The following is a 144,179-nucleotide window of genomic DNA, read 5'->3' on the forward strand; positions in this document are numbered from 1 at the left end:
TCGTAATTTTGGTTACTTCGAGATTCACTTACTGCAACGTATTGAGGAAGACGAGTTAAAGGATTACCAACATTTGTTACATGGAATCTGCTTAGAAAAAGACGAAACATCTAGACAAACTCTGACGTTTCAGTTACAGTATGTAACATTTAAATTTCCTACTGGAGAACGAACGTGTTTGGTTAGAAATTACCTTTATTGCTTCCGAAACAAAGACACTATAAAATCAAGTTGCCATGCCACGGATTATGTCACATATCATTCAACAGATTCCGTGGAAGGTACTCAATGACCATATTCAAACCGTGGATCATTACCATCGATTATTACAAGAATTTTATCCATTCAATTGGGGACGACAAGTGGTGTGTGTCTTAGTGACTTGTTTTCTGGGATTTCGTTTACCAGCCGATTCTTTGTGGACTCTTTACGATCAGTACTTACCACCTCAATGGCCTTAAATGGTCACGAAAAACTCCTTTTGCTCAAAGCCTTGCGGTTTCATCTGGATACTTCTCGACCTCAACAGGAAAAAAAGATTCGTCAACTTTTAGCTACCCAAGACGTGTATGACGATGTGTGTGTAGCTTGTGACTTACATCCCCATTGGACAGATGTCCGTGCCTGGAAAGAATGGGGTTTTGAAGCTTGGACCCAAGAAGTGGCCCAGTATGCACGAGAGTTGTTCAAGGAAAAAAGTTACTTTTCAACCCGTGTTAGTGACGGTGCCAGAAGAACCCGTCACCCAGGACAGGACTGTCGTGGACAGGCCTGAAAGACCCTTTCGGGAGGACACTTGTGTGACCTTACCCCCTACTATAGAACTGGTTAGAACATTACCCAAAACATGTTGTTGTACAGACACTTGTGTTTATTCCACGTTAATAGTTATCATGTGCCTTTTATCCTTATACTTAAGCCTTTGGCTTTTATGTATTTTTGTCTTTCGTATTCATGTTTGAAAACAAAAAACATTCAATAAACGTGTTCTGAAAAAGTATATAAACTCTCGTCTTGTTTGTTTTCGTGTCACAAGTGACATTTCTCACACAATGGCTACCTCTGCTGTCTCTGCTCCCTCTTCCTCTACTGTCAAAGTCATCGACGAACACTTAGATCGTGCCAGTTGGGAGGCTTTGTATCTTCGCCATCCTTTTAACATGCTCATTGCCGGACCTAGCGGTTCAGGCAAAACCGAATTCGTCAAGCGTTTGATCGAACATAAACATCATTTGATCGATCGGCCACCTCAGCGGATCGTGTGGTGTTACAAAGAGTGGCAATCGGCGTACAGCCTCTTGCGAGAAAGTCAAGGCGATTCCATCGTGTTTGTGGAAGGCATTCCTAAAGAAGACGACGGCATCGTCTCTGACTCCTGTCAAACCCATTTGGTCATTTTCGACGACATGTTAGGAGAAGACGAAGAAGAAATTAAACTGTGGTTCACGCGCAAAGGGCATCACCGTAATGCCAGTGTCGTTTACATCACCCAAAATTTGTTTCAACAAAGTAAAGCCCATCGCACCATCAGTCTCAATGCGCATTACGTGGTCTTGTTTAAAAGCCCTCGAGATAAATCGCAAGTGCAAGTCTTAGCCAAACAGTTAGGAACGCCTTGGCTGACTCAGGCGTACGACGATGCCACTCAAACGCCACACGCTTATTTACTCGTCGATTGGAAACCTACGACCCCCGAGGATTTGCGATTTCGTACCCACTTGTTTCACCAATGGTGCCAAGACGGAGGGCCTGTCCTGTACACGTCTCCGTCCTCGACTTCATTTTACTCCCCATAAAAAAATCTATAAAAACCTCAGACCCTTTTTCGTCTGTCTCACACAGTGTGAACATGACGTCCCTTCAGTCGCATCTTCCCGTCAAATTGATTCGTGCCTTGTATGGCATCAGTCGAGAAAAAAATCCACAAACACGAGCTCGTGTCTTAGAAGCTAGTCTCAAAGAAGTCTTACGATGGTTCACGGTGACGGCACGTCAATTACTCCAAGGAATCATTCAGATTCCTCATCAAACCAAACGCTTTTTCGATCGAAACAAAGTCGCTTTGGTCCAACTGGCCGATCCCCGCATCGACACTCAAACCAAAAAACAAATCATTTTGAAACCTGGAGGGAGCGGTACTCTAGGAGGGGTCATCATTCACTCTCTCTTAAGATGGGATCCTAATGCCCCCAAAGTTCTCCCCAAGACAAAAGTCCAACGAAGCCCCAAGAAGAAAAAGAAAAAGACCAGGTCCCCAAAAAGACCCGTGTCTGCAAGAACTTCTCCAGTGGCGGGACCCTCCTCTTACCAGACACCACCCCGGAAAAAGAAAAGAAGCCCCCAGAAAAAGAAACAGAAAAAAGTCCCCAGAAAAAGAAAAGTCCACAGAAGAAAACTAGTCGCAAGAGAGGCACTTCGGCCAGGACGCAACCTTACACTCGCAAACCACAACCTGCCACGGCAGTGACTGCGTCTCCGGCATCCTCACGTACATCCACTTCTCCGTTGATGACACCCAGAACTGAAGAGTACTTGGAGACGTTGATCACACCAAGAACTTCTCCGTTGATGACCCCCAAAAGAACTTCCCCAGTGGCAGGACCCTCCAATTTATCGGCAGTGGCTGCTGCTCACAAAGTACCTTCTCCCAAAATCAAAGTCCATGAAAGATCGGGCATGTTACAAAGTTTACTGGATTTGTCCAAGCAAGAACTGGCTCGATTTAGTCCGTTACGTACCCCTGCACGACGTGTCATGCCTGTCATGAAGTTGATACGCCGTAAAGACAATCAGTGGCGACGCGTTCCGGTATAAAAACGGCGTGTGACCAAGTCGGGGGTATCGGTGTTTTTTTTGGTGCTCCTGAAGACTCAAAGATGTCACCCTCCAGAAAACCCCAAGGAAAGAAAAGGAAAGGACTACCACCACGTTTAATCAAACATGGGGACATGTTATCTGTCCTGTCCAAAGCTTCTCCACCCCTACGAAAAAAACTCATTCAAACAGCCTGCAAAGAGATCATCGATACCGTGTGCGAATGTTGTTTGAACGTTTTGAAAGGCACGATCCCTTTGTCCAAACACCAGAAACAATGCTTAGGCAAACATCGTCACGTTCTTCGGAAAATGGTTCAAAAGAAAATTCCCATTCGTCAAAAAAAGAAGATGTTAGTGCAACGTGGAGGCATTTTACCTCTCTTGTTAGGCCCCATACTGAAAGGAGTCTTGGGAACCATGTTGGGAGGACTGGTGGGAGCAAGATAAAAAGGCCCTCGGAAGTCCCAAGATCTCAGAATCGACCGCTGACAACCCCATGGAAGGACGAAAACTAGCTTTAGTGCCTTACAAACGATGGATGGAATACCATCGGTGGCAAGAACAACGCACCCCGCATTTACCTCCCAATCCCAATTTGAGCGAGATATCCCAGTTGCAACACGAATTGCAGTCCTTGATGGATCGCCAAGATTTGTCCGAAACAGAAAAATCGCAAAAGTACGGTCAACTCTTGCAACGACTGCAACTCTTTCACCAGAAAGCTTTAGACGAAACAGCTTTACCCACTCTGAAAGATTTTAAGACCTTGATGAAAAGTCCAGCACCATCATCATTACCACCACCACCACTACTACCATCCCCTGGGGTCACCAGAGATGCTACCCCACGAAGGCCTGAGGAAGAAGAGATGCGAGAAGTGTTTCAAACACCGTCAGCAGCTCCCATTTCGAGTAAGATTGCAGTATCCTTGTTGACCCCGTCCCCCACACCCCAACGAGAAGAAATGAAAGCTTGGGTTAAAAAGATGATGTCCACTCCTCCTTCGACAGAAGTGAAAAAGAAAGAAGGGAAACCAGAAGTGAAAAAAGAAAAGAAAACCAGAGCCATTCCATTGCCACCTCCACCTCCACCACTACCTTCGACTTCTACTCCCGTAGCCCATCGGACACGTAAATCCGTTTCCAAACCACACTTTCGACCCACCCAAAGTAGCATCACCGAAGAGTGGGTGACTTATTAACAAACCAACAAAATGGAAAAAGTCTTAGCCAGCATTTACTACGATCCCTCCCATCCTGCAGGTTACGCAGGAGTTCAAAAATTGTATCGTGCTGCTAAAACTCGACTGAAAAGTCTCCGTTTACCTCAAGTGCAACGATGGTTACAAGAACAAGCTACCTACACTTTACACAAACTCATTCGACGCAAGTTTGCCAGAAGTCGCACCCGAGTGGAAGGCATCGATCATCAATTGCAAGCCGATTTAGCCGATGTCTCTCATTTGGCCAGCTACAATCGTGGCTACAAATATTTGTTTTGTGTCATCGACGTCTTTTCCAAATTTGCCTGGGTCGTGCCCTTGACTTCCAAATCGAGCAGCGAGTTAGTGCGAGCCCTGCAACGGGTGTTGAAACAAAGCGGTCGTCACCCTCTTCGATGGCAAACGGACAAAGGTACCTAATTTCTGAACCAAGCTTTCCAAAAAGAATTAAAGAAACGTGACATTCATTTTTTTACCACCGAGAATCCCGAAACCAAAGCCAGCATCGTGGAACGTTTTCAACGCACTTTGAAAGAGCGCATGTGGAAATATTTTACGCATCACCACACTCTGAAGTACATCGACATCTTACCGCACCTGGTGCAAGCGTACAACCAATCTTACCATCGAAGCATCGGACGTGCCCCGCAAGACGTGACTCCCGACAACGAAGTGCTGGTGTTTGAGCGTCTGTTTGGTACGTCCCCGACGAGGGCTGTCCCCAAGAAAAGTGGAATGTTGACCGTAGGAGATTGGGTGCGCATTGGCAAAACCAAACGCACTTTCGACAAAGGTTACTTACCTAACTGGACGACCGAATTGTTTCGTGTCACTGGACGAGTGCATGGCCGTCATCCTGCCGTCTATAAATTGGAAGACATGAACGGAGAAGTGCTCAAAGGAACGTTTTATTTGCCCGAGTTACAACGTGTGACTAAAAAAGAAGACGACGTGTACGACATCGAAAGTATTCTCGAACGCAGAACCCGTAAAGTGGGCAAACGACGTGTCAAAGAAGTCAAAGTACGTTGGAAAGGATATCCACCCAGTTTTGATTCTTGGATCGACGCTTCGCAAGTCATCGACTATAAAAAGAAGTGACCATCATGCCTTTTCACACAGACGCAGCTACGTCGACCACTCCTCCTTCACCCAGTTCTTCTGTGCAAGATTTACAAAAACAACCCTTGTGGGTTTGGTGTGGAGAACGTGTGCCTAAAACGCAAATCGTCTTTTTCTGCCAAATCTTCGTGGTGTATTGTGTCATCGGGGCAGCCATCGCCAATTTGAGTTTGCAACAAGGAGACAAACAATTGTGGACCATTTTATTGAGCAGTTGCATCGGTTACCTGCTTCCCAATCCCTCCCTGAAATTCTCTTCCAACGGGAACCTTGTGTCCAGTGCCAGTGCCAGTCACCACTCCAACAACAATCACAACCAGAACCCCATTTTGGGCGGAGACACGCCTCTGACGTCCAGTAACCCCTCGGACAGCCACAGAACTCTGGAATTATGAGTCACGAAAGCCAATTTTACTTAACCTTATCCAGTGACAGTTCCATGGAGGTGTTTCCCCACAACACGTTGTGCTGTTACCCGGCTAAATTACCTCAAGCCATCCAGTTAGATCACGAAGCCCATTGGGAAGTGGCTTTAGTAGAAATGATTCACCCTACACAAATCCAAAACATCACCGAAAAGCAAAACACTTTTGAGGTCGAAATCCTGAACCAACAATTACAAGAAGCCATAAATGACATCGGGTTTTCAGGGGACACAAGACCATCCAACAATTCACCCTTCAATATCTACACCTTGAAAATTCCGACAGGGTTTTATTTTAGTGGTCAACATTTGGTGGACACCATTACTTCCAGGTTCGAGTTCGCCTTTGGCAAAGCCCTGAACAGAGTCAAATAAAGTGTCATCCTGGAGTACCATAAAGTGGCTTGTCGCTTACTGATGAAATTTCAGGATACCCAAACGTTGTCCATCAGTTTTAATCGTGACTTGTTTGATATTTTAGATGGAGACACAAAAATGGCTCCAAATTTTAAACCGAAGATCAACAGCAATACGGAATTTTACAAGTTTTTTCGATTCCCTGTAGAACTGAACCAAGGACTGAATTTGATGTTCGTGTACTCCGATGTGGTGGAGTATAACGTGGTAGGACACACCTCTGTACCGTTACTGCGTGTCATTCCTTTCAAAGTGGATAGTACCACGACCAGTGACCAGGAAGGTGGAAACACCTATCACGTCCACCGGGAATTTGTGCATCCTCATTATTTGCCTGTCAGCAAGTCGTATTTGGACACGGTCAACATTGCTATAAAAGGAGATTTGGGACAAAATATTCCATTCACCAAAGGAAAAGTCACGGTGAAACTCCATTTTCGAAAACGGTTCTCTCACGACTCGTAAGTAAGTCATGTATCCAGTGTACCGAGGGGTTGCTCCACGGCGAGGACACGGTTTAGGAGATATATTAAAATCGGCCTTTCGTTCGGTGGCCCCGGTGTTGAAACCGATGGTGACACGCGGATTGCACGCCTTGAAAGATGCGGCACTGACGCAAGGCAAAGAATTTCTCCAAAATGTCATCATCGACAAACAAAACCCTAAAGAAGCCTTCATGAGGGCAGGCAAAAATGTCTTGCTGCAAACGGGCAAAGACATTTTGGGTCGCCGAGACACACCTATAAATGCCCTGCACGCTACCGAGTCAGGCATTCAGCAAGGACAAGGCAGAAAGAGACGACGACGAAGAAAACACCCTTTCACCAGACTTCAAGCGAGAAAGGCCAAGAAAAGAAGAACCGTTCGAGACTTAGACGTTTTCGATTATTGAGAAAGAACAAAAAAAATGATGCACCGAGAGTCTTGCGCCTGTTCCAAGACAGAACTGGATCTGTTTGCCATGCCACCCACCATGATGACCATGCAAGAATCCCAATGGGTGGAATTTCATCCCGTCTCCTCATTGACCGATTCCGCTCCCATCGAGTTTGAAATCAAAGGACAGCCCGAAGCTTACATCGATCTGAATAGCAGTTACTTGTACTTGAAAGTCAAAGTTCAAGATAAGGATGGAAATGCTATAGACACTGAGCCAGTAGCTCCCGTCAACAATTTCATGCATTCCTTGTTTAGCTCAGTGGACTTGTACTTGAATAACAAACTAGTCAGTAGCAGCATGGATACTTACCCTTATCGAGCGTACCTGGAAAATCTCTTGACGTACGGAATAGACGCCAAGAACACTCATCTCAATGCCTGTGTGGTATGGGAAGCTGACGAAGCAGGCAAATTTGAAACATTCGAAACTAATACAACCAAAGACAACAATGATGGATTTGTGGAACGAAGAGACAGAATCAAAGATGGAAAGAGTTTAGAACTGATGGATCGTTTGCATTTGGACATGTGGTTGCAAGAGAAATATTTGCTAAACGGAGTGGATGTCCGCCTGAGACTGAATCTCAGCAGTGTCGCTTTCCATTTAATAGCTGATAGTGACGATAATTACAAAACCAAAATCCAAGAAGCCAGACTCTACGTACGCCGCGTGGAAGTGTTACCTAAAGTGGGAAACGACATCAGTCAGACGTTGAGCAGAACGACCGCCAAGTATCCGATCCGACGCGTAGAAGTGAAAACCTTCACCATTCCTAGGGGACAGCGATCCATGATCGAAGATCATTTGTTCCAAGGACAGTTACCCAAACGTTTAATCGTTGGTATGGTCGAGAATACAGCCTTCAACGGAGCTATCGCTAAAAATCCTTTCTACTTTCAACACTTTGACGTGTCCAAGATCGAAGTCAGTCGCGATGGCAAAACCTTGTGTACCCGACCTTTCGAACCTAAATTTGGTGACGGGAATTATTTGAGGTCGTACTTGTCCTTGTACGAAGCCATTGGCCAGTTAGGAACCAACACCAGTCACGGCATTACGTACGAAGATTACGCAGGAGGCTATGCTTTGTGGGCCTTTGATTTCACTCCAGACCAAGGCAGCGACGAGGGACATTTCCACCCTATAAGATCAGGCCAGATTCGTGTGGAACTTCAGTTTGCAAAGCCACTGGACGGGACAGTGAACGTCATCCTGTATGCAGAATTCGATAATACGATAGAAATCAACAGTTTGAGAGAAGTCATTCTAGATTATTAGAAGCCATGGAAGACTGTTATCCCTCTTTACCTAGTGGAGAAACTTTAAAGATAGAATGTGAGGAGACCGTGGAAAAAGAAGAAGAAGTGATCATGATGAAATCGAGATGGCCAGAACAAGAAGCCCATTTAGTCTCCTGTTTTGCCAAACACTTGGTCGAAAAAATGACGGAATTGATCAAGAAAAATTGTTATGGATGTCAAAACGATCATCCCAGTCAAATTCAACACGATAAATGCCTGATGTTGAGTCAAGAAGAAAAATTGGACGAGTATCTGGACGAAGCTTGGAGTCTCATCTCGAACAAAGACGTGTTGCACCAGTGGTATAAAGACTTGCGTGAACATTCTTGTCCACCATTAACCACTCAAGAGATCCATCGTATCGAAGCTCTCCTGAATCAGAGTGAGGAAACAGAACGAATAACCGTTTATTCGTCAGACATTTTCAAGCAAAAAGTCAGGATCGAATTGACGACTTATTATTACCTGTGAAGAAGAAAAAAGCACACACAAATCAATGGATACCTGGGAACTATATTACCTTTTGAACCACAGTTCGTATACGGCTTCTTGGAATCCTGTCGTCTGTGCTAAAGATGAACTCCCTCATCGCAAACCTAAAGACCATCAAGCTTACGTGATCAACACGGACGACAGTCATCTCCCAGGAACCCACTGGGTAGCCGTCTACTTTCCTCAAGAAGGATGTGTAGAATATTTCGATTCGTACAGATTGCCCCCTTTGGAAGACGATATCATCGACTTTATGAGAAGAAATGCTCAAACCACCCGATTCAATAATGTGAAATTACAAGGCACAGATTCCTTGGTGTGTGGACAGTACTGTGTGTATTTTCTGCATCATCGCAGCCTGGGCTATTCCTTAGAACATTTAGAGACTCATTTTGATCCTCGTTCTTCTACTAGAAACGATGTGAAAGTAGATCGATGGTTTTGTGAGCATTATGCTTATCTTTTGTCTCAAGCTAGGAAACGTAGTGTCCATCAATGGCCTAATGATTTCCAACAGTGGAAATCACAATTTCATTCACAACGTTGTCAGCCCTGTTTAAAGTAGATTGTCAATTGAGAAAAAATGTTTGATGTTATAGTGTTGGATTATTGTTAAAAATGTTAGAGTTGTTGTTTAGTGTTAAGTGATTTTTGAATAAAAAATGTTGTGTTTTGAAAAAAATGCCTTTGTGGTTTGTTTAGCTATAAGAATGTTGGATTGATGCTCTTTCATTTCTTACTATCCCTCTCATGACACTCACTGAACGTTGCGGCTCGAAAACTGTGTGGGGGATGTTTTCCTTCACGTCCGCGCTTTGACTTTAAGAACCCGGGTTGTTTCCAGTCTAACCATCCATTGTCGACTCATCCTCCTAAGAAGATGTGCTCCAAACTAGCTAAGCTCAACGAAGCCTACGTGAATTTGCATAGGGTCAGACACAGTCTGATACCGAAGCCAGAAGAAATAGAGAATGTGAGAATGTTAAAAATCACTGAAGACCTGATAGAAGAGCTCTTCAGAGAAGAAATGAACAGAGAGAAAGAAGAATGGACAGAAAAGTACAGACTTCAAAGACAGCAGCAACAGCAGCAACAACAACAACAGCAGCAGCAGCAACCTGAAACTGACAGAGGCTTTGTCGATTGTCGTATCGACACCAAAGAGTTCTTCTTCTCTTTCCGAAGAAGCAGACCTATCGCCAGAAAGTCTATCCTCAGAGGAGATCGCATTCTTAGAAACTAAAAAAGAATGCTATAGCAAACAAAAAAAACCCAACCCTTTTCAGGGCTACCCAATACTCTAGAAAAGAAATAACTATCCATTTGCCAATGTGTATAGGTAGAGTAGTGTGAAAATAAACACTAACTCTTTATTGATAGTGAGAGTGTATGTGTTTGTGTGTTTGTGTTTGTAACAGTTCACGTAAGTTTGGGTCAATAGTAGATTAAAATAATGTCTTTTTTGGTGTTTGAGGTGTATATTTGGGGTTAGATTGGATTGCTTTGCGTATGTGGATAGTCTATTGAAGTGATTTATAAAAAATTTTAAAATAATGATGGGTAGCATAAAAAAGTGAGTGAGTGTTTCTTTTAGGTCCGCGCGTTGTTGTTTTTCGGTCATGATCTAGGTAAGATCAATTTTATGTTTTTAGGGGGATGTTTTCCTTCACGTCCGCGCTTTCACTATAAATTGAAACTCACTGGACAGTCTAGCTACCCTTGTTGATTGATCAACAGTAAAAAAATGAGCAGCAGACTGACTAAATTGATGGAACTTCAGATGCATCTGGAGTATGCCAGATACCTACTGAACGAGCTGACTGCGGAGGCCCTTGTGGAAGAAGTGAGAATAGAACAGGAGGAGGAGGAGAGAAAAATGAAAGAAGAGAATGAAAGAAAGAGAGAGATCATGTGTCACCCTATAATGAACCCTGTTTGCAAGGTGACACCTGAGGCAAGGACATCTCGCCAACCTGTAGCTGAACCACAATCACAACGAAGACAAAGAAGACAGAGGGAAGAAGAAGTGTTCACTATTCCGCAAACGGAGGAGTGGGATAGTGAAGCCACTTACCCCCCGTCTGCTCTTCAAACGAGGCATGTGAATTAGACTAATTATTGGAGTAGACGTTGTGTCTGTGGTGCCAGACCCGGAAGGTGCCACCATTAACAAGGTGCCTCTGAAGTTAAAAAAAAAAAACAAACAGCCCTTTTCAGGGCTACCCCAATACTCTAGAAAAGAAATAACCATCTATCTGCCAATGTGTGTAGGTAGAGTAGTGTGAATATAAACACTGACTCTTTTTTAAAAGTGGGAGTGTATGTGTTTGTGTGTTAGTGTTTGTGTTTGTAACGGTTCACGTAAGTTTGTGTGAATAGTAGATTATGGGTTTCTTTATTGTTTCTTAGCGTATGTGGAGAGTATAGTTAGGGTTTTTATTATATGAAATGAGAAAGTAGGGGGGATGTTTTCCTTCAAGTCCGCGCGTTGTTAGGTCATGATCTAGGTAAGATCAATTTTTATGTCTTAGGGGGATGTTTTCCATCACGTCCGCGCTTTTCGTATAAGAACCCACAGTATTCGTCGTTCAAACCATTCTGCAAAGAATAAAAAAGAAGATGGCTTCGAACCACCTTGACAAAATGGAAAAATTGCAAAACGTCCTGGTCAATTTAGGAATGTTTGAGCAAATGTTGGTTAACCTAAACGAGGATCACTACTCTTATAGTCCCCATCGAGTGAAGATGGAGATAAACAATTTACGAAAAATGAAGGTAATCATCAGTGATCTGTTGAAAGAAATAAAGGAGGAGAAGGAGGATGAAGAGGAAAGGATAAGGATGAGAGCATAGAATGAAAAAATTGAAAAAGAAGAAGAAAATGAGAAGAGGAAGAAAGAAGAGGAGGAGGAAGAGAAGAAAGAAGAAGAGGAGAAAAAAAGAAGAAAAAGAGTGTAGGTGAGAAAATAAGAAGTTGGTGGAGGAAAAGAAGAAATTAGAAGCAGAAGAAAAAACAAAAGGCCCTTTTCAGGGCCAGCCATATTTCTCGAAAAGAGATAGCCTTTCAATTGCCTACCCCTTTTTTTAAAAAAATTGTTTTTTAAAAAAAAAAATCCCTAAACAAGCCTTAACTCTATTCCCCATGTTAAATTCCCCTTGTACGTAGAGTGACCCACGATTTTTCGCCATGTTAAATTTCCATTGTACGTAGAGTGACCCAGGGTGGTTTTTAATGCTAATTTCCATTGTACGTAGGGTGACCCCTTTCACTACTTCCGTCAATTATATTGAACCAACATTTCCCCACTTAAGAAGAGAGGGACGGCTCCGGTAGCCTTAGTGGTTAGAGCGTTCGCCTCGGATGTGGGAGGTCGGGTGTTCGAACCCCGGTCGAGTCTTACCAAAAGTGATACTTGCAGCTGCCTTGTTTGATTAGTCGGCCTGGTGTCAGGATAATGTGACTGGGTGGAACCCGATGCTACATGTCTGCGGCATGATGCCCCAGTGATAGACATCACTATAAACTACCATACTGCAGACATCGTAGCGATATGACTAAAAATTGTTAGAGCAACGTTGATAAGCTAAGTCACACACACACACACAGATGAGACGGGTCTCGACTTTTATTCAACACTGGCGCGAGAAAGGAGAACGATGGATAAAGAAACCAAGCACGGCGTAATCAATGTAGTTCTAAGTGAAGGTAGTGGCAAGCTGAAACAGGTTATTGGTTATTGATTTGCAATCAATAAAAGTTGAGTCAAAAGTTACCAGTGAATATCGATCTTTCTGCAGTTGTCCAACACAAAATGGTTTCAGGCAAGGAAACTGGGATTGGTCAGCAAGTCTTAAATTCCCATTATTATATTACTAGAATGTATTTCACTTGTTGAACCTATTACAAGGAAAATAAAGAAGCTGGACAACTCTTCCTTTAGAAGTGACATAGATTTGTCCTTGATATAACAGTCTTTGTTACAAGAAAACTCTTTCTGAATAGAAACCGCACGTGTTCTTGTGAATTAGGAATTTAACAGTCGACGGAGGAATTAGCATGTAATTTAAAACCGCAGATTTTCAAAATTTCACTTTGAACTGAGATATTAAAAGATGTTGCTTGTCATACTTATAAAATATTGAGAGTTTTGTCACATGTAGAGATTGTTGAAAGATACTCCTACAATATAAGACGCCTTCATCCTTTCAACTACCGCTTACGTTGTAGGAGTAGTTGAAAGGAAGAAACTTGTACGACTGGGAATTATTCAACGATTCAAGATGTAATGAACGTAGTTTTATATTTCGTTCTTGCTGAATGCTCATTTAAATTACCATGGTTGTCAACCAAAAGATAAGAAAGATATTAAAACTCTAATTTTGAGGAAGAAAATTATAGACTTTACTGGGTTTTGTCCCTTTACCGCGTCTCCTTGTCATGTGACATTGAAAATGGTGCCTAAAATTGTTCGTTCAGCTGTCCGCGTGTTCTTTGAGTACGATACACCAAGTATTGTTCACATTAGAAGCAAGAAAGCTGGAGTAATCAACAGATTTATTCAGTTGGTCATAATAGGCTATGTCATAGGGTAAATATATCGTATATATCCGCCATTCACAGGCCACAATAACAATCAAAAGAAAGTTTTTGTTTTTAACTTTTGTTTAAATGTTTTTTTATTATTTATTTTTTAGTAGTACGCTCACCTCCTTCATCGAGGCTAAAACATTGGTGCCAATGGTACATATCATTTCGGACTTAAACAATTTCTGCCCCAGTCGATTCGCTCAGGTAGACCAAAAGTTCTCTACATTTTCTTAAGTGTCAGACACGACATAACAAGGGTCAGAGTTCCAAGAAACTCCGAAATATATTTTTTTTTAAAAAACAACCAAAATACACAGAATATACACCGAAGTAGACACATGTATAAATTGGTTTGTATGTGTTTGAATATAATAGAAAGCAAAACAAAACTTGAAGTGATTTTTATAAGAATTATTTACATGTTTCTATTTATAGAACAATTCATGCAATGAAGTCACTGGATCGTACTTGATTGGACAGTTCGGATAGTACTATATGCCTATACACAAAATGAAAGTAGAAAGTATGAAAGTTCCAAAACTATTTGCTGAGAGTGAGATTATATTATATATTTACTTTAACTTTTAATAATCAAGAGTTTGAGAAGTAAAATAATTCTTTGCAGACCCTCACTCCAAGCCATGTGAGACTCTTCTTGTAGATCTGGTCCTTTTTATTTCAACTGAGTATACTGTAGTACATGTGGATTAGGACAACTTCCCATTTTAAATAAAACTCGTGCTAAGAGCCTTTTTGTGTGACAGAAAATAATATGATTTAGAGGATGCACTGGCAGATGTATCTAAAACACCTCAGTCATCCAAAAGAACTTTTCACATTTTTCTACCTCTTTTTTTTTTCTATATATATATATATATATATATATATATATATATATATATATATATATATATATATATATATATATATATCCTTAATTCAAAATTAAAAAGACATTTTTAAGCCAGATGGAATGCATTCAGTAGACTCTAATTTCAACAACAATTAAATTTTCCATTTTCAAGATATTACACTGATCGAATTTGCATTTTGTGGGAGGTTTGTATGTGGCATTTTCATCTTTGATCTCATTTTGTGATTCAGTAACATTTTTATTTACTTTAAAAATAAGTATCTGATAGAGACACCAAAAATGTGTAAATATATATTCTGGTGTCTCATAATTTTACTCTAACATTCTAAGTTTGGATCGAATCGCCATTTATTGTACCTGTCCGGTCGAGTAAAGTCAAATACAACTGATTGATTTTACATGAATTGTGATAGAAATTGGTAAAAAGTAAATAATTTGTATCAAAATTGCTTAAATCGGTGTTTCGTTTGGTTATTATTCTTATCAAGATGATTACAAATCATCAAATTTGGTTATGTATATACACCGAATGCATGAAAATACTTGTGTATTTTTGTTTTGGAGCATATTTCAGTGTTTCTAGTAACTGGAAGACAACCAGTAGTTTGATAATGGTCAGTGAGTAATAATATCAGAAAGATAAAAAGGGCAAAGAATAACTTGCTGGTCTATTTGGTCATGATCTTTCTTCCCACAGTTTCAGTACGGACAGTTAGGCCCGAATATTTGGAATGTTTCGTCACACTATACTTTAATATATACTGTTTATAAATAGTTAATATAGAATCAGTAATATTGATAAAGAAAATGTGATTTGATACATATGAATATGATGTGATGTATTTACTGTGCTTTCTTTCTGTGAATAGTGGTATTTTTGTAAATTAGCATGACTAAATTCTATTTAAATCAGTAATATCTTCCAATATTTTTTATTGAAATATATATATTAATTGTTTTCACTAGGAATAATTTGTGCATGGCATGTTATTCTGCAGTTCGACCACAGCAGCATGGGATCACGTGCAACTTGTGTTTGTGATGGCATTATTATTGCAGATGGTAGTTGTTGTGGTAGTATCAGATGAGTAGCTGATGGAAAGTGATTACTACAAGATTTTTACTTTTTATCAGTGAAGTACACATACATTGCCTTTGTAAGAGAAAAAATTGATAATGCATAAGGAACATGAATGTTTTAGTACATGAAATATTTTTGTAAGAAAACTATTCGGATGTTCAGTTTAATTTATATTATATTTTCGCAGTTAATGAACTTTGTGTGAAATCCACACACCTGGATTCCACCACTTAAAGCAGATGAGGAAATTTGCTGCAACTACAGATGGTTTTACTTAATATAATTTGATGTATCTGGTCAAGAGGGACAATTGTTCTCAAATATTTTATTTTGTTGCTTATGCCTATGTTATTCTAAGTAAATTTAATTATTAAGAATATGGTCTGTTATTTAATTGTTAAGAATATGGTTAGTGACTGGTAAATTTATAGAGACAGGTGGTGACATATGCAGCTGATTTGTCGGTAACTATGGATGCAGAACAGTCTGGGACAAAACTGATTTGTAGGTAACCAAGGATGCAGAACAGTCTGGGACCAAACTGATTTGTAGGTAACCATGGATGCAGAACAGTCTGGGACCAAACTGATTTGTAGGTAACCATGCATGCAGAACAGTCTGGGACCAAACTGAACACAACTTTCTCCATCTATCAAAGCAAAGAACTGTGAAATGCATGGATCAGAGAAACACCGTCTGAATTCCAGTTTTTAATCCATACTTGTCGCAGAGCCCAAAACACTGAATAAAAGCGCATAATAATTGATTTGTATGTTCATGCATGTATCTGTCCATATGTATGTCTGTCCATGATTATAATGTCCAGTACGCAACGGGTGGTATTTGTCAGAATTACAAACAACACTTTATCAGCTAAGTAATCAACATGCAGTAAATAAACTATTTTAATTAGCATGTAGAAATGCTATTAATAATACTGCCATCAGTAGAGAAGAGTTGTTTCCTTGTGGCATGAAAATCGTATCAGTGATTTGCACTGTTGGTAATTACTGAGGGTTACGCCATATACACATTAATAGTATTATCATTACTCAAACATTATTATAAAAGCATCTCAGTATATTCCAATGAAAACATCATTATTCAAGTAGCACACTTTATTCCTAATAAAACTTATGGGGGCCGAAACAAATTACAGCTGAATCGTCCTGACAAAACTTGCTCTTGGGCTGAATCATCCCTGGCTGAACTGGTTTTGGGTTGAAATAATCCTGAGTCTTTTCCAAGCCAACTAGGGGTTTGGAGTCATTAATTTTAATGTACTTAAGCTTTTAATTTCAACTTTTCGTAAAATTTATTCCATGTAGATTACTCTCCTCATTTTGTTTCAAACATTAGTTATATTATAAGTTTGATCGTCAGATGCCAATAATATTGTACTCTTGGTATGCTGAATCTTCTCAAGTTTGGCATTTCCTGACATTGCTATCATGCTTGGCATTTCCTGACATTGCTATCAAGTTTGGCATTTCCAGACATTGCTATCATGTTCTTTTTGTAGTTGTTTTTAGGACTATCATATGGCAAGAAATGATGTCACATTAACATAAATACACTTGTATTAGGTTTCATATTTAAGGAGTGCAGATTGCATTTAAAATCTGCAGAAAGATATATTAATGAAACAGATAGATAAATAATAGTATTCAGTTTATTGTTCTATTTGGAATTGTGTACTTGTGTGGAACAGATAGATAAATAATAGTATTCAGTTTATTGTTCCATTTGGAATTGTATGTGCTTGTGTGGAACAGATAGATAAGCAGTGATATCTGAATTTACTGAATTATTTTCAAATGTATTGATAATTTTATGTAATATAAGGATATTCACCATTATCATTGAAAAGGGAGAGGGATTGGTGTGTCTGTGAGAAATGAGTACACATTGGTAGGATCAGCGATGTAAGATGTATTTAATACAAAATGAGTTGTGTCCTGCGAGTTCAAATGTAACTAATATTAGTAAAGCTGACAGGACCTGTTGGAATAATGGCAGCAAGAAACTTTATTATGTTATCTTTGTAATTAGACCATGAAGTTCTATTTGCTGTCATGTTCCTTGGGCTGTCAGTGGAAATTTGACAGCTGTCAATAATCACACAGCACTTTTTGTACATTTCTTTGAATACATGTGTCATATTTCTATGAGCTGTCTCACTAGTTGGCCACTGCACAAGAAAGCACAACTTTCTCGCATACTGTGGCATTCACTGATTGAGCAGATCTGACACAACTCTTGCTGATGCATTAAATGTTATGTAACGTCCTCTTGGGTATTGGATATTGAGTTTCAAGTGTACCAGTCTCTTGGGTATTGAATATTGAATTTCAAGTGTACCAGCCAAACAGAGATCATAGTGGAGCAGTCCATCCTGGAGACAAGCATGACACTTTGAGTGACTGTTTGTGCAGCTAGACAAAGAAATCATGACATGGCAGTCCATCTTGGAGATAAAACTTGACACTTTGAGATACTGTCTGTGTAGTAGTTTACCAGCCAGATAAAGACAGCATAGCAGAGCAATCCATTAAAAAATCTTGTTATTGCAGAGCTGTTGTCTCAGGGACCATTTTTTTCCTTCTTGCAATCTTACCAAATTGTCCATGGCTTTTTCATTATTACTCCTTAGATCTGCAATCAGTTGCAGACATGTGTCACGAAGACCTGTAAAACAAGAAGATATAGTCATTATTTAATGGTTGCTTAAATATAGAATATTAGTACTTGGCGTCTGAAAAATTGATAAAACCACAATACATAAATATAATAAAACTATGGCCTTTTGCTTTTACGGATTTGATTTTATGCAGACTGTAATTAATATGACAGGCAATAGTGTTTCTACTTAATGTAAGAACTGTATTCATGAAACATAAATACAATGCCATGTACATGTACATAAACATAAAAAAGTGTTTTTATTACAGTGCCATGTATACTTGCTTATAAGAAGAGTCCAACTGCAAACTTCACAGACCCATATCTGTCATTGCATAATATCTGTCAACTCTGGATCTGTTAAGTTTGTTAGGAGTAATCAGTAGAACAAACAATCTAAACAATGTAAACCCTGATCTGCATATACATTATGTTACAGCAGATCAGGAACATTGTTGTTTGCTGTTGTACTCAACTTGCAAGCTACTACATTTCTTTGTTGAATGCTGCTGAGTTTGCTCAGATCTCCTCTTCTATGCCAGTGAATTGGAAATACTAATTGCATATCCCATGTTGGTGTTAGGTACACACTCAAGGTCAATGGGACTGTCACTCTTACTGTCTTTCTGCATATTTCTCTCTCTCTCTCTCTCTCTCTCTCTCTCTCTCTCTCTCTCTCTATATATATATATATATAATAAAGAAGAGGGTAAACACAATGTCCTTGACTCAGACCAGGATACTAAACCTAATATTTATCCTTAAGTCAGAAAAAAAATGTTGTTTACAAAACTGTCCCTGAGTTTGGACAAGGTCAGCTACAAAATTACAATTCTACATAACCCACAGCATATCATGAAATTTAAGAAAATTTTAAAAAATACCAAAAAAAACAATGCATATTAAATATAAATAACACTACACTTTTCTTGTTTCCTAGTTCTGATGCTGAAAAGAAACCAAAATATCTCCAAATAAGTTATTTTAAAATTACACACAATTAAAAAATTTGGCAATGTATCCTTTCAACTTTGTTTCCAGTGAAAACGATGAGTCAACAAGGCTCGATTATTTTTAAAAAACAATATAGTACCTGTAAAATTTTAATTTTATTTGGACAATACAGTACCTGTACAATTTTAATTTTGTTTTTTGACATCTATATTAGCCATTTAAAGACTAAAACATCAAGGTTAATTTGTCACTGCTTTGTATGTAAACAAAAACTTGGAAAATGTTTAGGATGATTGTTTTGAGATGGGAGTTTTTCTTTTCCAGATATGCCATTGTTTACAAGAAGGGCTATCAGGAATTTGATGATGTTCAGGGAGTAGTGACTACCAAGCTGAAGGGTGTAGCCCAGACTAACTTGTCTTTGCCAGGTCTTCAGGATCGAATCTGGGATGTGGTTGATTATGTAGTACCACCTCAGGTTTGTTGAAATGGCAATGCTTCCCATGCAAGTACTGGTATCATAGTTGCTCATGGTTTTGTTAGGAGCTTCTTTCAAAAGATCATATAGAGACCCTACAAATTTTAATTAAACTTTCAGAGCAGGTAGAGTGTCAAAGCCAGTAGGATGTCAGTCCCTTTGAGTGACTCTTGTTACTACATTATTAGAATCATTATTTTTTACTTTCTATCACATATTTATAAACAGATGTGGGCTTCGTTTATGATGGAGTGTGATGTTGGTTGCTATTAATGCTTACTGCACATATATTTCCATTTTCCAGTTTTTTCATTCTTGTATTCTTGTCATTGCAGTTAAACAATGGTGATGAAATACAGTAAGCGTAAGAATTTAAAAGCTAGCAAGAACATGCATGAGACATGTCTCTCTTGCATGAAATGTTTATCTCAACATTCAGGATGTGTGCATTATGGTCAGAAAATATCGGGTCCACAGAGTGGAACTTTGGAACAGGTGACTTCAGAGCTGACTGCCCAGCTGACAGCCATGCATACCACCCAGCCAGCAATTGAGTTGATCATCTAGGCAGCTGTCCAACATACTCTCCAGTCATCCATGCTAGCAAGACTTGCCTAACCAACTCAACTGATGAATCATTTGTTCATGGCTTATCCATTAGACTGATACCACCATACAGTTAGGGACAATGGCAATGCCTCATCCATGCAAGAACCATCAAAAGCAAGGAGAGCAGTGTGATGCCTTGAGTCTTCTCCTGAAGATGGCATCAATTGCAATATTTGACATTAAATGCCAACAGTGAATGATTACATCTTGCAGATTGGAAGAACAAAGGGTTGTGGAATTGCTTCCTCTACATTCTACCCAGATTCTATTTTGAGTGCAGATGCGTCAACTGGTGCAAGAGGTTACATCTCAGTTGCTGGCCTTGGGACAGTTTTTGCCTGCATATCCATTGTAAACCTTCATGGACAGTTTTGGATCTTATGGGCAGGATCCGTATGGTATATATGCAAGCCAGTGGGTGTAAGTTCCCCCTACATGTTTAAGCATCACCTTTGGGCCAAAGTCTGGGTACGTGGGATATATCTTAGATCTTGATGACCCATTTCAACATTCTTTAATGTCAAAGCTGCTCTAGTTGCTGATTAGTCCAGCTGGCTGAAAAAATACACCAATTGTCCAGTGACTGAAGACTGGTCACTTCCATACTTTAAGTGGATCTTATCCTGTTTGGCCACCTTTTCATGTTCCCTTTGCAAAAAGCCTTTCTGGTCTACTTGATCTAAAAGTCAGGATAATGACTGAAAAGTATTATTCCTACATCAGGAGCACAATGACTTTTGGCTTATGGTAGGAATTCCTTTGGAAAAGCCCTTACTGGAAATAACAATATGTATGGAATCAAGCATGGTAGGAATTCCTTTGGAAAAGCCCTTACTGGAAATAACAGTATGTATGGAATCAAGCATGGTAGGAATTCCTTTGGAAAAGCCCTTACTGGAAATAACAGTATGTATGGAAGCAATTTCATACAATTGAAGTACCCAAATGTTGATATCCTGCAGCATCGTAAGTGGAATGTGGTTTCAGAGGAATGACAGCTATAATCAATGCTTTTTACATCTTGAAGGGTGACCGCTCTGGTGGCCTAGTGGTTAGAGTATCCACATCATGGGTTCAATTCCAGGCCAAGTCATACCAAAGACTTACAAAAATGGTACTAACAGCTGCCTTACTTGGCACTCAGCATTAAGAGGTTAGTGTTAGGACTGGTTGGCCTGGTGTCAGAATGATGTATAAGCATTAGAGACAATGGTATTCTGTAATTAAACTCCTGTACCAGTCTAATTTATTTGGCTCATTCACATGTTTAGGGCAGTCAACACCATATTTGAAGTTGAGCTGCCAAGATCACTTCAGGCATTTATGAAAGAAAGAAGGAGTTTTACAATTTTCTTAGTTAAGTTATTATTAATAAATGTACATGACTTTGATGCTACATTGTGTTGTTTTATGTTAAGAAACAATCTTTATATTATAACATGCTCAATCAGCAGTTTCCATGTTATTATAATCTGGATCATGGGTATAGGTAAACATCATGCAGTGACTTAGATTTATTTGACTTTAATTAATTGCTTTGTTATTACCCTGTATCCATGCAAACAGAAGAAGCAGCATGATATCAGCATCTATGGTTTGTAAGCTTATATCATTTAGGGCTGGTCACTCGATATTCTTGGATATTGTTTACATTTGTCACCAATTGCAGTACATGTACATGATGAACCAACTGTCATAGATTTGCAAATAAAACAAAAACTCTAGGAATACAAGATTATCATGAAAGTGTTTTTTTTTAAATTTTATTGGCAAGGAAGAATATAATGCAAACTAGTTTACCTAGGTCAGGGGTGGGCAAACTATGGCCCGCAGGCCACATGTGGCCCGCCAAGGGTTTTCATGCGGCCTAGGAACAAGTCATCATTCGCACTGACTCTGTTTATGTTACTCTGTTTATGTTACTCTGTTTATCAAATAAATGTGCTTCTTTTGAAGTTTAAGTTTAAGTTTTCAAATATTAACAACATATTAACAACTGAAAATTAATTAGATGTTATTTAGAAAAACCTTTTGTTTTTGCTATTTCAAATATTAATTATTTTACTTAATGAACTATGCGGCCCGCGACAAGGTGTAAATTTTTGTACGCGGCACTTGTACTGGAAAGTTTGCCCACCTCTGACCTAGATCATCCCAGAAAGCAATTAACTTGATAAGTATATCAATACACAATCCTGACAAAAGATCTTTTTTTCTCAATAAAGTATTGGGGAAAAATTAAAATTTTCATTAATACTTCAATTATGGAAACAGAGAAGTAATTATAATTTAAATGTCTGGATATTTAGGCAAATGATGGTAAACATTAAACTCTAGACTGCTGATTGTTTGGATCAGATTTAGCTAATAAATTGTTCTAAATCAGTTTTAATTATCTTTGTACTGACTGTCATGGATTGTAACACAACTACATGTAGATCATTTTAGCTCTACCCATGCATTATCTTTTCCTTTTTGCTGGCACGGTTTTCTTCTAGATATTTTGTTATTTCTTGCTAGGCGGAGGGAATATGAGGATATAGTTAAACTCTGTTTCAACTTTTATTAGCATTTTTAGGCAGTTTTAATCTCTTATATTTAGCAGGAAAATATTGTCCAACTTGAGGTCAGACATGTTGTTTTCACAGCAGATATGTACATGTACAAATTTTGGGTCTGACAAAGCCAAAATTAATATATTAGCATTCTGGGCTTCAAGGAAAACAACCCGACTAGTTGCCAAGCAGTCAATATTTTATTCCATAGCGCAGGGAAAGCACTTTAATTAGAAACTGTTAACTGTAAGAGACCCTTTGTTTGTTGCATCGATTCATTAATAATTATTTTCCTTTGTGGACAGTATTTTTATGATTAATTTTTTTTTGTAAAGGGAAAGCAAGTCATACATTACGTAACAAAGTAGCCCATAAGGCTACGTAAATTCAGCATTTGGTAAGTGGAACTAATTGTCTAATAGCCCGTGAGATTTTTGCACAAGAAGCATTTTATTGTATGATCCATATTTTTGCACAAGAAGCATCTTATTGTATGATCCAGAGTTATTCTTCAGATCATGTACGTTTTTTCCAAGCTGAATATGTTAAAGTAAATAGTCTTTTGTTTTGCCTACTTTAGCAGGCAGGCAAAGGTATCCTATTTATATGGCCAGTGGCATGATTGCAACAATATTTGTATGCCTAAGGTATTTAATTGGCATGTATGCCATCATGATAGTCAACAATGTTTGTATGCCTAAGGTATTTCAGTGGCATGATTGCCATCATGATAGTCAACAGTGTTTTTATACCTAATGTATTTCAGTGGCATGATTTGCCAACATGATAGTCAACAATGTTTGTATGCCTAAGGTATTTCAGTGGCATGATTGCCATCATGATAGTCAACAGTGTTTTTATACCTAATGTATTTCAGTGGCATGATTTGCCAACATGATAGTCAACAATGTTTGTATGCCTATTGTATTTCAGTGGCATGACTTGCCATCATGATAGTCAACAATGTTTGTGTGCCTAAGGTATTTCAGTGGCATGATTGCCATCATGATAGTCAACAATGTTTGTATGCCTATGGTATTTCAGTGGCATGATTTGCCAACATGATAGTCAACAATGTTTGTATGCCTATTGTATTTCAGTAGCATGATTGCCATCATGATAGTCAATAGTGTTTGCATGCCTATGGTATTTCAGTGGCATGATTTGCCAACATGATAGTCAACAATGTTTGTATGCCTATTGTATTTCAGTGGCATGATTGCCATCATGATAGTCAACAGTGTTTGTATGCCTTAGGTATTTCAGTAGCATGTTTGCCATCATGATAGTCAACAATGTTTGTGTGCCTAAGGTATTTCACTGGCATGACTTGCTATCAAGATAGTCAACAATGTTTTTGTATGCCTAAGGTATTTCTGATTGTATAACATAGAGCAAAGAACTGTCCACAGGTCTGGTATCTAGGTTTTGTTAAATCCTTGTTTCAATAGCATTAGTTATGTCCTTTCTGTTATTTTAGTTACTTCTATAGACAGTTTTTGAATGATTTTTATTCTTACAGGAAAATGATGCTTTCTTTGTTACCACGAATTTAATCATCACAGAAAACCAAACAATGGGAACATGCGAAGAGGTAAATTTAAACATGTCATCATAATTCTCCAATGATAATATCACACTTTGATAAAAGTCCACCACCTTTTTAGACATAACTTAAAAAACTTATAAAAACTTGTATCCAGTGCTATAATAGCACTGTACTGTGTAATTTAGGTATCACCAGTAATGTAATCACTGAAGCAAATCAAACAGAGCATTAATGTAGGTACAGGAGTAGAGAATATCTGGTTATCCAACTAAAAGTCTTATGGGGGATACTGGAGCTTTTGAAAATTGAAATGTCACGAAGAGAGCCCATTTGATTGATTTTGTATCACTAGATTAATGCATATACTTGTTTGAAACCATTGCTTTCAAAAAGCTGTTGTCTGGCTGGACTTTGACTTTACGAGTCATTTGGTTGCCTAGCATTCATTTTAAATTGTCATGGGTTACAGGGAAGAGGATTTTTAAATTTCTGATATAAATTCAATTATGGTTAACTCTCTACACAAATCACTGGTCTGATTTGTATACAGGGAATATTCTTCTGTGCATACTTTCTGTTGATAATTTGAAAAAGAATTCCTTCCAACAATATTATTTTACACTTGCAATTTAGTCTGGTCTCTAGTGTATCTACTGCAGTACTTTCTGTAAACTTCCTGACAAATTGTTGTTACATTTTGATAATCTTTAAGGTGTAAATTTCACAGACACAGAGAGAGAGAGGTGAGAGAGTGAGTGAGAGCGGATATGTATATTATGCTACAAAACTTAAGTTTTTTGTCTGTTTCATAAAACTTAAAGATAATCAAATAGCGTACTGTGTTTTCCATTGATGCTGTAGGGGCAATTATAACATTTTGGTATTGGCTTTTTTATTAAATTTAATATTAAATAAGGAATTAGATTTCAATAAAGTTCAGAGTTCTACTGTTTAAATACCCGCACATTGTAACATCTTCATAGAAAGATAGTATTAATTAGTGAATGAATTTATCAATTTTGAATAATTTAGTTTGTATCTTTACTCACAATGATGCTATATCATTATGGTCTTTATGCATCTTGATTTTTGGTATGAATTTGAATTTGAAGTTGTCCTGATTTTTACATACATTATCTTTGAAATTGTGGTACATACTTGGCATTTGTTTAATTTTTATTGTATTGTTGGAAGAATGTGTTGGTGCCAGCACTGCTTTAAGATTTTCAGAAATTATAAAATCAATTACCAACAGGTGTCATTTCTGGAAAGTCAGGATAATGATGCACTAAATAAAATCTCAGTTAATTACTTTTGTTTATTAGAAAATTACCAAATTTTGACACTACAGAATATAAAAGCATGAAACAGTACACTGTGTTTATTTAATTTTTAGGATCCAAAGGTAGAGGGTGCTGACTGCACACATGATCCAAAAGTCTGCAGAAAAGGAAAACCACTGGAGGCAGGAGATGGTAATATTAATATAGTAGAGTGCAAAATAAATTTCAGTATTTCATATGGTAATATTAATATAGTAGAGTGCAAAATAAATTTCAGTATTTAAGATAGTAATATTAATATAGTGGAGTGCAAAATAAACTTTAGTATTTAAGATGGTAATGTTAATATAGTAGAGTGCAAAATATGTCAGTATTTAAGATAGTAATATTAATATAGTAGAGTGCAAAATAAATTTCATTATTTCATATGGTAATATTAATATTATAGAGTGCCAAAAACATTCATTACTTGAGTTGGTAATTTTAATATAGTAGAGTGCAAAATAAATTTCATTATTATCTGCTTATTTTTTCCCACCGTTAACTTTACATTGTCAGAATCGTGCAGTATTACCCAATATTGAATCCATGCAACAATACACATATAGCATTCACGTGCATAAAGGAACTACTTTCCATTGTAAACAAACAATGGACGCAGACGCCAGGACTTTTGTACACAAACCATGTACACTCGCGTAAGAGGCTCTTTACATTGTGGTTGTTTAAATTTATTTCTGAATGAACTACATCAGATGTTTCGTGGACTGCCATATACCAGCTGCTTTGGCACATTCTGCGTTGATACAATGTTACGGATTTAGGCTAGCTACAGTATATAACAGACGCAAGATAAGGTCCTTACAAATAACATACAAGTGACAAGTCATATACTCTCTTCTTTAGCTGGTGATAAGAATGGCAAAATAAAATATACTTACAGTTTTACATCCCGAATTTCCTCAAAATGTATTTTCTTAATTCTGCAAATCCGAATTACATGAGCCATGTCATAGGTTTTCAATCTGGACTACACATTTCGAAATTGTGCTGTAATTTCGATGATAAGTGCAATTGCATCCTCCTTACTGCACTCAAAATGAAATAAGCATTAAATTCCATAGCGTCTTTTTGATAATTGCAATTGAAAGACTTCATATTTTTCCCACATTATGATTTCAAGCATTCAATGACAGAAACAGAAACACATTTGCAGATGTCAACATGCTTCTCCCTAGCTTCTTAAATCTCATGTATTTCATGTGGAATCGTCACATACAAATCCAGTCCATAATCACGAAATTTCCTAGAATCGAGATAAATACCAAAATCTTTTCATTCCAGATCAGATGGAAAAGTTGTTGCAATGCACATTCATTCACAAAATGACTCCAAATTTCAATTTTAACTAGTCGTGCCATTTTCTTTCGAAAGTTATGTCGAGCACGTGACTAAGTTCAAATTTATCTGGGCAGATTTATGTGCACAGTAATAATGTTGATTTGTGTAATGATGAATATGCGCTTGTGTATTTAGTTTGAAATGCAGCATACATTCATTTACGTTGTTTCTTGTAGTGCATTTTGTTTATATAATTAAACCTTAGGTAGGATAAAAAAATGAGCATATAATAAAAAGGTTACTGCATTTGTATGGGAAAATATGAACTCGTTTTGTCGGAAGGATATACTGCACTCCCAAGTTCATGCAGTATTCCATCCCGAAACTCGTTCACATTTTCCCATACAAATGCAGTAACCAATAAGTATTTAAGATGGTAATATTAATATAGTAGAGTGCCAAAAAATTCATTACTTGAGTTGGTAATATTAATATAGTAGAGTGCAAAATATATTTCATTATTTAAGATGGTAATATTAATATAGTAGAGTGCAAAATAAATTTCATTATTTAAGATGGTAATAATAATATAGTAGAGTGCAAAATAAAATTCATTATTTGAGATGGTAATATTAATATAGTAGAGTGCAAAATAAATTTCATTATTTCATATGGTAATATTAATATAGTAGAGTGCAAAATAAATTTCATTATTTAAGATGGTAATAATAATATAGTAGAGTGCAAAATAAAATTCATTATTTGAGATGGTAATATTAATATAGTAGAGTGCAAAATAAATTTCAGTATTTCATATGGAAATATTAATATAGTAGAGTGCAAAAAAATTCATTATTTCATATGGTAATATTAATATAGTAGAGTGCAAAATAAATTTCAGTATTTAAAATAGTAATATTAATATAGTAGAGTGCAAAATAAATTTCATTATTTAAGATGGTAATATTAATATAGTAGTACAAAATAAATTTCATTATTTGGGATGGTAATATTAATACAGTAGAGTGCAAAATAAATTTCAGTATTTCATATGGTAATATTAATATAGTAGAGGTCAAAATAAATTTCAGTGTTTAAGATGGTAATATTAATATAGTAGAGTGCAAAATAAATTTCATTATTTAAGATGGTAATGTTAATATAGTAGAGTGCAAAATAAATTTCAGTATTTCATATGGGTTATGCAGACAGTTTAATGCATCAGGTTCAGATATTAAGTGAAGTTCGAATAGTGTGCAGATTTATTTTGCTGGCCTTGTTATTTATTTAAGTAATATTTTATTACATATAAGAGCATTTGGCATATATAGATAACTCTCCAAATAATTTGGCATCCCCAGATAGTCAAATCTCAACCATTATCATCAATAGGTCAAAATCTTTAAGACTAGGATGAACAAAATTTTGAACATTCTGGTAAAGTTTTCATATTTTGGAAATGAAATATTAGCTATTTTATTTGGGAAATTGATAATTCATGCACAAGGTGGGCATTTATGCTCATTTCCTCAAAAATGGTGTGCAAATTATTATGGTGTCATGTATATCTATATTTTTTTTTAACTTTTGGTACAAGATTATACCTATATTGTGTGCAATTTTTGTTCATGGGTGTAAATTGTAGTGGTCATCTAAAAACAAAATAATATGTGGTTAATTTTTTTCCATATGTATAGATTCGATTTGCATAGATCTTAAGCTGTAAATGTGTTGTCAAGTTAAATTCAGCCTATATATTGAACCTGTTTACATGTATGGAGTAATTTCTCATTGGCTGTTGGGGTCAGGTATGTTCTTAGAAGAATTAAGTTATTCCCATTGGCTGGGTTAGGTCAGGTGGGTTCTTATAAGAATTGAGTTATTTCCAATTGGATGGGTTAAATCAGTGAACAGATATTTTGAAATATTAGATTGAGTAGTAAGGTCTGTCACGTGGAGTATATTACAACATATAGTTGTAATAGACACTTTCAAGTTGGATGTAAGTAGAGAATTGAGCAATTAATTCATTCCTATTTTATATTTATTCCTAATTTTGATTCTCTTTGCGTATGTTAAAATCAGTCTGCAGATGTGTTTGATGCTGTGCTTAGATAATTGGAGAGGATACAATTGTATATTCATTGGAATTAAAAGGTGCTCATTGGACTAGAACATTATTGTGAGATTATTGTAAATTATTCAGAGGAATTCTGGACAGTTCGATTGTGATACATACATTTGAGGATCTGAAATTCATTCAGAACATTCAATTCTTTTGCCCTTCAATAGAACTTTTTAGGATTATTTTGGATTCAGTTCATAATACTGTAAGTTCCTCATGCATTTTCATTTTATATCTTTTGATAATTAAATTATTTAACAAATTTTACAAAACTTGTTTTGCTTCTTTATGTTATTTAATTTATGACCACAGACTCGTAACAAAATAAGCTTTTGGTCTTGTATCACAGCAAATCTGGAACTGTATATGCACATGTAAATGTTAAGGCACATGCGGAAATTGTGGAATCAGATTTCTTTTGGACCCTTTGTATCTTTTGCACTCTCTGGAAATCTCCAGCTAAAAGAACCAAATCACTTGCTCAAAACTATTATGACCGATGACATTTTTAATTTCATTATATTTCACTTACCCAGTACTCAAATGATCTTGAAACTTCAAGGAAATTCATAATGTCAACTTTAATTCTTTACTTATGCAAAGTAAAAGTTTGACAAATTTTCTTTTATGGAATGTCAGAGGCATAATATCTTCGACAAGTCAAAGTCATGCTATGACTGCTACTTTAAATAACAGTAGACACTGTTAATTGTGACCTTTGACACAGTTTGGACAGCTACACCTTGCTTCCTCTGGAAAGTCCTCACTGGCAGATCAGACTGCTGAAGAGATATGCTCATCCCTCTGGTTGTGAATACTGATGGCAAAAGCTGTGTGAACAGTGCAGGGTATCAGCTCTGGTGCAGCAGGACCTGATGGCCATTGACTGTATCCAGACTGGTCTCCAGATGTTTGTACATGTCATGCCACTGGCTTCAGACAGGCCTGGAAGAGACAGTGATAGTGACTTTGCACAACTTTCCCTAACTTAAATCCAGCTCACATGCAAGTAATGACATTACTTCCCCTTCCCCCACCAGATACCTTCAATTTCCGTGGTGATGGGTGATCAGCAAAGCTGCAGGTATGGATGCACTGGAATGATGAGGATAAGATGGCAGGACAGCATCCCAAACACTGAGGTTCTCACACTGGTGGAGCATTCCAAGTATCCACACTCTGCTGATGAAATCACAGACGAAATGGGGCTATTTCACCAGGATGTCAGATGAGCGACTACCAAAGAAGATTTATTGTGAGCTGAAGGAGGAAGGCAATCTCAGAGTAGTCAGATGCTTCAGAGATTCAGTGAAGTCATCGTTGAAAAACTGACACCAAGTCTTGGGAAGATCTCATGCAGGATTGCTCCTTCTGGTGGAGTCTCATCTGTACTGGAGCTACAGACTTTGAAATGAGGAGAATTGCAGAGGCAGTGTAGAAATGTCAGCAGTGTAAATCTCAGAACTGCAGCACATCCTCTATTAATCAATCATAGTGGCATCACCTGTCCAGTGTGCCACAAACAGTTCAGAGCACAATTTGACCTGATCAGCCACTCATGTATCTTCAACAGTATGTCTTGGTAATTTACTGGATCAATATGACTGTGACATTGCATTCATAAATGAATACAAGCTTCGTTCATTAAATGCATTATTTAAGCTTTGCCCCCAAAATGCATTCTTTATGGAGTTGACACATTTCAAATATGCAAGCTTTATGTGTTGTGAGGATTCATCTGATCCCTTTTCACCCATCAGTGTGGAACGTCATTATATTATGTTTTAAAAAGAACTTGAATAAAAAATTGTACCAATGGCAAACAACAGAATATAGGTGCAAAACTTTTTTTCTTCTTCAAATAACCCTTGACAATAATAAAGGCACTACTGTGAAAAATGATTGACGTCCATGAAGATATCAGGAGGGGCATGAAAAGAGAAGGGGCATGCCATTATTACAGGTGACATGACTGCAAGTATGATAGGCTGCTTCAGAGCTAATACTTGTAAATGTAAAGAATTAAAAGAATTACTGGGTCTGAAATTAGGTAAAGGCAGTAAATATTGCATTCATCTATGTGTGTTCAAAATATTCATATGCTCATCTTCAAACCATATTGACTAACTTAAGAAATATTTGCCAAAATTATTTGTACACCAAGAACTTAATTATTAGAATTTTGTGTGTCCAAAATTAAAAATTCATACTTTATGGATTTCAGCAACCCAGGGAACTTTGATGTATAGCATAACAGAATATTGTAAGGCAGCTAATTATCTTACAGTTCACAGTGAATCATGATGAAACTTTGACCACATTATAATCTTCTTTTGAAGATGCGCATATAAACAATTTACTTTCCTTCTGACATTTTTATTAGAGTTATTGCACTTTGTGTCTTGTGTCTGAATGCAGTATATGGCTATCATAATTTTAGTAAACATCTACTTGGTACCTGTTAATCCTATGGTCAGTTACCAGGGTACCCAATAAAAGGGAAATTATATTCAGTGTGTGAAATCTGTTAAAGGATGCAACTGAACATGCCACTGAGCAAGTATCACACTCATGGCATAATCAAAAGGTTGTCACATGAGAAAACAAGCTAAGCAGTTAAGGTCAGTGGAAGAGGCAAAAGTCTACTTGACAATTAACAAGTACATTGATCAAAAGGAACGTCAGCTTGAAAACAAAGTGAGTGCTACATTTACAAGCCAAGGGTTTATGGGGCCGCATACACTGGCAGGAAACTTGAAAATATCTCTTTGGAATTAAACCTAACTGATGGAAAAGGAACATACATCTTAAAAGCTTCTATTGCATCAGACAAAGTAGTTATACAGCAAAACACAGTTATTATTACAAATAAAGGCTGTTAGGACTTGCACAAATAAAAGTTGTTAGGCTAGTAAACACCCACAGTAAACAACATTGAGACACTTCACTTTGCAGTGAGTAGTATTTAATTTATCCATAGTATTTTTAAATTATTAAAATCCAAATAACTGTAGATAGAAGTATTGTGTAATGAATACCGTCATGAAACGGATAGACATTGTGCATGATATGTTCACATTTCTAAATGGGAATGGATACATAAAAACATAAAGTTATTTTAATTGAAAGTAATTATGTGTACTGCACATATCTAGAGTTTCCAACATCACTCAGATTTATCTGTTTTTTTTGTATCTCACACTTATAAGATGACCCCAACTCTGCATGATTACATTTTTCAGTTAGAAAGGTTGGCTTATTGGTGAGGTACCCAAGTACCTGGGTATATGTTGGCAGGCATAATGCATTGTATGGCAGAATCTTATGAATTTTGTGAGTCATGTTGCTTTTTGTATGAAATGCGGTAGGTGTTAAATGAGGGAGATATGCGGTACATTTATGTGAACAAATTATTTTGTATTCCACTAATTATTTTCCCAACAATGGAATGCCCAATTTTCAGAAGAGTGGTACACTTCTTTTACTGTAGACTTGTATCCATCTATGGGTAGGAGTCAGATGAGGGAGATGCATGGTATGTTTATGTGAACATGTTGGTTACCATGCCTCTCGTTACTTTCCCAACAATGCAGTACACAAAACACTTGTCATTAACTGACTTGACCAGATTTCAAGGTTAAGTTTTATCCTAATAAAGAGATTGTACCTTTTTCAGGTTACATGACTGGAAACTGTATAAATTCTACAAGAAAGAATCAAACAAAAGTATGTGAGGTTTTTGCCTGGTGTGAGACAGAAAGAGGTATAGATCCGTAAGTAGTTCTGCATATGATTGTGATGTAAAATACAAACCAATCCCTCATCTGCCATGCACACTTAATTATACTGAATAAATGAGTGTGTGCATGCGTGTGTGTGTGTGTGTGTGTGTGTGTGTAAAGAACTGTTTTTCTTTGAAATACGCTAGTATATTTTGTTGTGTACTGCTGTTTTGATTTCCTTATTCTTTTTCATCAGTTGACATCTGATTACTTTAAATGTGAAGTGTTACTAACATGTAGAGTTCTTTGTGTCTTAAGCAGGACTCGAACTTATACCCTCAGTGATGTTTAACTTGTCCTTCTTAAGTCCAGTCTTGATTCTTGCTGATTAAGTATGGAAATGGACATATAAAAGTTGCATATAGGATGCTAATGTAAATCTGCAAGGTCAACTACACAAAGTATTAAGTGGTTCAGATATTATACATACCTAGCTTATTTTTCTTTTCATTTTTCAGACGTGACCCAGCAGTTTTGTTGGAATCCAAACATTTCACTGTTTTTATTAAGAATAATGTAGAATTTCGTAAGTTTGGAGTGAAGAGGTAAGATAGCATTGCAAAATCAATTTGTGTTTGTGTTATTTTAATTTTAAGTAATTTACATTTTAGATGCATTTATTGTAACAAGATAACCAGATTGGATTTTGGATTTATAAAGAACACTTTTGATGGTGATACAAATACAGTGTTTAATGATGAATGATTTGAATGAGAAAAGAATTATGTTTAATATGTGCGTGTATAAAATCCAAATGTTGGACAAATTAAAATAATCTGCACAAACCTAATAATGCAACAGATGAAAATACAAATAAACGACCTTACACAGTACAAGGACAAAGGTGAATGATTCACAGTAATTTCACATGACAAACCCCAAAAACAAAACCCGAGTACATGTATTTAATAAATAAAAGGATTTATACAATTTGGTGACATTTATACGGAAATATTAGTAGATGTTTTGCAAATAAACTTTGGAAAAAATTCTCTGGCTGGATATTGGGCATGGCAGTTATGGAAAGTGACCTTTGTACCCATGTGATTACCATGTTAAAAGATGATTATTGAGTATTAAATATGAATTATTATATTTCTGATAATGAAAAGCATATTGAGGTTATCAGTTTCTAATGGTAAACAAATCAGTAAATTCTTTTAGCTTTTTAGTCCAATATTTACATTGTTCCCTCTTTACAATGCCATTCATGCATGCCATTAAAATGGCCCACGTTATAAGTCATTATTCTGAGGGATGTGTCAAAAAGGCCGTGTCCTGATATTACATTAATACATAAAAAGACGTTTTGATGACATACAGGGGCTTTATTCAGGGGGAGTACTGAATATAGATTTTGATTATATTAGTTTACTTTTAATGTTTTCGTTTGTTAACGATAAAGTTCAGGAGCTGTGTGGTTTACAACGTATGTATGATCCCGCCAACAAATCCATCTTATGATCGTACAGTACCCTGGGAACCTCATTATAACAACTGGGAATGGGTATTTTATTGACTAGTTGAGAGTTTCCCTAAATGTTAGTCTTAAGTTACAAATGTCATTTGTGTCTTGGTTTGAACTTTGTAAAATTGTATTGTATTTCATGGTATCTGTGAGATATACCATATATTCTTGCACTGATCCAAGTGCAAATGGTTAAGACCCAGATCAGCTGACACATAATGCCCTGCCAGATCTGGGTCTGTACAGTTTGTTAGGACTAATCATTTGACCAGATCAGCTGGTGCATTATGGTCAATGTGGGGAAGCACAGGTATAAAGTCTTTTGTTTTGAAATATTACCACAATTAATAGGCTTTCAGAAAAATGTATTCATTTAAAAAGCTCTTGGGATGTTACTGGCCTTTGTTGAGCCACGTTAGTTGGAAGTGAGACACATTAGTCACTTTTCTGGTTTTGACAACAGTCATCATTGACAGTTTGTTTAGTTTTTTGGTTACAGTTAATGAAGCTAAGATGATCCATTCTACAATATATTTGCTTGCCTGAATGACCTTGGAGTCAAAGTCACAGTCATGGAAAATTTGCATTAAGGTTTTGGTTAATGTTTTTTTAAACCCCTTTTTGATAGATTCTCATTATACTTGGCATGAATCAATTTTAAACTAAGACAATTCATTCTGTGACACGCTTGCTTGATTGTTTTAATAGCAAGTAGTCCGTCACCTGTTACTATTGCCTTGCTCACCTTTTGGGACACTAGGTTCCCTCGTCCAAACTCATAATTCCAACCTCCCCTTATGTGGAACATTATAGAATGCAGAACCAGTCTGACAAGCATGTTATTTGTGATACTCTTTCTCTTTTTCCTCAGATGCTTTTAATGCCAGGTCACGTGCAATTCAATTGCCTTGGTAAATTCAATTGGTAAATTGCCTTTGTTTTCATGTTCTGGCTGAGATTTTTTGGCAATTTTTCACATTTTTCCTTTTAACTGAGTGATTATCCCCTCAGTCTGTGCTTTATTTGATAGAAAATGTAGCTTTCTTAATAGATTAGGGGTCTTTATTGTGCCATAATCATCCAGTATTCAACATTCTTTCCCTTACATGGTGTCAGGGTAAGTAATTCCTCTGGTGTGGCCGTTATTGAATTTCATTGAGTACTTGCTTCAGCGGTACTTGTTTGTTTTCTTTGCATAGGGTAAAAAAAAACTACCCTGTGGTTTTTTAATTTTAAGTCACTTTCTTCATCATTGTGGGAATTTTATAATTAGGATCACTTCTTGGCAGGGTCCGTAAATGTGTTTTCTTCAGTTCTGGAAATTGAATCTCAATTATGGGTAATTGCTGTAGGCAGTATGATCAATTACTTAGTTACTTATTTAAACAAATTTGTATAACTGCTTAGTATGATGTACTTACTCAAGAAGGTATGTTTGATTGTTGCATCAATCATTTTACTGCACTGCTGCAAATAAATACTTGCATAAGCAGTATGACTTTAACTTTTCCTGCTTCAACGTTATAATTTTGAAGTATTTACATAATATTTTCTGTTTTAGGAGTAATAGCTTCAGCAGTACATACTTTTCAGGGATGTCACAAAGTTTGGGGAAATGTGAGCACAAAAAGGCCCTTATGGATGGTTGTCGCTATTGTTTATAACCTGATGATGTCTGGCAGCTATAAAGGGAGGAAAAAAAGGCCCTTCTTCCCCCTATTCTCCTTGATTCCAACAGAATATGGGATCCTTATCTCATCAATCCCAGACGCGTATGCAGTCTTCCTCTTCCTTGGGGAAGAGTACTGACCCTGGGCCAGTGGGTCAGTTTCATTCCAAGTCCTATGGGACTCAGTACATAACTAATCAGTCACAGGAGGGTATGAAACCAAGTTATGCTCCTGAAGACTCACAGAAGTCTATCAAGGTGGGCACTCACTGATTCCGGTGTAATGGATCTGTCTGTCGTGAAGTCAAGAGACATAATGTTCCTGAAGGGCATAAGTAATCAGCTATGGGCAGTGGCCTAGTCTGTGTATCCCTGAGAAGGACAGTAGTGATATTCTGCATTGTCTAATGGGGGCTTATCTGTTAGATCATTGTCACCTGACTGGTCACCGGGCACCATATACCTGTCAGTGGTAACTGGTCACTGGTCTTTGAGTACCTGTCACTAGTGAATGCAGTCCTGTGAACAGTACAGGAGAGGGATCAAGTTGATATCCCCTGGGGCTCCATTCTAGTGACCAGTCTTGTTGGGATAAAGAGTCAGTGTATAATTGTCCAAGTAGGAAAGGGGATTGGATCAGCGTCTGCTCCCTTTTTATGTTCCCTTTCAATTTCTATGAGTTGTGAGGATATCCATTCCAGAGAAGAAATTCTTCCTTCCCATTAATGATTCCTAGGCCTTGGCCTCAGAGAAGTTCAGACATGGCAGGTTGGTGACCTACATCTTCTTTTTATGTGGAATGGAACAAAGAGAGGGGTGGGGGCTGATCATCTCTTACAAGATGATCTTGGAGGGATGAGACATGTTTCTGATTCCCAATAAAGGTGACAGGTAAGGGTGGTTCTGGCACCCCACCCCCTGTGGGCAGTTGCTGGATGTGGATATTCCTTTTTGAGGAATGAAAAGTGTATCATGTCCTCCCAAAAGGCATGTTACTAGGGGTATCCCACCACTCCATGTGAGAACTTGCTTGCTGAGAATGGCTCTCAATCTCCTGCCTCATTCTCACTAGAAAAATACTAGGTTGTGAAGTCCCATCGCCCCTCAGAGTCAAGAGCAGGATGATATCCTTTCAGTTTTGCTTGACTGGAGCGAATTTGCTGAGGAACTAGCAGAAACAGGCCATTCTCCTCTTGCCTGTTTGTACAGGCAAACAAATCTGGTCTTTTGACAAAGCAATAAATAAAGTTTACCATCTTCACTCCTGGATTTGTGTCTCAAAACTTTCAGTTGTGGAGGATACAGAAGTCCTTTTCAGTTTATAAAGACACATGGGGGCTGCATCACCACCATTATTCGAACCAGGTGAGAAGCTTTCACAAAGATTCCTTGAGAGGCCAGGAATCCAACAATGGGAGAGACTGTTCCCCCCACCCCCATCTATGCTGCAACTGCTGGTTTCAGAATCCAGCTAAAGAGTTCATTCTAATACTTGGCCTTTTAAGCGCCCCTATGGTCACAAGTAGGGATTTTGATGGGGACCTGGGCTTACCTTCTGGAAAGTCAAGATGCAGGAGGCACTGAAAGTTGAAGCTTGTACACTAGAAATGATATTCTTGCATGCCATTTTGTTTTTGCAGTCCCCTTCAGTTTTTCTATGCACTAATCCTCATTGCAGCACATGCTAAAGATGGACTGGACACATCAAAGGACTACAAGTGAAGATCTCATTGTTAGCTTATCATATTTATCACCCTTGATGACCTTGAACTCCATGGTCGACATGGTTCCCTAGAAAGACTGTACTTATGCCCTATCCAGTTTCTCCTTCTGGCAAACTGGAATCACAGAAGGATCCATGTTGGCTCATATTGACTTTGGTCAGAATTTCAACACCATTTAAGTTGGTGAGCCAGTCAAGAACTTGTTCTGGTTGGAGTCACAATGTATACCCCCCCAAACTCTACTCACATCTGTTCACTGATGAATCAGTTTTGGGTTTGGGCACTTGCTTGGAGCCAGAAGGGGTAGTTCTTCTAGGCTTGTGGTCCTGGAATAAGCTACCCTTCACATAAACAATTTGGAAACAAAGATGGTAGTTTTATCCCTATAGGAGTGTGTTAACCCAGTAAGTAGTCATTATGTGATGGTCTCTTCTGACAGCATGCTGGTAATAGCATACCTCAGGTAACAAGAAGGTACACATGTGGCATCTCATGTGGAGGCTTGGAATATGTTTCAGTAGGCAGCCTTAAAAGGGATTACCCTTGATGTTTGCCCTATTCGAAGGAAGAAGAATATTCTGGCAGGTAGTCTGTCCAGGTGAGGCAAGGTAGTACTCATAGAATGGTTTCTGCACCAATCTGTAGCATAATCCCTGTTCAGACTGGTGGAGACCTTTGGTGGCCTTGTTCATGATGAGACTCAACAAGCTCCCCTTTTTTATGTCTCACCTATAGGCCTGCCAGTGCATATCTGGGTACTCAGGTACCTGCCTGTTGATAATAACCTGGGTAATAAAATGAGCCATTGGGTACCAATATACTTTATAAACGTTTTCAGTCAGTGCATGTGGCCCATAATCCCTTATCTTGTAAAGGCAACATTCATTTTGTTTTTGAGTAGAGAATCCTTTGATCTAGTCACAAATTTAACACACACTCTTGTTTAATGCCAAGTTGAGAGTTTCCTCATCTAGTAAATTTTTTACCTCAATTTCTTAGCTTTTTTCCATATGACAGCCCTTTGATTGAGCCAAAAATGTGATACTTTCTCCGTGGCAAGTGACAGAGGGTGGTTATTTGATGTTGCCCCACAACTGACTCATTTGCAACTTTTAATAGATTTCAGAAACTTATAGAACCTAAGCTTAGTCTCTACATAAGCACCTGCATATAACAGTGAGGCCAGTAAGATATTTATGATGACTAGACCATGACTTTTTACTAGACAATGATGAAGGATTTCAGAACTTTATCAGACAATGAGGAGGGATTCTTGGACTTTGTTCATGATGATATTAGAATTATTCATGTTTCATTTCTTTATTTCACATTTTCATCAACTGTTGTTTTTTTTTTATTTACTTCATACTTTCTTACAAATAAATACAAAATGAGCAGTTCTTTTATTTGCACTTCTGTCACCTAAAAATTACACTTTTGCATGCCATTCATGCTGGTGTTACTCTACAACAGAGAAATTCAGGTTGGTACACACTGAATACAGTTTCCCTTTGTTTGGGTACTCGGGTAACTGATCATTAAAATCGATGGGTACCCAATAGATTTTTTTTAAAACTTTTGATGGCCATGCTAACCAATCCTAGTACAGTGGACCTGGGCAGTTGATGCCATCAGTCTATGGTGGGATCATCTATTTCCTTACACCTTCCTGCCCCTCAGAATAATTCTGCAAGTGTTACACAAAGTCACGACCTCCACAGCTCACTTTGTTCTGATGGCCCTTCTGTGGTCCCAAGATGGTGGTTTAGCAACCTTCTTGACCAATTGATAGATCAGACCAGGATATTACCTCATATGAGATTTCTTCTAGCAGCTCAAGGGTCTCTTCTTCACAACAGCCCACAGATACCAGACTTTCATGCATGGCTTATTTCAAGGAATCGATCTGCCAGGATATTTTTTCAAGCAAGGTTGCAAGCTTCATCATCCATGCATGGAGACAGTCTATGTTCAAGGTCTACAATGCAAAGGATGGAAGTTTTTGCAATTGTTGCAATAGGAAACACATTAATTCTAGCTTTCCCTCTGTAAATGTTGTACCAGACTCCTCTCATCATATTTGAAGTCATTGAATGTTTAATTTCTATTATTAAGGGCTATATGGCAGTTCTGTCCAACACACACAGTTTGGATCCTCACCTTTGCAAAGTATTTTGAGCTGTAAAGATCATTGTCTTGATCACTAATGCCAAGATGGATTTTCTCATGCATACATATGGCTTTGTCAAAAAACCCTCATCAACTTTGGGTGAAGCATTCTTTCAGAAATGTATGCTTAAAGCTGTTTTCCTGCAAGAAAAATGGAGTGAGCTTCATCCATTGTCTACATAATAAGGCTGTTTACTGTTCAGTAGCAGTTATGAGCTTGTTTCTCTCCTTTGTCAACCAGGTGTTTTGGCAAAATGCCAGCTTCCTTCACTAGCCCTACTCAGTATAGAAATCCCTAGTTTCAGTTGCATCTGTACTGGAGAAGATCAAGGTAGGCTTCTCTGTTCAGTTTGGGTATTAGTTTTATATAGCCACATCAAAGTGGAGAAGAGGTAAGAAGTGTCTCTCAAGGGCCCAGCTGATATTTTGGCATTCACCATTTCCAATTGTTTTGTCCTCACTATAAAGACAGCTTACCAGTTGGTCACACACATGCATCCGAAAATGCATTTCCTTCAAATTCTGACACTATTAACGGATTTTCAATTTCATATTTAGGATGAATCATCATTATGAAGGTAACACAGTTCATTATGTTACATGCTTGTTCATCCTTAAGGTCAAGGTCACATATTTGCATTGAGGTTTTGGTTAAAGTACTTCATTTACATTTTTGTCTAAAATTCCTTCAATCATGATTCATTGTGAAGCTAAGACAAATCATTCTGCAAGATGCTTCTTAAACTTGAGACCTTGCATTTAAAATCACATTTTTTACAGTAAGTCTTTGATCATGGGCTTGATATGCAGGCATTCGCATTCTCTGGTATTTTAAGAAAAAATATCTATTCCCAGGGTAATGATGAATGGTGTCATGTTTTAAGTTTTGATTTATGTTTAATTAGATGTATGTGAGAATCAATGCTACTTAATGTTTTGTTCTAGAAAGTTGCTGCATTTTGTTATTAGTATAGCACTTTAAAAGTATCAATTGAGTACCTTAATTTCAGGAGAAATATTATGGGTTACAATAAAAGTGAACTGTCGACTTGCCGCTTCAAACCAAACCATCCACCAGATAAGTTCTGCCCCATATTCTTACTCAGCGACATAGTTGGTCTTGCTGGTGAACAGTATGATGAAATGGCTGTAAAGGTAAAATTGTTAGCATCTTGTCAGCAACAAATCATTACTGCATTTTTTTAGACATAGTGCTAATATTTTATTGCAGTGGTTTCACTAGGCAGGGGAGACAATGCTGTAAAGAATTAGCTTTTGTGAATTCATGAATGAATTATGCTTTAAGGTCATATTACACAGTTTTCACAAAATTTCACTTCTTCACACATGTAATCTGATTGAGGTTTAATCTTTGTGGTGAAAACTGCTAAATGCTGGAATTTTTTTCTCATACAATCAAAAATAAAATTGCCTTTCAGTCTTGCTAATGGTTTTATCATATTTTCAAGTCCGAAATATTTCAGATGAGTTTAAAAATCCATCTGAATGCATTAAAAATAAATTTGGTATTTATGCCCAACCTTTATTAAGAAGAATGAATTTTTTTACCTCCAATTATATGGATATTTAAGAAATATAGTTTGCCTTTCTCTGGACAGAATTTGAAGAAAATCTAACTTACAGAATTTGTCTATTTTCATAAAAAATTTGGTTCTTTTGATTTTTAAAATTATTAATATTGAATTTGTCAGCAGCAAATCATTGCAGCATTTTTGAGACATAAAATATTTATCTTGAGTGCATCGTTTTGCATTCAAAACTTATTGGTAAGCATATTGGTATATACTGAAGCATACTTGTGAACCTTCTGGATGGGAGTATGTTTCTCACAAATTGAGGGGTGTCTCTTATCTCGCCTGTCACTCACTGAAATCTCCCATGTATGCAAAATTATTATTGAAAAATTAAATTTCTCTTTTTTTCACACTTTGGTTCCATGTAGTATATTTACATTAATACTGCCTGTGATCATGTGACTGTGAACTGAGGGTGAGACCATTTGGTTGCAAGTTTCAAGCAGCATTCAACAATTAATGTCCCATTGATTCTCTCAGCAGGGTCAGCTGGCTTCAGTATTAGAAGTTTTAGTGGAGATGGATGATACTGTGTGTGAGCAAAAGTAATTCCGAAAGGATTAAAGATGTTACCATTAATTGATTATTGTATGGTTACTAAAGAGCTCAGACAGCGTAAAACAATTAATATTACTTTGATTCTCTCTGAAGGTTATGTTTGGCTTTGGTGCTTAAAGTTGTTGAGATGGATTAAAGTCTATACTAAGTATGATCAAAAGTAATTTGGACAGGATCAAAGATGTTAATTGATTATGGTTGGATTACACAAGAGCTGAGTGGCATAAAACATGTTAAGTGTGACTTCATTGTTTACAGTTTGTTAAGATTTCTAAGCATCATATCCCAAATTCCCAAAATGCCAAAATCTAAGAAACAGAGTTATCAGATGAAATTCTATGATAGATGGAAATGGGAATTTAAGTGGTTGGGGTAAAGTTCAAAGGGACATGAATATACATTCTGCTCTTCCTGTATAGCTGATCTTAAAATCTGTTAGGGTGGCAAGAGTGACATCACACATCTTGAAGAAACCCCTTGTCATAAAATCACATTAACCACAACGTAAAGTATGGCATGACTGAAATCCATGTTTCCAGAATTCACATCAAATGTGGATAAAGTTACACTTGTTTGCCAGCTGCATAGCTAAACATGTTTCTTATTTCCTGTTTCCTGTTTCTTATAGCAGATTATTTTTCAGAAAAATAATGGCTCAAAAATTGCACAAAATAATAATAATAAATATCATCATCATCATCATCATTAATATATTAATAATTTACTATATAAGCTCACTTTTGTGATGTATTATCTGCAGAATGTGTCCAGTGACAAAATTTTATGCAAAATGTGTTTGACACTACTGTGGATGACGACAGACACTGAAAAGACATTTCTCCATCATGAGGAAAATTTTGGCTGACTTTAGAAGAAACCTAGATTTAGTAGCAAGACATAATCTCCTTATTACTAAGACTGACTCTAGAAGAAACCTAGATTTAGTAGCAAGACATCATCTCCTTATTGCTAAGATCAACAGTGATGAGGACTGACACAAATATAATCCAGACTGATCTCATAACAAATTCTAAAATGCTTGTGGTACATATAAAGAGCATATGAATGGCAACAAGGTACTGTCAGAGGACTGAGTTGATGAGAAAGTGTCCAAGTTTTAATATTAAAAAATTATAAATATGTTCAGTAGTGTACTTTTTGCCTATTTGCATGCTAAAAATCAGGTTTATGAAAATCCTCCATATTTTGAAGTTGAAACTCCTGACCAAAGTTTGGAAATCTCATATGTCCTGAACTGACCTGTCTTTTCTGTATCATGTATACTGAAGTAGTCCTGGTTTCTTGTTAAATACCGGTAATGTGATTCATATAGGTCATATGTCAGGATTCAGTTTTTTTTATAGATTGAAATTCAGCCCTGTGTAAAATACTAAAATGCCTGGCCGTTTTAGAATGGGTCAAAGTCAGTCATAGAAGATTTTGCATTAACAATTTTGGTTTACATTTTTTATTTGCTTGTATTATATAAACCCTTTGATTGTATTTACTTCATACTTGGAATAAATCATTTTGAAGCTAGGATAATTCATTTGGTATTATACATGCATGATACTTGCACTTTAGGGTTAAGGTCACAGTCAGAGAAAATCTGTGTTAAGGTTTTAGTTAATGTTTTTTTCTTCTTTGATTGCTTATATCCCTTATATCCCTTGATGGATTTTATTGATATTTTGGATGAGTTATTTTGAAATTAAGACAATTCAGTCAGCAGCATGTGCTCTGCTTTAATCTCGTGGTCAGTATCTTAGCTACAGCTAATTTCCTTATGTTTTCTAAAATCATTTGATGGATATTGTTTATACATTGGATGAGTCATCATGAAGCTAAGACAGTCTGTTGCATGTGTTTACTCTCCTCTTTTTGATCTTAGGACAAGGTTACATTTTCCACTAATGCTTAGATTATGGACTCTATATTTCTTTGAACTTCAGTTGACCTTATGATTAATGAATCATTTGAGACCAGACTACAATTAATAGTCACATAAGATCTTTTAAATATCAGGCAAAAGTTTATTTTCATGGTGGTCTTTTCTATCCTTATAAAATATGATTTTTGTTTAATTTTTATTTTTCCCATCTTCAGGGAGGTGTGATCCAGATAGTGATAGAATGGGATTGTAACCTAGACAACAGTCTAGATGAGTGTAACCCTGCATACACATTTAGGAGACTGGACACAAAAGATGATGTTGTATCACCAGGATATAACTTCAGGTTAGTAACTAAGACACAGCCTATATCTGCTCCATTATTATCTTATAACTTCAGGTTAGTAACTAAGACACAGTCTATATCTGCTCCATTATTATCTTATAACTTAAGGTTAGTAACTAAGATACAGTCTATGACTGCTCCATTAATACATTAACACCTGGTGACGAGTTTACATGACAGGAGGTAGTAGCCTACTGCCAAGTTCTGTAGCATCAAGGTCATGTATGATACACTAAAGTGGGTGGTATTATAGAAATGTAGACAGATGTACCAAATAATCTGGAATTTCTAGTTGCACTACAAAATACAGAGAAAGAAACCTCATTTTTTTCTACCCAGAATTTGCCTGTGGTCAGAATCTGATTTTGTGTTCAGATTTTAGACTTTTTGGTCTCACATCTAAGGCAGACCGGTATGAACTGCAAACAGGCAGATGAACCTTTGCAAAAAGTAGGATAAGATGGGCATTTGGAATAAAGAGTGGTCTTGATACAAAAATAATGGGTCCATTAAGCAAAAAAGAAAAAAAAAACTCCAACTTTTACCCTTCTGCTCATGCGCAAGCCAAATAGCCAATGAAAAATGATGTTTCTAACACAACTAGGTATTATGTTTTTGAAAGATCACCTGGATGTATTCAGAAATAGCTATCAAAATGTGCTTCCTACTCGAATTTCAGACGAAAATGACACAAACCTCCAGGGGTTAATGTGTTAATATAGTCAGTCTTATAACTTCAAGTTAATACATAAGACACAGTCTATGACTGCTTCATTGTTATCAGTCTTATAACTAAAGAGGTAATAACTAAGACACAGTCTGTGACTGCTTCATTGTTATCAGTCAGTCTTCAAACTGAAGGATGTTAAAGTTACATCTTTCCAAGCTACATAGAACAGCAGACATATAAGATTCCATTCAGCTTATGCTGTTTTGATTTCTTTATAGCACAGGGAGTTCATTAGTGGAAATTGCTTGGCAACCCTATTCTGTGGACACATGTTATTTGTTTGCCTGTCTGTTTGTGCATCCATCTGTCTCTCCATCCATCTCTGGCATCAAGACTTAAATTGGGGTTTGCATTTAGGTCAGTTTCTCTGATGCATTTTGTTGCAGTTTTGCATTTTGATGTGTAAACTCATTATGAGTTGTTCTACATCATGTTAGGTTGAAAACTAGTTCTCACTAGACTAGCTTTTAGGGTTTTTAACTAACATTTTTTATGCGTATGAGGCCAAATAAAAAAATGTCTGGTTCCAGTAACCTGATGTACAAGCTATTTTAATGGCCCTGACCCTGTAACATTTTACCATGTATGCAGAAGAAAAAAATTGGTAATTGAACAGTTAGGTGGGGATATTTATGTTAAAAGTTGGTGCATAAAGCTTAACTAAAGCTCACATTGGTATGTTTTAAATAAAATTTTCAAACAAATGTTGGAATCATTCAGAAAGCTTAACTTAAAAACCACAATGATAGATTTAATGATAATTTTCAATTAAATTATTCAGTCATTCTTGAAATGTTTTTGTATGTGGTAAGATGATTTGAAATACATAATAGATTAATACTGACATTATTTGTTATTAATTATATGAAATTGTGTTGAAAACCTGGGGAGTAGTTAGCTACATGCTGAGCGATCCAAAGGGTAATATCCAAGGTATTCCAAATACTAATATATTGATTTGAATAAACAGTCAAGAAAATACCTGCATGCTCACATGACAAGTATAAGGTGACATATAAGAGAATGTTGTTTTTGAAGTCTTCAATCATTCTTTTCAAAAGTCTTATTGTTTTAATCATTGAGCACATGGAAGAAATAGAAAAAATTGACAGCATTTTCATTAATATTTTTTTCATTTTCACAATAGGAGTTAGATTATGAATAATAAGGCAGTCTGTAAATTTTATTTATCTGTTTATCCATCTAAATGAAACTGAATTAACTTCTCCCTCACATTTTCTGTGAATATATCATTCTTCTCAGTTTTAGCTTAGCTGTCCATAGACTAGAAAAGCTTATGGGATGGCCTGTTGCTTGTCATCTGAATGTCTTTTAGTTTAGGTTTGTTATCACCACTCTTCCTAAACTACTTAGAGGATTTTCCATACACACACAATCATCCCAGTTGGTCCTAAATGAAAATAGTGCTGTTCAGACATCCAGTATGGCCTCCATGGGAGCCATCTTGAAAACCTTGTTATCATTACTTCTCCTGAATGGATGGTCATATTGAAAATGTTGCTTATTTGACATCCAGTATAGCCACCATGGCAGTTATCTTGAAAATCTTCCTATTACTGCACTACTGATATAGGGTTCCACCAGAATAATTTTTATGTCAGTTTGGTCCTAAATGAAAATGATGTCTGACATCCAATATGACCATTAAAGGGGACATTTTGAAAATCTTATTATTGCTTCAACTCACGAACAGAAAGCCATCTTTTTATGGTGTCTGGTTGGTTCAAAAGTGAAAATGGTTATGCTTGGACATCCATTATGGCCACCACAACAGCCATCTTGAACAGTGTTGCTCAGACATCCAGTGTGTCAACTAAAGAATCCATCTTGAAAATCTTGTTATTGTTATTCCTCCTGAATAAATGGATGTATCAACATGGAGTTTAACCTGAAAGACTTCTTATGTTGTTTAGCTGATTCTAAATGAAAATAGATCCAAGCAGATGTCCAATATGGCCACCATAGCAGCCATTTTAAAAATCTTTTTTGTTGCTGCTACTCCTAAATAGAAAGTCATATTAGGCTGCTGGGGAATTTCAATGGAAGACTTCCTATGTTTATTTGGTCTTAAATAAAGAAACTGTTGATTTAAAGTCAAATATGGCTGTCACGGTAGCCATTTTGAAAATCTTATTGCTACGCCTCATTGATGTAAATTAATATTGACATTTTTCATCAGCAGACTTCTTATGACATCTGGTTACTGCAAATGAAAATGGTGCCAATTTGACATCCAGTATTGCCACCATGGCAGGCATCTTTAAATGTTGTTGCTGCTACTCTTACTAAATGGAAAGTCATATCAGCAGTGGGTTTTCACCTAAAGATTGATTCTGATAAGCCTGATCTGACTTCAGTTTAGGCCGATAAGTCAGCCCATCACCTGTGATGATGTTGATTTTTGGGTGAGGGGCTGATATCATCTATTCATTAAAAGCTGCAATTATCTGCATCCAAATTTGGCTGCACACATCGGTGTACATTTTATACACTTACTGGTATTTCTCGTGGCTGTGCAGCTACTGCCGGATGTAGATTTCTTTTGGTGACATACATTATATTTCCGGAGCAATTCATATGTTTGGTGACTTGTAAATCCATCTGGAATAGCACAACCATCTGTCCTGTGGCCATTTTGAATTTCGTGCTTGATATAGCTGTTACCAATTACCGGTATGTGTTTAAAGTGTACACATGATTGTTCTGGAAAGATTTGCATACAGCAAAATTGCACATTTTAATGAACAGGTCACATCAGACCCACATATCGTTCATCAGTATCAACACAAATTTGGGGGGCTGATTTATTGGACCAACCTCAGATATGGGCACTATAGCAACCTTTTTGTCACATATATTTCTAAAATGAAAAGTCATATTGACATGGTGTTTTTCACTTACAATGGTGTCTAGTTGGTCCTGAATGAAAATAATGCTGATCTGACATCCAGTATGGCCACCATGGTTGTCATCTTGAAAATCTGGTAGTTACTCCCTCCAGAATAGATGGTCTCATCAACATAGGGTTTTGTCCCCAAGACTTTGTATGATGTCTAGTTGTTCCTAAATGAAAATGGTACTCCTTGAAGATATCCAGTATGGCTACCACAATGAACATATTGAAAATCTTGTCACTAATTGTCCTGAATGGATTGTCATATTAGCATGGGGTTTGTACCAACAGTCTTCTAAATGAAAATGGTGCTATTTTATATCCAGTATGGCTAAAACAACAGCTAATTTCACAATCTTATTGCTCAAAAATATCAGAAATGGTTTCACTACCCAGCTGATATGACAATCCATTCAGGACAATTAGTGACAAGATTTTCAATATGTTCATTGTGGCAACCAAACTGGATATTTTCGGGGGGCAGGGGGGGGGGGCACCATTTTCATTTAGGACCAACTAGATATCATACAAAGTCTTCAAATTTTTAGTTCATTTGAGCCAGTACCACATCTTCCAAGCCTTTTGAATATACATAGATGCAGACTGTTATCCAAACCTTATTGATGTCCCTTGGAAACTTTTCAGAACTGAGGTTCTATTCTTCATTACAAAAATTATTGTAACACTGTCTGTTGTAGATATGCCCATTATTACAAGGAAGGAAATGGTATTGAATACAGAACACTTTACAAAGCCTATGGAATCAGATTTATCATCACAGTTCAGGGGAGCGCTGGGAAATTCAGTTTTGTTCCCTTGATGCTCAATCTTGGCAGCGGTCTGGCTCTTCTGTCAATAGTAAGTACGATAATTTCTTTATGTGCTCAATACTGTATCATGGTTCTTTAACATCAGAAACATTTTATACTTTCAGCTCAGAGTAGCTGGTATGAAATAGGATTCATGTTTTTTTTTCTTCATATAGATCTGAGTGCATTGCATTTACATAAATTTCATAAAACATTTTGTCATATCTTACAGACTGTATAAAATGATAATATGATCTTGACATCAATAATATTTAACAAAACTTTAAGGCACGTGTCTCAAACATGGGGCCCATGGGCTGCATAAGGCCGCCAAGCTGTATCCTATGGTCTGCAAAATGATTGGTGTCACAAGGTGTCATGACATAACAAAGATGGTGCAGCCCATGGGCCATTGAAAGTGCCCTCATGTGGCCCTCAGGGTTTTTTAGTTTGAGACCCCTGCTTTAAGGGATTTTCTTATGTACTAACAACAACAACAACAAAAAACAACAACAACAATAATAATAATAATAATAATGTAGAAACCATAACTAAAGTATTTTGATTTGCATTTAATAATTTTTTTTCAGGCCACCATACTTTGTGACATTGTAGTTCTCTATGTCCTAAAGGCAAGATCAATATATAGAGAAAAGAAATATGTAGAAGTAGTTGGAGATGATGCTTACAAGGTAAGAATAATAAAATCTATAATGTGTAGTGGAGTGGGAAGGAAAATCTGGACCAAAGAATCATAATTTCTGGTCAGGAATGAGGCTTCTTATGAGCCCATGGGCAAGATTTCCATGTCCCTTACCCATACATGGATTATTATTTTCTCTCATCCCAGATTTAAGATAGTGTTTGAAAACTAACATGGTAAAAAGTCTACTAGTAGGATATAAAGTCAAGAGTTTGGATCAGGTTTTCCTTTCTGACATTCTACCTAGACATTATTTTAAACTGTTTTGAGATGTGAAAATATTATATAACTCGATGTTTATTCAGGTACTGTATATAGTTGTCTCTTTATTCGTGACTTAGAGATGCCAAAATTTTAGAAAACTTCAACTGGGTACCTGTCGATCCTAACGATTGGTTACCCGGATACCTGATCAAAAGCAAATCATATTAAATGTGAACAACCTGAACTGCCTTGTTGTAGGTTCACATATGTCAACCCCCAAGAGATGTAAGTATCAAGAAAGCATAATCTGAGCATAAAAAGAACAATCCATATATTACATGCCATAATTATAGAAAACTGTGTATAAAAACGTACTTTTATTTTTGCTGCTTTCCTGGATCAGCAGTTAAAATTTTTGTCACAAATTGGCTGAATTCATATGGATTATGAGCTAGTACAAGAATATTGACACAGAAGAAATTGATAAGTTATTTATGTGTAACACTCACTTTAAGTAGTCTGCATGTCTACAGTAATTTTCGTGAATAGTCGTAAAGTCCACAAATGATGGCTTTTGTATTACATCACTGTCAATTTCTTATTTCAAAATTTTAAAAGTGTTATCGATTTGTCCTTTTCCAGTTCAACATATTTTTTAAGTTGAACAAAATCCCTCTCCTCTAACATTATTCAGTCAAATAACTTCCATTAGTCACATCGATAAAGCCCATATATTGCAATCCACTATGTATGTGGTATCAAATGAATCTTTGACACATGGTTTCACATTAAAGAAACCCGTCTGTTTTCTTGGAACTGTTTGATGTATATACTATAAATAGAAAACAAAGAAATTAGACTTACTCGGTCTAATGAGGAACACAAGGGCTGGTATTGCTGTTTCTAATTCAACGATCAGTCATATATGTAATAAAACAAAAATAAGTTGTAAATAGGTGCAATACGTCATTCTTCTTTGGCCAATGAGACAGCAGCATTACATTCAGGGAGTTGCACTTGCAGATTATGTGGTCTGGCATTTCTTAAAGGTATGAAAGGAGAAAAGCGTCTTCCCTTGTATTATTATATAGTACATGTATGACAAGTAAATTGTAAGCAAAGATATGAGTCCCTGTGATGATGAAAAAATGCACACACAACATGAGCCTCAAACTGTAATTGTTACTCTCTGTTTTGATCAGAACTCTTGGATATTTTTTTTTAAAGGGGTACCCAGTTGTCCATTGTATTACCTGGGTTATTATCAACAGGTGGGTACTCAGTTGTCCATTGTATTACCCGGGTTATTATCAACGGGTGGGTACTCATTGGCATTTTTATGCATGACCATACCATCCTTATTAAAGGAATCACGTTGTAATGAAGGAAACTACAGTGAGGGAATGCTGTAAATATGTACCATATAAATAGTTATTTGGGGACGCCATATTTCTCTGTGCATGATAGAAGAGTCTGAAGAAGTGTTCTTATAGGTATCAATACACTAATTAAGTTATTCTTAATTTTTGTTCACATTTTTCATTTTCATGAAATCCATTGCATTAATATTTAGTTCGGATGTGCTAGGACTGACTTATGTTACTGTATTAACCATTTATCTTGGAACTCTATTTGTTAGGACACCATAAACTAATCTTTAAAGTAATTTTTTGTGTTCTGGGATATCTTTCTTGAGGTGTTTTCTTTGTATAAAGTGCCTCAATACAGCATGGTCCCTCATATAACATAAGTTGAGTATGGTTATGAATGTAGTCTCAGTTAGAATATACAGTGTTCTTTCATTATAAATCGTCATTGTGAGATACTGAAATACATTAGTGGGAGAAAAAGTGATACCATTTTATTGACACACTGGTAATATCACTTTTAGGATAATCTCTTTTCCCATTCACAAAAATATAATAAACTTCCCTAACTATTTTTTTTTGTGAGGATACATTTTCAACTGTTATATCATATATATATATATATATATATATATATATATATATATATATATATATATATATATATATATATATATATATATATATATATATATATATATATATATCTAGTTTAGTAATGATATTAATTTATTTATTCATTTGCTATTGGAAATAATTCAGAGGACTTCATAAGTAACGAATCCACTATTTTTGTGATTCTATGTATTTCATTGCATTTCTATACTTTGTCTTAAAATCTTCAGAAAATGGAGGAATTAAAGATTATCATCATCTCTCTCTCTCTATCTCTCTCTCTCTCTCTTTCTCTCTCTCTCCATCAGGATGAACAGATCCAGTATCCTTTAATTTCAATTTATGTAATGAATGCAGTGTCATAACAACAATGCTTATAAATGAACCCCAGACAACACAAAGTAGCCATTAAGAATTATTTATTTTATAAGTTTGCACAGACATCCAGCATATTGTCAGTGACTGAACTTGCTTGGCCTCTTGCCATTAGGTATTCTGCATCACCCATACGGTATCATATAGTGTATATCTTTTAACACTCTACTTGCAGTCTACAGTACTAACTTACATTTAGAAAATTATTAATTCTCATCATAATCATAGTCACGTTTGAAGCAGATGGAAAGATGAGGCATTGATGAGCATTAGTTGCCATGACAATTGATATATGGGTATTATGTCTGTTTCCTAATTAGACTGCAAGCTTCTCAAGGTCATGCAAAATTCTTGTTTGAATGCAGAAATAAATAAAGAACCAAAATTCTTACAAGTCAACTCACAATTGTTAATGTCATTTGTTTAAAGATGTTACGCTATGAAGTCTGTCTGATACAACTGCTCAGCAATGTTTCTACAGTACAATGACCCCAAAAATGTTTACTGTACAAGCCATGCAAGAAACATTTAGGCAAAAATAAAACTTCCTTTTTATATGAAAAAAAGCATTGATTTGACAGGATACATACATTGAAGTATCTTGTGAACTAGCAAAATTTTTAAAAAGTTGCTGTCCTAAACTTATTGTAAAAGTTTGGAAAATTCCTTTTACTGATGCAGTAATGCAGCCATTGTGTATTGCAATAACACAAAATGGAGAAATAAATCCATGCAGTTTAATGGTTTTTGTTGTAAAAAAATATATATAATAGAAAGAAAATCTGTGTTTTTTTAGCAGCTGTAAGGAAATATTTCACTGTTGAAGAGGAAACATTTGATATTGTAACAAGGGTAATATTTCCAATCCACTCATGAAATATTTCCTTTTATTTATTTGGAAAATGTACATATTCTCTATTAATCCAAGGTCTATATAGTGTTTTCTTACATGCCCCCCCTCCCCCCATAATACCAATATGGTCGTGGATCCATGGTCTATTATAATATACATTGTTCTCTCACAATACAGTGTCTCAGTACAACACAGTCCTTCATATAACATGGGTATGATTATCAATCCAGGGTATGTTAGAACTTCTCATATATACACGCTTAAAAGTTGAGTCAAACAGCAGACAACAAAAATCATTTATAATGTACCTGCAGATCAGGTCTGTGCTGTTTATTTTATTGATTGCTCCTAGCATACTGCACAAACCCAGATCTGCCAGCACATTATTTGATGGCAAATTTGGGTTTGTGCAGTTTGCAGTTGGACTCATAAGTGAGTGTGTGTATATATATATATATATATATATATATATATATATATATATATATATATATATATATATATATATATATATATATATTGTTACAAGCCAGGGGTCTTTACTTGACCAAGTGGTGTCGAACCCTGGAGCAATTCCCGCTAGAAGTCATAAGTTTACCCCAAATTTACAAAGACTTCCATCCAACTTCAGTTGTAAATTAGAAAGCCTGACGTGTCCGTTCTATACATAAATTTTACTTAAATCAATGCAAGACCACAGATCTCATAACCTGCCAAATATCTATCAACCACACATCTGCATTGTTTCTCTTCATTAGTTTTCTGTACTGCCAGCAGTTCACGCCGTAGAAACTATATCCCCTAACACAGTGAACTATTTTATCTACGCGACCTTAGGCCAGTCAGGTTTCCAGGCACATATTGCCAGTACAACTGCGTCATCTTTGCCACCATGGTGATATAAATGGTTTCTGCCGAGTCCCTTATTATCAATTCCATTGTGTAATTTATCGGTTTCCTACCAAAAATAATGTCACTGCAGTTACACCACCAATGTACACCACTAGATTTTAGTAGGGATTTTGTTATTCCAGGGACACTCATTCGGTTTGGATCTGAATTTACTTCTAGTGAATCATGGCATCATGGAAACTCACTTACACTTTACTCCATGACTTTTGTTTCTAGTAATTGGCTAATTATTTCGGGCAAAGGAACATTTCTCTTGCATCAAATTCCAATAATCAGACAAGTAATCACAAAAATCTAAGAATTCCTTAAAATGGTGCACTATAACCAAATGCGCATACTCCAAATTTATTACTTTGTATATATATATATATATATATATATATATATATATATATATATATATATATATATATATATATATATATATATATATATACATACATTGTATTTTCACAGTTATGTGTCTCAATACAGAACAATGCCTCATATAATAATTGTATGGTCAGTAACCCAGAGTATATTAGAATATATAGTGTTTGTTACAATAAAGTATCTCAAAACAGCATAGCCCCACATAACATGAATAGAGTTATTCAGTATGGTCATTAGACCAAGATCTGTTAGAATGTACCAGTGGTTCTCAAACTTTTATTTTGTGTGGACCACCTGAACATTGCTGCAGGTCTTGTTAGACCACTTAGATATTTCTGAGAGTTTTGGTAGACCACTTAATTATCTTTCCTGATGTTGATTGTACCATTAGCAAACTACTGTAAAGCGCTTTGTATAAAAGCACTACATATAACAAACTCAATAATAATTAACATTTTTTTCTTCTTCACAAATTATAACTCTTATTTTAATATCAGTAGTCTTTCCTTTTTAGGAAATTTCAGGTTCTCAATTATTCTGCAGCCTTTCTGCTGACCACCTGCATGGCATAGTTTGAGAACCTCTTAAATACAGTGTTCTTGCTGCAAGTGCCTCGATACAGCATGTTCCCTCATATAACAGTATTCAACTATTAAGAGTCTCAATGCATAACAGTTCCTAACATAACATGGGTTTGGTCCTTTATCCAAGTTATATAAAAATATACAGCATTCTTTAACAATTATAAAGAACCTCAATACAGCATGGTCCCTTATATAACATAGGTATGGTCACTAATTCAGGTCTGTTAGAATATATAGTGTTCTCTCACTGTAAAGTAGTCTCAGTACAGCATGGTCCCTCTTATAATATAGCTATTGCCATTTGTCCATGGTCTGTTAGAACATACAGTGTTCTGTCAGTGTAAAGTTTCTCAGTTCATAATGGGCCCTAATATAATATAGGTAACATCACTAATTCAGAGTCCATTAGAATATATAGTGTTCTGTAACTGACATGTATAGTTTCTCAGTACAGCATTGTCCAACTAATAATATAGTTATGGTCATTTGCCCATGGTCTATTAGAATATATAGTTTTCTCTCACTGTAAAATACCTCAATAGACCATGGTCCCTGATATAACATAGGCATTAATTCACAGTCTGTTAGAATATATAGTGTTCTCTCACTGTAATGTTTCTCAGTACAGCATGGTCCCTCTTATAATATAGGTATGGTCATTTGTCCACGGTCTATTAGAGCATATATTGTTCTCTCACTGTAAAAGTACATCAATACATCATGGTCCCTGATATAACATAGGCATTAATTCACAGTCTATTAGAATATATAGTGTTCTCTCACTGTAAAGTACATCAATACAGCATGGTCCCTCTTATAATATAGGTATGGTCATATGTCCTTGATCTATTAAAATATATAGTGTTCTCTCACTGTAAAGTTTCTTAGTTCAGCATGGTCCCTCTTATAATATAGAAAAGGTCATTTGTCCATTAACTATTAAAATATATTGTGTTCTCTCACTGTAAAGTTTCTCTGTACAGCATGGTCCCTCTTATAATATAGGTATGGTCATTTGTCCATGGTCTTTTAGAATATATAGTGTTCTCTCACCATAAAGTGCATCAATACAGCAGGGACCCTCATATAACATAGGTATGGTCACTAAAGTAGTCTCAGTACAGCATGGTCCCTCTTATAATATAGGTAAGGTCATTTGCCCATGATCTGTTAAAATATATTGTGTTCTCTCACTGTAAAGTTTCTCTGTTCAGCATGGTCCCTCTTATAATATAGGTATGATCATTTGTCCGTGGTCTTTTAGAATATATAGTGTTCTGTCACCATAAAGTCCATCAATACAGCATGGTCCATCATATAGCATAGGTATGGTCACTAATTCAGGGTCTATTAGAATATATTGTGTTCTCTCACTGTAAAGTAGTCTCAGTACAGCATGGTCCCTCTTATAATATAGGTAAGGTCATTTTTCCATGATCTATTAGAATATATAGTGTTCTGTCACTATAAGGTACCCTAGTACAGTGTGTTCCCTGATATAATATGAATCAGTTTATGTACTCAGAGTCTATTAGAACATACAGTATTCTCTCCATATAATGTTCTTATTACAGCATGGTCCTTCTTATAACATAAGTGTGGTAATTAATCCAGGGTCTATTATAATATACGTTGTTTTCTCACTATGAATATCCTCAATACCACTTTGTCCTTCAGGTAACATGAGTATGGTACTTTGTATTGGTATTAATTCAAGTCTTTTAATGCGAACAGTGTTCTCTCACTTTAAAATGGCTCAAAACAACATGGTATGGTCCCTTTTATAACATAGGTGTTTGAAACAAGTTGTGGCAATTTTCTGAATTATAGAGGAAAGATTTAAGGTTAAAATTAAGGTATGTTTTTGAAGATATCTTGCTCAGTTTTTGCACATTTCGTGCACTCAGCTAATTTATTTGCATGAATACTTAGAAGTTAGTGCAGATCCTTCTATTGCACATCTAGAATAGACCCTGGAATCACTTTTGGGGGACATCATAGAATAGACCCTGGAATCACTTTTTTTTGGGCGGGGGGGGGGACATCATAGAATAGACCCTGGAATCACTTTTGGGGGGACATCATAGAATAGACCCTGGAATCACTTTTGGGGGGACATCATACTATAGACCCTGGAATCACTTTTTGGGGGGACATCATAGAATAGACCCTGGAATCACTTTTTGGGGGACATCATAGAATAGAACCTGGAATCACTTTTTGGGGGACATCATAGAATAGACCCTGGAATCACTTTTGGGGGACATCATACTATAGACCCTGGAATCACTTTTTGGGGGGACATCATAGAAAAGACCCTGGAATCACTTTTTGGGGGGACATCATAGAATAGACCCTGGAATCACTTTTGGGGGGACATCATAGAATAGATCCTGGAATCACTTTTGGGGGGACATCATAGAAAATACACTGGAATCACTTTTGTGGGGACATCATAGAAAAGAACCTGGAATCACTTTTGGGAGGACTTCATAGAATAGATCCTGGAATCACTTTTGGGGGGACATCATAGAAAATACACTGGAATCACTTTTGGGGGGACATCATAGAAAAGAACCTGGAATCACTTTTGAGGGGACATCATAGAATAGAACCTGGATTCACAATTAAGGGAAACATCCTAGAACAGACCCTGGAATTACATTTTTTGAGGGGACAGTTACAATGTTTGAATATTGAACCTACCTCAGTATAAGACAACCTCCCTTATAATATGATGCACTTTTATGGCTTCCTAGAACATCATTATAATTAATGACCACTGAAGTCAGATTAATCAAGCACTTTTATGGTATTATAATTAGAGACCACTGTAGTCTTATTAATTGGCACTTTTCTGCCTTTTCAGAACAGCATTATAATTAGAGACCTCTGTTATCTGATAAATTAGCCCACAAACCTGTTCTGATACTGAAAGACAGACCACTGTATCTTTGATTATGTTACGCAGTGCTGTAAGTAATATCGGTATATTAGTATCATTTGGGTCATCACATTCACATGATCTAAACTTAAATCCATTTGTTAGTTTGCTTTTAATCATTATGTACCAACAACATTTGTGTTTTTGCCTTTACAGTGCTTCAGCATGTTAAATCTAGGTGATTATGTATCTCTGATCTTTTCTGAATATCTTGTCAACTCAAAATATGACTACATTTTTAGAACGTTAGGTTTAAATCCAACGATTACATTTTTTAGGCAGATGACATGATTCCAGTAATTCAAACATGTTCTAAGTCACATGACAGTACTCTTGATAGAGATGATCTATAAATTGAATGGTTTCAGCAATGAATTCGTAAGTCAGTTTCTTATGACCTGCATTTCCAGTTATTCACCCACCCTACCAACTTGACCACAGTCACAACATTGTTGAAAATCTTGATTGAATTTTGTTTTATATTTTACTGTACTAATAGATATAGTTTAATATAAGGGATTTATCATGATAAAACATATCTAAGGTGTCAATCATGAGTTTGAAAAGCAGACTTGAATTTGTGACATGGCCATCAGAAAATTTTCAAATTCTTAAGTGACACTGAAATTTGTCATTTTGCTTTGCTTGCTGGCTTGTGAATTGCATTTGTCGTTATTCATACTTCTGACATTGTTTCATTTGATAAATTAAACTTGTTATAGGGTGAGTTTTGTATTTCATTTTCTTAATTGAAACAAATGTTTATTAAATATGGTTAGCTGCAATCTTTATTTGTCATTCATATGTGTTTTTTGAACAAATTAACCATCATGGACAGTTTTTGAAACCAATAATTAGTTTCGTAAAATTGGAAGTCAGTTCCTGTCCTTGTTAAAATACATTGATAAAGATTTTATATTGTAGAAAAGTTAGTGTATTTTTTATATAAAAAAGTTAAAAATATGCTTAAATGAAAACTGATGAGAAAAATAACCCAGGTTAGCTTGGGGCTGCTGTGTTTAGCTTTCATCTTTAGCCATTTTATAGCTTTTAGTCAGTAAAAAGAAAAGCAGATTAGCTTTTATAACCCCCTTAATGCATTTTATGCTGGGGTATGCAATGTTTAGTCAGAAGAATTTTGGTTCCTGATTATAAAGAACCTTAGTACAATACAATCTCTGATACAGTCTACTTTTATTACAATGACCAAATTGTTTCTAGTCATGTTATCATAGTAAACAATCTGGTAAAAATCATATTTGTTTAATTTGGAGGAGTTATCACCCTTGTCAAATTATTGTCAAACCATAATTTATCATAATAAGAATGAATCAGAAATATTAATATACACTTCATATCTCATATGAGCTTAGTTATTTTAAAGAAATCTTATCCATAATTTACTACATTTCAAACTAATTTGTAGCTCTACTGGTCACAGACCATGAGAGTTTATGGGATGGTCAGTCTATTGTCAGTTGTCCTTATGTCCATTAGCATAGTTCAGAGGCCATCTTGAACATCATGTTATTGCTTCTTCTCCAGAATGGATGGTCATATCAGCATTTGGTTTGCTTTGAAAGATTTTGTATTTTATCTAGTTGGTCCTATATGAAAATGGTGCCACTCTGAAGTCTAATATGGCTGCCACAGCAGCCATGTTAAAAATGTTGTTGCTAATCCTGAACAGTGGCCATCTTGAAAATCTTGTTATTACTGCTGGTCATATCACTATTGTGTTTTCACCAAGAGACTTCGTATGATGTCTGATCAGTCTTAAATAGAAATGGTGCCAATATGATATCCAATATGGCCACCATGGCAGCCATCTTGAAAAACATGTTATTGTTACTGCTTCAAAAAATAAAGATCAAGATGGGGTTTCCACCAGAAGACTTCTTATGATGTTTTGTTGGCCCAGAATGAAAATGGTTCCAATCTGACATCCAGTATGTCAACCACAGTAACTAATTGGAAAATATCATTGCTGGAAAATATGTAGATCGTTTCAACAGTCAGAGGTGAAAAAGAAGAAGTAGTGTTATCCTGAATTCCCGGCTTTTTTTTTTTTAGGGTCAGTAGAACACCAGTCACATTAAGGGATTCATGCCTTGTAAAGAAAATATTTATGTACTGTTGTCTGAGAGTTTCTTGATAAAAGTAAAATAGAAAGGAATGAAAATGTCATAAAGAAGAAGCTTTAAAAGAAGTGAAAACATTTGTTATCAGGTCATTAGAGCCCTATATCAAGAACCCTATAGTAATTGCTTTTTTTTCGTCCATGTATCCTACTTAGTCTAACCGGCAACCAGACTGGATACCATTTGTTAGGTGAACTGCCTAATACATATAAATTGTGCCATAAAAGATTTCATCTGTATTGGGTACATTTTTGATGGAGTTATTGCCCTTTTTTCCAGCAATATTATATCTTCCGTACAGCATATCCTAGTAACCAGCATGGATCAGAAACTATTCATTGTATCTGGTGCACTTTTTTATGTTCGTTGTTGCAAGATGTAGATATACCTTTTTATGGCTTTTGTCTTGGAAACTCCAATCTGGATTGAGTTACGGTCATGGACAATTACCTTAGTATCTTCACATGGGATGTTTCTTGTAACCAGCAAAGCTCAAGAACTGTACAATGTATTCTGACACAATTTGGCATCACCACTGCCTCATAAATGTTACTTGAGCCTCTTATGGGTTTAGTCTTGTTTCAGAGAGTTATGGCCCCTGATTGCTCATCGTTCAAATTGGTTTCTGCAAGGTAACTTTACCAGAATTTTGTTGGATTTCTACAAAATATGGCATGGGTCTTTCAAATGATGACACCTTAAGTAAGTTTTGTTTCCAGCATTCCATAGCATCATCTACAGGAGTTACAACCCATGATTGTCCCCCTTACTTTGGTTTTACAGCATAGCTTTACTAATTTGAGTTACATTTCAGACATATTTGACGTGAAGATTCTACTGTTGAGATCTTGAATGAGTTTAATTTGAAGTGTTCCACATTATCACTTTCAAGGATTATGATCCCAGATTGCCTTTCCTTCTGACTTTGCTTTCCTCAACATAAAATAAGTAATTTTGCATTACAGGCAAAGTTATTATGCACCTTTATATTGCTGAGACTTTGAATTAGTTGGATTTTCAGCACTCCATACCATTATTTGGAAATGCTATGGTCCCAGAATGCATGTCTTCTCTAAAGATTGTTTTTCTTTTAAAGGTTGTTGTTTTCAAGGCCCTGCAAAATCTTGACAATGGAGCCTTATGTGATGTACCCTAAGCTTCTAATCACTGTTGGACTCAGTTTAGATCAAATATAGCATTGACTACAACTGTTCCTATCAGTTTTATATCAGAACCTGAACATTTTGTTGTAATTAATATCAGTGTACCTAGAGTTGACCATACATAATGGAGGTTTAATAATTATGTTTTTAGCTGTACTGTTCATAGACCTAAATGTGGATATGTGAGAAAGCTTGCCAGTAGCTTCTTGAGGGTCGGTGGTTCTTTCCGGGGATTTTCCGGTTTCTTCCTCCACCATTAATACTGGCTGCCATGTATAGCCTATCGCATGCTGAAAAATGGCGTTAAACCCTACAACAACAACAACAACAACAACATAGACCTAAAAAGCTGATAGGATGTCCTGTTGTCCATCATCTGACATCTGCCTTCTGACATCTGTCTTGTCATTTAACACAAGTTTGCTATCACTACTCCTCCTAAACTATGTGGAGGATTTCCATGAAATGCATGTTCATCTCAAGGTCTAGTTGGTCCTAAATGAAAATGGTGCTGCTCAGACATCCAGTGTGGTCACAACAGCAGCCATTTTTGAAATCTTGTTATGTTTACTCCTTCTAAATGGTTTGTCATATCAACATGGTGGTTTAAAAGCAGTAATAAAATCCCAGTTACTATTGCCTTGCTTACCTCTTCCAGTGAACATAAGGAACAGATCTGGCAAGGAAGAGCAGTGATCTCATTCTGTATCTTCTAATGTGAGTTCCACCATCATGTCATTGTTGCCTGACTGGTCTTTGGCTGGTGACTGGTAAATGAGCACTAGGCAGCAGTCAGTGGAGTCTCATATTCAGTCTAAGGACAGTGATTGGGTAGATACCAACCACCATCTCTATGCTGCCCATCAATCTTGATAAGGATATGGTGTCGGCTTGTATTCACATGACTAGGGAAGGGAATCAGATTGGCATCGCCCCTTTTCCTTCCATCACCCTTCAGGTTTACCACCTAAGACCCTTCTCACTTGGACTTGTGTTCAGTGAATTTGGGTTTGAAGGCCAAGAACATCCTCATAAGATTGGATTAACTCTCTGTGGCAGCTTCACACCTAGATCTTCTATTCCTCCCTCATTCAGCAATGGTGTGGGAGCTTTCCCAGATGTTTTCAAGGGGTTAAGAGTTTGTCAGGCAACATAAAGGGTGTCTGTCTCCCTCTCTACACTGACCTTTATATTGGCATCCAGTTTTAGAGTTCACATGCTTGCTTGGCTCTTTAAGCCCCCTTCCCTTTGGATGCTGGTATGATGCAATTGGGGATTTAGGTGGAGTACTACTGGACCACAGTAAGCCCCTTCTAAGGTCTGCCCCATTGGAAGCAGAGATGTTCTTTAGAGGCCTCATTCCCTCAGTGGCAACTCAATAATTTAGGGAACAATAACTCTGCTCTCTCTGTGTCAATCATAACCCATTGAAGCAGACCAGGAAGCATGCTCATCTGTAACACCCTTGGGACCTCATCTGTTTTTCAAGAGGATGCAACCCCAATAGTCTCAGAAGCAACCTACATTCAAACCTCCCTCTCACTTGTCATTTGCTAACTGAGGTGGCCACAAATGCCAGAAGGGGAAATCTGCAGCTTCATTCATGTTTCCCAAGGAGGATGGAGGCCTCACAGACACACTGTATCCTATCATGCATTCCTCATCCCTTCATCCCAATTGGTGCTTGACTAGCCCTCCTTTTAGGAGTCTGGTTGGGTATCATGGAAGATTGATGGGTTCTTTCTCTCGAAAGAAAGGGTGGAAAAGTGGAAAGTTTTTACTTATCTTTCCACCTTAAATGCCTTCATTATGGAAGAACCATTTAAGATGGAGACTGTTGACCTTAAGGATGTGTACCTTCCTATTCCCATGTAAGTTTTGCCTGGACCAAAAGTTTCATTTTTAATGTTGGCCATTTGGCCTAGCTTCCATTCCTAACGCTTTTACCATGGTGATGGGAGTTGTCATAGCCCACCTGCATCAGTGTCCACAGATATCCCATCAAAGATCTGTCATACTGTTGGTCCATGATTACCTGACTAGAGCTTATCCAGAACTTAGAAGAATCAGATCAAATTCCCTCCCAGGATTTTGTTTATGTGGGGATCAACTTATTCACCAGCCTTGAACAAGTTCCCTGTCTCCTCTGTTGGCATACCAGGCTAAGGCCTTGTTCTCAGCTCACCTATACCTTATACTCATGGGGACCTTTAACTCTGTGGCAGCCTTGTTCCCTTAGGGAGACTTACATCCTCTGCAGTTTATTCTGGCAAAGCAGAGACTGCACAGGAATCCTATATCAGCTCAGATCTCTTTGGGATGAGAATTTCATTATCACTTTGAGTTGGTGGTACTGTTGGAACCAGTTTCTGACTGGAGTACCAATTCACACCCCAGAACCTCACTCCTGTCTCTACACCAATGTGTCAAATTAAAGTACTCATCTGGAGGGGTAGTTCTTCAGGGTTCATTGTACCGGGAAGGAGCTACAGGTACCGCTCACAGGGGTATGTCAATTAAATAAGGAATCATTGTGTGATGGTCTCTTGTGATAAGATGTTTGTAGTAGCATGTCATAGACGACATTAAGGTACACATGCTCTTTCTCTTGGTATTAAGATTTGGAAACTCTTGCATTAGGAAGCCTCAAATGGGATCAGGCTCTAAGCTGAATAATCTGGTAAACAGTTTATCCTGAAGGGGCAGGCTTGTACTTATGGTCTCTGCATCAATCTGTAACATTTCCCCACAAGTCTTACTGTTCAACTTGAAGGCAAGACTTTTTAATGTCTTCCCAGTCTCAGATCTAAAGGCCTGGGCAGTGGATGCCTTCAGTCTAAGGTGGGGTCATCTGTTCCCCGTCACCTTTCAGAATGATTCAGTAAGTGCTCCAGATAGTCAAGACCTACACTCTCTGGCTCATCCTGGTGGCCCTCTATGGTACCATGGGTTGTGGTTAAGTGATCCACTCAGTATTTTGCTAGACCAACACAGATACTACAGCAGCACAGGGGGTCTCTTCTCTGCAGGAGTGCAGAAATACTCCATGTTCACACTTATTTCACCTCAAGTGATCAGTACACCAGGACCAGGTTTCAAGCAAGGTTGCGAATTGTATCATCCAGACTAGGAGACAGTCTACTTCTGAGGTCTATGATACAAAGTTGATAATCTTTTAGAGTAGAAAAATTTTGATCCTAGCTGTCTGCCACTGAGCACAATGGCAGATTTTATTCTCTTCCTGTTTGAGGAGAGAGATTATTTGGTTTCCACCATTAAGGGCTATGGGGCAGCCCAGTCTAACATGTTGTCTAAGGATTTGTGTGTGCTTTCTGTTCTTATTATTTTTTTGAGCTGCAGAAACCAGTTTCTCACTCACTGATGAATATATGGAATCTTTCATGTGATTTATGGGCTTTGTCAAACCCTTTTATCAGCTGTTAAGTGAAGCTTCCTTTTAGACTGTCTTCCTGTTGTCCTTAGCATCTACAAGGAGAAGGAGCGAATACCATGCCTTGTCTTTTAAGCAAGATTGTTTATAGTCCATTAGTAATTATGAGGTTGTTTCTCTTCTTTGCAAACCTGGCAAAGAACCAGCTCACTTCTCACCGAGATCCTCATTTCCATGCTGGGGATGATCAGGATAGGCTTCTCTGTCCAGTTAGGGCTTTATGGTTCTATTTTACCACTGTGAAAGGAAGAAGAAAGGGTTGGATGAATCTTTCCTATCTTATAAGGGCTCTGCTGATATTTGGACATCCACTATTTCCAAGTGGGTAGTCCTCATTATTTAGAGTTGATGCGTCCGTCACTGAGAGGGCCCTATTCTTTCATGAGAATTAAAGTTAGGGCTTTAACTGCTTCCTGGGTTTCTCTTAACTATTCTTAATTAGAGGATGTTATGAAATCCATGTTTTGATGGTCATATGTTACTTTTTCCTCTTTTTTTTCCTTGATCTTTTGTGTACCAGAGCAAAGGCATTTAACTGTTTGGCCCAATAGTAATAGCACCAAATGTGACCCAACCTTATGCCAGCTTACAGTAGCGCCATAATGGTAAGTACTTCATTTATATGCCATTTTCTTGAGGAACTTGCAAATTCAGCAGGGTAATAGTGACAGGTAATGTATTACTGCTATTAAAATGTAGTTTTTTGGGGGGATGAAACTAATTTTAATTATGTAATACTTACCTGTCACTTTTGTAAGAAGGTCCCATGGGACACTCACATGACTTCGTTATTACATGCATGTATGGATGGTTGTCTGATCTGTGGTTTGTGATCTGATGATGGGTGGGACTTGGTGGAAAAAAGGGCTGTCATCCTCCTCATAACTGGAGAGATCTGGATCTTTCCCATTTGTGGGAAGGATTAACGCCCCTGAAAGACAAGAATGTACTAGATTTCCATGGTTCAAAAGTCTTTTAAGGATCTGTGATGCTCAGTCTGGAATTCGTCAGTGGTGATACATGAAAAAAACCACAAGAGACTGAATCCCCACCCCCATTCATGAGAGAAGATTAGTAGCTTTTGAAGGCTGCATCCCAGTGAACGTGAATAACAAATTGCACCTTTTTGTTAAGGAAGGGCAATATTGTTGCTCTAATAATAATAATAATAATGATGATGATCGTGATAATAATAATAACAACAACAATATTAAATATGATGAGGCTTCTTACATTGGATAGTCACACCACCTGACAGGTCTTTTGTGACCAGTCACTTGGCCCCAGATGATCTATAATAGGCATTGTGCCATTCACTAGGCAGTAGTTACTGGTCACCAGGCTTCAAAGACCAGTCACTGGGCACTAGTTACAGGTCACCAGGCTTCAAAGACCAGTCATTGGGCACTAGTTACTGGTCACCAGGCTTCAAAGACCCGTCATTGGGCACTAGTTACTGGTCACCAGGCTTCAAAGACCCGTCATTGGGCACTAGTTACTGGTCACCAGGCTTCAAAGACCAGTCATTGGGCACTAGTTACTGGTCACCAGGCTTCAAAGACCAGTCACTGGGGTCCCATTATAGATGTGGGGGAAAGGGATGAGGCTGATACCGCACTCCATTTCTATGATACTGATGAAAATCTTGTCACCAATTCTTCTGAATGGATGTTCATATGAACATGGGGATTTTACCAAAAAGGCTTTTAATGGTGTCTTGTTTCTCATAAATGAAAATGGTGCCAATCTAATTTCAAATTGTTTTCTCTCAAAAATATTAGAGATGGTTTCAACACTCCAAATCTGAAATGAAGAAATGGTCCTATCTTAACCTCCTGGAAAATCTTTTGGGACGGTAGAGTATCATTCCCTTAGATGGTTACCTGTTCATGTACTATAATCCAGTAAAAGACAGCCTTGCATATAATAACAGTTAAGCATGGCTTCCTTGCCAGAGACCTTTTATTTTCCTACTTATGCAACTTTCTGCAGGGCATTGGCCAGATTAGCAGTTTTTAAATCCACACCATATTATGTAAATAAGTTGATAAAAACAGGTTGCGGACTGTAGGTGGATCATGCAGAGCCATATTTGGCCATTACTAACTTGGCATGTCTGACTCCTGACATAAGCAGGACATATTTATTCCCATGATTTGTTTGGACATTATGTTTTCCTATTTAGTTAAATTGTTTAAACACTCAGTAGCCACATATCACAAGACAGAATAGGTGTGAAGGCTTATCACATGGACTCATCAGAACTCTTTAATCGAATGAATTATTGCATTGGTTAAACATGAATTTTTCACCTTATTTCACATGCATTTTTTAAACACATCTTTCCCCACATTATTTCACATGCACCGCTCCGGTGGCCTAGTGGTTAGAGCATCCACCTCGGATGCGGGAGGTCGTGGGTTCGATCCCCGGCCGAGTCATACCAAAGACTTACAAAAATGGTACTAACAGCTGCCTCGCTTGGCGCTCAGCATTAAGAGGTTAGTGTTAGGACTGGTTGGCCTGGTGTCAGGATAATGTGACTGGGTGGGACATCATGCTTCATGTCTGCGGCATGATGCCCCTGTGCTAGACATCACTATAAACTGCCACATTGCAGACATCGCAGCGATATGACTGAAAAATTGTTAAAGCTATGTTAAAAATCAAAATCACATTACATCACATTTCACATGCATTGTTTAAATGTATTGCAACACACACACCCTATTTCATATGCATTGTTGAAACATGTATTTCCCCCCTTATTTCACTGGCATTGTTTAAACATATTTTGCCCCTTATTTCACTTGCATCATTTAAACACATTATTGCCCCCCCCCCCATTTATTATACATGCATCATTTAAATACATATTCCCCCCCTCACCTTTATTACACATGCTTCATTTAAACATATATTCCCTCTCCTTTATTTCACATGTATTATGTAAACATTATCCCCCCCATTGCACATGCATTGTTTAATCATGTACATGTATTTCCATCTTCATGCATTAAATGTCTTACTTTCTTATTATGTTTTACAAGTGTTGCAAATCTAAATGCTGATTTACTAAATAAAGAAAGACTTTGAATATTAGGCATGTTCCACTATTACAATAAATCACATAGTCTAGAGTTTTAATGCTTGCTAATTGCAGTCAAGAACTTGTCTTTCCATGGTGAAATTTTTCTGTGCAAATCAAATGAATCCTAGTATTTGATAAATAGTTTCATATAATTATCAGCATTCATTGTATTTTTTTTTTTATTAATGATGACATACTTTCAAGATGCACTAAAGTTTTTCTGGTTTTCATTGCTGATATGCAACTTCATGGAAAAGAGCTCAAGTTTCAATGTCAACAGCATTTTGCATCATTCTCAAGAGTTGTGGCCCCTTATTGATTTTTAAAAGATCTCAAAATATGGTTTCCACACAATTAATTGATTAAATTTCAACCAAATTCAGCATGCAGTTTTAAAATCAACAACACTGATAAGAGTGAAGTTGTCAGCACTCTTCACTTTATTTGATGGAGTTATAGCCCGTGTTGGCTGTATAAATAATGCCCTAAGGGTGTTGTTTTTGCACCCAGTCCTGTGTTATTTTTAGATTTTGATAAACTGTGGTAAACAGCTTATTGTCAAGCTTACTTTGACAGATGCTCAACCTAGTGATCAGTTTGGCATCCTTATGCATGTCTATCCATACATCTATCTGTCCTCACCCTAGATTAATCTCATCGTTGAAGCAGTTTACTTTCCTTTTATGTATGTCTTTTCTATCTAAATAAAAGGCAGGCTATACAAAAAGGGGTCTCTTGTATCAACAAGACCTTGGACATTATTGATTATCAATTTTGTACACTTGATAGCATTTTGGGTAGGCCATCTTTTTATGCAACTCCATGATGTGGTAATTGTTATTTTTGTGTGTCTCTTGTCCATCTGTTCATTTCATTTTCTAATGTGCTTTGGTGGGGCATTTGTGTTCCATTATTATATCTCAGGTTTGAGATCTGGGTGTATTGTAATATGAATCTTTATTTCCAAATAATCTTATATGCCCTACCAAAAATATGTCAAGCATTATGTACCTTACACCATTACACCATATTAAAAAGTAAAACAAGCCTATTTCATGGTCACAGATAAGCAGGTTAGTAAACATCATTTCTTTAAAATTTCTTGATATGTGGTTGTTACTATATGGAGTGAGTAAGGCAGACAGCAATCACTATTCTGTGCTGTAAAATTTTAAAATATATATTTGAAACCTTGAAATTTGCTAGTAAATGCTGATTTAGACTTGAAATTTGTTATTAAATGCTGATTTAGACTTGAAATTTGCTAGTAAATGCTGATTTAGTCTTGAAATTTGCTGGTAAATGCTGATTTAGACTTGAAATTTACTGGTAAATGCTGAGTTAGACTTGAAATTTGCTGGTAAATGCTGATTTAGACTTGAGATTTGCTGGCAAATGCTGATTTAGACTTGAAATCTGCTGGTAAATGCTGATTTAGTCTTGAAATTTGCTAGTAAATGCTGATTTAGACTTGAAATTTGCTAGTAAATGCTGATTTAGACTTGAAATCTGCTGGTAAATGCTGATTTAGACTTGAAATCTGCTGGTAAATGCTGATTTAGACTTGAAATCTGCTGGTAAATGCTGATTTAGACTTGAAATTTGCTAGTAAATGCTGATTTAGACTTGAAATCTGCTGGTAAATGCTGAGTTAGACTTGAAATTTGCTAGTAAATGCTGATTTAGACTTGAAATGTGCTAGTAAATGCTGATTTAGACTTGAAATCTGCTGGTAAATGCTGATTTAGACTTGAAATCTGCTGGTAAATGCTGATTTAGACTTGAAATTTGCTAGTAAATGCTGATTTAGACTTGAAATGTGCTAGTAAATACTGATTTAGACTTGAAATCTGCTGGTAAATGCTGATTAAGATAGACAAATGCATCATCTCAAGTAAATTCATGTACATTAAACAGCATCACGACATCCATATATTCTTTGATATGACAACTTTCCTGGCTACTCAGTATCAGAGGTCCAATATGTCACTGTAAGAAAATATATAGCACAAAGTACAAAATATAAAGTTTTCATTGTCTCACAGGTTTGCAGACCACAGTTTACAATAGCTCAGACTGGTTTCAAGATTATTGTTCAGAAGTTTCTCATTTCTTACTTTTTTTCGGGACACAGTTTACCAAAGCATATACTTCTTTCAGGATTACTGTTTGTAAAATTCCCTTGTCTGAAACATTTGATTGACACAGATTACCAAAGAACAGACTGATTTTAGGATTATTGTTTTTGATTTGCTGGGCAAAGTTTATTAAAGTACAGGCTAGTTTAAGGATTATTTTTGTCTTGCCTTCATTAGCATACTACAAGATATGGCAACACTTTATAGCAGGAAGTAATCAGAAGAAAACAATAGTTTTCAGTTGTCTCAAACTATAATGTTTACATTGCTTTTAATGATGACACATTAGCGAATTGTTGTGGCATCAGTGAAGTTATTATGACATAATTTAAACAACATAATATATTGGAAAAGTATTCAGTGTCCTATTGGGTTTCTTTTATGCATTTACAATTTCATTTCAGTTAATGGATGATGTCAGTATCAATTCAATGGATGTGGGTGAAGACCATTCAACATGACGACAACCCTGGAATAGATAACTGACTGACCAGAGCCTCTGTGATAAGTTTTACAGTCAGGATTAGATCAACATATAATATGAATAATTCCTTTTATATATTTAAGAATTGCATAGTTTTAATTCAAGTTCAGACAGTTTTGTTAGGGAGTTCATTGTACAGATTTGAGAAGTTTACGATGTAAAATCAAAATGAAATAATTCTTGTAGTAAGCTAAACTAAAACAAAAGAATAATGTACATGAAATTTGAGTCTTCACTGCTATGTTTCTGCTGTTCAAATAACAAGATTTTAATCCCAAGCAGAAGGCTATGTTGAATAAGGGCCATTTTCTGCCCTCTCTCAAAGTGATATATAGTACATCTACAAGGTGGTGTTATTTTGTTTTAGACAAATGTTTTGGCATTCGTGTGCCAGTTGTCATGGAAACAGCTTTTAAAAAAGATGAAAGAAGACATGGATATTTTTTTCTTCAGTTTTCCATGTATTTCTGTTTGATAGGACATATCAGTAAATTATTCTCTAAAATGATACAGATATATTTTGTAACATACATTACATATATTATTGAGATATAACCTGGAAAGGAATACAAACTGTCCCTAGGAGTCCATGTATATCCACAAAATGAAAAAAAAAACTTGAAAATGATTAAAGTTTCTTCATGAAGCTAAACAGGTGATTAAGTTTGCTATAAAAACTAACTTGAAAAATTGGCTTATAAAAGAGAAAGAATGAGATGCTATTCCTTACATATGAAATCAAACCATAAAATCCTGCATGGTAGGCATCTGTCTTAATATTTTAAACGTATACGGAACTGATAAAGATCATGTCTGATTTAAAGCTATACATATTTCTTTATGTGTAGCTGGATCCCTGGACTGTATTCTGTTTTTATTTCTAAAATGAAGATTGTAATAATTATATTAGTAGAGACCAGTCAGTCCAGTATTTTACTGTACATTGAGTTTATCCTCACTCATGAGATAGAAAATACTTTAATTTTAGGAGTTGTGAAATAACCTCCTTACCAGTCATTGGAAAAGTATTATTACAGAATATGAGCATAAAGTCTTTTGTTCGTTTATTATGTTTAATTTGTAAACTAACTAGATATTTAATCATTCGTCATATAGTTACATAATTATTTCTGTTATAAGATAGGAATATTCAGGTTGAATCAGAACTGAGCATATTTTTAAAGAATGCCTGCAAGGCCCTTTCAGATAGCCAGTGGTACCACCTAATGATTATGTCAATTGTCTGGACTTTGCTATTGAACTCAAATTGTAAGTTAGTATATATGGTACATATAAGCTTGTGAAGTACGAAAGGAGAACAGTAGTATTAACTGTGTATATGGGCTATAGCTAATATGAACAACTTGCTGATAATCTTAACAGGGCAAGTTAACACGGAAAAACCTTTCAGCATTAGGAGCATGATATATAATTTAAGATGTTATTGATAAAATCTGAAATTACCTACCATTTGTACTTGCTTATAATTCAAGTCAAACTGCACAGATCCAGATCTGCCATTGCATTATGTGCCAGCAGATCAAAGTCTAGGTTGTATGAAGTTGGTACTCGACTTGTGAGTATATACATTAAGCCAAACTGAACAATTCAGATGGTCCTTATATTGGTTCAGTTATAAGTAATTCTCTGACTCTTAGCAAAGACACTTAAGTTGTTCAGCGGTACCTAGTTCAGATTAGAACGCAGAAATTGCTAGCTAAGGTCAGAATGCAAGAGACACAAGAGTTGTTCAGAGGTACCTAGTTCAGATTAGAACTCAGAAATTGCTAGCTAAGGTCAGAATGCAAGAGACACAAGAGTTGTTCAGAGGTACCTAGTTCAGATTAGAACTCAGAAATTGCTAGCTAAGGTCAGAATGCAAGAGACACTTAAGTTGTTCAGAGGTACCTAGTTCAGATTAGCACTCAGAAATTGCTAGCTAAGGTCAGAATGCAAGAGACACTTGAGTTGTTCAGAGGTACCTGGTTACGGTTAGAACAAATACACTAGTGTTTCTTAGAGGTATGTAGTTAAGGCTGGAACACATACACTAGTGTTTCTTAGAGGTATGTAGTTAAGGCTGGAACACAGGAAATACTGGAGTTTTTAGTGGTAAGTAGTTAGATTAGAACATGAGGGACACTAGGGCTATTCAAACAGAAGTACCTAGTTACGGTTAGAACACAAGATCAGCAGAGACACTAGAGTTGTTCAGAGGTATGTAGTTAAGGCTAGAAGACAAGACATTAGTGTTGTTTAGATATACATAGTTAAGGCTCGAACACAAGAGACAAGTTGTTCAAGGTAAGTAGTTAAGATTAAAATACAGGGGACACTAGAGCGCTTCAAGCATTAGTACCTAGTTACGTTTAGAACACAAGATCAGCACATTCACTAGCAATTTTTGTATGTTAATTATTCTCCATAATTATGTATTGTGTTAACTTTATATTATTATTTGGATTTAGAATGATTATATTACAAATGAATGAGATGCCAAACTAATGTGATTTTTGCATAATTGTATGCATGTGTGTTTGATAATGTGTGATTGTATTGTGGGTGTGAATTCATTTGTACTTTTGTCTCAGTTTAGAATTTGAAAGAAGGTCTCATGAGAGAATAGTATTTACGTACAGAGTTAACCTTATTAAATTTATTATTATTATTTTTTTATTGTTAGCTGACAAGACCATAAGGTCAAGTGAGCTTATGGGATGGCCTTGCATCCATAATGCATTCATTAACAACTGCTATTTGAAACTTCTTCTAAACAATACTGTACCAATTTTGACCAGGTTTGGTAAATAAGACTTTTGCAAAAGATGTTGATCCACTGTCAGATATGGCCACCATTACAAATAATAAAAACCCTGTAACATATAAATAATTATGATCACATTTTGGCAAAAAGCATCCTGTCAGAAGACTTTTAAATGTGTCCAAATAATGCCAATCTACCTTCAAATATGACAGCTGTGCTTAAAATAGAAAAGCCACTGATACTAAAAGTAGAACTTTAAAACAACTTTTCTCTAAAACAGAATGAAGACCTTTCAGTTTGGTACAAATGATGACAATCTGCCATTGGATTTGGCAACCATTACCGAAAATAAAAAAATTAAACAAGTTCTTCTTCAGAAGTGTTGGATAAATTTGACCTATCTTGGCAGAAAGCATCCTGGCATGAAAGCCTTTCGTATAACTAATGCTGATCTCCTGTCAAATATAGCCACCATTACTAGAAATAGAAAACCCTTTTTACAACTTATGTTCCAATACCACATAATAGAATTTAATTTAAGCATTTTCAGTTTTCTACAACTGATCTACCATCAAATATGGCCACAACAACAAAAATATTTTAATTTTTTTGTAAATGACTTCTCTAAAATCACTGAACTGAATTTTTTGATCATATTTGACAGAAAGCAGTCTGGCATGAAGACCTTTCAGATTGTACAGATTATGCCAATATGTCTTCAAATGAGGTCACCATGACTAAAAATTATTTTAAAAAATATTTAAATTCACTGAACTTTACCAAATTTGACAAAAAGTATCTTCACATAGAGGACTTTAAAATTTATTGCCCATCCACCACTAAAAGTAGAAATACATGCATCTAACTTGCACATGGGCCTTTCACTATTGGACAAACCATGCCAGTATGCCATCAAAATTAATATGGATGTAGATAGAAAAAGTAGAGAAACCTTGAAACAGTTTTTGTATCAAATGGAATCAACAACTTTTAAAGAAATTTCAGCAGAAACCATCCTTCTGTACCAGATTTTTTTGGTCAATTGCTCTTGCATTTGGCTATTAGGCAGATGTCAGCCAGGTGAACAATCTCACACTCACTTGGGTCTCTTCATAGTATTATTATTATTATTAAATTGGGGACCCATTCAATAAAGGATGTAAATCACAGAGATTTCTTTCAAAGCCTAGTTTGTACAAGATTACTGTATATTGTATACCATTATCAGTTATTGTTTAGTAAACTTTATTGCAATAGTATTTTTAGTAGTTTGTGCATCATTGAAAATGTATAAAGAAATAAGAATGAATATTTTGTATTGTGATTTAATTTTGAGAACTCAGTGATTCCAATATTTTATAATTATATTCAGCACATCTTTTGTTTAGGTTGCATCAGTTATAAAATAAGCTGCATAACATTCCAGTTTTTATACAGATAAAGTAAGGGGTATTGTTCTTTGTATTCAACATTTACAGATAAAGTAAGGGGTATTGTGCTTTGTATTCAATATTTACAAATAAAGTAAGGGGTATTGTTTTGTATTCAACATTTACAGATAAAGTAAAGGGTATTGTGCTTTGTATTCAACATTGACATGGAAAGTGTTAAAGACAGTGATACAGCAGTGTCATTTCTGACAAAGCACAAATTATTGATGTCTATTGTTCAACCAAAATTATTTCAAAGCTTATTTGAAACAAGCCAACATCTTACTTTTGGACTTGTTGATTTAAGTGGACCGTATTTTTTAAGTGTTATTTATTACTGGATTAAATTTGTAAATCTTTTCCTATGTTACATATCAGATCAATCAGAAATGTTTTGTATGATGATTTGTAAACTCCAGTCACTTTTCATCTATTTTATCCATTTCTTCCAAGTTATATGTATTTGATGTGAATAATGTTATTAAATTGCCAGAAATATTGATACTGTAATCTGACAGATTACATTTTCTAAAATGTTATTTTTTTTAAATCAGTAAAGTTTCTGAAAGGTCCAAAAATATGAAATAAAAGAACATATAAAGACTATTAACCACTAGCACAAGTATTTTTATGGGGTGTGGGTAATTATTCTTGCCTGCATTAAGTATTAGCAAAACACAGGTATCACTTGTTCTGGTAGGATCAGGAATGGGTAGGGTTTTGGTTAAAAAATTTCTGTCTGATCATAAGTTACAAAGATTGGGAGGGATAGCTGTCATATATGGACTGTAGAATCAAGAATGTCCATACTTTCTTTGACCCACATTCTAGGTAAAGGTCATTTGAAAATCTTGTTTTCAGGTTTTCAGTACAATTTTTTTGGTATGGTTGTAAGTCATGAACTATTGGGGATTTCTATCACACTTAGATCGTATATTGGTGAAGGTATTTCCTCAAATATCCATGCATCTCTACAATCATGTACTGTCATACTTAGACTTTACAGTGATTAAGGTATGCCCTCAAATGGCAGTGCATCTCTACACTTCATTACCTATGCTGTCTGATATCCATCTCTACAATCCTGTAGTGTCACACTTAGACTGTACAGTAATTAAGGTATGCCCTCAAATGGCAATGCATCTCTACACTTCATTACCTGTGCTGTCAGATATCCATCTCTACAAAATCCTGTAGTGTCACACTTAGACTGTACAGTAATTAAGGTATGCCCTCAAATGGCAGTGCATCTCTACACTTCATTACCTGTGGTGTCAGATCTATCTCTACAATCCTGTAGTGTCACACTTAGACTGTACAGTGATTAAAGTATGTTCTAAATGGCAATGCATCTCTACACTTCATTACATATACTGTCAGATATCCATCTCTACAATCCTGTAGTGTCACACTTAGACTGTACAGTGATTAAGGTATGCCCTAAATGGCATTGCATCTCTACACTTCATTACCTATACTGTCAAATATCCATGAACCTCTATACGATATTTGGGCATGATCAGTGTCATCTAACAGTGAAATATACCTATATTAGGCAGGGCATGAGGAAAGACATAAAATTCCTAGTGTTGTATTATTATTTACCTAGGATATAGGTTGTTTTTAATTAAATTTCCATATCTTGAACTTTTAATGAAAATTTAGTTAACTGATATCAGTTTAAAATTTATTAACATTACTGCAATGGCTTGCTTATGACATCATTTATTGGTATATGTATTTGTGCATCTGTTTAATAAAGCAAGATAAAATATTATGTGCATCTTGATATTGTTGTTTATGATATGAATTACTTTAGGTGGCACTCTGCAGTTTCATAATTTGTATAGGATTTGATTTTTAAAGAAAAAGAATTTCCCAGGTTTTCCTCACAGGTTGTATTGGATATTTAAAAAAAGACCATGTATATCTTAGGTATTCTTCAAAGAACTTTTAATTTCCTTTATTCTGGTGTATGATTGATGAGTGTAATTGGGCCTCTGGACTATACAGCTTGGCTTCAGATTTGCACCAATCAAAAAACTGCTAGTCCTGCTTGGTCAAGTTCACTTCCTGGATTTCAGAGGTAAATTCCCACACAAAAAAAGAGCCAGTAACTTTTTTTAATTATTAATTATTTTGCAATTCATATATTACATTTGCAAAAGGTGTTTTTGTCTTATCGTGCAAATTTTTTTTACCATATTTTAATAACTGCTAAAGATAGTGTACTTTAGATTAATTCATTCTGATTTTTCGAGAACGTGATTGAGTCTTTTTGGTTAGATGTGTGCTTAGATCATGCACAGTTTCTAAAAGTACAGTGTCCAAAGAAATTTCAGCCACAATAAATGAAAGTAACAATGAGATATGCCAACATTATCTCCATTGTGTATGTTGCAAATACAAACAACTTCACCTTAAACCTGTCACTTTCTCATAAGTACTTACCATCTGTAGAGTGACCCCTTAATTGCCCCATACTCCTCACAGTGGGCTACCCCTCACTGGAAAGATAATATCTTTGCCACAGCACTAAATATGGTAAAATTTGCAGAAAACCATACACTTTGATAACTGTATCAGATTCAGTTTATACTGCTTTTTAAAAAATCTTTTCTCTATAACAGCTTAGTGTTGAATGATAAAATCTTACCTAATAGGAGGAAAAGATCAGAAATTCTTTACTTGCAGAAATTAGCCACAGGGTGGCATGCAGTATACATCACAATATACCAATAATGTCCTCATGAAGTACATCTGCGCCATATATAGTCTGGTTTTCCATTTTTGATTTTATTTTAGTCTTTGATTAGAGAAAGAAAGTATAATCCAGAAAGTGTGCTCATGTCCTAATACATGGAAACAGTGAAGTAAAGTTTAGATGACCCAGGGATCAAAACTGCCTCCTGGCAGTGATATGTTCTCAAAGAGTATAAACTGTGAGGAGAGTGTAATTCTCCAACATATTTTCTTCAAATAGTATCCACATTAATAATAGCATAATATTAGAGGTTGTGGTTCTTATCTTCAGGGTTGTGGTGGGTAGTGAGTGGTCTAAGGCACTCAACAGATCACCAACATTTCACCTCTGTCCGCATGGTTTTCAGTCTCAGACTTTGCAAGTGTGGGTATGTGAGAAAGTTTGCCAGTAGCTTCCTGTGCATCGGTGGTTCTTCTGGGATTTTTCCAGGTTCTTCCTCCACCAGATATACCGGTGGCCATGTTTATCCTATCATGTGCTGAAAAACGGTGTTAAACCCAAAACAGCAGCAACCATAGGTCAGTGTTTCAGGTAGATTTGTGCTGTTTAGTTTCAGAGGTGATAAAGATAAATAGATACAGCTAGGTATAATTTTATATTGTCATATGAAGATGTGCTGCATTGTACATTTGGAGTCTTATCAAGGCCACTGATCAATTTATTTTTATTCCTTAGTTTGCACTTTTCCTCCTGTTGTCTTGAAGAAGGGCAATGAAACTTAATAATAATAATAATAATAATAATAATAATAACTTTGTTTAATGAAGGTATCTCAGCAGTAACACTATTATCCAGTGAAGCTTTTTGGGATTCATTAAGTATAAAAGCACCTAGTTTCTTCTTCAAATACATTACCCAATCATAATACCTTAGGAGAATAACTACTACCTTGTAAATCAAGCCATCCGAGCAAAATCTTTTTAGCTACAAAGCTAAAAGTTATCCACCCACTGATGCAGTTAAGAGTGATCTCCCCTTGATACCAGGATTGACACCAAATCCCCTGAAATCATAACTTACTACTTCCACTTGTGCCATGTAGCACAATCTCAACAGACATGGAGGCCTTGTAAAATCCAAACAGCTTTCATTAAGTTTTTCCATTTAATCAAATCAGGCATCTGCTATTGGCTAAAATCTATTACCCCAAAGTGTTTAAATATATGCTAAGCCAAACTTATTTTATTGATGGTAATTTCTGGTTTCGTTGTCTACATGTATGCAAGAAACAAAATTTGGGTTTGATACATGTTAGCCAAATTTGGCTAGTATTTTCAATGCCCTTTTGTGTAAAATGATTGACTGTTAGAAACCAGAATCTGGCTATCTGTATGATTAGCTAAATTTGATAATTCACTGAATTGTCTTGTTCCATAAGGTACTGTATGACTTTTAGGCAGAAACCAAGTTTTGTATAAATGTATGCATAGCCAAATTTGGCTATTGTCTGCATTACCTTTTTGTCTAAGCTACATGTATAACTGTTAGAAACCAAAATCTGGCTAACTTATGATTGGCAAACTTTGACTATCAATCTTGTCTTTTTCCATAAAGTACATGTATGGCTATTAGGCAGAAACCTAAGTTTGGATAAATATATGCATTGCCAATCTGGCTAACCAGTGTAATGTGCATTTAAATAACCTACATATGTAACTGTTAGGCAGTAAATGTATGCTTGGCCAAAATGTGGTTAATGACCTATGGGACTATTGCCATAATCTTCAGGGCATGTCTCAAAAAATAAATCAAATTATGTTCAAATGTATTGTTAGCCAGCTTTTGGTAAAATTTAAATGAAAGTTAGGAGTAAAAAAATAGTGTAACTGGTTTTACAATGATTTGTGTTATTTCTACATTTAAAAATGATTATACAGTAAACCCATATAAATAAAATACAGTTGCTATATGGCACTTATTCTATTGCAAGTAGATTTTGGTGATAACCAGTAAAATTTTTGTCTGTTGACCACTTGACCATAGAGGCCACCTCTTTGTCCATCCCCTTGACATTTTCAATGCAGTTTTCATGCTGTTGTTGACCATACAATCAATGTGACTTGTAACCACTGCTTTTGATCCTATGGAACCTCATGCACTTTGTAGAGAGACCATGATTATCTAGACAGAATGTTTTCTATACTTTCACTAAAGTATTCATTACTAGTAATCTAACTGATTAACTGATTTGAATAATGTACCTAGTTACATTTGTTACATTTTTGCTTTTGCCTTTTGCAATCAATCAATGTGCTGCTTTTTAATTATCTTTTATCTATCCATCTGCCCAACAATCCATTTATCCATCAATCTACCTATCTGTACCCTCCACCATTAATACTGGCCACCATGTATAGCCTATCTTGTGCTGAAAAATGGCGTTAAACCCCATAACAACAACAACAACAACCTATCTGTACATGGCCAGCTGTTATTTCTTTTATTTCTGTTTGTCCGCCTGCCTCTGACCACATACACACACCCTTTGCTGCATCATGCATTGCTTGTAAATCTTCATACATGACACTTATTTGTATACAAGTCCACCTGTAAGGAACATGTGTGATCCTTATGTCAGTTTTATAAAGACATTTTACTATTTATTGTGCATACCATTATTATTTGAGTTATATACAATAGTGTATACAAAATAAATTGTACACTGCTGATTTGACAAACAGCAGAAAACATTATTTGACCCATCAGTTTACCATTGATTTGAAGAAAATTATAATGTTTTTTAAATATAAATTCATGAGGTAAATTATTTCTTACCTGCTGCCCCATCCATCATCATTCCATTCAGCTATGGTGCTAATCCCACTATGCATATATACTTACAAAAATAATGTCTAATCAATGAATATAAATGTCTTTTGAGCTGTTCTCCTGAGAGAACAAATGGATAATTAAAATGATAAAACAAATGGCTATTAAATATCCATATTTTAAATGTAAATTTGCAACTTCTGAAAACTGAACATTTTCAAATAGCACATTGGTAAGTTATACCATAAAATGACGTGACAATGAAAACTACTCAGCACACTGGACCAGTGTATTTCCTGTCTCTTTGAATGTGATCATTTAATTGGCTTTGAATTTAGGTGAGATATTAATCTTTGAAACAAGGAAACTTTCTATATTTGGTTTGGTTGGTTCCTTTGCAGGAATGGACTATAAGTAAAATTAGCCTGTCATTACTGTATATGCAGTGATTTGTTTTGTTCACTTTGACAGCATTTTTAACACACTATTGACCATACTGTCCCAAGTAAATAGGACCTAAGTGTCTTTCCCAAAACACACTGAGGCAGGCAACCTGGGCTTGGATGGATGGGTGTCCAACCTCTGACCCTTGGAGTAGGAGTCTGATGTTCTACCAGCTGAGCTGCCAAAGCTGACATGTATACAAAGAGAATGTACATGATGAAAACTGATGGAGGAAAACATTTGTAAATATATTGATTTAAATAACAACTCATTTTCACTAGGAACTTGGAATGGTAAGTAAATCCCTTGCAATTTTTATTATGTCTTTTTGAATATTTCATAAAATGGAATTGGAGGAATTTTCTGAGGTTAGAGTATTTAAGTCGAATAGAATATGTACAATGCATCTTATCAAGTATCTCAACAGAATCGGTAGCATTCTAATCTCTTTTTATTTTAAATCTAAAATCACATCTGTAATAAAACTAATATACATGTATAAAGCAGTTTCTTTTTCATACCTGGATTCTGAGATTGTTTTGGAGGCCATGACTGATCATAATATTTGTTCCAAATGAAAAGGTTGCTGGATAATTCATGATCATTAGAAATTTCCATATTAAGTGTATAAATATCTTAAGATTTCAAAATTTTCAACAATATCACACGGCCTTCATCAGTGACTCATGTTGATCACATGACTTATAATGGTTACATGATATGAGGAGACTAGTGTAGATGTGTGGTAATTCAAGCCCCTCTACTTTGCTTAGTGTTGGCCTCTGCTGTCTTGTTTCAACTGCCTCCTTCACCTTCCTTTTCCATATGTTGTCCTCTAATGTGATGACCTTGGTATGACTGGGAACGATAGAATGTCTGATATTGATACAGTGTTCATGTATGAACAAGGAATCTCCACTGATGTGTTCCTTGGTCCTTGTTTCTAACATTCTACTTGTTTCCCTGATGTAGTCATTCTGACAATCGTTACATTTAATATAATAAACCACACCACATTTCTTTACATTTTCTGTTTTGTCCTCGCATGTAAATTGTTTTCGTAAAGTGTTGTTTGTGATATAAATTGATCCCATGTTGTCTGAATATTCTAGCTAGGACTTCTGATGTACCATGGATATTTGTAATATCAATGTTAGCTCTATTTGGGCCCAAAGTTTAGTTTTATACAAGATTGAAATCTTCTTGTCATCGCTACTGACAACTCACTCCTATGCCATGGGGCAATTTTAATCACTGCAGACATTTAAAGTCTAAATAGCCACTGTGTTTAATGCAACTAAAAGCATTTCAGTCCACAACTTTAGTACATGTGAATGTAGTAAATGCCACAATAACAAGCTGAGCAGGTTTTGAGGTACACTCCATAAACAATTTAATTTGGCCAAATTGTCAATTTGTTTCGATGGCAGCGTAAAAATTATTCTCAAGAAATCTTTATAGTGAAAGTACTGATAAATCCTTGTTTCAGTTGTCAGGTTCCATAAACCTATTAGTTTTTATGTGTTTTTACTAACAATGAATGCCTTATCATGCCATACCATTGTGTTATTTATCAATTTTGAATAATTTAGCTTGTGTTTTTACTAACAATGAATGCCTTATCATGCCATACCATTGTGTTATTTATCAATTTTGAATAATTTAGCTTGTGTTTTTACTAACAATGAATGCCTTATCATGCCATACCACTGTGTTATTTATCAATTTTGAATAATTTAGCTTGTGTTTTTACTAACAATGAATGCCTTATCATGCCATACCACTGTGTTATTTATCAATTTTGAATAATTTAGCTTGTGTTTTTACTAACAATGAATGCCTTATCATGCCATACCACTGTGTTATTTATCAATTTTGAATAATTTAGCTTGTGTTTTTACTAACAATGAATGCCTTATCATGCCATACCACTGTGTTATTTATCAATTTTGAATAATTTAGCTTGTGTTTTTACTAACAATGAATGCCTTATCATGCCATACCATTGTGTTATTTATCAATTTTGAATAATTTAGCTTGTGTTTTTACTAACAATGAATGCCTTATCATGCCATACCACTGTGTTATTTATCAATTTTGAATAATTTAGCTTGTGTTTTTACTAACAATGAATGCCTTATCATGCCATACCATTGTGTTATTTATCAATTTTGAATAATTTAGCTTGTGTTTTTACTAACAATGAATGCCTTATCATGCCATACCATTGTGTTATTTATCAATTTTGAATAATTTAGCTTGTGTTTTTACTAACAATGAATGCCTTATCATGCCATACCACTGTGTTATTTATCAATTTTGAATAATTTAGCTTGTGTTTTTACTAACAATGAATGCCTTATCATGCCATACCACTGTGTTATTTATCAATTTTGAATAATTTAGCTTGTGTTTTTACTAACAATGAATGCCTTATCATGCCATACCACTGTGTTATTTATCAATTTTGAATAATTTAGCTTGTGTTTTTACTAACAATGAATGCCTTATCATGCCATACCACTGTGTTATTTATCAATTTTGAATAATTTAGCTTGTGTTTTTACTAACAATGAATGCCTTATCATGCCATACCACTGTGTTATTTATCAATTTTGAATAATTTAGCTTGTGTTTTTACTAACAATGAATGCCTTATCATGCCATACCACTGTGTTATTTATCAATTTTGAATAATTTAGCTTGTGTTTTTACTAACAATGAATGCCTTATCATGCCATACCACTGTGTTATTTATCAATTTTGAATAATTTAGCTTGTGTTTTTACTAACAATGAATGCCTTATCATGCCATACCATTGTGATCTTTATATGTCTTATGGTATGAATTTATGTGATCCTGAATTTTGCAGACATTACCTTCTAAATTGTTGTTTGTTTTGGGGTTGTTTTTTTTTAAAAATGTGGTCATGCCAAAACGATCTAAGGATTGTCACACATTTAAAATCAATTACCACTAGGTGTAATTCCAAGTTAAATCAGGATAATGATACCCCAGCCAATTATTTCATTTTAGAAAATTTCCAAATTTTGGTATGGCAGAAAAAATATGAAACAATATACTGTGTTCATTTACCTTTTTTAGGACCCAGAGGTATATGGTGCTGATCGCACAAAAGATCCAGGTGTCTGCAAGAAAGGGGAGCCATTGCAGGCAGGAGATGGTAATGTTAATATAGTGGAGTGCAAAATAAATTTCAGTATTTGTAACAGGTAACTGAGACAGATTAATATATCAGGTAAAAATATTCAGCAAAGTTCATTAGTCTACTTATTTATTCTACTGGCCTTCTTATTTTATTGTATCATAAATAAAGAGTTTAGTATTGTGGGTGAGTTGTAGATCCAGATATACCATCATATGAGTTGTAATGATTTTTGTGTTTTCCTTGAAAAGCAAATTGGATACAGAGATGATCTTATTTGCCTGTTCAGCTCTATTAAAATAATTCAGAGCTTTATCAAGACCACAGTCAGCAGCTATAGTTTTATCAAGGCCACAATCAGCAGCTATAGCTTTATCAAGGCCACAGTCAGCAGCTAGAGAGACATAGCTATCATTTTTGTCACACCTCTATAGAGTGTAGAAGAGTAACGCTACTACTCTCAGTTCAGTGTGTGTCTGCACATATATAAACATATACATATGTACAGCCTCCTCACCCATTCTTTCTTCATAGGTCCTAAGCAACAGTTTGGAGTGTGTTTCTTAGCACCTAACCCTGGCTAGGGGGAAAATGTAGCTAACTTTTTACACATATGCCATTATTTGTACATTCTTGGATAAGCTTCTACATTTAGCTCAGGTTTTTTGCACCCAATATACATACCAATACACTTGGAATCATGAAATTTCATGAAGGATACACATTAATAAGTGGTATGTCCTGATTGCAAAAGCAGGCCACAGTGACTTATATTTGATGTATCACAACCTTTGGTTAAAATTTGTGCTTGGTCAGTGTTATTTCTCAAGCATTGTTCATGATAGAATCATCAAACAAGGCAGTTGTATGCATATCATTTAGTACCACGCCCTTATAAACAAAGAGGGTCACTGTGACTGGCAGCTGAAATTTTACTGGCTTAGGATAAGTTTTGTCTCCAGCTTCTAACCAAAATGATTTTTGGCACCCTGTATATATGGTGCTACTTAAAGTCACATAACTTCACGAGGAGATGCATTTTAATGAGTCATCACAGAAATAGACCACTGTGACCTATGTATTATGTTTCACTAATTTAATTGGGTTAAGAAGTCAGCTTTACTGGTCATAGACTATGAGAACGTATGGGTTGGTCTGTTATCCATTGTCCCTCCATCCATTAGCAGAATTTTATTATCGCCACTCCTCTTAAACTACTTGGAGGATTGCCACAAAACCATCTATTTATCCCATGGTATAGTTGGTCCTAAAAGAAAATGGTGCTGCTTAGACATCTGATATAGCCAACATAATGGACAAAAATTTCACTGCAGGAAGAATGTCATCCCCTCTCCATTACAAGGTTTGCAGACAAGTTTGCAGTGTGACACATCAAAACTTGGGAATAGTTCATTACACATGTATATATGCCTATATTTGGTTGTGTAAACTATCATTAGGAGAGTTTTACCTTTAAAAGTAGAGGTATTTTTGGTTCTACAGGGAGCTTTTAGGTAGAGGTTGGATGCTCAGCATTTTCTTCTCCTCCTACCTATTGTTCCAATGTTAATGTGATTGTGTAATGAATTTGAGGAAAAAAGGAAAGTTTACAATTATGTTTCTTCAAAAAATACTTAGCCAGTCACATTACTATAAATTCCTCTGAACCCTACCTGCAATGCAAGCATTCTGTCTCCGACAGTGTCCAAGCTAAAACTGATACACAGACACCACCAAGTGTGGTAAAGGGATGTAATTGGTAAGAATTACCTCCCTTTGGCTGTACAACGTATAGTTAGACTGACTTTTTCAAGTCTATGGTAGGGCTGGATTCAAGAGGTAGAAGAAGTAATTTCCTGACGCTAATGTGATTGGGTATGTAGTTTCAAAAGAAACCTATTTACTGCAAAATTTCCATTTTACTACAAGACTTCTTATGAAGTCTTTAGTTGGTTCTAGATGAAAATGGTGCTATGCAGACATCCAATATGTCTACCACAGAGACCATATTGAAAATCATGTTATCACTACTTCACCTGAATGAATGGTCACATCAACATGGTTTTTTTCACCAAAAGATTTCTTATAGTGACTAGTTGGTTGTAGTTGAAAATGTTGACAATGTGACCTCCTTGATGACTGGTCTTGTTGAATTGAGTTTTCACGAAAAGTCTTCTTTTGATGGTTAGTTGGTTCTAAATTAAGATTGTAGCAATCTGATATCCAACTTGGCCAACACAGCAGCAATCTTAAAAATATTTTTAACAATACTTTTTCAAACATGGAAAGTCATATTAGCATGTGTTTTTCATCTGAAGACTTCTTAAGATGTCTTGTTAGTCCTAAATTAACATAGTATCAGTCTGATGACAGACATGTTGGATATCTTGTTATCACTACACCTCTTAAATGGAAAGTTGTTTTAACATGGGCTTTTTGTAAGACGAGTTCTTATGGTGTCTAGTTGGTCCTAAATAGATAAGATGTATATTGATCTTCAAGGTGATCAGCTTGAAAATATTGTTGTTTCTAGTTTTAGTTCTCCCAAAGGGATGGCCACATCAACATAGTGTTTCCACTGTTATGACTCTTTAGTCTTAAACTATGTAACAGAAAAAAACGAAAACAGCTAGGTTTTGAAAAATTCAAAAAATAATTTATTTCTCTAGAATACAAAGTAAAAATTTAAAAGAACTTACAGTATAAATCCCAACTAGTCCTAAAAGTTCTATCACAAGTCCAAATGTATAGAGTTCTGAATGAATTCCAATTTTGAATGTGCTGATGTGCCAACAGCCTTGAATGTGCTATTGTGCCAACAGTCTTGATTTATCACAATTATATAATCCAAAATGTCCTTGAATGGATTCACAGTAATTATAAAATAGTGGTTTAGTCCTAAACTAATGAGCACTTTATAATTCCAGTGAATAATTTAAATAAATGAATTCTCTTAAATTAAAAATGAACACAACAATAAGACTGATTCAACTTTGGATGTTAAGATAGAATGAGTAAATTCTGATATATACAACTTTATACAACTCTCCAGTTGACCTATATCGCAATTGCCATTTTCTGAAAATAATCTGTCATCTTAATGGAAAATTACTCCAAACTGTTAACAAAATTAGTTTCTGGAAACTTCTAAAGTCAGAATCAAGGCTGTATCCATAACTCAAAATGAAGTAGTAAACCTATTTACAGTTCATAATTATCTCAATACAGAACCAACAGTGATAGATTAATATTAGCTATGTAATCTGTTTTTTCACAAATAAATGTCACTAGTTAAGTTTGCCCTTACAATCTATAATCATGAACAAAAACTTAAACACGCAATCCAGATTAAATATACATAGCACAACTAATATTCTTATGGTAATTGGTTGGTCCTAAATGGAAAATAGTGCCAGTTGTACATTCAATATGTCAGTCATGATGACTGTCTTGACAATGTTGTTGTCACCACTCCCCAACAATGTCATATTGACATGGCTTTCACTAAAAATCTTCTAATGATATTGCTTGGTCTTAAATGAAGATGGTTTTAGTCTAACATGATATGTCCTCCACAGCAGCTAATTTGAAAATCTTGTAATCACTTAAGAATATCAGAAATACTTTCAGCACCCAGAAGTTAAAAGGAAGAAATGGTCTTATCTTAAAATTCCTGGAAATTCTTCTTGGCCAGTTGATAGTAATTTCCTTTGAGGTATTCTTGTTTATTTTAGTTGTTCACACTGGAATCATTAACATACTGGATGATTGTATATGTACGTATATATATATATATATATATATATATATATATATATATATATATATATATATATATATATATATATATATATATATATATATATATATGTGTGTGTGTGTGTGTGTGTGTGTGTGTTAGTCCCACAGCTGTGAAATAAAATATCTACACTTACTTTCATTTCTCAGTTTACAGGTTTAGGTTAAGTTTTTGCATTTAGCTCATGACAAGGTATAGTTTTTGCATGCATTTTATATACTGACCTATCTGGAATCTTGAAGCTTGGTGAGGGTATGCATCTCATAACCCAGGGTTCACAGGTTTGGTACTTGTACATGGCAGCACGGGTTGGCTAACTCATTGTGGCATCAAGAAAGACACTTAGCTCCTATTTCCTTCATATAATATAATCACAAATACATGTATGTTGAAGGTGGTGTTAAAAACCATCCAGTCTTCTTTTTTCCCTCCACTTCAATACAGTTTGCCAACTGAAAATAAGACTATTTGTATTCACTGATGAGCTTGCACACAAAAATTCCAGCCTATTGTCTTGAGTCTATAAAGTTACTACCTCAAAGAACTTGTATTCAGAAAGAAAGAGGCAAAAGGTTAAATTAGTTGCAGAATTCACATCAAAAACTGAACCATGAACTTAAAGCACTTTTAGCAGGAGAGAATTCATATAAGTAGCTGTAGTTCAGTGGTAGCATACTGCATCCATGACCAGGTGTGTGTAGGTTTGAATCCCACCAAAGGATCAGCCTGGCTTAGCACCATGTTGTGTAACCTTCTTGTGTTGCTATATTATAACATCAAATCAAACCAAACATTCTTTTTTTGTACTCATGCTGCTATATAGGAATCTTCATGTCCATTCATCATCTGGCTGGCTGCACATTCTTTTCTACATCACAGTCTTGTGAATACAACAAGTCTCACAGTTTTAATGAATATCATGGTTTTATTATCTAATGATGTTTAATTGTGTTGACAAATCACTTTGCTCCTGCAATTTTAATAAAATGTTTTTCCTCTTTTCTGACTTGGAAGTAATAGCATTGTATAACAAAATTTTGTAAATGCAACTATAAGTTTCACAGTTGGTCATAGATTGCTGTAAACTATTGGTACATATTATTGGTCATGTTCTAAAGATGCAATATATATATTAACAAATCCCTGTAATCCAATGAATTTTACTTGCAGCTGGAGTATGACAGAACTTTGTGAAAACAGCTAGTCTCATTGATTTTAGTGGATCACCATGAAACTTGAAAAAGTTAATCTCCTAATCTGATGATGCCAATATCAAATCAGTATGCTGCAGTAATTTTTGTTAGAGCTTTTGCCCTTTGACTAGGATTTGAATGATGGAGTCCCAGACTACTTTCTTGAAAAAGAAAATTGTAGTCCCATCCCTAAAAGTAGGAGTCCCAATAATGATACTTTTTCCCTTTTGCAAATAATAACTCTAAAATAATGCTAATCCAAGATCAGTCGGTTGGCAGTCAATGGATTACAATATCTCAGTCCTTGGAAATCCATCCAGTCTGCAAAAATTTCTTCTGGTCACTATCATAATTTAACAAGACAGTGGACTGGTCTTGTGTGTCTATTAAAGCATGGGATGGCATTCCATTCATAGTTAATTGATTTTGTTAATAATAGAGTACCTGCAAATACCCTGCACTTGATGAAAATATAGTGAATGCCTGTGGCAGAAATAACCATGTGTTCTTCAGCACATCAAATAAATAAGGGTGCTGATTGTCAAACCAGTCAAAATAAATGCCCACATAGCCAGGTATACCAGCCCAGTGCACTAATTTTACTAAATGATCATATAAATTGGTTTGGAATGTGAAGCTAGCGCCAAAACATGTCCAATCACATAAGGTCATTTTGGTCAGCTAGATGAATAATCCAGAAATAGATTGAATAACATGTTCTAATTTTAATTTATTGTTGATAAATATTCACTGCATTGATTCCATTTTATCTTTAATAAATATTTGTTTTGTTTTAGTACTTGAACAGACTTAAAGAAAGAATAAATTAACAAACTATATACCCTTATCATTCAATTCTTAGCCAATGTAAATAAATTTTGAAGCCAGTGAGAATTCATCTTTACTTGATTTATTCCTCTAATCTCCCAGTTGCATTTTCATTATCAGGATTAAATTCATTATCTACTTCCCATCAGCTAGTTTCATGAGATCTGCAGCCTTGTTCTTGGTACCAAAGAAAGTTTGCACACATTTGACAATCACACAAAAAACGAAGTGTATCTTCACATGACACAAAAATGCTGACCTGATTACTTTTACATGCCAAACAAAATCAGTAAATTTTATTATAAAGTTGCAGGGAAGAATACCAAAATATCCCAGGATCTTGGCACTATTTTTCTAAACATGATATATGATAAAATATAAGTGTTTAAAACATACCAAGATGATTTACAATGAATTCAAATGTGCTAAAGGATGCTTAATTATCAAAGTGAGGTGTCAGAGCACACACATAATTAGTCTGTTGATCAACACAATGATAAGGCAATCAACTGACTGGTGTTGTAATCTCAGCTAAGATCTGCCTTATAATGCTACTTCACCCAACCCAATTACAATGACTTGGACTATTTTTTGATAACCCCATCACTGCATGATTATTACTCATCTTGTAGAAACAGATCAAACAAATGGCAAGTTTGCCCAAAAAATGTTGTGCACCAAGGACTGCAGTGCTATTGAAATTTTCATGCGTCCAGAATTAAAAATATAATTGCCTTTTACATGGATTTCAGCATTCCAGAGAACTTTGATGTTGTTTATGATAGAATTTTGTGAACGCAACTTGTCTTAAAGTTTTCAGTGGATCACCATGAAACTCTGCGTATTATAGTCATTACTTTAAGATGCAAATATAAACAAAATTAATTTCCTCCTGTTAAGAGTTAATGCCCCTTGTGTCTTGTAGGTGTATGCAGTGTAGGGCAGAATCTTGTGAAGAAAGTTGCTCAGTTTTTGTTGGAACATTGTGAAACATGATTCATATTATGCTCATCATCAAAAGAAGCACATATTTACAAATCACCACTTAATCTGTAATTTTTTTATTTATCTGAGTTGTAATAATTGCTATATTGGACTTGGAGCTGGGTGCAGTGTATGACAGAATGTCATGAATACAACTAGGCTAAGTTTGTAATAGATTGCCACAAAATTGTGTGCATGTTATAGTCATGATCTGAAGATGCACATATAGACAATCACTAAGCTTTTTCAATATTTGTTAAAGTTACTCTTATTCTGTGATTGAATACATACAAGACAGAATCTCATGAATGCATTTTTAGTCTGAATGAGCTTGCAGTTTTGTATGGTTTGTGATGAAATTAGGTACATTATTATGGTCATGATCTGATATGTGCATATTGAAAAATCTTTGTGCTGCCTTGATTTTTTAAAGCGTTATTGCCTTTTGTGACTTACAACTGGATGTTATATATGACATAATGTTTTAATGCAGCTATTGCCTCAGTTTTTAGTGGACTTTGGTAACATAGTATGGTCATCATCAGAAGATTGTATTGTTCAATCATTGCAATTGGCCAGTCATTAAGCACTTGCCTTATTTTTGGAAGAGATGTGCACCTCTTTTTACTATAGACTCATATCCATCATGGAGGTATGAGTGAGATGAGGAATATGCATGGTACATTTATGTGAGTAAAATTTGCTCACCATTCCTTGAGTTGTTCTCCCTGGACCCAACAATGTAATACACAAAACACATGTAACTGTAAAGGTTTACCAGATTTTTAAGTCCAGTTTTATCCCTAATAAATAGATGTTGCCTTTTTCAGGTTATATGACTGGAAACTGTATAAATTCCACTAGACAAAATAACACAAAAGTATGTGAGGTTTTAGCCTGGTGTGAGACAGAAAGGCATATAGATCCGTAAGTAGTTTTGCATATACAACCTCTACCAACGTGAGGTTTATCATGACTCATAGACTATTTTGAGCATCAACTATGAGCTGAGAGTGCTCAAAGTAGAAAGCACTTTATGGTTTCTATTAACACTTGAACATTCTTTCACAGTAATCAAGATAAACATTAATTGCAACACATTTTAATAAGAAAGTGAGCAGTGGATGAAAATGTAAAGTGTCCCACAAACAGGTTGTTTTGAATTGATTGATCTAGATACAAGTATGGATTTCTTAGTGCCATTCAAGTTGAAAAGCCACTGTGGTAAGCATCAATAGTTAGATATTCTTATTTTCATTATTTCTAAGGGATAAATCAATTCTAGATCGAAGTTGAATCCAGGTATATTTTTTTGGTTGGTCTCAATGAATCTCATGGATAAGGCTGGATTGTATTTTGTTACTTCTTCACATTTGTATCATTGTCCAAGCTATCTACAGTACAGAATTTGGACAATGAGTATTGTTATTATGATAGCAGTTTGTCCTCTGTTCTTTGAAAGCTAAAATGTAAAAAAATCAAGTATCACAGCATGGTTCACAGCCAGCTTGTGGTATTCTGCAGAACTGGTTTTCTTTCTGATCTGGTGGCCTAAGTGGTTAGAGCATCCGACTTTGATGCAGGCGGTGGCAAGTTTGAACCCCATCTGAGTTATACCAAGGACTTACAAAAATGGTACTAGCATCTGCCTTGCTGGGTGCTCAGCATTAAGAGGTTCAACCTAAGTCTAAGCTCTGGTTGGAATGGTTTCAGGATAAGGTGACTGGATGGGACATGATGCTACATGTTTACAGGATGATGCCCCAGTGCTAAACATCACTATAAATTGCCACACTGCAGACATCAGCGATATGACTGAATTTTTTTTAAACCTGCATTTAAAAAAATCCAAATCACACACCAGATCTTTTTAATTTGCAAGTGTGCTTATTGTAAAATATTTTTTTTATACCTTAATCTTTTCCATAAGCTGACATTTGCATTCTCTAAATGTGAACTAGTTAATAGCATTCAGATTTCTTGGCATTCTAAAAGGACTCATACAAATACCATTGTGGATGCTGAACTAGTCATTCTTACATACAGTCCTGATACTTGCTGATTCAGCATGAAAAGGGACACAAATAAAAGTTGCATATAGGATGCTAATATAAAGTTTGTAAAGGATTTGCAAAGTATTAGGTGGTTCCATATTATACATATCCAGTTGAATATAAGTATGCAAAGTATTAGGTGGTTCCATATTATACAAATACAGTGGAATATAAGTATGCAAAGTATTAGGTGATTCTATATTATACATATCCAGTGGAATATCAGTATGCAAAATATTAGGTGGTTCCATATTATACATATCCAGTGGAATATCAGTATGCAAAGTATTAGGTGGTTCCATATTATACATATCCAGTGTAATATCAGTATGCAAAGTATTAGGTGGTTCCATATTATACATATCCAGCAGAATATAAGTATGCAAAATATTAGGTGATTCCATATTATACATATCCAGTGGAATACCAGTATGCAAAGTATTAGGTGGTTCCATATAAATATCCAGTGGAATATCAGTATGCAAAGTATTAGGTGGTTCCATATTATACATATCCAGTGGAATATAAGTATGCAAAGTATTAGGTGGTTCCATATTATACATGTCCAATGGAATATCAGTATGTAAAGTATTAGGTGGTTCCATATGATACATATCCAGTGGAATATCAGTATGTAAAGTATTAGGTAGTTCTATATTATACATATCCAGTGGAATATCAGTATGTAAAGTATTAGGTAGTTCTATATTATACATATCCAGTGGAATATCAGTATGTAAAGTATTAGGTGGTTCTATATTATACATATCCAGTGGAATATCAGTATGCAAAGTATTAGGTAGTTCTATATTATACATATCCAGTGGAATATCAGTATGCAAAGTATTAGGTAGTTCTATATTATACATATCCAGTGGAATATCAGTATGCAAAATATTAGGTGGTCCCATATTATACATATCCAGTGGAATATCAGTATGCAAAATATTAGGTGGTTCCATATTATACATATCCAGTGGAATATCAGTATGCAAAGTATTAGGTGGTTCTATATTATACATGTCCAGTGGAATATCAGTATGCAAAGTATTAGGTGGTCCCATATTATACATATCCAGTGGAATATCAGTATGCAAAGTATTAGGTAGTTCTATATTATACATGTCCAGTGGAATATCAGTATGCAAAGTATTAGGTAGTTCTATATTATACATGTCCAGTGGAATATCAGTATGCAAAGTATTAGGTGGTCCCATATTATACATATCCAGTGGAATATAAGTATGCAAAGTATTAGGTAGTTCTATATTATACATGTCCAGTGGAATATCAGTATGCAAAGTATTAGGTAGTTCTATATTATACATGTCCAGTGGAATATCAGTATGCAAAGTATTAGGTGGTCCCATATTATACATATCCAGTGGAATATAAGTATGCAAAGTATTAGGTAGTTCTATATTATACATGTCCAGTGGAATATCAGTATGCAAAGTATTAGGTAGTTCTATATTATACATGTCCAGTGGAATATCAGTATGCAAAGTATTAGGTAGTTCTATATTATACATATCCAGTGGAATATCAGTATGCAAAATATTAGGTGGTCCCATATTATACATATCCAGTGGAATATCAGTATGCAAAATATTAGGTGGTTCCATATTATACATATCCAGTGGAATATCAGTATGCAAAGTATTAGGTAGTTCTATATTATACATGTCCAGTGGAATATCAGTATGCAAAGTATTAGGTGGTCCCATATTATACATATCCAGTGGAATATAAGTATGCAAAGTATTAGGTGGTTCCATATTATACATGTCCAATGGAATATCAGTATGTAAAGTATTAGGTGGTTCCATATGATACATATCCAGTGGAATATTAGTATGCAAAGTATTTGGTGGTTCCATATTATACATATCCAGTGGAATATCAGTATGCAAAGTATTAGGTGGTTCCATATTATACATATCCAGCAGAATATAAGTATGCAAAATATTAGGTGATTCCATATTATACATATCCAGTGGAATATTAGTATGCAAAATATTAGGTGATTCCATATTATACATATCCAGTGGAATATCAGTATGCAAAGTATTTGGTGGTTCCATATTATACATATCCAGTGGAATATCAGTATGCAAAGTATTTGGTGGTTCCATATTATACATATCCAGTGGAATATCAGTATGCAAAGTATTAGGTGGTTCCATATTATACATATCCAGTGGAATATCAGTATGCAAAGTATTAGGTGGTTCCATATTATACATATCCAGTGGAATATTAGTATGCAAAGTATTAGGTAGTTCTATATTATACATGTCCAGTGGAATATCAGTATGCAAAGTATTAGGTGGTCCCATATTATACATATCCAGTGGAATATCAGTATGCAAAATATTAGGTGGTTCCATATTATACATATCCAGTGGAATATCAGTATGCAAAGTATTAGGTAGTTCTATATTATACATGTCCAGTGGAATATCAGTATGCAAAGTATTAGGTGGTCCCATATTATACATATCCAGTGGAATATAAGTATGCAAAGTATTAGGTGGTTCCATATTATACATGTCCAATGGAATATCAGTATGTAAAGTATTAGGTGGTTCCATATGATACATATCCAGTGGAATATCAGTATGCAAAGTATTTGGTGGTTCCATATTATACATATCCAGTGGAATATCAGTATGCAAAGTATTAGGTGGTTCCATATTATACATATCCAGCAGAATATAAGTATGCAAAATATTAGGTGATTCCATATTATACATATCCAGTGGAATATTAGTATGCAAAATATTAGGTGATTCCATATTATACATATCCAGTGGAATATCAGTATGCAAAGTATTTGGTGGTTCCATATTATACATATCCAGTGGAATATCAGTATGCAAAGTATTTGGTGGTTCCATATTATACATATCCAGTGGAATATCAGTATGCAAAGTATTAGGTGGTTCCATATTATACATATCCAGTGGAATATCAGTATGCAAAGTATTAGGTGGTTCCATATTATACATATCCAGTGGAATATCAGTATGCAAAGTATTAGGTGGTTCCATATTATACATATCCAGTGGAATATTAGTATGCAAAGTATTAGGTAGTTCTATATTATACATGTCCAGTGGAATATCAGTATGCAAAGTATTAGGTGGTTCCATATTATACATATCCAGTGGAATATTAGTATGCAAAGTATTAGGTAGTTCTATATTATACATGTCCAGTGGAATATCAGTATGCAAAGTATTAGGTGGTTCCATATTATACATATCCAGTGGAATATTAGTATGCAAAGTATTAGGTAGTTCTATATTATACATGTCCAGTGGAATATCAGTATGCAAAGTATTAGGTGGTTCCATATTATACATATCCAGTGGAATATTAGTATGCAAAGTATTAGGTAGTTCTATATTATACATGTCCAGTGGAATATCAGTATGCAAAGTATTAGGTGGTTCCATATTATACATATCCAGTGGAATATTAGTATGCAAAGTATTAGGTAGTTCTATATTATACATATCCAGTGTAATATCAGTATGCAAAGTATTAGGTGGTTCCATATTATACATATCCAGTGGAATATTAGTATGCAAAGTATTAGGTAGTTCTATATTATACATGTCCAGTGGAATATCAGTATGCAAAGTATTAGGTGGTTCCATATTATACATATCCAGTGGAATATTAGTATGCAAAGTATTAGGTAGTTCTATATTATACATGTCCAGTGGAATATCAGTATGCAAAGTATTAGGTGGTTCCATATTATACATATCCAGTGGAATATTAGTATGCAAAGTATTAGGTAGTTCTATATTATACATATCCAGTGTAATATCAGTATGCAAAGTATTAGGTAGTTCCATATTATACATATCCAGTGGAATATTAGTATGCAAAGTATTTGGTGGTTCCATATTATACATATCCAGTGGAATATCAGTATGCAAAGTATTTGGTGGTTCCATATTATACATATCCAGTGGAATATCAGTATGCAAAGTATTAGGTGGTTCCATATTATACATATCCAGCAGAATATAAGTATGCAAAATATTAGGTGATTCCATATTATACATATCGAGTGGAATATTAGTATGCAAAATATTAGGTGATTCCATATTATACATATCCAGTGGAATATCAGTATGCAAAGTATTTGGTGGTTCCATATTATACATATCCAGTGGAATATTAGTATGCAAAGTATTTGGTAGTTCTATATTATACATGTCCAGTGGAATATTAGTATGCAAAGTATTAGGTAGTTCTATATTATACATGTCCAGTGGAATATTAGTATGCAAAGTATTTGGTGGTTCCATATTATACATATCCAGTGGAATATTAGTATGCAAAGTATTTGGTAGTTCTATATTATACATATCCAGTGGAATATTAGTATGCAAAGTATTTGGTAGTTCTATATTATACATGTCCAGTGGAATATCAGTATGCAAAGTATTAGGTAGTTCCATATTATACATATCCAGTGGAATATTAGTATGCAAAGTATTAGGTAGTTCTATATTATACATGTCCAGTGGAATATTAGTATGCAAAGTATTTGGTAGTTCCATATTATACATATCCAGTGGAATATTAGTATGCAAAGTATTAGGTAGTTCTATACTATACATGTCCAGTGGAATATCAGTATGCAAAGTATTTGGTGGTTCCATATTATACATATCCAGTGGAATATCAGTATGCAAAGTATTAGGTGGTTCCATATTATACATATCCAGCAGAATATAAGTATGCAAAATATTAGGTGATTCCATATTATACATATCCAGTGGAATATTAGTATGCAAAATATTAGGTGATTCCATATTATACATATCCAGTGGAATATCAGTATGCAAAGTATTTGGTGGTTCCATATTATACATATCCAGTGGAATATCAGTATGCAAAGTATTTGGTGGTTCCATATTATACATATCCAGTGGAATATCAGTATGCAAAGTATTAGGTGGTTCCATATTATACATATCCAGTGGAATATCAGTATGCAAAGTATTAGGTGGTTCCATATTATACATATCCAGTGGAATATCAGTATGCAAAGTATTAGGTGGTTCCATATTATACATATCCAGTGGAATATTAGTATGCAAAGTATTAGGTAGTTCTATATTATACATGTCCAGTGGAATATCAGTATGCAAAGTATTAGGTGGTTCCATATTATACATATCCAGTGGAATATTAGTATGCAAAGTATTAGGTAGTTCTATATTATACATGTCCAGTGGAATATCAGTATGCAAAGTATTAGGTGGTTCCATATTATACATATCCAGTGGAATATTAGTATGCAAAGTATTAGGTAGTTCTATATTATACATGTCCAGTGGAATATCAGTATGCAAAGTATTAGGTGGTTCCATATTATACATATCCAGTGGAATATTAGTATGCAAAGTATTAGGTAGTTCTATATTATACATATCCAGTGTAATATCAGTATGCAAAGTATTAGGTGGTTCCATATTATACATATCCAGTGGAATATTAGTATGCAAAGTATTAGGTAGTTCTATATTATACATGTCCAGTGGAATATCAGTATGCAAAGTATTAGGTGGTTCCATATTATACATATCCAGTGGAATATTAGTATGCAAAGTATTAGGTAGTTCTATATTATACATATCCAGTGTAATATCAGTATGCAAAGTATTAGGTAGTTCCATATTATACATATCCAGTGGAATATTAGTATGCAAAGTATTTGGTGATTCCATATTATACATATCCAGTGTAATATCAGTATGCAAAGTATTAGGTAGTTCCATATTATACATATCCAGTGGAATATTAGTATGCAAAGTATTTGGTGATTCCATATTATACATATCCAGTGTAATATCAGTATGCAAAGTATTAGGTGGTTCCATATTATACATATCCAGTGGAATATTAGTATGCAAAGTATTAGGTAGTTCTATATTATACATGTCCAGTGTAATATCAGTATGCAAAGTATTAGGTAGTTCCATATTATACATATCCAGTGGAATATCAGTATGCAAAGTATTTGGTGATTCCATATTATACATATCCAGTGGAATATTAGTATGCAAAATATTAGGTGGTTCCATATTATACATTTCCAGTGGAATATCAGTATGCAAAGTATTAGGTGGTTCCATATTATACATATCCAGTGTAATATCAGTATGCAAAGTATTAGGTGGTTCCATATTATACATATCCAGTGTAATATCAGTATGCAAAGTATTAGGTAGTTCCATATTATACATATCCAGTGGAATATCAGTATGCAAAGTATTTGGTGATTCCATATTATACATATCCAGTGGAATATTAGTATGCAAAATATTAGGTGGTTCCATATTATACATTTCCAGTGGAATATCAGTATGCAAAGTATTAGGTGGTTCCATGTTATACATATCCAGTGTAATATCAGTATGCAAAGTATTAGGTGGTTCCATATTATACATATCCAGTGTAATATCAGTATGCAAAGTATTAGGTAGTTCCATATTATACATATCCAGTGGAATATCAGTATGCAAAGTATTAGGTGATTCCATATTATACATGTCCAGTGGAATATCAGTATGCAAAGTATTTGGTGGTTCCATATTATACATATCCAGTGTAATATCAGTATGCAAAGTATTAGGTAGTTCCATATTATACATATCCAGTGGAATATCAGTATGCAAAGTATTTGGTGATTCCATATTATACATATCCAGTGGAATATTAGTATGCAAAATATTAGGTGGTTCGATATTATACATTTCCAGTGGAATATCAGTATGCAAAGTATTAGGTGGTTCCATATTATACATATCCAGTGTAATATCAGTATGCAAAGTATTAGGTGGTTCCATATTATACATATCCAGTGTAATATCAGTATGCAAAGTATTAGGTAGTTCCATATTATACATATCCAGTGGAATATCAGTATGCAAAGTATTTGGTGATTCCATATTATACATATCCAGTGGAATATCAGTATGCAAAGTATTTGGTGGTTCCATATTATACATTTCCAGTGGAATATCAGTATGCAAAGTATTTGGTGGTTCCATATTATACATAACTAGCTCAGTTTTAATGGTATAATGGGTACATCAAAACTAATCTTCCTTTTTTTTATTTTTCAGACCTAATCCACCAGTTTTGTTGGAATCCAAAAATTTCACTGTTCATATTATGAGTGACATAGAATTTCCTAAGTATGGAGTAAAGAGGTAAGACACCAGATGAGAGTAAATTTGAGCAGATTGGTATTATTTAAATTTTAAATAATTTGCATTTTCTGTATGCATTTTTGGGCAATATTAGAAGATCTTTTCCAGTTTGATAATAAGGTTGCATGAGGGAATAAAGAATTTGGTAGACAATATGTAAGTAGAAAATAAAGTCTGCAATAAAGGTCACTGTTTGGATATTGGACATACATGCTTGCCAACCATTATGCTTTTGGTGTAATTATAACACTTTTTGTCACCTAGTTATGTCTGATGCTCACCTGTGTATGGATTTGACTTTATTTGGTACATTAAAATAAAATAAAAATATAGCAATACAAATTTGTGTTTATTGTTTTTATTATCATCTCTTTAATCCCACTCATCATGTCAATTTGAGAATATTATAGTAAAGACTGCTGTGTACGAATAGCATAAGAATACATTTGTCTAATCCTACATGTGCTCTCCTTATTTCTATTTATAAAAAGAAATTACAAATTTCCAAGATAATCAATGGGTTTCTTCACTTTTGAAAACTTTATTTTTATAAATATATTTAGGTAGTGTACCATTCTATACATTTAAATAAATATGCATCAAGATGTTAAGCAAAACAGGCACTATTATTTTGACTCATGGATGTGATATGACTGAAAAATGTTAGATAAGGGGCCGTCCATTTAGTATGTACACATCGAGATGGAGGGGGAGGAGGGTTAACCCAAATGCATACGCTTGCATATGGGGGGGTCCATTGATAATGTACATACGCATAAGAAATGGCATGGGTGGGAGAACCCTCGATAATAATTTGTCTAATATGTAACCTGTTTGACTGGGTTCAGTCGGTGTTTGAATTTTAGCAGACACTAGACAAACTTTTTAAAGTTACGCAGCTTATTTCTTTGATGCAGCCAGACATTCAACGTTGGTGGACTATCTGTTTTATTTAACACTTTAATATTATTAATCCTTGATTGTTTCTGCTTGGATTAAATATAGGCCGTTCAACAGAATTCAGGGCGGTGGGTGCATCAAGTGCACATATGCAGGTGCAGGGGTGTAAAAATTATGCATGTGTATTGGAGGGAAGGGTCAAGCTTTGCCAGATTTTTGCATACACACTAAATGGATGGCCACTAAGGCAGATCTTTATAAACTTCAAAACACATCAGATCAGAAAAGGGACATATAAATAGCACTTTCCAGATTTAAAAAGACAAACATGAGAAGTAATGCAGCACGTGGATTAAGTACATTATAATTCTCATTGCAAAATTTGTGGACTTGACTTCACAGATGTTCAGTGTAAGTCATATATGTAGACTAGTTAAAGTGAGTGTTATATATAAATAATTTGTCAGTATGTTTTGTGTTTGTATTCTGGCACTAATCCACATGGATCCTGACCATTTGTGACAAGAATTTCAACCAGCTGCAGATCCAGGTTAGTAGCAAAAATAAAGATACATTTTTCATACAGTTTCCTGTAATTATGGCATGTAATAATATAGATTACACTTTTTATGCTCAGATTATGTTTTCTTGCCACTGATATTAGCAATACAATAAATATGCTTATATCTCTCTTGGGATAGGCATTTATGGGCATGGCTGTTAATGAGAGTGACCTTTTTACTCGTTTGATTATTATGATAAAAGATGATTATTGAATCTGTTTGAGTATTAAATATGAATTATTAAATCTCTAATAATGAAAGCATATTGCAATTATTGATTTCTAATAGCAAACAAAACACTAAATTAAATTTTCATATTTAGTCCATATTAACATTTTCCATCTTTTTTAATGCCCTTCATGGGAGCCATTAAAATGGCCACATTATAAGTCATTCCACCTAGGGATGTGTCAAAATGGCAGTGTCCCAATATTACATTAAAGCTCAGAAACTATTTGATGGCATGCTGTTAAACTAGATTGGTTCTGGTGAACCAAACACTATAAATGAAATCAAACAGCAATGATAAAATAAAATTCACTCGTTTGATGGGATTCATGGCCACACCCACATTATGAATGACCTGTTATTAAATACAACCATGGTTGCAATGCATGGATTGATTTTATTAAATAAATGCACTGTCATGAGTAACCACCTGCAGAAAGTGACCAGCAACCACAATTTTAGGCAAAATATGCATATTGACACTGTCATGAGTGCAAAAGCAGATATTAGCACCAATGATCTTGATTTAATCCAATGCAAACATGACTGATTAGGAGGGTCCACAGGCAATATACATTTTCTTCTACCATAACTCTGCTATGGAAAACCATATTGCAAAACAAGCAAATACCACTGACTTTTATTTAATCCTTTGTAACCATGACCACTTAAAATCCAAAGAGTTCTCTAAACAACCCTACCCCCCCAAAAAGAAAAATACTAGGCTGGCTACCAATTTCCTGAATCTTACAGTTCATGCAGGTTGTATCATTTGTTATAGTTTATGCAAACCTTACTAAAGTACATGTTACTTTATTGTAGTGCTGAAGTCATGTGAGATTATAACCATTTTTTCTTTCAAATCAAATATTCATGGACATACATAATTAGTTCAGCAGTTTGTATTCTTATATATTTCTTGTGAAAACCCACAAAATGCTCTTAATGCTATAATGTAAATCATTTTAAAGGTCTTCAGTATAGCAGTCAAGTACATCATTCGTCTTTGGAGTTAATCCATAATGCTTGGGGTTAATGAAGTCTTTATCTTCATCATCAATACTAGTAAATACTAACCATTTTCTAGATTTGATTATCATTGTTAAAGGGTTGTGTTGTTTGCTGTTGTTTTTTTTAGAGTGATTACAACTCACACACCAGGGCCCTGAGTGGTCGAGTGGTCTAAAGCGCTCTCCGTTACGGATCACTGCTATCTCACCTCTGTCTGCATGGGTTCGAGTCTAGGATTTGGCCAATGTGGGTATGTGAGAAAGCTTGCCAGTAGCTTCTCGTGGGTTGGTGGTTCATCCTGGGGTTATCCTGGGTTCTTGCTCCACCATTAATACTGGCCGCCATGCAAAGTCCATCGTGAGCTGAAAAATGGCATTAAACCCCACAACAACAACCAGTAGCCAGTTACACCCTTAATCCATGAATGTAACTGGTGAATTTAAAGCCTTCAGTTGTTGTTTTAAATAAATTTCTGTTTTATGGATGAGTTAGTTATGGCTCTTTTAATGTCATTTATTGGTACATATTTCCCCAAAGCCACAACAGTTATTATTTCAACAATTGATTGCTTATAATATAATTACTAACAGGATAACAATGGCAGTATCCTCCAATGAAAAGGAAAACAATTCTAACACCGGAGGAAAGAATTTATGTAACTGAGAAGTGGAGTTAACTTACAGACAGGAAAAATAAATATTACCTTTGTTAATTTGCAATTAATATACTAATAATGTATATGTGACTTAAAATATAAATATGTATGTTTTATGATAGATGTATATCTATACTACTTTCTAAAAATTATTTTCAGATGAATGCCAGTGTGGGTATGTGAGAAAGCTGCCAGTAGCCTCCCGTGGGTTGGTGGTTCTTACTGGGGTTTTCCCAGGTTCTTCCTCCACAAGTTATACTGGCTGCCATGTATAGCTTATCTTGTGCTGAGAAATGGCATTAACCCTCAAAACAACAAATCAGATGAATGCATGCAATGTTTTGATAAGAACTATGAATAATGAATACAATACATGTACAGTGATTATGTGTATTTTTCCATCTTTAAAAACGTTGGATTTCGACCTTGGAAACTGGTAATTGCACAAACCAGTTATGAAAGACTAGGACTTGAGAAATTTTCATTTGATCTGCAGGACAGGAGATTTAGAAATTTAACTTGTCCCACATTAATTTTATTTATGGTATCTTGAGTGACAGCTTTTTGTTGGTAGAAGATCTGGTCTCTAAAGGCAGGTTTTACTGTATTGGTTTACCTTAAACAATGAAAATTCCATTTGTTATGCAGAGAATCAAATACTTTACTGTAATCTTACTCAAAATTATGGATGTGGCATGCCAGTTTAGGTTACTGTGACAAAGTCTGTGTCCACTCAAAAATTAATTTTATTGGTTTGCATCAGAAATTTTTTCATTGACATGTAGTCATCTTATGGTTTGTTAATTCACAATATTACAGTTTATTCTTTCTGACGTCAAGCAGTTGAAATGCCATTTTTACTATACTGCAATAAGTTGCATTTTATTAATATAGTGCACTAAATCACGTAATAAAACAAACAGAAGTTTTGTTTCTTTGAATAAAAAGTTTTATGAACTAGTAAACCTATCATATTGATCTTTATGTATGAGATTTACTGGTTCATAATTAAACAGTAATTACATATGAAGAGTACAATATCATTGTGAATAGACTGGTCAAAGGATAGGGCATGGACAACTGGACTGATATGATCCAAGCTGAAGGTGGGGGCTATGAACCAAACAGCCCTGGGGCTGTTCATACCCGATGATATTGTCCAGTTCATATATCTTCAATGCACTGAGCAGTCTTTTCCTTCAGTCACTCTCTGTATCCTGCAACATGATGCGTGCAATGTCATGTCATCCACTTACAGACAGACCAGATCTGATGTGGTATATGGTATGGGTACTATAATCTTTCATCCTTGATGTATGTCCTTCAGCACAACATGCATGAAGTGACAACATCCACTGATATTGGCTGGTCCGTATATGATATGGAATGGTCATTATCATAAAATTAACTAATAGAGCATGTATCATAAAACTGAGTGTTATTGTTTTATGGTCTTAAACTAAGTGAGAGAAAGAAGAAAAGCCAACAAGTTTAGTAAAATCAACGAATAAATTTATTTCTCTAAGTTACAAAGTGAAAATTGAAGAGGAACTTGCAGTATTATGAATTAAATCCCAAATAAACTCAAATGTTCTATCACAGGTCCAAAGGTATAGAATATTTTGAATGGATTCCAAGAATCTTGAATATGATGATGTACCAATAGTCTTGATGTATCACAAAGATAAAATCCAAAATGTATTTGAATGGATTCACAATAATCTGAAGTAGTATTTTAGTCCGAAAATTCTATGAATACTTTGTAATTCCAATGAAATAATTCAGTAAATCATTCATCTCAAACTATATATGAATACAACAGTAAATGATTCCAAAAACTGAACTTAAAATATGAATAAAAAATTTAGTTTAGCTGGCATATAATATTTCATTTGACCTAAGAAACAGTAAAATGCCCAGAATGTGGGTCACAAGTTTACTTCTAGAACATTCTTGATTGTAAATAAGTTTAGACCTTGAACTCAAATTGAAGTAAACATTACTAATAAAATAATGACTAAAGTAAAGTAGACACATCCCTCAACTTAGACAATAGTCAAGTTGGCCCAAATTCTACTCTTCATCAAGGACAAAGATCAACCACATAATATAAATTAATTACACATAACAAAAGTTAATGCTATATGGTCAAGTCTCATCCAGTAGGATGAGGCTTCCATTTTGTTATGAAGTTATACTTATATTCACCTCAAAAAAAGTTAAATAATAGCATAGCATTGCATGAATATAGTCATTTATATGTATAGCATAGCATTGCATGAATATAGTCATTTGTATGTATAGCATAGCATAGCATTGCATGAATATAGTCATTTATATGTATAGCATAGCATAGCATTGCATGAATATAGTCATTTATATGTATAGCATAGCATAGCATTGCATGAATATAGTCATTTATATGTATAGCATAGCATTGCATGAATATAGTCATTTGTATGTATAGCATAGCATAGCATTGCATGAATATAGTCATTTATATGTATAGCATAGCATAGCATTGCATGAATATAGTCATTTATATGTATAGTATAGCATAGCATTGCATGAATATAGTCATTTGTATGTATAGCATAGCATAGCATTGCATGAATATAGTCATTTATATGTATAGCATAGCATAGCATTGCATGAATATAGTCATTTATATGTATAGCATTACATAGTTATGCATGAATATAGTCATTTATATGTATAGCATTGCATAGTTATGCATGAATATAGTCATTTATATGTATAGCATTGCATAGTTATGCATGAATATAGCCATTTATATGTATAGCATTGCATAGTTATGCATGAATATAGTCATTTATATCTAGCATGTACTGTGATCATTTTATAGTTAATTAATTTATTTTGATAGAATATTCTGGTCTTGAGAAATTTTCAATTGATATTTTGTCCTGCAGGACAGGTGATTTAGAAATTTAACTTGTCCCACATTAATTTTACTTACACTGTGAAGTGGTTTAAGGTGCTCACCTTTACAGATCATGTACACATCTTACCTCTTCTGTTAGTGTGAATTCAGGTTATGGCATGACAAAATGGATAGGTACTTGAGAAAGCTTGCTGTAGCTTCAAATGGACAGCACTAAAAGAACTTTTCCCAACCATTCTTATATATATATATACATATTTTTAAATTTATTATCATAATGTCTTTGAAAAGTTTCCTTTTGCTACATGAGGTTAGCCTTGGGTTTTACTTTTAAAGTATCAAATGAAATAAAATATCAAGTTAAAATTAGTAGCAATACACTGTTCAGTGTACTGAGAGTATATTTATATAACAGTAAATTTTATTTGGTCAACAAAAAGTCAGGGTGTAAATCTTCTTTGCAAATTCAGGATTCCTCTTTAACCAGATACAGGGTTCTCACACAGGTCTGGAATTCTGGAAAAAGTCCTAAATTTGAAAATTGTTTTTCCAGGCCTTGAAAAGGTCTGAAAAAATAAAAAAATGACTTAAAAGTCTGGAAAAAGTCTTAAATTTTTGTTGTTCCCATTCACATTAAGTCATTAACACTCTTTCCCTTCACTAAGTTTAATTGACACACCCATGGGCGCCCGCAACATAGGTCAAGGGGGTCACGCGACCTATCATCATACTGCAAATATATATATATAAATAAATACAAATTCTGACAAGTTTGATCATGCAAATGAAGCTGGAAATATGTCACAAGAATCTATTCGAAATGTTTAGTAAATATTACCTTTAATTCCAGACATCTTACTATTTTTTTTATATACTAACTCTCCCGTCCGTGACTGACTCACCCCCCATGCAAAAAATCCTGCAGGCACCCATGGACACACCATATAACAAATTCATAACTTTCAAACACTAAATATGTAATTTTAATAGGTCGGATCACAACTTTTAAACACTAGATATGTAATTTTAATAGGTCGGATCACCAGCATAAGCAGTGTAAATTTCTGGACTATTCATATGGTGATTGTTAGCAAAAATTTCAGGACTTATAAATATGGATTAACTCCATCTTATTCTTGAGGAGTGTCTTAATATATTGCCTGGATATTTTATTTACTACTCAGTTTACCGTAGAAAATGAGTGCAATTTAAACAATGAATAGTAACACAGATTTATACTCTTTGAATTCACATGATTATGTTTTTATTTCAAAGTAAATCAATGCAAGGTGTTTTTTTTTGTACAATAAGGGACGATATACCACCAGATTATCCTAGATAGGAATAACATGGGGATATATGTTTTCACTGTCTTCTGAATTCACTTGAAGTAATACAGGGATATCACAAGTTTAGTTAATTTAGTGTACTATAAAAAGTGTTTATATTTTTAACATGTTTGCAAATTCCCAAAGTCCAGAAAATTGTGATTTCAATTTTTAGTCAGCTTTTGGCATAATATCTTAAGGTGAATTAGTGGAAAAAGAAAACAAAAACATAAACAATGCTGTCTAACATTTATGCGCAACTAAGGTTTCCGTCACCAATATTGAAGTAAAACGCATACCGAATTTGACCAATTGACAAAAATAAAATACTGCAGTACTTACCATTTGGAAAGAGTCAATTGTCACCAGAATATTCTGTTCAAAATAATATTACTTTTTGACACACCAGATACCACCCCCCTGTTTTCATGACTATCTATATGTTGGCCAATTCTGTGTATAGCTTTGAAAAGATGTAATGTTTATTAACCAGGCTATGAAAATGAAATACATTACTTTGGACTGTTTCTGTCAGCATTTTGGTCAAGTAAGTAGGTCAGGTTTATAGCTGGTTTTACAAAATTCAATGTAACAATGCCAGTAAATGGCAAGAGATATTAAGCAAACTAAACTGATCGTGTAAAAAAAAAATTAAAGTTCAGAATTTTATATATTTAAAAAACATAATCTGAAGAGAATCAACAATGAATAGGATGTAATGTGTTTACAACTCCTCATTTATGGGGGAAAAAACAATTAAAAAAAATTTAGAAACAGACTATATGCCGGGGAAATTCTTGAGAATCTCGTTCAAGCAGGCAAATTGACATGTATTGCAAATGATAAAACTAAGTGTGGGACAATTTGCATAATTGGAAACTTGGATTATAATGCAGTATTGTTTTAAGGTATACATATCTATCTTTTATATAATGTATTTATTTTATGATTCTAAAAGATACATAGTAAATAGGATTTTCTGGGTTACAAGTTCACGAAGATCATAGAGTGAGTCTTCATGTTGAGATTTAGAAATCACATTTCATATGCAATTAGGGTAGAAATGTGGGTTATTTTTGTAAACTTTATGAATACAATCACTTCCTTAATAAAAGGATGATTTTTCTTTATTGATACAAATTAGACCAAAAACAACACATGATTGACTGTTTACAGGAATGTTGTATCATTGCGCATAATTTGCCGACACACATAAATGACCAACATGGTGGAATGTGTAATAATGAGGGTAAATTCAAATGTTTACAGTTCTCCTTAAAAATACATCATTCAAAATACCTTGCACTTAGCTACATACAGCCTTATGAGGGTTCAGATCAATTTCATAAATAATCTAACAATACAGTTATGATGTAAATATATTTATTTGATCAAATTACCACTGTCAAAACAAGTGATTTAGGAAAGTGAAACGTAAACGGAACTTATGTTAGTAAAAAAAATCTTATTTTGAGGATAAAGTATCGAAAAGACATTACCCATGAGCAGTGAAAAAATGTGCATAATAAACTTAAGGAACAGTTTCCAAACTTGTTTCAGCTGGCTAAACTAGCTGTGTATAATGCTCCATCAGCAGCGGTTTCTCAATATAGAACAATATTCATACACTGGTGAGAAACAGATTAAGCTTAGAAAAACCGACAGATTAATGCACATACAACTGGAAGTAACATCTTTTAAAGATTCTGATTTCATTAGGACTCTAACAGAGTGTAGCTGGAAGATCTGTGTCTGTGAAGTTTGTAAGGACTAATGATTGAACAAATAACATAGACCCTGGCTACCAGTCCATGAACATAAGCATTAACCTGTCAGAAAATGCTTTTACACAATACATTGTATCTACAGTTCTAAAATATTATTTTTAGCCAAAATTTATTGGTTTCTTAAAAACTGACTCACTTTTGATGAGAGGTTCATAAGTTATATGACAAATTACTGTAGCTACTTAGCTATGTCAGATGTTTGTTTGATATAACATAGATAATATTTTTGTAACAGGTAGACCACTATAGATGGAAATAATCAAATTTTATTTAAAGTCTAAAATGCACTATATAATAAGAAACATTAGCTTGTTGGATCTATTTTACCAACTGTAGACAATAATGTAACAATTTAATTCAGCAATCAGACATGCAACACTTACAATTTTATTTGTGGGCACTTCTCAGACCTATTGCTATGTTAAACTAATGGTCATTGAAGTGTCCCTACTTTGGCATCCAAATTTGTTTTTAAAGGTTTTAATGTCAATGTTTGCCTTAAAAATTAGTCCGCATGTTGTTTTTCTGTAAAACCTCAAAAGAAATTTTATATAAAACTTTATTTAGATATTTATTTTTGTAAGGGGTTTCTCTCTCTCTGTATATGTTTAGTTTATTTGAATTTATATGGTTTGTACTAATATGGTACTGGTTTACAGGTCCCTATATTATTTTGTCTCACCTTCTCCAAAAAATATATTTTTTTAAAGATGACTTGTACTTCCATCCTCAGACATTTAGTCTTTTGGCTGGTTTCATTGTCTCTTTATTAAATTCAAGTGATCCTTACCAGGGATCTTTCCTACTGTTCTGTGTTTGTATATATACTATAAAGTTGTGGTATTGCTATAAAGTTTTTCTGTAAGGAGTGGCACTTTTGTAATCAAGTTCTTTACTTGGTTGTTATTTACTTTTTTTAGTCTTAGAAATTCTAAACATTTTGTGGTTCATTTCGATAATTGTTTAGTATTTGTGAGGGATGCATTTAGAGTGTTTAAAAAGTAAAATATAAAAGAAAAAGTGTTTTATGTTGTTGTTTCTGTTTCTTGCATGGTATGTGTTTCTGTTAAATATGCATCTGTAATTATTTTTTAAGCACTGAGAAAAGATGCTTTTTTGCTTAAAGCTTTTTGTCAATCCAGAATGCAAATAGAAATATGTCCAAACTTACAAACAATGTAAGAAACATATATTTTAAGAGCACTTCTGCCATCAGGTGAGTATTCTTGGATTTGACTTCTGCCATCAGGTGAGTATTCTTGGATTTGACTTCTGTCTTTGGGTGAGTATTCTTGGATTTGTTAGTTTACAGATTTTTATGTGTATAGAAATGTATTAGATTTTTCAGGAAAATGTATTAGTTTCCTCTACATATGTGGGCATTTGTGTTTCCCCAGATTGCTTGTCCATTTACCATATTCTCAGTTTTCACTGATTCGCTGCAGGCCTGTCTATCTCATGTGAGCCACATAGCATAGTCATGTGGGATCAAAGTCTTTTACTTTCTGAGAAACATGGATCCCTGTTCCCATCTGTTTTTCTTTATCAGTGTAAGTTAGTTGAGTGAGTGTTATGCATTATATTATTGTTCTTAGTTTGATATTTCCCCTTTTTTGTGTAATTCTTGTATTAGTTGGTTATTTTGTTATTGAATCAGGAAGATGAAAGAGCAGCCTCTTCATCATGTTAAATAATTCCTGAGACAATGGTATAGTCATATATATATATATATATATATATATATATATATATATATATATATATATATATATATATATATATATATATTTTGTTGTTTATTTTACAATCATATATATTTCAAAAAGTTTATATTTACATACACAGTAAAATGGATTTGTCTTTCATCTAGTTTTCTTAGATCATTAGTATCTTCATCCTCAAGGAATTAGAGGTATTTATTAGTTTCCATTTAAACTAACAATTTTATTACTCTCCTTGGGTCACTTTTCAAGACATATAGTGAGTGGAAGGTCCAGTACACATTAGCACTGCCCTGCAACCTTATGGGAGGCCCTCTGACTTCTTCCTATATAGTTGTCATTCTTTTTCTCTTTGGTGAGGAAAGTTTCGTTATTAGATCAATTGTTCAAAAGGGAAAATTCATATCAGTATCTATTGAGTTATAATTAAATATTCGTAGTCTACTGTGGTTTGTAGTGTGTATATATATGTATGTATATATATATATATATATATATATATATATATATATATATATATATATATATATATATATATATATATATATATATATATATATATATATATATTGTTTTTGTGGTTATGTCCAGAGCTGTTTCAACTGTTCTTCCTTAAAAATGTTTGAGGTATTTATAGGTTGGTTATTGTGTTTGGTTTCCTTCCTTGGGTCACATTTTAAGACAGACAGTGGGTGGGAGGTCCATTATGCATTTGCACTGTCAACCTCAAGGGAGATTGTCTGACCCTCTTCCCATATAGTGGTCTTTTATGTTTCTCCTCAACTATTAGGAAAGTTTCATTTTTGATTTTTTTGTATGTGACAAATAGTTTAAGGTTTTCATATGTCTCTAAAAAGTAAAACATAAGGTTCAAACAGGTAATCATAGTATAACATCTGTAGTCCTGTTTCTATGTTCTACTGCAGTCACAAGGCCACTGTTTAACATATGTTTTACTCTAAAATTTACAACTTAGTTTCTTATTTCTTTACAGGTCAATTTGTCCATGGATAATAGATTTTTTAATTGAAAGGTCCTTTGTATTTTCCCAGTTTAGTGATACCAAAGACTTATACAAATTAAGAGGTCAGTGTTAGGACTAGAGGTCCTGGTGTCAGGCTAATGTGATTGGGTGGAACATGTTGCTACATGTCTCCGGCATGATGCCCCAGTGCTGGATATCGCTATAAACTGCCACACTGCAGACATGATAGTGATAAGGCTGGACAATTGTTAAGGCTACATTAAAAATCAGCATCACACACACACACACAGACACACATACACACAGAGAACTTGTATTCTCCCTTTAATTCTTTCCCTTTGCAAAATAATATGGTGTGTCTCTAGGTGAAGATATCATTTTTGCACAGTGGACATTTGGTGTTAATTTTATGATATATTAAGTATATGCATATCTCTCCCTATGCATAAAAAATTATATCCCTTATCTCAGTGCTAGTTTTCTGGGGTTTCTATTAGTTTTGAAAATTTATTATTCCTATATATTTTACAGTTATGTTTACTTGTAAAAGCCACCCATTATTTATGCTTCCCCTGCATATGAAGGGTCTTCTTTTATACTCCTTATTCTATTTAACATATTTGTGTTTTAATGTTTTAGGGAGGAGATATTCAGCCTCCCCCCCCCTTCTGTTTTCTTTGTAGAGATACTCCCATGGTAGTTAATAGAGTTTACCTATCCATATGAATTGTATCATTTTTTTCTAAAGTATCCAGCATTTTATTGTTCAAGTCTATTGATTTAGCATAAAATAGATGTTATTTTTCCCCTGTAATATCTAGGCAGTCAATAGCAGTTTGTATATTTAGGATGCTAGTTTTAGATGGTTCATCCCTCTTCTCTACAGCTTTGATTATTGTTAATTATTTGTGATAGACATTTTTTGACCCTTCCTGCTAGAATATGACTGAGTACTCTGTAATTTATATTTAGTAAGGATACTGGTCTTCAGTTTTTTAAACTTGTTTTGTTCCCCTTTTCCCTTTTATTAAATCATTTTTACTCAGTTTTGGACATCTCACCCTCAAAAGTATATTATTGTATAAGGATTCTATAATTGGTAATAGAAACTTTTTAAACATCTTATTAAATTTGGCCATTAAGCCAAGTGATTCTCCTTTCTTTAAACTTGTGATTGTTTCTTTTTAGTTTCTTTTGTATTTATTACTTCTTCACATATATTCTTAAAAGATTCTTGTATTGTTTTGATCTGTATCCATTTGCAGTAGTTTTCTATTTCCTCAACACTGATATTTTGTGTAGTATAAGGTTTTGGTAGTATTTTTGTGTTTGTTCTAAGATTGTTTGTTTGTCTTTATATATAATATACTTTGATTTCTGTTATGGTTCTTTCTTGCCCCTTTTTAATTTCTTCTCTTCTGTAAAGTCCCCTTGCCCTAGTGTATAATTCACTTACAGTCATATTGGATTTTTTTTTTAGTTGTAAAATTATGATTCTAAGCTGTAACATATATGGAGATATAAATGTTAAGGTAGCAATGATCTCATTAAGAAAACAATTCTTTTAATAATAGCTTAAATTTCTCCACATTTCTTGTTTGAAAATTTACAAATGGCTTATTACTAAGACAGAAAAGTAAAATGTATGATGTCAGTATGAATGGCCAACAGAATACCGTTTTTCTTATAAAGTGAGTTATCTCCCATTTTTCTTATCAGTGAGTTGTCTCCCATGTATGTTAGCAGATTTGATGACTAGTTATCTTTCAAAGAGGAATAGGTTTTATTCGCTTGATATAAAGGGGGACAAAGGTTAAAAGTTAAATCAAATTCCAAAATGTAAAGTGAATGTTTATCTAATAATTTAAATTGTACATTACATATTTCAACCAGACTTCACCAAATGTCACTTCCTTTCATCATCATTGAATACAATATTTGGGGCAGCACAGGTATAAAGTCTTTTGCTTTGAAATATGACCACAACTGACAAGCTTTCAGAGAACATGTCTTTATTAAAATGTGTTGGAGATGTTACTTGTTTCTCTTGGGCCCTTGTTAGTTGGAAGTAAGACCTTATCAGTATCTTTTTCCAGCAGCAGCAATGGCCATTGTCAAGAGTTTGTGTCAAGGATTTTTTTTCTTCATTTACACATATTTCCTAAATCCCTCAGCACATTCCAACTATGCTTGACTTGAATCAATATGTCACTCGGAAAATTCATTCTCCATCCTGTCTACTTGTCCCCATGAACTTGATTTGCATTTGGTTTTGGTTAAAGTTTTTTTTTTTTCTATTTGTAAACATATTTCCTAAGCCAACTTGATAAATTCTCATCATACTTGGCATGAATCATGTTGAAACTAAGTTTGTACATTCTGTTGTTGCACATTCTATGCTTGCTTGACACTATGACTTTGTAGTCAAGGTCACAGTCATCAAAATTAAGGTTTTGGTAGAAGTTTTTTCATTCCTTACATTTTCTAAACCCTTAAATAGATTTTTTTCAAACTAGGCATGAATCATTAAAAAGCTAAAACAAGGAGTTCTGGTCTCTTAGTTCTACACCTCTTGACTGATTTTCTTCATGCTTTGCATGAATCATTATGAAGCTATTAAATAATGCATTCTGCAACAAGCTCTCTAAACCGTATGATCTTATGTTGGAGGTCATACTTTTTAGAGTATTACTTTCATTGTGGGCATGAATGCATGCCTTGGTTCTCTTGTTTATTGTTATTTTAAAAAAATATATATATTCTGTGGGTAGATGATGAATGGTGTGATGTTTTAAGTTTGAATTTATGTTTATATGGGAGTGTATGAGAATCGATACTACTTAATGTTGTTTTTATTCATGAAAGTTTCTGTATTTTTTTAATCATTATACCATTATTATACTAAATAATAAAGTACCTAATTTTCAGGACCAATATGCATGGTTACAATGACAATGAACTCTTGACTTGCCACCTCAAACAGGAAGATCCAACCAGTAAGAATTGCCCCATATTCATTCTGGATGACATTGTCAGTTTTGCCGGTGAAAACTATGATGAGATGGCTGTAAAGGTAAAGTGATTAAAAAATATTAATATTCAGTCTTGTCAGTAACAAATAAACACAACATTTTTTAGACATGGAGTTATTTTTATATTGACATCATCATTTAGTAGGTAAGACAATTCCATAAAGAGTTAACTTTGTACATTCATAAATGAATTGTTCCTTAAGGTTATGCTGCATATATTTAATTTATTCACAAGTTGTCTGCTTGAGGTTTAATCATTGTGGTGAAAAATGCCCGATACTGGGACTTTTTTCATCTCATTCAAAGAAATTCTCTTTTGGTCTTGCTGATGATTTGATCATATTCTCGGTCAGTTAATTCTGGATGTTTAATTATCAAAAAGACTCTAAATATAGCTTAAATTCAGTATTTATGCCATGATAATGTTTTAATGAATGAATTTTCTTATACCTACAATTTGAAGAAAATCTGACATGCAGAACTTGTTTTATATATATATATATATATATATATATATATATATATATATATATATATATATATATATAAGATAGCCATTCCGATGTATACAGTTTTAGAGATATGAGTGTAATAGCTATGGTAAGTTACAGAATTATGTACCAAAATGCAATAAATGAATAAAAAAAGCCCAGACTTCCCTTGCTTATAACAGCATTAGGTACCACTCCATTGTTTACTATTTTGACACATAATTTTTTTAAAACATATATCCTAATATTTTACCTATGGGATCACATTGTTCAGAGAATCCAGGAAACTTGTGTTATGCTAATATGAGTCAGTTTGTACAAGCATTAGGTATGTACCTGATTGATTACCACAGGGTTTTAATGTGAAACTGCACTCTGAGTCAATGCCCTGTTTTAAAATATCAGAAGTATCAAATTATTAGATAACATTATATATATATATATATATATATATATATATATATATATATATATATATATAATGGAAGAAAGTAGCAAGTATGATTGGAAGATATATAAAAATCTGTCAGAGTGATTCATTGTCATAATAGAAGTAGGAACCATATTAGTTACTTGGTCAATGATTGTGTTTGAATCAAAAGTCCATTAGATCAGGTTTAAATCTATATTTGACCATTGTGCCTCCTTATTTTTGTGTTCATTCATTGACTTAATGAGACCTTCACCATCAGGTTGATTGCAACTAAAATATTTTTAACTACAGACATTATACAACAGGTCATGTATTTTTAAAAAGAAACATAAGAATAAATAGTCAAACCATAGCCACTTTTTTAATGTTGGTAAAGGCATCAGTAGCGTTAACAGTTTAAGGTTTTGGTTACAGTTTATCATTTGCATATATTTCCTAAACCACTTATAGAATTTCATCATATTTGGCATGAATCATTATGAAGCTAGGACTCTTCATTCACAAAATGCTTGCTTGGCAATTTTACCTTCAGGTCAAGGCCATGGTCATAGAAGATTTTGTATTAAGGTTTAAGTGTATTTGTTTATTTATTTCATAAAACACTTAATGTATTTTTTTTCTTACTTTAAATTAATCATTTTGAAACTAGGATAAATCATTTTGTGACATGCATACTTGCCACTTTGACTTGAGGTCACAGTCATAGAAAATTTGTTAAGGTTTTGGTTAAAGATTTTTCATTCGCTTATATTTTGCTTTTCAAATTGGTGGATTTCTTACATGCTTTGGATACATAATTCTGATGCTAAGACAATTCTTCAATCTGCAGCACCTGCTTGGCTTCTTTGATCCCAAGATCAATATTGCAATCATACAAAGTTTGCATCAAGGTTTGGGTTTTAAAGAATTTCATTTTTGTACATTTTCTAAGCCACAAGATGAATTTGTTTAATACATTGGATGAGTTGTTATGAAGATAATTCATTCCAAATGCTTGCTCTCTTTTTTTGACCACTGGGTCAAGGTCACATGTTTTCCACTAATGCTTTGACTGTAGGCTTGACCTTGTTATTTCCAGTTTTACACATAACTGTGAATGTCAGCTTCTTTACACAACATTATGATTAAATAATTATTTGTGACCAGACAACTAATGAATAAATAGTTAAATAAAATCTTGGAAATATCTGGCAATTTTTTTAATTAACAGTATCATCATTATTCTTACAAAAATTCCACTTTGTTTAATCTTTTGCTTCTTCCATCATCAGGGAGGTGTGATCCAGATAAGGCTAGATTGGAATTGTAACCTAGACCATGGTGAAGATAAGTGTAACCCCACTTACACTTTTAGGAGACTGGATTCAAAGACTCGTAATGAAACTCAAGGATATAACTTCAGGTTAGCAACTAACATGTGGTCTGTGACCGCTGGAATATTATCTGAGTCTGTCTTAACCTGAAGGTTATTAAAGTTATATCTTTTCAGGTTACATAGAACAGCAGACATTTCAGATTCTGTGTTGTTGTAGGTAAACCTGGCAGCTCATGCTATTCTTCTGATTTCTTTAAAACACTGGGGTGTCATTTGTGGGAATGCTAAGCAACTATATTTTGTGAAATCATGATATTTGTTTTCCTGTCTGTCTGTGCATCCATCTATCATTCTTTTCATCTCAGGCATTGAGACTTAGATTGGGGGGGTTGGTTGGTTTTAGCTCAGATGCATTTCCTTTCAGTTATGTATTTTGATATGTAAATTTATCATGAGTTGTTCTGTACCATTTTAGGGCTGAAACCAGTGTAAAAAATGTGACTAGCTTTTTTGGCCATAAAGCCGCTATCATTTTAAGCATATGAGGCCAATGAACAATATGTGGTTAACCCAACCTCCCTATTTTAATGACCTACGCTTTATAACTTTTCATCATGCAAGCAAACAAAAATTGGTACCAACCATGCCCAATTAGTCACATCTGAAATGGTAACTTTAGCTCCAAAACTGTGATACAAACTGACTCAAACTGGATACAGAAAATAATTTTAAAAAACCACTTTTACTGACCTTCCTATCCTATTTTTTCTTGCACTACTAATGAAACCATGCATAGTTGTAGCTCTAACAGTCATAGATGTTTTCAACCATTGTGTGTCTGTTGTCTGTCATCCATCCATCTGTTAGCACAAGTCATTATTGCTACTCTTCCTAGACTTCTTCGAGAATTGCCATGAAACTCAATACATACATATTAGCATGGGGCTTTCACTAAATAAAAATGGTACTAATCTAGCATCCAGTATGGTCACCACAGCAGCCATCTTCAAAATATCCTTATCACAACTCCTCCAGAAACGACAGTCATTTTCACAGGAGGATTTCAATAAATGACATTTTATGATGTCCAGTTGGTCCCAAATGAATATGGTGTTGGTCTGACACCCAATATGGCTGCCATAAAGCATCTATCTTGAAAATCTAGTTATTGTTACTCCTGTTTTGTATAGCTATATTATGTGCTCAACTTTTGTCATGGTTGTACTTTAAGCTAATAGTTATTCGTATACAACCTATTGAGATTTGTCCATGATTGTAGATTGTACTTTAAGATAATAGTAATTTGTAAACATGCTGACATGGTCTTTTGACCTTAGGATGTTTTGGAAGAGAATGTATGGCCCAGATCATGGTCATCTTATTGTGTCTAGGTTTTTAAATAAAGTTCTGATAAACAAATAATTATGTATTCCTCCTTTAAGTTCAGTCTACAAGATTATTTACTGCTGTGTTCAGATGTAATTTTGAGAGGAACTATTTGTTTAAAAATTATTCATTGAAATTACAAAGTGCTCATTGACATTTGAGACTAAATTACTATTTTAGGATTATTATGAATTCATTCAAAGACTTTCTGGATTATATCATTGTAATACATTAAGACTGTTGGCATATCAGCTCATCCAAGACTATTGGCAGATCAGCACATTCAATAATGGAATTCATTTGAAACTTTATATACTTTTGGATTTGTGATCGAAATTTTAAGGTTTATTTGGGATATAATTCACATTATGATAAATTCTCTTTTAATTTTCACTTTGTATTCTAGAGAAATAATTTATTTGTTGAATTTTAATAAAATTGGTAGTTTTTGTTTCCTTTCTTATTACTTAGTTTTAGGAGGGAGCTCATCCAAGATATGAATATTTTTGTATAAAAAAACAAACATTTCAGATATATTTTTAAAAAATTGTCTTTCAAATTTAAATGCTATGAATGGATTTGTAGTGTAAAATGAGTCATGTATTAAATGCCTGAATTGATTAATTCAAAAGTTCCAAGGTTAGTTGAACTATGAAGTACAAGTAAATATTACATGATCTAACTAGGACATGAGTTGTTTTCAATGGAGTTAAAGAGGTTCATAACCTATTTTCTGATTGGCTAGAGCTGGAACAGCTCATTTGTTTACTGATAGAGTATTTCAAAATACCAAGAAATATTCATTCAAATCCTAAAAGTTCATTTTCCACTGTTGCACATTATCTTTCTATATAAGTGAATAACTACATAGAAATAAGGATTCTTATTAGTTATACATGTACTGGTCTTGAAAGTGTCATTGAGAAGATTGAATCATTTATTTAATTATAATTATAATGCTCTGACATTTGTTTAAAGACTATTTGGATATATAATAGCTGTATAGAATTACTATGAATTCATTCAAAACATTTGGATTAATAGCTGTATTAGAATTACTTTGAATTCATTTAAAGACATTCTAGGATTATAACATAGTGATTCTTTTGTACTGTTGATGCATCATTACAATACAGACCATCATTTGGAATACCTTTGGAACTAATTGGGATTACTTGGAACTATAAGAATTATAGAACTTTTAGGACTTTAGGATTTTGTTCACCATGTTGTAAGTTTTTTTAAATTTGTTCACTCTGTATTTTAGGGAAATAAATTATATTTTTCAATTTTACAAAACTCATTGGTTTTGTTCTTTCTTGCAATGTAGTATAAGACCCTAACAAAGAGCAACTGAATTTGAAAGAATTAGAGCTGGCAGGCAGACCACACTGCATCCCTCTCCATTGCACACAAGTTCAGGTTACAATAAATATTAGGTTATGTACCCCTTTGAAAAAAAAAGAACTAGATAAATAGTTTCTTCATTTTGAGAAAATTGCTGAAAACTTGAAATTGCAAAGAGATCATTAGACTTTATTATTAAAAAAGTGTTTGTATTGGCAAGGCTCTTGAAGTTTACACTTCACTGTCAGTATGACAAAGTACTCATTATGATGTAGTTAAGGAATGTCCCTGACTGGTGCCCTGCTTGTGCAGTTGCCAGAGCTGTTGCAGACTGGTCTCTTGACAATAATGCTGGTCAGGAATTTGTTCCTTTGGTGGACACATTTATTGGTTTGATGAGGTTGCTTTTGCTCCTGTTATTGATCAGTCATGGGGTATTGATCACATTGGGCCTCTTTGTACTATACATTTTCTTTGTTGTAGTCAGGGGAGCAGGGGGGCAGTCGCTCATTGTCAAAAGGCAGCAGAGCAGGATCCTGTGATCTCCTGTTTTTTTCAGAGGGCTATTAGTGAACTTGGGGCCATGGCAATCCGGTTTGTTATTTTGTGAAAAATGGGGTCCTTATGAGGAAATGAAGAGAACTCGAGGTACTCGGTGGTGATGAGTGGTCAGTGAGCTATCAGTTTGTTGTTCTGAAGCCATATTGACAGGAAATTCTTAATCTAGCCAATGAAACTCCATTGGCTGGTCATTTAGGAGTCATTAAGACTTATCACAAGATCTTGAAATACTTTTATTGGCCGAGAAGTAAAAGTGATGTTTCTACATATTATAGATCTTGTCACATTTGTCAAATGGTCGGAAAATCCAATCAATACATAAGACTCATCTACAACCTGTTCCTGCATTTGATTAACCATTTAACTGAATAATGGTAGACTATGTCAGCCCCTTATGTAAGAACAAGCCAGGCAACATTATTTTGTTGATCATGATGTGTATATGTACAAGATTTCCAGAGGCAACTTTTATTTTTTGTTGCAGAACTTGCCACTGATATGAATTTTGTTACTGTCCTTCACCAAAGTATGCCAATCATGTTTTATTTTTAATTTTATATGTACATCAGTACATGTACTAATAATACTAAGCAAAGGTCTAAATCGATTTTCATTTTACAGAGTAAACTTTTACTTTGCAGTCTGATATCTCTGTTCTCAAAACTAATTGCTGTAACAATCAAGTTTATTTGTTCATGATATTTTTGTTAGTTAAACGATATTGAAAAAAGGGTTGTATATACAAGTCATCTAAAGGAAGCATAAAGCCAGAACATAATATATTATTATAAGCTGTTTTAGCTGATAAGCAACATGTGATAGGCAATTAATATTAATTCCTAATTGGTAGTAAATAATTTGTATGAAAAGTAATTATATTTAGAACGAAATCAGAGAATGAAAATGCAGTTGTGTAACATTTTTATATCAGATTTACAAATATAATTTCAGATACATTTCAGATCTTTTTAATACTTTTTTGTACATGTTGGGGAAATAATGGTTACATCTTCAGACTTCATCTGTTATTTGCACTGGTTATTGAAATAATTCAGATAAGGTGTGTTTGTGAACAAATGAAAAAGTACAATTCATTTAGTTTGCATTTACTTCACTTAAATTTTATTGCTGTGGAGCTCTAATCAGAATTTACAGCATTTGAACCAACATCATCTTCCATCTTTCTGAATGTACATAGTGCTTCATTATCAAAACCATTTGTATGTGTGTTGGCAACCTAACATAACTTTTAGTTTTTGTTTGTATTGTCTGTTGTAGATATGCTCATTACTACCAGTCTGCAGATGGCAGAGAGTACAGAACACTTTACAAAGCCTATGGAATCACATTTATCATCAAGGTTCATGGGACAGCCTCAAAATTCAGTTTCTTTCGCCTGATGCTCAGTGTGGGTAGTGGTCTGACCTATCTAACAATAGTAAGTACAATATTTTCTACAGCTGCTCAGTACTCTATCATACTCAGTACTCTATCATAATTCTTTAACATGGAGTACCTTTTATATCTACAGCTCAAAGAAGCTGGTGAGAAATATGATTCTCTTTTTTCCATAATGTATCTAAGTGCTTTGAATTTATTTAAATTTCACGAAACATTTTGTCACATCTCACAGACTGATACCTTTATAATACGTAATAGCCATTGTTAATAACTGACATAAAACATTAAAGGTTATTTTTATGTACTAGCAACAATGATAAAAACAACAACAACAATAATAATAATAATAATGTTGTTGTTGTTATAGGGTTTAATGTCATTTTTCAGCACAAGATAGGCTGTACATGGCAGCCAGTATAAATGGTAGAGGAAGAACCCAGGAAAATCCCGGAAAGAACCACAAACCCATGAGAAGCTACTAGAAAGCTTTCTCATGTACCCACATTGGCCAAACCCGATACTCCAATAATTATAATAATAATATTATAATTATTATTATTATTATTATTATTATTATTCATCTGGAATTTTTTTCAGGCCACCATCATTTGTGACTTTGTAGTTTACAACTGTTGTACAAATGCAGAATCAAAGTACAGAAAAACTAAAAATAAACAAGAAAATGTGGATGGTTTTTACAAGGTAAGAACGATAGACTCTATAACATGTAGTGGAGTTGGCTAGGAAAAATCAGGATTAAAGAATCATAATTTTTGGTCAGAAGTGACACTTGCCAAGTTTTGAGCCCAAGTGCAAGATTGACCTATCCTCATCAATATATGATGAACTATTATTTTAGTATTATCCCTGATTTATATAGTGTTTATTAGTATATCCCTGATTTATATAGTGTTTTTTAGTATTATCCCTGATTTATATAGTGTTTTTTAGTATTATCCCTGATTTATATAGTGTTTTTTAGTATATCCCTGATTTATATAGTGTTTTTTAGTATATCCCTGATTTATATAGTGTTTTTTAGTATTATCCCTGATTTATATAGTGTTTTTTAGTATATCCCTGATTTATATAGTGTTTTTTAGTATTATCCCTGATTTATATAGTGTTTTTTAGTATTATCCCTGATTTATATAGTGTTTAAAAAGGAAAATGGAAAAAAGTGCACTTAGTGCAGAAGGTCACAGGCAGGACAGGACATTCTACTGAGGGACTTATTGTTGGGAAAGTTGTGAAATGTGAGGTTTACTCCATATTTATTCTTCAGGTAAACATAATTATTTGTAAAGTTATTTAACAGCATATCACATCATTTAACAATCTATCTCTGTCAGTCTGCCTGTCAATTTTCTCTACTGTATATTTCAAAATTACAAGAGGTATTTGAGCTCTCCACTATAATGGTAATGAATGAAATTGATAAGATTCAGTTGCTACCTATTAATGATAATGTAAGATTTTCAAATATTGCTTTACCAATGTCATATATGTTTTCTTTAATTCTGGATGACTTATTTCAAAGTATTAGAATTTAATTTGTTTTTGTTAAATAATACTAGTACAACCAGGACTATTGATTGCCGATTGTAATTAATACAGCAGTGCCTCATAATGCTATCAACGGTTATATAATGTATATCTCTAATAGTGTCACCACAGTTAATGAGGTACAACTAGCTGCATAACAAAATATGATCCTTGAGCATACCTTTCTTATAAAAAGAACTGTTTTGTATGATGAAAGACCTGGATACAGTGACGGGCTGCTGAAAATGGATACAAAAATTAAATAGCAAATCTGGAGGACAACACATTTGTCAGTATGATAGAAAGTCCGGAGAAGTGTACTTATGGGTATCAATACATAAATTAAGTTATTTAATGTCAATTTCTCTGAGTTTATCATGATATAAACTGTCAGCTGCAGAATCACACAGTAAATAATGCCTTAAGTTCACCAGTGGACTGCAGGCTCTGCAACTTCCTGATGATGGTGCTGTAAAATGGCTGGGCAATATATTATAATAATAATGATGACTTTATTTAAAGAAGAAGCTCATTTGGTCAACTGACTGGTTGTCCAGTTGAGGTCTTCTACAATGACATTTGTACAAATATATATATATATATATATATATATATATATATATATATATATATATATATATATATAATGCACAATTTTTACAAGATAAGGTGTATTTAGACAACAAATACTATTAAAAACTCAACAATTTACTGCTACAATAAAATATGTACAAGGCTTCAAGGATGAGTACATACAGGATTCATACAAATAGTAGTAGTGAACATGTGCAAAACATTATAGGTGAGTACATGAAAACAATGCTGTAAAAAGTAGAACTACTGAATGAAACAAAATCATACAAATGATTGTTTCTGTACATGCTAAGAAGCTTTTTAAAAGATTGGCATGTGTCAGCCGACTTTATATAAGGTGGTATGGAATTCCATAGTTTGGCTCTAGATAAAGCAAACCTCTTCTTATAAAACTCTGAATTTGGTTTAGGTAAATAAAACTTGCTGTTTGAGATGGATCATAGTTCATACATACATACATTTTGAACAAATTTAAAATTACATTTAAGCTAATCAGGAGCCATACCATGTAAGGATTTATAGACTAGTAAACCCTTCTGAAATTGAGTTCTCAGCTGAAATGGAAGCCATTTTAGGGTTTTAAAAAGATTTGTTGATGGTGTATCTAAACCAGCATCAAGGATAACTCTAGCTGTCCTGTTTTGAAATTTCAGTAATCTTTCCTGATTTTCTATACCACTATTACCCCAGATAGAACAACAATATTAGAATAGTTCTTGAGAGAGATAAGATTTTATTATGTTCATTAGATAAAGCAGTGAATTAACCTTTTTAATGACTTTATCAACTTGTATTTTCCAGCACAAGATATGGTCCATCATAATGCCAAGTAGTTTTTCATTTTCAAACTGTTGTATATCCATTCCTTTTATCATTACTTTGAAATCATTTTTCTAAGCTTTTACTCTTAATCGACTACCTATGATCAAGGCTTTTGACCTGGCTGCATTTATCTTCATACCATTGTGTTCACACCAGTTATTTATTTTTACCAAATCTTTATTTAATTTAGTAATTAATCACAATCTCATGGCCTGTTAATCAAATGTTATATAATGATGTATCATCTGCAAAAATGTTGTTGGTGGATAGCTCAATGTGATATGGTAAATCATTGATGTACAACAGAAAGAGTAATGGTTCGAGAACTGATCCTTGTGGAACACCTAATTTTATCATTTTTTTATCAGAAAGTTTATTCAAAATAGAATCTTGTTTTTGTCTGCCTTCAAGATAGGACAAAACCAAATTAAGATTAACTTGATATGTGCTGAGCTTGTGATTTACATAGTCAAAAACCTTTGAAAGGTCAAGAAACACTGTGCCAGCAAGGTTGCCTTAATCTATTGCTGTTAACCAATCATCTACCATTCTAGTTAGTGTAGTCTAGCATGAATGTCCTTCATGGAAGCTTGATTGTCATGAATGTTTCCTCTTGGTAAAGAGAGCTGGTTATTAGATTTGGCTACCATTATCTAGAGGATGACGTCCCTCAATTTTATTGCCAAGTGTGAGTGGATATATAGAACATCAACAGAGAACTGAGCATAACTATTGAAGAGAAATAATACAATACGGGCCCCCTTTAGACAAGAGAATAACAATTTAATCAGTGTTTTATGTTGTGACCAGTTAGAGTTGAATTTTTTAAATTTGTCTTCAAATTATTTGGATTCCAAGAGATTATTTTTCCCTGGAAATACTTGTTCTCTAAATTATTTCTTGGACAAGGACACTTATTGAAATTTACAAAGAATTCAAACACTGGAATATTTATGTCTATGATTCAACAAAGAACTGTTGACACATCAGTACGATGCTGACCACAGCATACATCATTGCCTTCCATTTTGGATTTCATAAGGATTAAAACTTAGTTTCATTAGAATTTTTTATTACTAGGACTTCTATTTTTTAATTCTTGGATTATTCTTGGATATTTTTGGATTTGATTCATAAAAAAAGTTCTTTTTCTAATTTTTACCTTGTTTTTCTAGGGAAATAAATTATTTGTTAAATTTTACAAAGCTTGCTGTCTTTACTCTTTTCTTGTTGTGTTTTGTAAGAGCATAAACATAACATTATTTAGAGGATGACCTCCCTCGATTTTGTTGTCCAGTGGGAGTGGATAGATAGAACGTCAACAGAGAACTGAGAAGAGAAATAATACAATACGGGCCCCCTTTAGACAAGAGAATAACAGTTTAATAAATGACATAAATAATATTGATTCCATGGAATACAGTCCAAATCTTTAAATATTTAAAAAATGGATGATTGTAAAGCTACAGGACTTGATATGATTGGACCAAGGCCGCTAAAGGTAGCTGCACCTGCAACTGTAGAGAGTATAGCTTTCATTTGCAATGAAAGTATTAGGTCTAATAAATTTACACAAACATGGAAAACTGCCAAGGTTATACCATTGCATAAAGCAGGAACAAAAGATGATGTAAATAACTACAGACCCATCTCTATCCTTCCTTGTCTCTCCAAATCACTAGAAAAACATGTACATGATTCTTTTCTCAACTATTTAAACAAACACTTATGATCTTATTCATGATAATCAGTCTGGCTTTCACCAGAATAACTCCTGTGAAACTGCACTTGTATCTTTGATTGATAAATGACTGAAAGCATTAGATCAAGGAGAAATGGTAGGCACTATTATGGTTGATTTTCGTAAAGCTTTTGATCTTGTAGACCATGAAATTTTGCTTGAAAAACTAAAAATCTATCAATGCAGTGAAAACTCCCTAAACTGGTTTACTTCTTACTTAACCGATAGAGTGCAAAAAGTATCTTTAAATGATCAACTTTCTGAAAGAAAAAATATTAATTGTGGAGTACCACATGGCTCTATCCTTGGACCTCTGTTATTCATTCTATTTATCAACGATTTACCTGTTAAGATTGGAACTTCAATTTCTTCCACTGACCTCTATGCAGATGATACTACACTGTCTGAGATTGGTAAAACCAAAACGGTACTTGAAAATAACTTACAAGATGCTCTCAACAGACTTCAAGTATGGTACAAGGAAAACAGTATGATCATAAATACAGAAAAAATGAAAGCCCTTCTAGTTACAACACAACAAAAATGAGCAAGGCTAGATAGCAACAAACTCCAGGTTCTGTTTGACAGTGTGAGCCTCAATATGACCTCTCAAGATAGAATTCTTGGTGTATTCATGTATAACAATCTTACTTGGTCTATTCACATTAAACATATTTCAAATAAGGTTAATTCTTATCTTTGGCTACTGAGGAAAATCAAAACATACATTCCTCTTCAGTATAGGGTCATCTTTTATAAAAGTTATATTCAGCCATATCTGGACTACTGTAATGTAATTTGGGGTAATACCTCTAATTCAAACATAACAACACTTTTAAGACTCCAAAAGAGGGTTTGCCATTTAATTCTATATCAAAGTATAGACAATTTTCAGGATGAAATGAATAATATAAAGGTTTTAACAATACATGAAAGAATATTTCTTAGAAAGGCCAGATTGATGAATAAAATATCCAGAAAAGCCATTCCTGTCTATCTAAGCAATATCTTTAACCAAAGAGATGCTGATGGTACTCCAAATTTAAGGTCCGTAAGAAGGAAAAATTACATTATACCAAGGCCAAAGAAGGAATAGTTTAAAAATGGTTTTCAATAACCACTGGTATGGAACATTCCCAGTGACATAAGGCAGGCTTCTAGCATTTCATCTTTTCATAATCAATGTCTTAAATGGATGAAATCTTTAGAAAATTTAACAGTTCTAGTGCAAAACAAACTGCCTGCTTTTCTGTAATTTTGCATCATCTTCATAGCTGAATTTTTCAATGCAGGATGGTATTTTATGTTTTATATATGTCTATGTTTTCACTGATGCCTGTGCTTGTGTTCCAGGCTTGATACTTTGAATTTTAAAATGAATTAATTATTTAGTGTCAAGCCAGACTCTTCACATCATGTTGTATATACTGTATATATTGTACATAACAGATAGAAGGCCTCAAGGTAGATTAGTTCTGTAACTAATTGCATTACCTTCTCTAAATAAAGTCTTTATTATTATTATTATTATTATTATTATTATTATTATTGTTATTATTATTATAGTGTCAGCTTCAATTCAAACAAATTTACATTACAGAATTTCAATAGCAGTGTTCTATTATTGATTCATTACATCAAGATAACGAGAGTGGTGAAACAAGCACAATGTCCACGCCTGATCTGCATCACCTAGCTTCACTTCCTGTCTTAGTTTCCATGTATCCCATGTCTTCCCACCTTCACGTGTGTACGTTTGATCTTTCTTGATCCTTCTATCCTAATTGCTTGATCTCTTATCTGGATTTCCCTTTTTCAGACTGTCCAAGACTCTTCCAGAGAGCAGTTTCCCTGAATGACAAAATTACCACTCAGTCTCTATTTGTATCACCTTCTATATGTATATAAATTCTCTCACTTTTGTTACTCAGAAGGCATAAACTAGCTATCCAAACACTGCATAAATTCTGACAAAAGATGACCTTAACGGTTAATGGTCCTTACAAATTTAGGCTGTATTTTTAGTAAGGTACAATAATTATCTCTAGTTACAAATGATCCCTGTAATGTACATCTAAGTCTGACTTAATTTGATAGGTCATCACCCTCATTTCACAGCAACTAACAATAAATTAACATGTGAGCAGTACATATAAACAAACATTCCCGTATCTCTATGCATACACTACCACATGACTCCTTAGACATCCAACCTAGTCAGTTCCACTCAATAAGATGCATGCTATCAATTACTATTGCATAGGACTCACTAACATCTAGCTCAAGGCAATCCCTAACCTACACGACTCTTCAGGCTTTAAAAAATCAGATATAAATATGCAATTATCGTTAACTCATGATAATCAGTATTGTCTTAACAGACAAAGGAAATTAATTCATATAATCCTACACATCTGAAAACTGGATCGCATGCAGTCAGTCAGTTCTATCAATGAACTAATAACTATAATAATAATAATAATAATAATGACCTTATTTAAAGAGGGTAACACAATTAGCTAAAAACTAATCTACCTTGAGGCCCTCATACAAAGGAATTTATTTATTTAAGCTGCATCTCTGAGGCCACTGGATATATTGGGTTTGGAAGAAGGAAATAGAGTGGGCATTTCTAATCTCAGCTGGAATACTATTCCAGAGCAGAGTTCCAGAGTATTGGAAACTTTTTTTAAATAACTCCTTATTTGGTTTGGGAATTTTATACTGTTTGGTAGACATGGATCGCAGGTGGGGAGTATTACCAGGTAGCCTATACTATAAACTAAAGACATAAATTGCATAAAGAGTTCTAGCATATCAACAGATTTCCATGAAACTGAATAAACAATGCATATTATGGATCCTAGGAATATCAAACACATTTGCATAAAGCAAAACAAACAAAATAGAAAATTGCATGAAAAATTAAAATTGCATACCTTAATGCTATTCTTTCTAAGAAAATGTGCATCCTAGCACTAAAGGCCTGTCTTCGCCTACAAGACAGCCACCTGGTCCCCTTACTTGTCTTAATGAGGAAGAACTACTTTTTAGTTTTCCCTAGAGTCAAAAGAGTCTTGCTTCTCTTGCAGGAAAATCTCAGACTGAAGAAATTCACCCAAAGTTGTTACTTTAAATTCCACCTTTCTCCAGGGTGTACGCCTTAAGTTAAACTGACCAATTGTAATCAGCCATTCCTAATTTTTTCCTCAAGATAATTATATCTTCCATCAGATTTTGACAGCCTAGAGTCTGAGAAATATGACACATATCAACTTTCTTTGGTTAAATGACTATTTGACATGCCGTTCCCATTAAACAGGTATGGTCGGCATCTTAATGTTTACTTTCCCAGGACAGCTTTGCGATGCCCGGGTCAATTCTAAATTAGCCATAGATGCTGGCTTCTCCCTCACCCATGAAATGTACCAACTGACATGGGAAAAGGTCAAAGTAACCCTTCACATAAAGCCTTGCTGACTTGACTCTAGTAAAATTTTCATGAAGAGTGTATTCAATTTTAATGTTCAAAATTCAACATATTACACATGTCTTTCTAATATCTTTGAAAGTGATGATAAAACTGATATAGGTCTATAGTTATTCATATAAGAAAGATCTCCCTTCATATATATTGGAGTTACTTTCACCAGTTTTAGCCTGTTTGGAAAGATACCTGTGGAAATACTTAGATTGAAGATATAATTAAGTGAAGGTGCAAATCACTTGAGATGAGAGTTTTAAGAATTTAGCACTTCTATTATCTAGACCTGTTGCTGTTGTGACAGCAAGTTGGTCTAATTCATTTAAAATGAATTCAAGGCTCTAGGGGGGATTTTGAAGCACTCTTCTTTGCTAAGTTTTGAAGAAATATGTTCATTTAATTCATCACTGGAGAATCTTTTATGAGTTGTGAAAACCACATGTTTTTCATCTATATTCATAAAGTAATCATTGAGTGCATTTGCAGTTTCAAGAAGTTTTTGCTGAATATCACCATTTGCATCACTAAATGGCAGGTTATTGACAGATTTGCCACTCAAGTCATTGAAGGTTTTCCAGAGTTTTCTAGGATTCTTGTTTGTAATACTATCTGATATTTCAGTAGAATAATAAGTTTTCTTTGTCTTTTGAATCATTGACTTGACTCTGTTTCTCCATAATCTGTAATTGTCAGTATCTTTTAATTTATGAAATCTATCCCTTGTCTTAATAGCATTTGGTATATCACCTGTAATCCAGTTTGGTTGATTTTGTTGGTTGACTCTCTTGAAATTAATAGGAACATGAGTGCTCAGGGTGTCAGTAAACGTATCTATCTAGATATCAAGAGCATCTGATGGGTCATCAAAACATTCAATCACTGACCAAGGGATATTTTTCAATCCTTTAAGGAATAGTTGTTTTTTTAATCTTTTCAATATTCGATACCCGATATATTTGCGATGATAAGTTTAACTTTTTTTACTTAATTTTCTTGTACAGCATATAGGATAATGATCACTTATGGAATATTGGGGAACTGCAACTTCTATAATATTATCAGCATTGTTAGTATAACTATGATCAATTAGTGTTTCAGATACCTCTATTAACCTAGTGGGTACATGAACTAGCTGTTGATAATTCAGAGAATTCATGGTCTTAATCCAGCTTTTATTGGTTTCATAAAGCAAATTGTAATTGAAGTCACCTCCTAAACAGACTTCTTTATTTTCTATATACAGAGCTTCAAGCTTGTTTGGAAATGTATTATGCCAAGCATTGTCAGTGTTCGGTGGTCTATATACACAGCCCAATACAAATGGTTTTTAGACATTATGTCTCCTTTCTAGCCAGATTATTTACATACCAATTTCCTCAAGATCATATCGATGTTCTAAAGAAATGCCATCCTTAATGTAAATGAGAAGTCCACCACCCTTTTGGACAAGTCAGTCTTTTCTTTGAAAACTAGTTAGGAATTTTAAGTTCATCTTCATGAAAAAGTTCATGCAAGAAGGTTTCCCTGAAAGCAAAAATATCAGTTACTGAATTATTTCTTGAAAGAAGTAATTTGATTTCATCTAGTGTTTGGAAAAAGATAATGACTGTTCAGATGGTAAATTGTCAGACCTTTCTGCTTCAGCCACTGATTTTGAGAGAATTCTGAGTTTTGATGGTTTTCAGATGAATGATGTGGAATTACAAAATTAATATTTTCACTATCAGTATCATGAACCATGATATTCCTCTAAATTTTCATTTATACATTGTCCTAAATCATGATATAAACTGTTTCTTCAGTAGATTATTCATTGACTCTTGAAACATTAACACATTCAACAGTTAAGTCAATAGCAGTTACAACATTATGGTCACTTTCATTCGTGGAGCACAAGAGGTAATTCCATAGACATCATCACTCAGTGTGGTATCTGTACTGTGTTTTCTGTCATCACAGGGAGAATTCCATGGACATCATCACTCAGTGGGGTATCTGTACTTTGTGTTCTGTCATCACAGGGAGAATTCCATGGACATCATCACTCAGTGGGGTATCTGTACTTTGTTTTCTGTCATCACAGGGAGAATTCCATGGACATCATCACTCAGTGGGGTATCTGTACTTTGTTTTCTGTCATCACAGGGAGAATTCCATGGACATCATCACTCAGTGGGGTATCTGTACTTTGTGTTCTGTCATCACAGGGAGAATTCCATGGACATCATCAGTCAGTGTGGTATCAGCAGAATGCTTTCTGTCATCACAGGGAGAATTCCATGGACATCATCAATCAGTGGGGTATCTGTACTTTGTGTTCTGTCATCACAGGGAGAATTCCATGGACATCATCAATCAGTGTGGTATCTGAACCTTGTTTTCTGTCATCACAGGGAGAATTCCATGGACATCATCAATCAGTGGGGTATCTGTACTTTGTTTTCTGTCATCACAGGGAGAATTCCATGGACATCATCACTCAGTGGGGTATCTGTACTTTGTGTTCTGTCATCACAGGGAGAATTCCATGGACATCATCAATCAGTATGGTATCTGTACTTTGTTTTCTGTCATCACAGGGAGAATTCCATGGACATCATCACTCAGTGGGGTATCTGTACTTTGTTTTCTGTCATCACAGGGAGAATTCCATGGACATCATCACTCAGTGGGGTATCTGTACTTTGTGTTCTGTCATCACAGGGAGAATTCCATGGACATCATCAGTCAGTGTGGTATCAGCAGAATGCTTTCTGTCATCACAGGGAGAATTCCATGGACATCATCAATCAGTGGGGTATCTGTACTTTGTGTTCTGTCATCACAGGGAGAATTCCATGGACATCATCAATCAGTGTGGTATCTGAACCTTGTTTTCTGTCATCACAGGGAGAATTCCATGGACATCATCAATCAGTGGGGTATCTGTACTTTGTTTTCTGTCATCACAGGGAGAATTCCATGGACATCATCAATCAGTGGGGTATCTGTACTTTGTTTTCTGTCATCACAGGGAGAATTCCATGGACATCATCAATCAGTGGGGTATCTGTACTTTGTTTTCTGTCATCACAGGGAGAATTCCATGGACATCATCAGTCAGTGGGGTATCTGTACTTTGTGTTCTGTCATCACAGGGAGAATTCCATGGACATCATCAATCAGTGTGGTATCAGCAGAATGCTTTTTGTCATCACAGGGAGAATTCCATGGACATCATCAATCAGTGGGGTATCTGTACTTTGTGTTCTGTCATCACAGGGAGAATTCCATGGACATCATCAATCAGTGTGGTATCTGAACCTTGTTTTCTGTCATCACAGGGAGAATTCCATGGACATCATCAATCAGTGGGGTATCTGTACTTTGTTTTCTGTCATCACGGGGAGAATTCCATGGACATCATCAATCAGTGTGGTATCAGCAGAATGCTTTCTGTCATCACAGGGAGAATTCCATGAACATCATCAATCAGTGGGGTATCTGTACTTTGTTTTCTGTCATCACAGGGAGAATTCCATGGACATTATCAATCAGTGGGGTATCTGTACTTTGTTTTCTGTCATCACAGGGAGAATTCCGTGGACATCATCAATCAGTGTGGTATCAGCAGAATGCTTTCTGTCATCACAGGGAGAATTACATTTAGATGATTTTATACGGTGTTTTGAAGTTTCTGGAAAAATGTGTTTGGTTGTTAATCCTTTGGCCCCATCTTCATTGCCATTTTTCTAAAACTGCATATTTGTGTGGAACATTTCACAGTGTTTTGCCTTATGTCCATATGGCAGACAGTCATGACACTGTATTTTACTTGTGTATCTGTATGATTGTACATTATGCCCATGTTCAAAACAGTAGAAACATCTCCTTGATTTCTGTTGATGGTTGTAACAGTTTACAAGGTCCCAATTATGTTTGTGGTCTATATTTCTATACCTTTTAGAGGCGTCATAGCTGTCTTTTAGTATTGGGAAAATCTCATTTATTACATTGAGAAAATGGGACAGACTCTTCTTGTTTAGATGAATTCTGTCTTTTGCCATTAAGTGTTCCAGAAAACTAATCCAGACTTGGTCACAAATCCATGTTCAATGTCTCTCATTTTGTGATTTCTTTCCTGACATAGATGTTATAATAATAATAATAATAATAATAATAATAATAATAATAATAATAATAAAGACTTTATTTAGAGAAGGTAACTCAATTAGTTACAGAACTAATCTACCTTGAGGCCTTCTATCTGTTATGTACAATATATACAGTATATACAACATGATGTCAAGAGTCTGGCTTGACACTAAATAATTAAGTAATTTTAAAATTCAAAGTATCAAGCCTGGAACACATGCACAGGCATCAGTGAAAACATGAACATATATAAAACATAAAATATAATCCTGCATTGAAAAATTCAGCTATGAAAATGATGTAAAATTACAGAAAAGCAGGCGGTATTTTTTTGTACTCGAACTGTTCAATTTTCTAAAGATTTCATCCATTTAAGACATTGATTGTGAAAAGCTGAAATGATAGGAGCCTGCCTTATGTCACTGGGAATGTTGTTCCATACTAGTGGACCAGTATATTGAAAACTTTTTTTTAAACAATTCCTTCTTTGACCTTGGTATAATGTAATTTTTTCTTCTTATGGACCTTAAATTTGGAGTGCCATCAGCATCTCTTTGGTGAAAGATATTGCTTAGATAGACAGGAATGGCTTTTCTGGATACTTTATACATCAGTTAGGCCTTTCTAAGAAATATTCTTTCATGTATTGTTAAAACCTTTATATTATTCCCTGCATTCTGAAAATTGTCTATACTTTGATCTAGAATTAAATGGCAAGCCCTCTTTTGGAGTCTTAAAAGTGTTGTTATGTTTGAATTAGAGGTATTACCCCAAATTACATTACAGTAGTCCAGATATGGCTGAACATAACTTTTATAAAAGATAACCCTATACTGAAGAGGAATGTATGTTTTGATTTTCCTCAGTAGCCAAAGATAAGAGTTAACCTTTTTTGAAATATGTTTAATGTTGAATTAGAGCTTCAACTCACTAATGTCTGTGTGAATTGATGGGCATGCACTGCATAAAAAGATAAAGCAGTTAGGATTTTCCAGGTATTAGTTGTTTAGGATGTTATAAAAATTGGTTTCAATCTGACGGGATACTGTCACTCCCAAAAAGTTGGTTATTAATTGTCACTTTGTGGGTGTTGGTCACTCAAGTGGCATGTTAGTAAGTGTAGGTATTAGTTTTTTTAAATGTGCTGTTGGTGAGTAGATGACTGGGTGATTCGTCCAATGGCATATTGGTTGAGTAACTGTAATTTTATTTTCCCTTGAGCCCATTTCAGCCATCAATGAAATATTCTTTACTTTTAAAACTAAATAAAATAATTGGTTTGAGCAGCCTTTAACCGTTGCTTACATTACTTTTAGTAATGACACATTACTGAGTCATTGTGACGTCAATGAAGCTATTAGGACAAAATTACTACCTGTCTTGAGAACAGTTCAAAATATTTACAATCAACAGTTTCTCTTTAGTATGTAGTGGAAAAGGCTAAAGATGTTCTAACTGGGTTTCTTTCATGCATTTACAATTATTTCATTTCAGTCACCAGCACACGATTTGATGAATAAGGCAATTGCATGTATTTGGAAGGATAGGAGAACCACATTGGACCACAGAACTGAAACTTCTGGACATGACCAAAATACACAGAATAATACTTCAGTATAGATATGTAATAATTTTGTATACTTCTAAATCAGACAAATTTGTTGGGGATTTGATTTCATTTTTTTCCACCATTGATTAAAATTTAGGATTTTAAATCAAAATGAAATAGTTTCTTGTAGTAATACATTAAATGTGTGTCTTTATGAAATAGTTTCTTGTAGTAATACATTAAATGTGTGTCTTCAGTACTTTATTTCTTTTGCTTATACAAACACGATTGCAATTCCAAGCAGAAGCTATAGTAGATAAGGACCATTTTCTGTCCCTCTCTCAGATTGTATTAATTTGATGTACTATATGTATATCACATGTACAAGATGTTCTTATTTCATTTTTGACAGATGATTTGCATTCTTGTGCCAGTTGCCTTGGAAATAGTGTATGTATGAAATGGAAAGAAATCAAAATTTTTCCCTTTTGTTCCATGCATTTCTGATTGATATCCATAACTATTCATCTAATATAACATAATAGAAATGTATTTTCATCATATTTTAAATTACATGTATGAAGTGAAGGTGCAGATTTTAATTAAAAGAATTCATAACACCAGTCTTTAGTCTTTTTTGCATTTAGCATAAGTGTGAATTTATTATTTTGCACTGAATGTGAATTTTTGTGGAGATGGCTTGCTACATATCACAGATTTATGACCCAATGAATGATGATATTTCTGTGGAAACAGTAGGACTCCTTATTCAGTCCCCAGACTTAAGTAGTGGGAAAACAATAGGACCTCTTCCCCAATCCCCAAATTTAAGTACTGAAAAAAATGCAATTTTCACAGAACTATGACAATGTATACTCTAAACATTTTCTATATTCTTAAATAAAAGAGGCAAAATGCATATGAATTCTATTTTGTCATCATCAAGGTATAAAGGCATGTCTTTTCATTTTGAGCTGCTTCCGAAGAGATAAACAGATTTATTATTTCGTGCTTTTTTAAAGAAATTAATCATTGGAAGAATCATGACTCACTTTAACCAATAAAGTCTTGTTTAGTTTTAAGACATTTGAGTGTCCAGTTTTAATTCAGATTTAAGTTCTGTTGGTAAAATTCATGCCACAGGTTTCATTGTTTAAGTTTGTTTTTGTTAAATATTCCATCATTTTATTAGTCAAACCCATTTTAATTTTAATTATGAATTATGTTATGAATGTAAAGTATTGCCCTCTTGTTGTTAGTGAATTTCCATTTAATCACTGGATATCACATGAATTTTGTCATAGATACAACGCACAGTTTTGATGACATAGAGACAAAAGGATCAACATTTGAAGATCAAAGAATCCTTTCTCAGTCCACCAATTTAAGTACCTGTACTAATGAATGGCATTTCTTGGTCTGTGCAGTTTGCAGTTGGACCCAAATTACACATGAATATCTACGGTACAAATAAGTTGAGGTGAAATGATTCTTCAATATACTGATACAACGATACTTTTTCTGTAATGATACACATATTGTTACATGAGATGATGCACATATTGATACATGAGATGATACACATATTGATACATGAGATGATACACATATTGATACATGAGATGATACACATATTGATACATGAGATGATACACATATTGTTACATGAGATGATGCACATATTGATACATGATACCGGTACATGAGATGGAGAATCAATACAAAATGATACTTACCGTAGCATTATTAGTTTGCTTTGTTATTCTTTAAATATAGAATTCATCTGAAACAGATTTTGCAGTCCTAGGCACTCATTTTTATTAGTGAAAATAAAGACTATTGAGAACACTTGCTAACCATCTTCAAATTAACACAAAGTGAAAAGGTTTTGTAATTGCAAAAAAAACAAACCCATTTCAGGCTAATTGTCTTCACACAGCAGAAAGTTCAGTATATAGGATACATTCCAAACATATTCCACATGTATAATGAAGTACTTTACTCATCATCTAATAACCACTTTAATCCAAAGTTCTACATTGAATTGTATCCTGTCTACTTTGGTTGATTTGAAAGCTACTGTGACTACCGGTGTCACAAGGTGAAATATGTTACACTGAAATCTCATTGGTTGCTATTGTTTGTTCTGGTCCAGGTTAAATAATAACTACCAATCAAAAATTAATCTAGCATGCTCATGACACTGTGACAAAAGGAAGGTCTGGCAAAGCAACAGAGAAACTTCACACAGAACTCATTAATTGATATGTAAAGTACTGAGAGATGCTATCAGGGTGTGTGATTATGTGAATTGTGCAAAATTCATACAAATTCTCACACTGGAAGAAGAGTGATACATGTGTAATCCTGCAAATTAAATGAAAGTCCCACATATGAAAATGTGCTCAGCAAAGTATACAATTTTATTTAACTGTTCTTTCATGAAATGTGTTTTTGGGGTAGGCAAATGTTTACACATCTGGGTTCTTCAAGCATGACATGAAATGGTTGTTAAACTAAATTTGATTGACACATTGTGCCGTGAATAACATTATAGTGAAGTTTGAACCTTCCATGAAGGAAGTTTTACAAATGCATGTTTTAAATATGGCCTACCTAGACAACCAAAAATGTCTGATTCCTGGTGTGGTTCATTAGGTTTTTACAAATACTGGCTAGTGATAGTGATGATGACAATAATTTTTAAAGTTAGATCAGTGGAGCTGGGAACTTGTTGATGGAGTGAGTGATTTTGAGCCTGAAAATGGTGTTAAATATGAGTCAGATGCACATGATGGATGGACAAAAATAGATGGCATGACACTCAATCTCCCTTTCAGTGGTATTTCAAAATTAAAAGAAGAAATGGCAGAATATAGAGCCTAATTAAAATGCACACAGTTTAAAGGTAGAATGCTATTTTCATATTTTTTAATCAATTGAACTCTGCAGACCATATCTTACAAAACTGTATATCCATATCTGGGCTAAACTGAATAAATAAGGATGAAAAAAATGAAATTTAGAAGTAAAGATATTTATTTGAATACTTTTCTCTGCACAATCAGACTATGGCATTGATGGACCAAAACTCTGACACAGCATTATGGAAAAGATGTGTCAAAAAGATAATAAATGTGAGCTCTGGAAAACTGTACATAACAGCCACAAAGATCAGTTTTCCAAAATCTTCAAGCTAACAAAGGTAGCTATGCATATGCCCCTTCAGAAAGAAGCACAGATCAATATTGGTACAAAGAAAAGGAACAGAGTATGCTCGGAAATAATTAAGAGCTTAATACTTATACAACTCAAGGTGATATCTTTTAAAGATTTTGATTTCATTAGAGCTCTAAGAAAGTGGAGCAGGAAGAAAGAGATACATATATTAAAGTATTAGGTAAACATTGAACTATGACCGTTTCCTCCCCCCCCCCTCCTTCTTTACTACTGTCCCCTTCTTTTGGTGACAAAGGGTGAATTCCCCCCCTCCCCCCAAGGATAAAATCCTGGCAGCATCTGTCCTTAAATTGTACATGGGGAGCAAATTTGGAATTTCTCTTTTTATGCAGAGATATTTATCCAGTGAAAGAATGTGCTAATGGAATAAAAAAAAATTAGCACAGAATCAGCAAGGGGTGTGGGGCAGATTTCAAATTGCTGAAGTGTATCACCTTGTGTAAATTTGAGAAAAAAAATTATAGAATAGGATAGTCTTACTTTTTCTCTAACAAATACAAGTATCTTTGGCTGGAGCACTCTTTTGCATCTGCAAGAAGTACAATGTGATAGATTTTGTTGATATCCATCCTCATTCCCATGCCCAGATTTGTTCTAGACGAGATTTTCTTTGCATGAGGAAATTGCTTTATTTCTTCTATTTTGAAGATAGTGTCGTAATGACTTCAAAGTTTTAGTGACAAATCAAGTTGGTAATAAGATGTTTTCAAAGCATTCATGCCATGCAAAACAAAGGGACTGGTGGCCAAGTGCCACCATTTCAATAGCCTAAAATGCTGAATAAAACTCACTGATAACCAACAGATAGTATGTTTGATAGTATCTTTGTTTTCTTGTCATCAGTGACTATATCTCTTTCTGTAATCTGCATACTGGAAATACAAACAACATGTTGAATACATAAAAGGCCACCACCTACCTTCCAAAGATGGAAAGACGATCAAGATCATTCGTGTATTGATATGTATCATATTGCAGGCTGTGTACTGTGAATCATATTGATACATGACACAGTTGTGTCCTTTCACCCCTTCTTCATGTATGCTTATAAAGTACAACATAAGAACAATGGACCTAACTGGATATACCAGCCTATACTCAATAGTAACACATTGCTAATATTCATAATAACTGAGTCAATCTTAAAATGAAGAATTTTTCAGCAAGTGGACCTTATTACATAATTTGAGATCTGCTATTCACAGATTAGAAATTTCCAAGTATCTATACTTGTTATAAACGAAGTCCAACTGCAAAGTTCAGAGACACTGTTCTGTTCTTGCATAATGCTCTGGAAGATCAAGATCTATTCAGTTTGTTAGGAGCAATCAGACTAGAACAAAAAACATATACTGTCATGTGTTGGCACATTATATGATGGCAGATCACGGTCTGAGGTATTTGCATTTGGACTGGAATTATAAGTGAGTTTACACTGTAAGCCAAACTGAATGGTTCAAATGGTAATTATATTGGCACAATAATATGTACTATGAGCATAAGATCAACAAAGACACTAGAGTTGTTCAGAAAAACACAAGAGTTGTTTAAGAATATGAGATGCAAGAGTTGTTTAAAGAGAAGTACTAAGTTAACACAAAGTTAGCAGCGACATGAGAGTTGTGTGCTTAACATTTTATTATTATTTGGATTGACATGGCCATATTGAATCAGATGCCAAACTAATGTTCTTTTTTGTAGTTGGATGTGAATATTAAATTTACAATTATTACATGTACTATTCTTAGCTATCAAGGCCATAAGGTCAAGTGAGCAATTTGCATAGGCCAGCATCCATCATGCATTCATCAAAAATTGCTATTTTAAACTTCTTAAAAAAGTACTGTTCCAATTTTTGGATGCCGATCTGCTATCAGATTTGGCGCCATTACAAATAGTAAAAGCCCTTTAACATTATGAAATTTTAACAGAAAGCATTCTGGCAGGAATACATTTTAAGTATATACAAGTACACACTTCAAACATGACAGCTGTTATTAAAAATAAAAACCACTGTTACTAAAAGTAGACCTTATACAACTTTTCTCCAAAATAGCTGAATAAAATTTAACTCAACTTGACAGAATACGAAAGCATCCTGCAATGAAGCTCTTCCAGATTTGCACAATTGATGATCCACCATCAGTGACAACAATTGTTAATAAATATAGAAAAACTATTAAATGAGTTCCTATCCAAAACTGTTGGCAGAAAGGATCTTCACACAGAGTACATTCAAATTTTTTTTAAACTTCTCCAAAACCAATGAACAGAAATTTTTTATCACATTTGACAGTAAGCAATCTGGCATGAAGACCTTTCAAATTGCACAAATTATGCCAAATGTCTTCAAATGTGGCCACCACTACCAAATATTAAATGATTTCTTTTAATAAAATACTGCTACACTGAACATTGCCATATCTGACAGACAGAAAGTATCATGACAATAGGGATTTTAGATCCACACAAATGATGCTCATCCACCACTAAAAGTAGACATACGTGTATGCGTATGGCAAATGGACCTTTCAGTACTGGACAAATTATGCCAATGTACTCTCAGATATGGATCTAAGTCGAAAAGTAGAGAAACCTTGAAACAGTTTTCATATCAAATGAAATCAACAGCTTTGAAAGAAATTTCAGCAGAAAGCATCCTTCCACACCAGATTTCTTGGCTAATTGCTCTTACATTTGGCTGTCAAACAGATGTCAGCCAGGTGAACAATCTCACACTCACTTAGGTCTCTTGTTGGTATTAAATATTATTAAATTTGGGATTCATCAAAATGTGCATTATAGGATGTGATTCCATTTTTTTCAGGGCTCAGTTTGTACAAAATTACTGCATATTGTACAACATAATCATTTATTTCATGGTAAACTTTATTGCAATATTTGAGGAGTTAGTCGATTATTTAAATGTATTAAGAAATAGAAATTAATTTTTTTAATTATGATTTAATTTTTTAGATTTCAGTTATTTTAGAGTTATGTTAAGCACATATTTTATTTAGGTTGCATCAAATTTAATAAACTGATGTAATGGGTGTTGTAATGCATTCTACATTTACAGAGAAACTGCTTATAACATTTCATTACCATTGTGGTAAGTAAAAAAATAAAATTGTACCTCAAGTTCTCTTTCACAAGAAAAGCGAGTAAAAGGTCAAAATTTGTAGTCATTGACAGTGCCACTCACTATATACCATTTTCCAGAACCACTGAGCAGTGAATCAGTGCCCTGGATTGTTACACAGATAAACCACTTCCACTAAGTATTTTAAAACTGTTCTGTTCTATGTGTGTATTCTTTATGTATGTCTTTCAAACCAAATTGTTTCAAATCATTTCTGAAAAGTCAGGTTGTTTCTTTTATACTTATTTAAGCGGAATGTATTTTCTTCAGAGTTGTTGATTACTGAATTTGATTTGTTAATCTTTTCATTGTTACATATCAGTAAAAAATAAACATATTATATTTATATAATGATCTGTGAAATTGCTTAGTGTAATCAAGATGTCACACTTAGAATGTGAAGCGATTAAGGCACCCATATATTAATAATCCATGTATCTCTACACTCCTGATCACATGTATCTCTACACTCCTGATCACATGTATCTCTACACTCCCGATCACATGTATCTCTACACTCCCCATCACATGTATCTCTACACTCCCCATCACATGTATCTCTACACTCCCGATCACATCTCTACACTCCTTATCACATGTATCTCTACACTCCTGATCACATGTATCTCTACACTCCTGATCACATGTATCTCTACACTCCCGATCACATGTATCTCTACACTCCTGATCACATGTATCTCTACACTCCTTATCACACTTAGTACAATAATTAAGGTATGCCCTCAAATATCCATGTATCTCCACAATCTTCTTAGACTGTACAGTAACTAAAGTGTTTCTTTAAATATCCTTGCATCTCTACACTCTAGCTATCACTTAGACTGTACAATGATTTAGCTATGCCCTCAAATATCCATGCATCTCTACAATCATTAGCAATCACACTTACACTGACAGTGTGTGTGTGATTTGGATTTTTAACGTAGCTTTAAAAAAAAATCAGTCATGTCGCTACAATGTCTGCAGTGTGACAGTTTATAGTGATGTCTAGCACTGGGGCATCATGCCGCAGACATGTAGCATGATGTCCCACCCAGTCACATTATCCTGACACCAGGTTGACCAGTCCTAACACTAACCTCTTAATGCTGAGCGCCAAGCAAGGCAGCTGTTAGTACCATTGTTGTAAGTCTTTGGTATGACTCAACTGGGGATTGCACCCATGACCTCCCACATCTGAGGTGGACCATCTAACCACTAGGCCACTGGTGCAGTCTACACTGTACAGTGATTAAAGTATGCATTCAAATATTATGGCATCTCTACACTCTTGTAGCAATCACACTTAGTACAGTGATTAAGGTATGCATTCAGATATTCAGGCATCACTTTACTCCTGCTTAAGTCAAACTTAAGACTTAACAGTAATTAAAGTATATCTTCAAATATCCATGCATCTCCACACTCCTGTAACTGTCACACTTAGGATGTACAGTGAATAAGTCTTGCCCTCAAGTATCCATGCATCTCAACACTTCTGTAGCTATCACACTTAGACTGTACAGTGATTAAGGCGTGCCCTGAAAATATGCATAATATACAGGCATTGAAGTATGCCCTCAAGTATGCATGCATCTCTACACTGTAATAGCAAGCATAATTAGAATGTACAGTGATTAAGGTAAACACTCAAATATCAAGGTATCTCAACACTCTTGTAACTATCACACTTAGACTCTACCATGATTAAGGTATGCTTGCAAATATCCATGCATCTATGCACTCCTGTAACTATCACACTTAGACTGTACAGTCATCAAGTTATACCCTCAAATGTCCATGTATCTCAACACTTCTGTAGCTATCACACTTACTCCTTACAGTGATAAAGTAAATCAGGAAATATCCATCTATCTGTACAATTCTAATTTTTGGGCATGGTCAAAATCATGTCAAAGTGAACTGTCAGGCAGGGGAACACAAGAGGCATACAATTTATTGGAATTCATCTTGTGCTTAAGCATTTATTACCCAGAATACATTTTGATTTCATGATTAATTAAATTTCCTTAACTTGTACATTTAATGAAAATTCACTTAACTTTCAATTAACTGATCTCTGTTTAAAATTTATTAATATTAGTGCCATGAATGTGCCATCAAATCAATTATTTGTGGATATGCTCATACATTTGTTTAACCAAGGAAAATAAAATACAATAGGCATCTTGGTGTTGTTATTTATGTTCTGAACTACTTTACTTGTCTGCTACTTCTCACATTGGGTTACCTCCCATTGGATGGATGATTTCTTTGCCAATACACTGAATATGATAAAATTTGCAGAAAACCATACATGTTGATAACAGTATCACACTCAATTTATACTGCTTTTTTAAAAATCTTTTCTCTGTAACAGCTTAGTCTTGAATGAGAAAATTTTACCTAACAGGAGGAAAAGATCAGAAATTCTTGACTTGCAGAGAACAGGCACAAGGGTTGACAAAGTGGCATGCAGTATACATCACAATATACCAATAACATCCTCATGAAGCACATCTGATCTACCATAT

At 34.6% G+C, this 144,179-nt stretch overlaps 2 protein-coding genes across 4 annotated transcripts; both read left to right on the forward strand.

Annotated features, from left to right (window-relative positions):
* The first annotated feature begins 13,169 nt into the window (after positions 1–13,169).
* Positions 13,170–75,876, forward strand: LOC149775305 (P2X purinoceptor 4a-like). Of its 3 annotated transcripts, XR_016416598.1 has the most exons (13): positions 13,170–13,323; positions 19,238–19,391; positions 24,078–24,149; positions 25,501–25,579; positions 32,530–32,626; positions 33,094–33,180; positions 40,676–40,820; positions 43,925–44,055; positions 48,398–48,557; positions 49,099–49,200; positions 57,716–57,815; positions 69,826–72,135; positions 72,166–75,876. XR_016416598.1 is itself a non-coding variant. In XM_089944182.1 (12 exons), the coding sequence occupies exons 1-11, from the start codon at positions 13,187–13,189 to the stop codon at positions 57,788–57,790; spliced, it is 1,239 nt and encodes a 412-aa protein (XP_089800308.1). In that variant the 5' UTR covers positions 13,170–13,186; the 3' UTR covers positions 57,791–57,815; positions 69,826–75,876. The 3 variants fall into 3 exon arrangements, 2 of the variants coding, with proteins under 2 accessions (XP_089800308.1, XP_089800309.1); XM_089944182.1 differs by having other exon boundaries at positions 69,826–75,876; XM_089944183.1 differs by lacking the exon at positions 57,716–57,815 and having other exon boundaries at positions 69,826–75,876.
* Positions 75,877–80,420: 4,544 nt separating this feature from the next.
* On the forward strand, positions 80,421–135,883 carry LOC149775306 (P2X purinoceptor 4a-like). Its single transcript, XM_089944385.1, has 9 exons — positions 80,421–80,444; positions 83,183–83,261; positions 90,878–90,974; positions 99,259–99,345; positions 114,357–114,501; positions 116,656–116,786; positions 121,272–121,431; positions 121,992–122,096; positions 135,209–135,883. Exons 1-9 carry the CDS (start codon positions 80,421–80,423, stop codon positions 135,332–135,334), a joined length of 954 nt encoding a protein of 317 aa, XP_089800511.1. The 3' UTR covers positions 135,335–135,883.
* Positions 135,884–144,179: the final 8,296 nt, after the last annotated feature.

Source organism: Sinohyriopsis cumingii, chromosome 19, assembly GCF_028554795.1.
Source record: "Sinohyriopsis cumingii isolate HCF-2022 chromosome 19, ASM2855479v2, whole genome shotgun sequence".
Classification (NCBI taxonomy): Eukaryota; Metazoa; Mollusca; class Bivalvia; order Unionida; family Unionidae; genus Sinohyriopsis; species Sinohyriopsis cumingii.

Coding starts and splice junctions, on each gene's coding strand:
- LOC149775305 (XM_089944182.1), top strand. CDS start 13,187: ATGGTGCCTAAAATTGTTCGTTCAGCTGTCCGCGTGTTCTTTGAGTAC. Junction 13,324..19,237: donor ATAATAGGCTATGTCATAGG/GTAAATATATCG, acceptor TTTCTTTTCCAG/ATATGCCATTGTTTACAAGA. Junction 24,150..25,500: donor CAATGGGAACATGCGAAGAG/GTAAATTTAAAC, acceptor TTTAATTTTTAG/GATCCAAAGGTAGAGGGTGC.
- LOC149775306 (XM_089944385.1), top strand. CDS start 80,421: ATGGAATTGGAGGAATTTTCTGAG. Junction 80,445..83,182: donor AATTGGAGGAATTTTCTGAG/GTTAGAGTATTT, acceptor TACCTTTTTTAG/GACCCAGAGGTATATGGTGC. Junction 90,975..99,258: donor ACAGAAAGGCATATAGATCC/GTAAGTAGTTTT, acceptor TTTATTTTTCAG/ACCTAATCCACCAGTTTTGT.